Source organism: Lepidochelys kempii, chromosome 1, assembly GCF_965140285.1.
Source record: "Lepidochelys kempii isolate rLepKem1 chromosome 1, rLepKem1.hap1, whole genome shotgun sequence".
In the NCBI taxonomy this organism is placed as follows: Eukaryota; Metazoa; Chordata; order Testudines; family Cheloniidae; genus Lepidochelys; species Lepidochelys kempii.
The window spans coordinates 47,822,344-47,966,522 of NC_136380.1; the positions used below are offsets into that span (position 1 = coordinate 47,822,344).

Below are 144,179 nucleotides of genomic sequence, written 5' to 3' on the forward strand. Positions count from 1 at the left end.
ACGACAACCAAATACACAACATATTCCTCCCCCCTTAATAAGAACATCCCCTAAATAAAACAAACACTAAACTAAACTGCCTCCATTCCCGGCTAAAACCCAGGGATTATTTTGCCCCATAACCGTGGGTTTGCCCTAGCTAAAAGATCCAGCCATTGAGGAGGTCTTCTGTCTCTAGGTGGATTACAGCGAACTTCTGGTGTTGTTGCACCCGAAAGTACCTTGGGCGCAGGCCTGACAATGGGCTCAGGGTTCGTAGCGCAAACAGGTGAGGAGGTGGTATCAGCTTGTTTCGGGCAAGAGGGTATCTCAGCCGCTGGCAGTAATGGAGGAGAATAGTCAGGAACAGGTGATTTTTGATTCGGTGTCTCGCCAGAAGAGGTGAAGTCAGACAACTCAACTGAAGATGTGTCCTGAGGACTGCCATGACCTAACAACAGCTGATCTACATGTCGCTGCCAGGTGAGATTCTCTGCAGTCCAGACTGTGTAGGAAACAGGTCCTGTTTGAGCGATGATCGTGGCAGGGACCCATTTAGCTCCAGAAGTATAATTCCAAGCCAAAACTGGCTGTCCCGAGCTAAAGGTTCGTTCTTTTGCTCTGGGTGTATGTCTGATGACTTGATATTGCTGCTGACATTGCACAATTTCTCTGGATTCAGAAGGTTTCAGTGGATCGAAGCAAATGTGCAGCTGTCGTCCCATCATTAGAAAGGCCAGGGATGCCTTGGTCGTAGCATGAGGTGTGTTTCTGTAGGAAAGTAAGAAGGTGTCCAGACACTTTTGAATGGAGTGTTGTCCCCTTGCTGATTTCAAAGCTTGTTTCATTGTTTGCACAAATCTTTCAGCTAATCAGCTAATTGGTGGATGGATGATATGGTGCTGAAGTGATGTGGTGTATCCCATTTGTCTTCATAAAATTTTGAAACTCCTGAGAGATGAACTGCGGTCCGTTGTCGCTCACAAGTTGTTCTGGCACACCGAAATGACTGAAGACCCCCGTAGTTTTTGAATAGTACTCTCTACAGTAGTGGATTGCATTATAGAGACTTCTGGCCATTTAGAATGGGCATCTACCACCACCAAGAATATGCTTCCTTCAAGGGGGCCAGCGAAGTCAACATGAATACGTTGCCACGGGTTTTCAGGCCAGTCCCATGGGTGTAGGTTCGCCCACTGGGGTGCATTCCTGACACCCTGACATGACATACAAGCTCTTGCCTTCTCTTCAATAGCACTGTCCAATCCAGGCCACCAAAAATAGCTTCGTGAAATTTCCTTCATGTGCACTAGTCCACAGTGACCAGAATGTAGCTGTTCTAACATCTGTGATCTCAGTGGTGGTGGGATAATGACACGTCTCCCCCACAACAAACAACCAGATTGGATCAATAACTCCATCCTCCTGTTCATGTAGGTAACAAGGTTGGGTGGGACAGGAGAGGTTTGTCGAGATTTTCCATGCATCACCAGGTCCATAACTTGGGACAATACTGGGTCAATGCGAGTTGCCTTTTTTATCTGAGTAGCAGTGATGGGTGTATTCTCTATGTGTTCAAAGTAGAAGATTTCCTTTTGAGCGGTATCTTGATGTTTGACTGGCAAAGGCAACCTTGAGAGACCATCTGCATTGCCGTACAGAGTGGATTTCCGATATTTGATTTCATATGTGTGTGCTGAAAGTAACAATGCCCAACGTTGCATACGACTAGCAGCTAATGGTGGAATGCCTGTGTAGGGAACAAAAAATTGACATCAGAGGTTGGTGGTCTGTAAGAAGAGTAAACTTCCGCCCAAACAGATACTGATGAAACTTCCAAATTCCAAAAACGATTCCCAATGCCTCACGTTCAATTTGGGCATAGTTAGTTTCTGCTTTGCTTAGAGTGTGTGAAGCAAAAATCAATAGGTCTCTCTTCCCCCATGTACATCTTCAGAACAGTTTTTGTTGCCTTAAGTGGAAGTTGCTGTAGCTTTTCTTTATACACCGTCTCGGAGACCAGCGAGATGGCTGCACCGGTGTCCAGTTCCATGCATATAGGTTTGCCATCCACCAACGGGGTTGCCCAGTATTCATGTGAGCCCACGGCCAAAGACAAACCGTGCAGTGGCACTTCTTCTTGCGATGAGGTGTCTCCTTGGTCATCCTGGATCTCCTCTAGGGTATGCAGGGTCCCCTTTTTGGTCAGCCAGCCACAGGCCTCTTTTTCTTTTGTTTACAGGCACACTCAATGTGTCCCTTTTTGCCACAATGTCGACACACCAGGTCCTTACACCAGCATTCCGATGCCTGGTGACCCGGCTTACCACAGCAGTAACATTCCTGACTCTGCACAGTTCTGTGGGTAGGTTCTTGTGACACTTTATGCTCCCTAGGGGTGCACCGATGTATTGTGCCTCCTTTGTAGCCAGTTCCATGGAGACTGCAAGATCAACAGCGCTCTGTAAGGTAAGCTGAGCTCTGTCAACAGGCGCGTCCGTAGAGCTTCACTGTACAGGCCACACACTAACCTGTCACGCAGGGCATCATTTAACATCTCCTTAAATTCACAGTGTTCTGCTAGCCTTCTTAAAGTTGCTACAAATTGTACAACTGTTTCATCTTCTTTTTGGCCTCTTTTGTGGAACCTATATCTTTCAGCAATTACCAGTGGTTTGGGGGAAAAATGGGACCCCAGGATTTCCACAATGTCATTGTAAGATTTGGTCTCAGGCTTAACAGGGTGTAATAAGCTGTGTAGCAGGGAGTAGGTTTTAGCCCCCACAACACTTAAGAATATTGGCACCTTCTTCTCTTCTGTAATGTCATTTGCAATAACAAAAAGCTCAAAACGCTCAGTACACACATGCCATTGCACTATATTCTCCTCAAAAGGTCCCAGTGGCCCTGTAAGTGTAGCCATGGTTTTAGTTTCAGGTTTCACAGTTAGTGCCAACAAGCCAGCACAGTCAGTGCAAACAAGCCAGTTCTCACCCCCTTCCAACAGCTAACGGATTTTGGTAGGTTTTTTTTTTTTCTTTCTTTCTTTTTTTTTTTTTAAACCTTGACTTCTACTTCCTTCTGTTGCTGGGGCAGCACAAGGATCCCATCCTCGTCGCCACTTTGGTGTATCCTTGGGGCAGCAGTTTTAGGAAGAAATCACTTGAGACACAGAGAGCTGCGACAGGTTTCAGAGTAGCAGCCGTGCTAGTCTGTATCCGCAAGAAGAAAAAGGAGGACTTGTGGCACCTTAGAGACTAACAAATGTATTTGAGCATAAGCTTTCGTAAGCTACAGCTCACTTCATCGGATGCATTCAGTGGAAAATACAGTGGGGAGATTTATATACATAGAAAGCATGAAAGCAGCCATTTATTTTCACACACTGAACTAACCAAACCAGCCAAAACTGGCTGGACTATCCCCTAATAACCTAACTCAGTTGCCATAGCAACAACAAGGTGATATTACCATGACAACCAAATACACAACACCTTGTATCTGGGCAGACTGTACAGCCTAATATCAACGAGTATCCGTAACTCCCTACGTAGTGTTAATACCATACATTGCACAATATTAATCGCCAGTCTGTCATTAGTTTTTAGAAAAGACCTCACTCTGTACTGTAGATGGTCACCTGATTCAGTTGCTTATCACTTGAGGTTCAAGCCCCCCTGCCCACCACCACTAGTAAAGCTTTGCAATTTATTATTTGAAAATTGAAACCCAGACCAAGCTTCTCTCTCCTGCGGGGGTGTAGACACCAGGCTGTCTCCGCCCCCTTTCCTAATGTGAGGTTTGCCCCCATCCCTTGTTAGTTTGATGAGTCTGTTTACTGGGTATATGTAAATTGAGGTAAACACACATTCTTTATGTTTAGGAGAAACATGTTTAACAACTCCCGCTGACACACCTGGTCTACACAACCTTTTGTTATAATTCCAGCATAAACTCAGACTCGCAATACACATCTCAGACATACATCACACAAGAATATTAATGATCAATGAATTGGTAGTTTTCAAACGATACCTCACATGGCATATTTTGTACAAAGATTACTACAATACTGCGTAGGATATGAATACAGGGGTGCTTCATGTCACAGCTTCTTACACCAAGTTAGTTACATCTGTGTATATTAAATAATATCTGAAATAGATTTGGCCAGGATGTGGTAGTGCTTACAGTTATTTTGTTGCCAGTTATTGTTCATGTTGCTATTATAGTCATTGCTGCTACTGACTGGCTAAAAATGGGGCATACAGCAAATCTGTGCTAGAACATGCCATATTTTTATTACTCCTTCCTCTCTTCCACGCTCACCCTCTCTCCCGGCCAAACACACATCCTACATTGGCTTGTCTACATTATCTTGTCTTTTAGACTGTAAACTCTTTGGGGTAGGGATTATCATTTTCTCTATGCTTGTACAGCACCTAGCACAATGGGGCAACAACCTAGAAGAGGCCTCTCGGTGCTACTGCAATAGATGTGCTCAGTAATAAATGATAATACTAGCAGTACATCTGAACTGAAATGATCCCCTTTCCCTGAAAGAACAAGAATGGACTGTTTAACTTTACTTCCCTGGCCATATCACAATGGCGCTCTTTCAAAGAATACAGTTCGAGTATTTCTTGCACCCCAGCATATGAAATTTCCTCCATCTGCCTTATTTAATGCCTCAGACAGTCTGGTTACTTGCAAAGGTAGCATTTCATGGCCAGAAAGGACCAGTGATCATCTCGTCTTACCTTCTGCATAACACAGGCCATTACATTTCACCCAGTTACCCCCATATTGAGCCCAAAGACTTTAGTGAGACTAAACCATTTCAGTTCTCTGAAGACTAAACCGTTGTGTGCCACAGGCAGAGAATAGGGAAGAATGAGGTGCCACCAATATCTGAGGCCCCTGCATTGGAACTACTGGTGTCCTGTCTCCTGCTGTGGCCAATCTCCAGATGCTTCGGGGGGAAAGACCCAGAATACATCTGGTCAGTTATGTATTGGGGGCAATCTACAAATTATGTAACACATTATGGGGTGGGTAATCCTTAATTTTGCATGTTTTTCTTTCAGTGTTACAAGGGCTGGGTGAGACTTGGAAAAAAAGTCACCAAAAAGTGTTACATAATTTAGGGACACACCTTTGGGGTTAAAAACTACACAACAAAAAACACCTTCCTGACCCCTGCAAGCAACCATTTGAAGCCCTGAAGCATGAGATTTGATTATAATCATTGTCTTAATACACAGCAGTGAGTGTTACAAGCATGTTGAACCAATACAATTCTCCCCCATGGTCTATGAAGAAGGAACACACAGGGGGAATTCATAGAATTCAAGGCCAGAAGGGACCACCATGACCAACAGCCCAATTTCATTTTGTTGGAATTGGATTTGATGGTAGGGTTCGATCTGTAATGGATCCAGAGAGATGTTGAGGTTGTAATATTCAGCAGATTGTTTTCTCTTTTATACTGTGTCTTTTCATGTTGTATGTGAGATTTAGGGATTGGCTTTATGTATAATAGCTCTGATGTTTTGGGTTTCTTGGCGAACTTGTAGAGAGGGATTAGAAAATTCAAGCCTGTGAAAATAATTTGTTGTTTCATAAACTATGTGGAGTTATTCCTATAGACACACTGCCCTGCCCCATGGTGCTCTGTGTAGATATGCTGTCATGGCCTTCTGCTGGTAGTTGTCTCCCACCAGGCTTTGTGTGGCTGGGTTCACTGTACAGGAGAGACAGAGACAGAGAGAGGGGTCATCACCTCCCAGGGGGAAATCCCCATGGATTTGCTGCAGGGTGATGCTCCAGAGAGTGGCCATCCCCCAGCTTTGCCCCACCAGGCTCCTGGTGCAATCACTTCAGAGGTTCTGCTCTCGCAAAGTATTAAGTACTGGCTTAACTAGATTAGTCCCATTGACTTTAATAGGGACTGTGCACAAGCTTAAATGCCTTGCTGAGTTGGAGCTTCAACAAGAGCAGAGGGGTGGGGAGGAAGAACCATAACAGGAGCTACCGAGTCCCCCTCCAAACTTACGCACATACACATGCATGCTCTCTCTCTCCTCCCGCACCCCTCTGTGGACCTGGCCTGTTTCCACTGGATTTGGATCGCATTCACTCACATTAGGCCGTAAGCTCCCTCCCATCTGCGCACGATATTCTGCATGAGAGAATGAGAAAAATGTGTGTCTTTAATGCACAGCAGGTAAATGATGGATTCTGCCTCTGAACTGCAAAGTAAACTTGATTTATAAGTGCAAGCAGTCCCAGACGCTAGCCAGCCTCAACGTGGCCTTGCATACTGTCTGGGGGCTGAGAGAAATGCGCAGAGATTCTTTCTGAGACAGAAGAAAGTGGAAGAGGACACTGCCTGTAACATCCAAGGAGAAAGTGGGCCGATTTTCAGTGTAGCCCATGGCAAGTTAGCTAATAATTATTGACAACGAGAGACAAAGGAAAGAATCATGAAACTGTCAGCACAATGTATGGCTGCTGTCAAAGAAACAAACCAAGTACTTGGATATATAATCAAGAAGAGCACTGGAGATGGGAGAAAATACTATTCTAGCACAGTGTGTAGGATTCAGACAACATTCAGACAACTGAGTCCAATTATGGACACCAGAATATAAAGTAGCCAGGGCATAAACTGACCGGGGATGGCAAGAAGGGTGATGAAAGGATTTGGTGATGCTGCTCACTGGGCAACGAGCTAAATGTACAGATACATGTTTTGAACCAGTGTTAACCAGGATTTTTGGATGCTCCCCCCCCCCCCGCAAAAAATGGTGCAAAGCGAGAATTCAGAGCAAACATTTTCAAGAACTGGTTAACAAACTGCCTGAGCAGCCTATGTACAAAAATCTACAGGTAGGACCAAACCCAAATAGCCATCAGCACCCCTGGTATAGTATATTAAGACCCCAAATTATTTGAAAAAGAAAAGGAGTACTTGTGGCACCTTAGAGACTAACCAATTTATTTGAGCATAAGCTTTCGTGAGCTACAGCTCACTTATTTGAGTCCATCTTTCTGACTACCAAGCCTGCACATCCCCCTGGCTCTGGCTCATGGAGCCCAGAAGGTCTTCATCTCTTGTGCAAGCCAGACCTGGGTTATCTTACAAATTGAGCTCACTTCGGGACTTCTTCCTCAGGCCGGGACTGAACTGTGATTTGCAGAACACTGGCTTTGTACCATTCTCTGTGCCACGCCTCCTTCCCCTGGAGCCACGCGGGGCAGAGAACTGAACGTCAGCCTCTGGCAGGAAAGAATGGTTAAGTATTTGGCAGAACGCATGGCACCTTCACCCGCTCTTTGCCAACTGCAAGGCCCTGGATAGCTATTACTGGACCCTGCAAGACATCCTTTGAAATCCTGCCGAGCGTTGAGAATGCCAGCGCTCCCCAGCATCTTTATATCTCATGCGCTTTGGCACGGAGATAAAACTTTTTTTTTTTTGGTTGGAAAAACATAAAACATCATCTGTGTACCGGATTGGATTTCTCCCTTTCACTGAGAGCTGAACCATGCCTACACAGATGAGAGTGTATCTGGCTCATTTCCAGATTTTCCCAAAACAACCAGCACTAGCAATTCTAGCTCTCTGAAAGAATCCTCCTTTGACACTGGACAGAGCCTGAACACCATATTCTCCAGCAACCTTAGGCCTATCGGCACGGTATTTGCAGGGGAGATCACAGTGAAGCTGTGGAAGCATGTGCAATTGCAAGAGTTTGTCTGGACAGGAGTTAGCAACGGGATCCCAATGGAAAGTTTTATTGAAGAGTAGAGGAGCATGACTTGGTGGGGAAGGCTGTTGAATTACACAGCCTTGTTGTGTCATTCCTCTCTCACTGGGTGACCAGCAAAGGGAAACACACAAGTGGGCTCAGGCCCTTCTTTATCCTGTATAAATAAGGCTTGAAATGAGTGTTTCTGTATTTTGTTTTTATTTAAACAGTAAAACTGAGGTTCTCTCTCTACCCTGGTTTCTGTTTGAAGTCTGTGCAGACAACTGGGAAACAAGTAGGGTTATGACATCACAGAGATCAAACAACTGAAAGCTGAATGACAGACCTCTTCTTCCCTACAGAGTTACCACACATTGTAGGTAGGAGAGTCCCCCAATCAATAGTCCAATGACCTTACACCAGGTCTTGGCCCGCAACTCTGGGCGCAGTGGTCCCTACACCCTTTTCCCCAGGACTTTCAAGAGTCTTTACCCCTCAGCAGCTGGTAGGTGAACCTAGGCCTTCCCACTGCTCCGGGTGTCCAAGGACCCTGTAGTGAGCAGTTAAGATCTGCTTCCTCAGACTCCTTGGACTACTACCTACCTTTGATTGTCTCTGGGCCCCATTCCCATACCCTTTCTGGCTCTGGTAGTAAGCAACATCTCCCAGCGTGGTCTGTCCGGGAGCCTGGTTCCTACCCTTTTATCCAGGCTCACCACAGGCACTTGCTCCACCCCTATAGCATCTCAGTGCCTTTCCTGGCCTTTTGCCAGAGTTCCCATCTCAGAAGAGGATCCCCACACCTATGCTCCCAAAGTCCTTCTTTCATTAACCACCCCCCAACCCTCACAGCTGGGCCTCATCTTTATTTGGGCCTGCTCCGCCCTCTAGGTACACCCATGCGCGCGAATCACTCTCTGGCTACAGTGAACTCTTTCCACACCAATGTGGAGTATATTCCCCATCGCTGGCGGATGCAAACTTTTCCTACAAGTTATTCCTCCCCCAGTTTGCTTTGAAATGAAGAACATCTTCCTGGAAGGGTGTGGCGCTCAAAGGCTGTCCTCCCCAAGATGTCAGCTTGTGCCCGTGGTGGAGGCTCGGAGGTGAACTGGGATAGACGCTCTGGCTTCTGTCTCTGAGTAGCAAATGTGACTGAGTGGCCACCAGTGGCACAACCTAGGCTTTGCTGTCCCTTCAGCTAGAGGAGCCTCCATTAGCAGCACAGCCTAGTATCTGTCTATCCCCCATGGCTGGGCGTGTTGTTCTTTTACAAGTGTTGCCTGCACCCAGTGCTGAGAGGCTAAACAACAGCTGGGGTTGGTTCGCTACCCGGTGTGCGTCACCCAATCATCACAACGGGGTGGAGAAGCAGAAAAGTTTATTTGCAGCTGCAAAAAGGTACAGGGAGAATAGAATCGCAAATCCTGCACCCAGAGCAGGAAGTTACATAGGCTTTTATACATCCTTTCTTCAGCATACTTATCCAATAGCAAGCTGCTCTAAGTATCCATACAGCCAGCCAATCCAGTTCCCAGCTAGTTCCCTGGTTCTCTGTATCATTTGTTAAACCATACATAAAGCTGCTTTATTCAGCATTGTTCTTCCATATCTGCCCTGTCTGGCCTTACTTAGTTTCAGGCAGTCTGACTCTGCAACATATTGTTGCAGATCCTCAGCATAACTGCTGTGTGTGCCTCCAGGCGCGGGGGCCAAGGACACTTGGGCCTAGTACGCAGAGCTGCTGCGAGTGCCTCCAGCCGGGGGGGGCCAAGGACACTTGGGCCTAGTGCGAGGGGGCTTCATCGACACTCGTGGTCTTCCATCCCCTCGAGTTACCTAGTGGCCATGCCCCAGTGTCCCCAACACAAGTGAGATGTACATGTAACCCTTCTGCCCGTCAGAGTTGGCAGCAACAAGGGCCGGGTTCAATATCTAGGGGTTCCATTCCAATAACACAATGCAAAACCGGCTCGAGCCCCCACCCAGTGACCTGGGACAAATATATACCACCCCCGCTGGGCGCCTCCAAGAGGCAATACTTCCCCTCTCGCAAGCACATAGTCTGAGTGTAGCAAAAGTCTTTTAATAACAGAGGGAAACAATGTGGCATTATGTTGGGGAAACACCACCAACAGGATTCATAACACAACCCATGAGCAAAAACAACCCCACCCCAGGCAAATTGGGGCATGCCCTTTTCCCTTTGGTTCTTGAGTCCAGCAACCCCAAATCACCCAAAGTCCCAAAAGTCCAAGGCCCCAAAAGTCTCTGTCCCTGGTCAGGGCAGCCCCAGAGTTCGAAAGTTTATCGGCGGAGCTTTACCTCCCAACCTGGGTGGAAATGGGACGGGGGTAAGAGGCACCTTACATGATCTGAAGCTGACCGCCCCATAGCTCCATAGCGGCGCTCCGCTCCGCCAGCCGCCCCACAAAACTCCTTCGCTCAGCTGCGCTCCGCTCCGCCAGCCGCCCCACGAACTCCTTCGCTCAGCTGCGCTCCGCTCTGCCAGCCGCCCCACGAACTCCTTCGCTCCGCTCCACCAGCCGTCCCGCAAACTGCTCCACAATATATCTTCAGGCTCCCCCACTACTTAACACAACACTCAGTGATTTCAGCTCTTAGGTGAATTCAGCTTATAGTAAGGGAGCCCCAGTGCTGGTGCACTGTCAGCCCAAAGTGAGCTCAGCAGCCTATAACTAGACTTCTAATGAAACCAAACTTAGCTCTGATATTCCACAGTGGAGAGAGGAGGAAGTGCAATCAGCATGTAAGGCCCTCACCAAGGGGCCCATGCCACCAAGTATTAATACTTGTCCCCAGCCTCTCTCCATTCACACAGTTTTGGAACCCATGACCCTTGCCTAGCGAGTGCTACTTAGTTGATGGTGAATCCCTCCATCATAACAAAAGGCCACGTACAGTTCCAAGCACAGTTCCCATAATCAGGGTAATAACAATTTATTCTTCCTGCCCCAATAACAGAGACACTGGGGATCCCACAGCAGCCAAAGTGACCATTTGGGCAGCTATGGTCTCATTCTAGGCGTGGTGGGTGTGCCTATGCAAATGAGATCAGCCCCTGAAGTTCTTTTCCACAACTTGCCACACCTCACCACCAGATGTCAGGGTGGAGCTCATCCTGACACTGCTTACATACAGTATCAGACACAAACAAGAGCTAAATTCCTAGGAGTCTACAGTCTCAAGGCCAAGTGGTGGCTGCCCCTATGCCCAGAGTCATGGAGATAGAAGCTACAATATCTGAGCACAAAGGGAGGGGCTGCTGGCAGTGAAAGGGGACACGGCCGCATGCATGGTCTGGGATAGTCATTCACCTGCAGCAAGAGACAACTTGACAATAGACTCCCAGCCTGAAGATGCCTTAAAAATCAGAGCTCAGGCTGATGCTCCATTTCTCTCCCTGCTGCATAGAGCAGAAAGGACCCAAACATCCAAAAAAACAGCACAAAACAAACCCCAGCCAGGGCCTGGAATGACGTGGAGAGAGATCTCTTAAGGTGCCTGCTTTTAGAGTTTTCAAGGCACCCAGATGATCTGGTGATGGACCTAGCGTAGGCTTTTCTCTTGGGCCCATCACCACCACTGTGGCTAAGCGCTTCCCAGATAAATTAGATCTGCATGGCAAGGTCCCTAGTGAACGTCATGGAGTTTCCTGCTCTTCTCCCATCCATGGCAGAGGGAGCTATGCTTGGTATCTCTCCATTGGGCACAGTGTCTTCTTCTTCTCTGCCCCTCACCCTCCATGAATTTGAATATGGTGGAAGCATGTTACCAGACATGGGGATCAGCATGCCCTGACAACAAGCAGACTAGATTAGCCTGATCTCCTCTTGAAGCTTGTTCTCTGAGACCCAGAACAATTTGTCTTGCTCTCACATGCTTCATTCTGGTTTTTCCAAGCATCAGTGTCCCAGTGGAGCGTAGCTCCCTCGGTGGCTGTGGACAGAGGTACAGTCACTGATTGAGTGGAGTTGAGAGCTGGCTCATTTGATGGCTTTTAGGCTCAGGACCAGGACATTGAACTGTAATGGAAGCAGACTGGAATGGAGAACATAGGGGCCAGGGTGCTCCTGGCAGCCTTGGCCAGTGAAGCCTTTTCTATGAGCCTGGCCTCTGCCTTGTTGTCACCTTCTCACCCACATATAGTGAGACACAGGAATCCAGTCTGGAGAGGAAAAATGCAGGAATCACTGCTCAGATCCCCAGCTAGGAGGGAGGGGCAGAGTTTCCTAGCAGTGTGGTATAAATGCCTAGGTAACTATTTAGATATGATCGACAAAGGGATCTGAATGTTCAGGGACCTTTAGTGCACAAGCATAAATTAAAAACAATCAAATATTTATTTTAAACAATTGTGCCATATGCTGACAATATGCTAACTTCACTGTACGAACACTGTAAATGAATTCCCCTATAGAACCTCGCATCCCATGGGTCGCATCTGTTTAATCAAACTAGCAAAAAGTATGTTTATAATCAACAGTGTCATCACATGGCATCTTCTTTAACAAGTTCTGTTAAGACTGGCATGTAACATGGTCCAGGGACCTGGGAGTCAAGAGACTTGGGTTGTATTCCTGGCTCTGACCCATTATATGACCTTGAGCAAGTCACTTCACCTGTTTCCCCTCCCATCTTTTGTCTGTCTTATCTATGCAGCTTGTAAGCCCTTCCAGGAGGAGATCACTACTTACTATATATTCGTACTCAGCACCAGGCAGCCCCTATTTCAGCTGGGGCTGCGAGGTGCTACAATAATACATCACTGTATTATTATTTATTCATCATCCTTATCATATCAAGGAACACCAATGAGCCATTTAAAGAAAATCTGAGCTGGAAGTCAAATATGCCAATGTGACAAACTGGGAATGTTCTTAATGTCTTCTCTGAATAGTGTGTGCGTGCCTCAGTTTCCCCTATGTGTTACTCAAGTATTTAGGATTTGGAATAAGAGTGTGTGATAATTTCAGTGATCCCTAGAGGGCAGGTGTGACTGCAGCCTGGCTGCCTGGGACAGAGAATGGCTGACACTCTGTAGCCTGGCAACTGATGACCAAGCCCCCTCTTCTGAAAGAATTAGCCAGAGGTGTCCAAGCAGATCAGGTGACCTGCTGGCTGGGGAAAGAGACAAAGGAAGAGAAGGGACAACAGGTGTGTCTGGGGCCAGGCAGCTGGAACTGTTTCAGTCACCTGTTTGGGACTCAAGGGGGAGGGCCAGGACCCCAAGGCTTGGGTTTCCCTTTCCCCAAGATGGACTTTACTGAATTGTCCTGCTTTCTGTGCTAACAAGCTCTGTTCTATGCTTTGTTCCTGTTGACTAATAAACCCTTCTGAGAGTCACTGCTGACTGTGAAGTTGGGGTGCATGGTCCCTGTGGCTTCCCCTGGGGTCCCATCCAGGGGGAGTCGCTCTGGGAAGTGCATGGTGAGAACGGGGGTCGGACCCAGGAAGGCCATAGCCGAAAAGGCTTCATGCCCTGGCGACAATGGCTGAGGCATGCTACGCCAGAGTCCTGTCTGGCTTCATACAGAGCAGTTCCAGGACACTGAGCCTGTGATTCCATGACAGCCTAAATAAAAGAGCCCTTTTGGCGTCCTTCGCAATCCTATATGGAGACCGGCAAAGCACTGAGAAACCAGGCAGGATAAGAAGCTAGTGACTGAGGTGGTCCTTCCTTCAGTCTCAGAAGCAGACACAGTTTGTTACAGTACAGAAATGTACTGGCCCAGAGGTGAATACGGCATTATTCTGATAAACATGCATATTGCAGTGTGTTGTCAGCACAGCAGCTCCTTCAGGCTATTCCCTTTTCTTTTGTTATATTTATAAACCCTTCACAGAGTTGCTATGGTTTCTGTTACTTTCCACCCAATTGCTATTCCGCACGCTTCCTCTCACCTTCACCAGCCCAATGACCTTTATTTCACTTTATCTCATACACTCAACCTGCTCAGTTATACATGGCACAAACAGCCTATACAAGAACACCCACTGCTAAACAAGATAGGTGCCTGTTGAACCAATCCATGTGTGAAAGACATCTGTGAAGAGACATGAAAACATCTACACACATGTCAAGGCATCTGGGGATCATAAAGCTCAGCACAACCGCACAGCAGCTGTGTAAGTGGGAGGTGGAAAAGCAGGGACACTCCTAACTGTCAGAGGAGAGGGCACATGAGATCCCAGGTTTCCTGAGCCCAAGTTGTGTGTGTTTGTTTTCTAATTGTGTTAACTTTTTTAAAGGTGTTTTGTGGTCACCATATTCTCCAACACTTCAAGAATGAAGCTTGCTGACCAAAGGACTGTTCTTTCCATTGCTGAACCTGTTGACCCATTCCACCAGCTGAAAGGAAGGTAATTTCACATAGAACCTGTAGTACGTCCATTTAAAAAAAGAGAATACAAAGTTGCACCATACTGCTCTGGTCACTGAAGATGAAAGAACGTGCACACACCTTGTAAAGGGAGAGAGTGCGCCAAACTATCTGGATAGCTAGAGAAACAATGAGATCATGTGAAACCAACCGAGGAGGAAATGTGAAAAAAATCTCCCATCAATTTTGGAATAAATTGTCCTGAATCAGGTCCAGGAATGTAAACTGCAATTAGGGACTGTTATTCCTATCTGCAATTACAGTGCTTGGCACATTTTGAGCATGACTATAATACAAATTATATTATTGCCCATTTGTGCATAAGTGAAAACCTGGGAGAGAGCAAAGTGTGAGTGGCATTCATTACTCACCAATGTAAAGTAAGTGGTTGTAATCATGGGTGGATGGGGCCTGATTTGACTCAGGTGTCCACATAGCAAAGGCACCATTCCTTAGCCAGTGGCAGGTATGCAGCCAGGCAGTCTCTCAGTGCGCTCATGATGGAATAAAACTTGTATAAAACCACCGGTGGTGGGCGTGAGAGTTGCCACAGTAAACAGCTGAAACTGGAGGAATTGTAGCTTCAACCATGGGTTGTCAGCTGAACAGTGAACTGGCTTCAGAAGTTCTTCTTCAAATGCTTGCTCACGTCCATTCAACTTAGGTGCGTGAGCTCGCCACATGCACCGGTGCAGGAAGTTTTTCCCTCAGCAGTATCTGTAGCGTACCGGCTCTGGCGCCCCCTGGAGCGGTGCACACATGCTGCAGCATAGAGGGCTCTGCCAGTTCCCCCCACCCTCAGTTCCTTCTTGCCACCAGAGATGGCGCTGGAACTGTGGCTGCTTCAGCCAGTGCTGTTGCTGCTCGTTCGTACTTCGTACAAACTAGTTATCTCTTGTATGATAGCGTATAGAGTTTTCTGTTAGTCTTTATAAATCCCTTAGCTATAGTTAGAGACTTCGTAGGTCCTGAACAGGACTTTGCCTCGGGGTGGGGCATGCCCCAGTCCCCAGACCTGAAGCCCTGTGATCGCTGCAAGAGGCCCATGCCCATTAGTGATCCACACAGTTGTCTGTGTTGCTTGGGCAAAGGGCACATTAGTGAGAAGAACAAAATTCGCAAGTCCTTCAAGCCAAGGACTAAGAAGGAGTGTGATATTCGTTTAAAAGTGCTCCTCCTGGAGTCGGCCCTCACCCCAGCACCGGAGCAACGCTCCAACTCAGCACCGAGTACCGTGACCTCGGTACGCAGCACCCCCCTGGGACTGTCCACTGGCCGGCACCGGTCCTGATCTGTGGCTCCGACCAAGAAGCCCAAGAAGGCAGGGTGAGGCCAGTCTCCAACCTCCTGCAAGGAAAAGGATAAGATTGGATGTGAGTAAGGTCCCATGCTGGGCAACTCTTCACCCATGTCGGGATCTTGGGTCCAAGCTCCGGTGGAGTGATGTAGCCCAACCTGCTTCCTGCCAGCTACCCCGGATAGTGGCAGAGGCCTCCATCAGCTCTAGGTACCGTCCACACCAGAGACCCTGCAGGTGGCGCAGGAGATCATGTCCCTCCCAGTGCCACCCACACCAGCTCCTGTGGTTCCCCGGTCACAGGGTAAACCCGCATTCAGACCACTTTGGTCTCCCAACTCAGCAGCACCATTCCCCATCGTGGGGGACGTCCCGCCAGCACTTGCCCTCCCGTAGCCACCACACATCTGACCACGAAAGGCAGACGCAACGCAGCCCCCTTCGGTCCCTGGACCTTGGGCATGGGCAGAGAGGCTCAAGGCGCAGCTCACTGGCCACCGGGCGCAGACTTTTGCAGGCACACCCCCCAGCAGGAGTACCAATCCCGCCACCCAGTATCTCCGAGACTGCAGTACTGCTCCAGGGATCTGTGGAGGGATCGATGTTACCATTCTTCGGACCGTCACCAATCCCCTAGGAGGGCATCACCGCAGGTAGGCGTTTCCTGGCACTGGGCCCGTTCTGACTCCTGGTCCTGCTCCTCATCCTGGTACCACTCAGCAAGTGCAAGATGTAGATCACCGGCTCCAAGCCATCACAGATCCGTTGAGCAGCACTGGTCCCTAAGACCCCACTCTTGATCGGACTCCTAAGACCAGCATCAGTCAGGACAAAGCCACCGTTCCGCTCCATCCTGGTCACCTTAGAGCGACTGCTCAGGATCCAGACTGGTTTGGAGCAAGGTTCCCTGATGGCGGGACAAGCTCCAGTACCGGCTATGTTGTCTGCACTGAAACTGGCCCCATGGCCTCAGGCTCAGTGGCCGGTGCCAAGGTACTCATGGAACCTGTGGGGGTTCACCCAGCCCTCCCATGCCGCCTGTTCGGTATCTGGAGCCTCAGAGAGATCAGCTGCCTCTCTCTCCCATCCTCTTCCGGTGCATGAAGCCTCAGGCGTGAGGACCCCGCAGGTCCAAGAGGGAGCAGGGGAACAAGCCACTGGGCCACGAATGGTCTTGGAGGACCCTACGTCACTGTCATCTTCCTCATCGTCGCCGGAAAAGGCTATAATGAAGCTCCCTCCCCTGGTTCCTCCGGATGATGCTAAAGCCCACCAGGAACTACTGAAGAGTGTCGCTGCCAACCTGGGTCTTCAGGCGGAGGAGCTAGAGGAGCCTTCATGCTCTCTCTTCGATGTCCTCTGCTCCACAGCACTGGCCAGGGTGGCTCTGCCCCTTCATGATGGGGTCTCTAAACTCACTAATGCCCTGTGGTAAACTCCCTCCTCCCTGCCACCCATCTCCAAGAGGGCTGAGTGCGAGTACTTTGTGCCATCCAAAGGCCATGAGTAGCTGTACACCCACCCTGCTCCCAACTCCCTAATGGTAGAAGCAGTTAACCACCGGGAGTGACAAGGTCAACCCGGGGCTACCCCTAAGAACAAAGACTCCAAGAGAATAGACTTGTTTGGTTTATTCGTCCTCTTGTCTCCAGTTGAGGGTAGCCAACCATCAAGCCCTACTAGGACGCTATGATTTTAACATGTGGCAAGCCATGGCCAAGTTTGAGGGCTTCTTCCTGAGGCTTCTAGGAAGGAGTTCCGGGATATTATGGAGGAGGACACGACTGCGGCCAGGGCGATGCTCCAGGTGGCGTTGGATGCAGCAGACACTGCTGCCTGAACCATGGCCTTGGCCGTTGGCATGCGCCTGGCATCCTGGCCTTTCCTCTCTGGCTTGTCCACGGTGGCTCAGCAGTCGATGAAAGACCTTCTCTTCGATGGGCAAGCCCTGTTTGTGGAACAGACAGACAACAAGTTCCATGGCCTAAAGGACTCCCGCACGGCCCTTAAAATGCTGGGCCTGTATGTGCCCGGCCTTCCCTGCAAGCAGTTTAAGCCGCAGCAGCCTCAGGGCCGGGGAGCCACTCTCACCAGGAGCCTCCCCGTGAGAAATTCAGAGGCTACAAGCAGCGTCCTAGCCACCAGCCTCCACAGGCTTCTCAGTCAAGCTTGACCCCAATACGCAGGCAGGCAAGCGCTCATTTTGAAGGTATGCCCAAGGATTACTGACTGGACTGTTCTCAGGATCCTCCCTCCCCTATTTTTGCCAACCGCTCTTCTCCTTTCCTCCCTGCATGGGCACCTATAACATTGGACCAATGGGTCCTCAGTACGGTGGCGCGGGATTACACCCTTCAGTTATTTTCTACCCCTCCTTCCCACTCCCCCTCCCCATCCCTCTTCAGGGACCCTTATCATGAGTCTCCTCGCACAGGAGGTAGAGGGGTTACTGCAGCTAGGTGTGATGGAGGTCATTCCTCCAGAGTACAGGAACAGGGGTGTTCTATTCCTGCTACTTTTTAATCCCAAAGGCCAAGGGCAGTCTGCGACCTATCCTGGACCTGCGAGACTTGAACTGCTTCCTAGTTCGCATGGTCTCCCTGACCTTCATCATTCCCCCCCAGATCCAGGAGACTGGTATGCCGCCCTCCGTCTGAAAGATGTGTACTTCCACAACGCCATCTTCGAGGGATACAGATGCTTCCTCCAGTTTATGGTAGGTCCCAACCACTATCAGTTTACGGTCCTCCCATTTGGCCTAGCGACTGCATCGCAGGTATTTACCAAGTGCATGTGGGTGGTGGCTGCTTACCTCAGATGTCGGGGTGTCCAGATCTACCCATACCTTGATGACTGGGTAGTCAAGGGCAGTTCCCAGTCCCAGGTCCAAAAGGGATGCCGTGATGCTGTTAGCCACCTGCCATTGCCTCATCCTGCTGGTAAATTACAAAAAATCCACGTTGGTTCCGGTGCAGAGGATCAAGTTCATCGGACCGGAGCTCAACTCGACCTGTGCCAGGGTGTTCCTGCCACTGGAGAAATTCAGGGCACTGATGGACCTCATTGCGGAAGTTTCTGCATTTCCTCTGACCATGGCCAGAGTTTGCCTGCACCCTGGTCACGTGGCAGTGTGTACATATGTGGTGCACCACGCCAGGCTCCGGATGTGACCCCTGCAGAAATGGCTGGCGATGGTCTACTCCCAGTCCAGGGACTACCTGGAAAAGGTCGTTACCATCCCTGCAATGATACTTACCTCGCTGCGATGGTGGACCTACCCCTGGAAAGTCCTGGAAGGAATTCCCTTTGTCAGCACTCCTCACTTAGTCGAGTTGGTTTCGGACTCCTCGGCACCCTTGCACACCTTGGCACCCTCCAGACTCATGTTATGTGGTCCCCAGAGGAGTCGACGCTACACATAAACTTCAATGACCTCAAGGCAGTACACAAAGTGTGTGCGGTCTTCCTACCTCACCTGTCGGACAACACAGCCTCAATGTTCTACATCAACAGACAAGAGGGAGCGTGATCCTCTGCCAAGAGGCACTCCATCTCTGGGACTTCTGCATCGACCACAGAATTCATCTAGAAGTGTGTCACCTTCCGGGTGCCAAGAACATGCTAGCAGATCACCTAAGCAGGGACTTCTCCTCTCACCACGAGTGGGTGCTCCACCCGGAGGTAGCAGTCACTATCCCAAGTGGATTTTTGTTCACCACCAGGCAGAACAGGAGGTGTCATAGGTTTTGCTCCAGATGGGGTCTGTTAATCATATAGCTTCTTGAGTGCCTGATTAGACTTTCAGACCCCAGGAGCAGGTAAAAAAGTGGAGCTAAACAACTGTGTAAGGTCTGAGCAGGGCATTAACTCTCTGCTGAAAATCAGAGAGGGCCTTTCCCATTTCCTCCATCAGCATCAGCCATGCAGCATACACTGTTTTATAGCTTGTGGCCACAAAAGGCCTGCCGAGAATGGAAAGTATGACTGATGATTAGATCCAAAACACAGATTCTGTGAACATCAGTCCCTGGCTGCCGAGGGTTTTAGTGATTCAAACGTCAACACCACATGCTGAAAAAAATCTCACTCTCAGGTGGGAGACTCCTAGATTGAACATCAGGAAAACGTTTGCGAGAACAAACAGAGAAAGACTCTCCATGTTTATCAATACAACCAATGTATTAAGGTTACGACATTAACAGTGCCAGCAGGAGAGATGTTCGCAGATGTTTGGAAAGATACCTTAATACTGTTTTAAAACAATTTCCCCTGTAATGTAGGTACAACATACTGAGAGGTCACACATTGAACAAAAATACATATATATACACAAAATGATCCAATCGTTATCCCAGATTATGGTTCATTTGGACTTTGTGCCCATGGTAGTTCAGGCATCACCAAATGAAAGTGATGACTTACTGTGTCACAATTGCAGAGAGTTTTTTTTTTTTTTAAGTAAACTGATTCCTGCTAATTGTGCCCATAGCTAATCTAGGTAACCATGAGCTCTTGTCACGGTCAGCCTTGCCCTCCTTCCCCATTCACTCTTACATCCTGCAAGCTGGTAGGTGAGGTAGACTCCTGCAGAGCCCCCATTGGCCTCACTGGGGCTTTGTAACGGTTCAAGGATCTATCTGCAGGGAGCTGCAATGCAGGATTAGGGCCTTATCTTGCAAAGTCTTTGGGGCAGAGACTCTTAGAGTGTGGTTTTACAATGGGGCCCTGATCCTGGCTGGGGCCTTTGAGCTCTACCATGATACAGATAAAGAATAAAATCTGTGATTTGGGGGCATTTTCACAAGTCCGTTCTGCAGCTGTGAAATACATTTCTATAAGGGCACCATCAACATGAGAAAATTGATTGAGGTGTGGGAGAGAAGGCTCATGATCGGGGGCTCAGTGATGTAACATTTTGGTCTTGCGTGTGTGGATGTTTGAACATTTAAGTCCCACCACAGTGAATTTTGTTTCACATATGGTTCCGATGACATGACATAATGGCTTAACACTTTAAAGTGGCAGTTTGAGTGAGGAGCTAAGGGTAATGATCTCCTAAGATCACCCCATCCTCCCAGGGCTCTCATTGGCAAGCGGGTCACTGCCTCACATGACACAAAAGAACATGCGGACATTTGAGACTTTCTGAATCACGGTGGCTGAATGCACCTTGCGGGGGACACTCGCATTGTGCAGCAGCCCAAAGAGCAATGTTAGAGTCTTGTGGTCACTTGTAGCAAGTACAACCCCTTTGATTTCACTGGAGTTACAGCTGCACCCACCAGACCGGAAGCTGAAGTGTAATCATAGAATCATAGAATATCAGGGTTGGAAGGGACCCCAGAAGGTCATCTAGTCCAACCCCCTGCTCGAAGCAGGACCAATTCCCAGTTAAATCATCCCAGCCAGGGCTTTGTCAAGCCTGACCTTAAAAACCTCTAAGGAAGGAGATTCTACCACCTCCCTAGGTAACGCATTCCAGTGTTTCACCACCCTCCTAGTGAAAAAGTTTTTCCTAATATCCAATCTAAACCTCCCCCACTGCAACTTGAGACCATTACTCCTCGTTCTGTCATCTGCTACCACTGAGAACAGTCTAGAGCCATCCTCTTTGGAACCCCCTTTCAGGTAGTTGACAGCAGCTATCAAATCCCCCCTCATTCTTCTCTTCTGCAGGCTAAACAATCCCAGCTCCCTCAGCCTCTCCTCATAAGTCATGTGTTCTAGACCCCTAATCATTTTTGTTGCCCTTCGCTGGACTCTCTCCAATTTATCCACATCCTTCTTGTAGTGTGGGGCCCAAAACTGGACACAGTACTCCAGATGAGGCCTCACCAATGTCGAATAGAGGGGAACGATCACGTCCCTCGATCTGCTCGCTATGCCCTTACTTATACATCCCAAAATGCCATTGGCCTTCTTGGCAACAAGGGCACACTGCTGACTCATATCCAGCTTCTCGTCCACTGTCACCCCTAGGTCCTTTTCTGCAGAACTGCTGCCTAGCCATTCGGTCCCTAGTCTGTAGCGGTGCATTGGATTCTTCCATCCTAAGTGCAGGACCCTGCACTTATCCTTATTGAACCTCATCAGATTTCTTTTGGCCCAATCCTCCAATTTGTCTAGGTCCTTCTGTATCCTATCCCTCCCCTCCAGCGTATCTACCACTCCTCCCAGTTTAGTATCATCCGCAAATTTGCGGAGAGTGCAATCCACACCATCCTAATGTTCAAAGCCCAAAACACGGATCAGAATTCGGATGGGTAGGAGGGAAAAGTCCATGACTATGATTCCCCCCGAGTGACCCCTGTTTACTGAGGCAACCAACCCTAGCAAATCACAGTAGCAAAGGAGACTTTTGTTACAAGATGGAGCTACAGAGGAGGGCAGCATGATCTAGTGGGTAGGGCTCCTGATTGGGTGTCAGGAGAAGCTCTATCACAGAGCTGCTGCATTGCCTTGGGCAAGTCACGTCCTGCCTCCAATTCCCCTTCAGTCTGCCTAGGTTGTAAGCTCTTCAGGTAGGGACTCTCTCTCTCTCTCTGTTTGTACAGTGCCTAGCACAATGGGGGACCAAGGCACTACTCCAGTAGTACTTATTAGAGAATCTCATTGGGTCCTTTAATTTCTGCAATGTCCATCTAGTAGCCACATGAAAGAATAACATTAAAATCAAATGAACAACAGTAATTACAGGAAAGTGCAATGCTTGACAGCTTCACCACCCACGAAGGAACAAGGAGTAATTATAGAAGCTTGCTATTTTTTAAAAGCTTTTCTCCCTTCCCCCCCCCAGGAAAGGCTTAGCTATTCACTAGGGGTGACATTCATTTTTGTGCAAAGGGCAATGCACCAATTAAATCCCATTTAAACCCACAGGGCTTGTGCTGACCGCCTGAGTAGGGATGAATTCTATTCTAGAACAATATAGATTACACTTGGTTTCCACTTGCACCTCTTGCAACTTCCGAGACTGCCCCTTTATTTAGTCTGATGGTCACACATATCATTAGTGATATGTGAAAACACAAGGGGTCCAAACGTGCCCAGCCCTGCACAAGTGCAGCAGACTAGCCAGGGGAAAGAGGGCAAATGGAGCCTTCTCTCTCCACCTTTCAAGGGATGACCACAATGAGAGTCCATGCGTTCCCTGAGCCCGGTAGCCTCCCCCGGCAGGGGTACAGCGCAGCAGGGCCCACAATTCCCTTCCCCCAGCTCTGGCCAGTGGAGCAAATGCTGCACCCTTTGGAAGGTCTCTGCACCAGCTGTACTCCCCTTGCACTGCCAGAGCTCAAGAGGCATCGTGCCCAAGTCAGCCACAGGGGCCTGGGCCAGAAGAGCCACAGTTGATCCCAAAGTCTGCATCCAAACAAAAGTACAATGCAACATGAATGAGAGTCATCAGGACATTTATTGGGATTTTTTCCATTCAAGTTACAGCAGGCCCTTTGCTTGAAAAGAGCAAACCGTACCATTCACAGGCTCAGCCCAAGGTGCTGTCTACATCCAAGGTATCTACAGATAATGAATTCATGGCAAAACTATTGCAAATGTAGCCTACGTAACCAGTTATGTGCTGTAGAACTGTTTAGAATAAATCCCAGACGTCTTTCTCCCCTAACAAGTGAATGGGTGAGGCACCAGAGTTGTGTTTGCACTAGGAATTCATTTAAACAATTCTGGCCATGTCCCGCAGGTACTATGAAGGGCTGGCCAGCTCGGTGGAGTAATAATGGTAGTTGGAACCTTTCTAGGTCTGGTCAAAGTCAATTATAGCAAGAAGTTGCTTGCATGCCACAGCAGTTTGGTGATTATACGAAAAGTGGACTCGGTCTAATTCCTAAAGAACAGGTCGATGTTACAATCCCCATCGTCACAACTGGCAGCCTTACTGACAGCCTCAGCAGAGAGGCCAAGGACAGGATGGCCACTGAAACTGAACTCTCTCTCTCTGTTCCTAGCAGAGGAAGCTCCGGTACGTCAGATATGAGAGCCACAAACTCATGTGGAGAGGGGCCAGCACAGCTACTTCCAGTGTGACAGCCACACTCTGGGACGGAGGCCTTCATGCGCCAAAGCTGCCAATCCAGCCTTTTTCAGCACTACATTGGCTTGGGGTAGGAGACAATCTACCGAAATTAATCATTTTCCCAGTCAAAGCATTTTTACACATTTAAGAAAACTGCATAAAAGTCTGAACTGCAAAAACAGTTCCACAGCGTAAACAAATGTTGTCCTGTACCAAGTCTAGGAAAGAGAGTGTTTGTGACTGATAGGAAAACGAGAGCTCCATGTCCAGTGTCTGTCTTCTAGGAGCAGGAATGGGCTTGGTATTAGAGTCTTGAATTGAGTCAAGCACACTATTGGTGTTTAATAAATAAGAATAAAAAATATCTAGAAAACAAACAAAATATAGGGGGATGAGTAATAGTGCAAGAGTGGAAGGTCAACTAAAATCAGTTAAAAAAAATCACAGCTTTGGTTACACTGGTGCAAATGTGGCCTAAGCTTGACCAAAAGAAATCAAGTGCCCCGATTTTCCTTTCACTTCCACTGGCGTAAAGTCAGAATAACACCACAGAAGTCTGTGAAGTTACACCAGTGTAAAACTGGTGAGAGTGAGAGAAAAATTAGGCTGAAAAAGTTTCCAACAAAATCATTAACAATTTGAGTCTTGATGCAAACTGCTCTCTGCTTATTGTAAACAAGGCCAATTTTACCCACTTACTTTGCTCAGAATAACCTAATGAAAGGAGAAGCAGCAGCCGAACAGTAACTTCAGTGCCACATACAAGGGCAAGGAACCCGATCCTTACTAGAAATACAGCAATTCCTACAAATAAGGTATGCAGCAAATCTCTGCTAGCTTCTCTCATCACCCTCCCATGCCTGATTTACATATCTGGGCCATGAAAGACTAGTGTCTGTGAAAATAAGGAACACTGAAATTCACTGGAAAAGTGCAGCTTATCTTCAAAAGTGTATTTTCCCTTTGCTATTTATGCATTTTACTATTCAGTCAGAAAGCATCTTTATGTCTTGTGTGAGTTACCATTTTTATTCCTTTCAAGAGTAACAAAATTTAAAAGGGGGGAGGGGTTCTTGTCACCAGAAGGAAAAAAAAATCAAACCTTTTATTAAAGCTTTTAAAACATTTTTAACTCATTTTACAGTTTACAACAGAAAAAGATTAAAAAAAAACTATTGCCCAGAACAGACGTCACTGAGGTTAAGCAGATCCAAACTCTGCCATCCATTTTTCATACTTCTCCAGGTCTGCAGCTGAAACAGACTTGGAGATTTTCTTCAGAGCCAGCTCAAAGTCCCCCTTGGTGACAGGCATCTGAAGTTCCTCTTTAGAAAGTGCACGGATCTCTTCTGGGGTTAAGCCGTTAATGCGCCGTCTCATTGCCATCAAAGAGGCATCCCTGGAAACAAAGGAAAATACATGGGAACTAAGTGTCAGTACTGTGTGCAGTGAGCCACATGAATTTTGATTATATTCTCAAGCTTCACTGGAAGGAACACTTAAGAATGCAATAACTTCCAAGATGTAGAATACATCTTTCTTCGCTTCTATGTTCCAAGATCACTACATTCATTTGATGTAAAGAATGCATTGGTACCCAAATCCATTTAAGCATATGGTAAATGTGCAGAGATAATTAAAACTATAAAACTGAAAACCTTTTACAATGATTCATGGAGATGAATCTTGTGACTTCAATGCAGTCACTAAACTCATGAAAACAAAAACTGTGCTCAACTGATCCCTCCTTTTTGAAACATTCAAGCTTCTGTTCCCCTCTGATGCAGCACTATCTCCCACTCCATGGCTTCAACCTCCTTAGCAGTGTGCAGTCCCTGGTGGGGGAGCCAATGGCAGCTTGACATGCAATTCAGCCCTGCTGCCAGTTTTGGCAGGGTCACTTGGTCTGGAAAGTGCAGAGTGGCAGCCAAAAAGCACACATGACATATTAATCCACAGGGCTGAGGACACCGATGCCTGCAGATCCTTATACGCTTTTCATCTGGTAGACTCTTCCCCTGGCCCTTTCTAAGCCCTGCTCACCAGAAAAAGAGAACGTCGCTCATTTCTCACAGCATGGCCCATGTGGAATTTTCAGCTATGGATTCTCTTTTTGCAGTTTTCCCAGCAAGGGAGAATATAGGCCCGAGGGACAACATTTAACCTAACTATTGTACAGTTCAACACAAAGATTTCAAAACTCTGGAGTCATTTCAACACAGGTTAATAGCCACTTAATCAGCAGAAATGTGGGTGACCACAGTCTTGAGACATGTTCATACAGCGTAAGTTCCTCTGGGCAGGGACCAAGCATTTGTACTTGATGTTCAGCCCCTAGCTCTAGCACGGGTTGGACGTTTTCCAGCAGAACTTTTTTCTATTAGAAAATGCTGATTCTTCTAAATTGAAATGTTTTGCCGTAACAAGGATTTTGATGAAATTCTGATGGAAACCAGGCAGTCTGCTGGAAAGCCTGGGGGAGCCTGGAAGCCACAGATCCCAAGCTCCCAGGCTTGGCTTGTGGGTCCCCAAGTTGCCCATCTCCCTGCCTGGAAAGTTGACAGTGTTCCTGTGAGCGCAGGAAGCCACTGAAATGTTTGGAAAAGATCAAAACAAGAGGTCATTTTGACTTTTTCAAAACAAAATATTGGAATTCCCGTTCTGCAGGAAATGTCATTGTTCTTTTTGGTTCAAAGCAATATATTTTATAAATTTTGAAATATCCTGCGGAATAGGGATTCCAGTTTCCAGCCAGCTCTATCTAGCACTGAGAGCAGCTGAGTCCTGATTGGGTCTCTGGACACAAATGCAATAGAAAATATTAGATAGGAATAAGTAAAATATCTTGTTTCTTTCTGCAGCAGGAAGTTCCAGCTCCTAAATCCACAGGGTTAAAAAACCCCAAACAACCCAGCTTTATACTAGATTCGAAGATTAAAACAGGAGTCGGTGAAAATAGACAATGGTAACAAAACATTTGCTCAGGCTGTCTGCTCTCCCACGACCATAGCAGACACCGTCACATCTTGACACAGTCTTCAAGCTTTCTAAGAACCATCCTATTGTACGAATAGTGCTAGCAAGTGTATTCAAGCCTTAAACATAGTTGCTGCTAGCATGCTTTCGACTATTGTGGGCAGGGCCTGGTGCTGCTCTCTTTTATTGAGTAACATAACTATTGATTTTATATTTGTTTGCAAATAAAATGAACAAAATACCTGCAAACATTAGTTATATCAGCACCAGAGTAGCCTTCGATCTTCTCAGCAATTTCTTCAAGGTGTATATCAGGATCCATCTCTACTTCCCGAAGATTAATCTTAAGCAGCTCTGCTCTACCTTTTGCTGTGATACAAGAATCACTTGTTTAAAGTTTAATAATACTTTTGTTCAAGTCACTGACACGCATACTCAAAAAAAGACAAACTCGATCTAGGCTTTAAATGGAAACTACAGATGAAAAGCCTTATTATGATAGGTTATACAAACCTAGCACCAACAAGGAAGGAGATAGGCAGCTGCTCCAGACCCAGGATGCCTCACCAGGCCATACCTGCAAAGCATGGTATGAGGAGGAGGAGGAGCACAAAAGGAACGGGTCAGCTCAGTAAGGCAGCAAACAGTGGAGGTGAACTGACATACATTCTGAGTTCCTGGGAAGGAGCAGTGCAGGAGCCCCTGATGCCTGCCTTTGGCAAAGTTGCCACAGCCAAAGGGAAGAGCCTAGAGATTCTCTGAAGGTTTGAGACTTTATCTTTGATTCCAGTTATTAAAAATCTTTACAGTGGAACCTCAGACTTATGAGCACCTCGGGAATGGAGGTTGTTCGTAACACAGAAATGTTTGTAACTCTGAGGTTTTACTGTACTTTATCTGTTGTGAAAAGAGGGGACAGGTAGCAAGTGACCAGAGAAGCAGCAGTGTAGCACTCTGGGGTGCAGGATGTAGCTGCTTACTACTGATCCCTGGATTAGAAGCTGGTGGAGAGGGTGGTCCCAGCTTGCCCTACCACCCCTTAGGCTAGGGGTATCAAAGCCAGAAGTCTAACCATGATGGGCACTCTAGATGAGAGAAGGCACTAAAGACAGACGAGTCAAGACCCTGACTTGGGAGCCCTTTGCTTTACCTAGAGGGCTACCCCATTGCTGGATTCTTCTTATACTCCAGAAGGGGTGGACATCAACGTGACACCCAGCAGGAGGGCTGCGTCACAGAAGGAGCACACCATCACAGACTAGAGCAGCTCTCAACAGGAGGTGCCAGGAAAGAAAAGAACCTGGCATGCCCTGCCCGAACACTGGGCAGCACCTATGGTTAGTGATCTCCTTTGTACTCACATATTAGAAAAACAAAACTGAGCACATTTTTGGCAGAGCATGAAGTTAAAAAATATCCCGTACAGACACTTCATAAAACCGCAAAACAGCTCAGGAAGTGCAATCATACCAAATGCTTACTCTTCTCAGATGACTGAAAGCACTTAGCCATTTGCCTCATTCTGCACAATGTGCCTGAGACAAACAGATACCGTCTCTGGTATAACCTCAGACCTCGTTGTGCATCGTTTTCTCACTGTACACAGCTGACCAGCAGGGAATATTATTCTTACAAGAAACAAAGGCGTGATCCTACAAACCTCTGATTCTCCTCCTGACCCTTGTGATACACCTGTCTGTTCAGAAGTTGACTGCACATTATTTACATGGTTTTATTAGATACACCATGGACTTGATGACACAAATATTTCCATTTACATAGAGGTAGAGAGCATTTAGCAAAGCACTTAAGCATATGCTAAACTTTAAGCACATGCTTAAGTGCTTTGCTGAACCGGGGCCCAACAGAGTTGCTGAAGCCTCATGGAAAACAGAAATTATATTTAGAAACAATTGCATTGGCCAATTTTCAAACACAGATGCTGTGTGCACAGCATGGTAACTGACTAAATAAGTACCCATTTACACAGCCAATTTAACCTTTCTGCACACATAGCATGTGCATATGCAAGTCCTACGCTTGTGCTTTGAGAACCCACATTTGAAAGTTTGTCCCTTTATGTTATTTTGAGGGGTGGGGGTGAAGAGAAAGAGGCTTTCTTTTCAGTTTTTTATTGCAAGGGAAAATGTACACTACATCAGCATGTTCATTTCTACAGCAACCAGCTTTGATGCCTTAAAAACAGAGGATGACCATTTTGAGGGGGAAGCAGCAAGATGAGCAGACAAAATCTCAAGAACAACACTCCTGTTTTATAAGTGTCCCCGGTGACTAACAGAGAACAGTGAAAAAGAAAATATAGAAAGTATTTATACTACTGTGGTACCTTAAGTGCCTTACAAAATTACCTATAATCCAGAGAGAGGGTCTGTACAGAGAGATGGCATTTTCTTTAGAAGGGTTATTGATTATTTACAGAACACCATAGATGCACTTATGGCACACATGCAGAGCTGTTTCTCTGAAACAGAATATTTTCCTAAGTTTTCCCAGGGCCTTATGTCATTTTAGAAATATCACATCATAAAATTCACACTACACCAGATCCTACAATTTATTTATTTGGTTTAAACTTTTCCCAACTGAAATCCCTGGTGATCTCAAATGACAAAGCATGAATGCAAATACATCATCTGGAGATGCACAGAACAATTTAACTTCTTCATAGGCGGAATAAGATGATAGAATGTAAACTCACAACTACAGTGGCAATCCACCTCATGTAAGAAGTGCAGGGTGTATTACACTATGTCAAAAGCAAGTCTTGCTCAATTAGAAACAAGAGCAAACTGATAGAATTTTAGACTAATTGGTCATAAAGCCAGTCATCCTGTTATGAGCTATTACTGTCTGTGAGCTGCAAAGACAAGCTGTATACCTATTAAAATGTCCTTATACTTGTTAAACTCAATCACAATTGCTGTCACCATGACCACGCATCTTGTTATCTAGTGTGCTCATGCAGCGATACAAGGCATTCACTGTCCCAAGAAGAAACAAAGCTATACAACCTTCAAGTGATACGAATCTTGAAATTAATAGGATATACGAGTGACAGCCAGGAATGACAATACAAGCCAAGGAATCTTGGGCAGGAGAGCAATCAGCCTGCTACATTTTGAGTGACTTGAAGTCTAGGCATAAAGGCCGGCAAGCAGTGATTTACAATGTGCTAAGCCTGGAAGTGATAATTCATGGATCCATTTCTCTGCATTCATCTGCAAGGGCATGGGAATGCATTTGCAATATTTCTTAAAAAGTCCAAAGGCTGCCTTTGATGATCACTCAAGGATTGACTACAACATTTAAAATAATTCCAGGCTCATTAAAACTAACTTGGTTTCAAAAAATAAGAACCCATCAATGGGTCTGCAATGAAATACCATAGCTCATTGTTTCTGAGCTCCAGGCAATTTTTTTAAGAAACCAGCCAGCCAAGTTATTAACCCCTCAAATGCAATGTTTAGAACAGACATATTAAGGGTCTTAACAATCCTAAGAGATACAGTCAAGAACAAGCTTCCTAGAAAAAAACATTTAAAGGAAAATACTTGTAGCAATCGTACCTGTTGGCAAAGGTATATAAATCCGTTTCTCTAATCTTCTTCGCAACGCTTCATCGATGTCCCAGGGAAAGTTTGTAGCAGCCAGCACCATCACCATTTTGGAAGGGTCATCATTTTCTAGTGCACCACCTACTCCTGCAAGTCCAACAGTGTAGGAAAAAGAGTCATTTTAATGATTGTAGCAAATACCATGCTTGCTCACGGTGCTGGACTGACAAACCTTGGAGAAGGCGGCACTGCATTTGTCAATACATGGGTACAGCATGGGCAGCAGCAGTGCAAGCTTCTCTAACCCACTCTCCCAACATACCCCAGCTCTGCTTTGGAGACAGCACCTACTTCTAGGGAGGAGAGAACAGTTTATTCTGCCTGACCGTTCAGTTCTTGGCCGCTGCCAGACTGCCAACAACCTCGTTTTGTGATGCGTGGGCACTTGCCCACTATGAACTGAACTGAAACGACCAACTTATTCTGTATTGGCCACTGAAGAGATAGTAAAAAACTTTCAGTCACCTCCCAACCCAAACAGTTAGATTAAAAAAGAAACTGATTCCCTCTGGGCAAAAAGCTGTTGTCCCTTCATGTTCTGTGGTGTGCACAGTAGCGGACTAGCCACTGGGCCTACAGTGCCTGTGCCCGGGGCCCCGACCGCCAGGCAGCAGGGGCTGGAAAAGCCCCTGCACCCAACCCCACTCCCAGGCAGCTGTTCCCGGCAGGCGAAACCCCCCACTCCCCAACCCCACTCCCCGACAGCAGCGCTGGGCAGGTGTGGCGGGGAATGCCCGCACACTCCAACATGGCTCCTGGGCAGAAGCCGGGGGATGGGGGAAGCCCCTGCGCACCAAACCCGCTCCCTGGCAGAAGCCTGGGTGGCAGGGGAAGCCCCCAGCACACCTATCGCTCACAGAAGCTGCGGATGGCAGGGAAAGCCCCCGCACACCGACCCCACTCTCCCGCAGAACGGGGGAAGCCTCCCGCACCTCCCGACCCTGCTCCCCTGCACAACGGGGAAAGCACCCACGCTCTCTAGCCCAGCTTCCTGGCAAAAGCTGGGGACAGCAGTGGAAGGCCCCTGCACCCTCCGACCCCATCCCAGGTAGAAGCTGAGGGTGGCAGCAGGGGAAGCTCCCCCGCACTCTCCAGCAGAACCACCGAGCAGGTCGGAGAAGCTCCAGCACCCCTAACCTAGGCCCCCACAGAAGCTGCGGGGTAGCAGGGGAAGCCCCAGCACCCGAACCCCTGCTGTGGCCCTGGGACTGGAGGATCTCGCTACCTGCCACGGCCTCAGGGAGCTCTCACTCCCCGCTGCAGCTGGGGCTGTGGTGGGGGGACAGAGCTTCTCCAGTCTTAAGGCCCCAGTGGGGTGGGGGTTAGAAAGTAGCAAATGGGTTGCAGGGCCGCAGTGGAGGGGCAGAATAGGGGGGAACAAGGGCAGGGCCTGGGGAAAGGGGCCTAAAGGGGTGGGGTCATGGGTGGGGCTGCAGGCAGAGGGGGGTGGAACTGGGGCAGGACAGCAGGTGGAAGGGGTGGGGTGGGTCGTCCCCCCCCACCACTTGCTCTGGCCCAGGGCCCGAGGAAACCTTAATCCGCCTCTGGGCGTGCCTACACACTTGGAGGTGCTGTCCTACAATGACTAACAGCAACGACAGAGTGGTGGGTGGTCAGACCCCTGTACCATAAATATTCCTTTGATGCTGGTGTTAAATGGTACATATACAGAGAACAGTGATCCAATGGTACATATTATTAATGAAATGACACTAGTCGTCAATGCAAGGTCTGGTCTAGTCAAATCCAACAAAGAGGCCCTGCGTGGGAGAATCAAGGAAGGCGTTTGTTCACAACTTTGTACTGCAGAAACCCCCTGTGCACTGCACCACACACAAAGGTCTGTGTTAAACTGCATGAATGTTCAAAATATGCTTCTCCTAGAGCAGGCTACATTTTTCAAATTAAAGTTTATCAAAAATGGCTTAAACAAAACTTTTGCAGCCATGTCATGTTTATAAAAAAAAGATACTTTAAAAAAAATTAAATATTCTGGACTCTCTCATTCACCAAAAGATGGGCCCATTTTGAATTAAAGAGATCGCTTCCTCTGCCCCCGTCCTCCCCCAATAAAAGAGATGGTTGTTTTCTGCCAGCTCTACTCATTTCTGAACAATGAAGTGTCTACAAAGCATGTCACAAAACCAGAAGAGAAACAGCAGCTCCATTCTGAGGTATCTAAACACCAATTACCGTCCATCTGAACAAGCAGCTCCGACTTGACCCTGCGACTTGCTTCATGTTCGTCGGAAGTGCCTCTGCGGCTGCAGATGGAATCGATTTCATCAATGAAGATTGTTGTTGGCGCATAAAACCTTGCCTTTATTGAAGTGAAAATACAATTACTTAGATTGCAGTCGCAAGCACAAGCCCCAGTCAGACTTCAGGCCCTATTGTGCTAGGTGCTGAATAACTGGAAGATATGTCCCGGGCACAGAAAAATTCATCTAAGATCCTAACCCTGCAAAGACTTCCACATGTGCCAAACTTTACACACACACACACAGTCGTACCACTGAAGTCAATGGTTAACTTTCACAAGTGCCGAAAGTTAAGCATGCGCAGAACTCTGTGTGTGTTACTTGTTTTCTTGTATGCAGTGTAGTTGTAGCTGTGTCAGTCTGAGGATATTAGACAGACAAGCTGGGTGAGGGATTATCTTTTACCAGCCCAACTTCTGTTGGTGGGAGAGACAAGCTTTTGAGCAACACAGAGCTCTTTGGGTCCGGGAAAGGTACTCCAAATGGCACAGCTAAATACAAGGTGGAACAAATTCTTTAGCATGTATTTTAAGTAGGGTGACCAGATAGCAACTGTGAAAAAATGCAACAGGGGGTGGGGGTAATAGGTGCCTATATAAGAAAAAGTCCCAAAAAACGGGACTGTCCCTTTAAAAACAGGACATCTGGTCACCCTAATTCTAAGGGACCATTCAAGGTAGAGTGGCCCATTAACACCTCTGCAGTCATAAGACAAAGAGGAGAGGGGGGGTTAGTGGGTTACGGATTGTTGTAATAAACCATAAATCCAGTGTCTCTGTTCAGTTCATGATTTTTAGCCACTAGCAGAGTAATGAATTTCAGCTTTGTGACAGAATGTACCTGTGTCCACACCCTACACACTGTTGTAATAATCTTTATACAAAGTATGCCTTGTAAGGTATCATTTGAAGACTCAATTTGCTCTCGTCAATGCTGTCCTGATAAAATGTGCGGCAACAGCGAATGTGCAGTTATAAGATTTCCATGGGCAGCGCATGAACCGCCGGCTGGGGGAGGCTAACCCCTAGCCCCACCTCTTCTGACCAAGGCCCCACCCCTTCCATCCCCCACCAGAGCTGAGCCCTCCCTTCCACGCACCCCGGCCATGGCCACAGCTAGCCCCCTATCCCCAAAGGAGCGCCGTGAGGGCGGGCGATGCATGGCCCCAGCCTCCCCATCCCTGGAGCACCGGGATGGCGGGCAACCCCAGCCTCCCTGGCACAGTGGGTGGCCGCCAGCCGCAGCCTCCTCAGCTCAGGAGCACGGGAAGGCGGGCATTGCAGGGCCCCAGCCCCACCAGCGGAGCACTGGGGTGCTGGAGCCGGAGAATTGGAGCCACAGGCAGGGAGCAGTTATGGCAGGGGGTGGGGTCATGCCTGGCTGTTTGGGGAGGCTGAGCTGCCCCCAGCCTATGTGACCCGCAGCCCTTGAAAATTTCCCTGTATGTTGTTATTAACACATGTTCCAAACTGAGGTGGCAACAGGTCTGTCTCAAACAAAAGAATGTGCTCTGCTTAATCTGCATTTAAGAACTAAACAAAGTCATCAAGCAGGAAGGACAACAAAAGAAGCTCCAATGGGTGAAGAAGAGCAGCTGGGAAGATCCCTTTCTGTAGACTCTCTGTCTCCCGAATCTCAGCTGGAAATGTTTTCCAAATGGGGGGCTGACACTACAGAAAAGGGGGACAAACACCCCAAGGCACCCTGTCTCCTCCCTCTCTTTCTGCCCATCAATTCACTGCACGAGAAGAGACAAAGGAAGCAGCCATTAAACAGAAGAAGGGGTCCTGGCCTAATAAGTTCGGCCAGTCAGTCTGTTGAGAGCATGTGGTGAGAAAACCTTTGCTTTGCATTTAACATAGTTAAGGCGCTAGTTGTGTTTTATCTTTATTTTTCTTATAACCACTTCTGGCTTTTATGCCTCATTACTTGTATTCACTTAAAATCTCTCTTTGTAGTTAATAAACTTGTTTTACGGTTTTATCTAATCCAGTATGTTTAAATTGAGGTGTCTGAAGAACTATCTGAAATACTAAGCTGGTATATCATCATCTTTTTAAAAAAAGGGGGGGACTTAACATACTTGTATTGTCCAGGAGAGGGCTGGGCAGTACAGGACACATATCTCGGGGGGGGGGGGGGGGAATTTAAGACAGGGAGTGGGCTGAGGTCACCCTGCAGCACACACACGCAGACATAGCAGGCAGTGACTTGCATGCGGGAGGCTGTTTGTGAGCAGTCCAGACTAGAGGCTACAGCAGCAAATCAGTTTAAAGATTATAGGACAAGGGAGACACAGATACTCATTAGACTAGATCGGGGTGGCCAACTTGAGCCTGAGAAGGAGCCAGAATTTAACAATGTACATTGCCAAAGAGCCACAGTAATACATCAGCAGCCCCACATCAGCTCCCCCCGCCACTCCCAGCACCTCCCACCCACTGGCAGCCCCACCAATCAGCACCGCCCCCTCCCTCCCGATCAGCTGTTTCGTGGCGTGCAGGGGGCTCTGGAGGGGGAAAGGGAGGAGCGAGGGCACGGCAGGCTCAAGTGAGGGGGCGGGAAGGGGTGGAGTGGGGGCAGGGCCTGTGGCAGAGCCAGGGGTTGAGCAGTGAGCACCCCCCGGCACATTGGAAAGTTGGCGCCTGCAGCTCCAGCCCCGGAGTTGGTGCCTATACGAGGAGCCGCATATTAACTTCTGAAGAGCCCCATGTGGCTCCGGAGCCACAGGCTGGCCACCCCTGGGCTAGATTGTACCCTGGGTATATCACAAGCTCCCAGGCTCATCTTTGGAAAGTGTTGTGCAGTTTTCCTTTGAGGATGAGGACCGATAGCGATTATTCTACATCTGACCTTTGTTTTCTTAGGTCTTGATCCTGCAAAGGAGGTGGGGGATCAATCAAAATATACTATTTGTAATATACATATTGTGCTTCTTGTGAAGGCAAAGGTTGGGAGGGGAGGGAAGATTCAGTTTCCAGTCTATCTAAAAATCGCAAGGTGTTTTAATGGGCACCATCTTGGAAGTGCAGAAGCAAATAAGGATGAGGAAAGGGTAAATGGCATATTTGCGCGCACACACACACACAGCACAGTTCCTGGGGTGTGTAAATATTTCTCAGCTGCAGTTCAGGATCTGGCCGTTGACTTTCAGAAACCAACCTTCAGTTTGGAACAGAGAAAATAGATGAAACACATTTTGCTTCTAGAAACAAGGGTAATTTACTCCACAATCCTCAAAAATACATCATACAAAATACATTTTGGGGGGAGGGATAGTTCAGTGGTTTGAGCATTGGCCTGCTAAACCCAGGGTTGTGAGTTCAATCCTTGAGGGGGCCATTTAGGGATCTGGGGCAAAAATTGGGGATTGGTCCTGCTCTGAGCAGGGAGTTGGACTAGATGACCTCTTGAGGTCCCTTCCAACCCTGATATTCTATGATTCTATGATCAAGAAGGGCCTGCTATATAAGCGTGCACACCCATCCACTGGAGAGGTTTCAGGGATAGTGAACTCAATCCTGCAACAATGTGCTGTGAGGGGCTTGATAAACCAACAAAAGCCCCTAGCATTGAGGACTTACCATTTCAAACAACAGGCGGACTAGCTTCTCAGACTCGCCCCTGTATTTGGACGTCAGAGTGGAGGAGGAAACGTTGAAGAATGTTGTCCCACATTCCGTAGCAACGGCTTTTGCTAGCATGGTTTTGCCAGTCCCAGGGGGGCCAACCATCAGAACACCCTAAAATTCCATACAGAGTAATAAATAAATGACAAGATGAGACCCCCAAATTCAGCCCTGATGTAAGCAAAATGCTAATCCACAGAGATCAGCTGAGTTGCACTAGGTCTAAATGTGACCTAAGTTCTGCATTTTAATTGCTTAAAAACATAACTCTGCCATATGCCTGGGCCTCCTTTTTGTTCCCAAGCACTCGTTTCACTAAAACCATTAATTGCATATGTGGGTTTCTCATGTTATTTATTCTTACTAAGGTACTAACATGGCCCCCATTACCACAGTATCTGAATGTCTCAAAATCTACTGTATTTATCCTCACAGCACCCCTATCAGGTAGGGAAGGACTATTATCCCCACTGTACAGAGACGGAACTGAGGCACAGAAAGGCTAAGTGACTGGCCCAAGATCGCACAGGAAGTCCATGGCACAGCAGATAAATGAACCCAGTTCTCCCAAGTCCCAGGCTAGTGGCCTAACCATCCTTCCATCTCCCATCCAGGTAAAAGAGAGGGCAAGGTGGGAGAGCACTAGTCTCCTCTACATCAGTGCCTGTTTGTTCACTGAAGTGTACAAGATATTATGGATGGACAGAAAGTTCTCAGGGCCCAAATTAGGCGTCCATGGTGGGATTGCTAATTGTCTTGACTGAAGAAAGGCATTAGTTTTTAAAAGGCCTCTCATGTCAAGAGTTCCTGAAAATGAGTGGTGGTAACGACCATTTCCCCTTCTCTAGTAGGGTTAGAACTGCCCCAAGGAGGGGAGTAATACTTGATAATTAATTAATTACTTTAAATAGAATTCATCAAGACACTTTGAAAATCTGCTTTCCAAACTGTGGGCCTCCCGCAGCCATTGTGGTAATGAAAGACACAACGTTTTCCCCACCCAGAAAGGACAAGAAGAAATACGGAGATTCCAAATACTCTGCTGTCACGAATATGGCAGCTTTCTGAGCAGCTTTCTTTTGCAAATGCAAGATTTGATTTCATACTAACAAGAGTTTACTAAGGTAAAGTCATACCTTGTTTCAAGGGTAATCAAATGAGCTGGAATTAGATTTGCACATCATAATGTGCTTTGCAATTAATATCCTACATAAAATACCACAACAATAAAATATCTGTTAAACGCTATCCATGCTGCAAATTAAATTGTGTCTGTTCTACACAAAATTTACGGCAAGGAGCACAAAGAATGACATGGAAGAAATCTATAAAAACAAATCAACCGGGAATACAATTATTCAAAAATGTTTTTCCCCATGCCCATCAAGAGCAATAGCCTCTCTGTGCCTACATTTTCCATTAACCATTAATACCTTTATTGCCATTTAACACTTAGCTATTGCAAGCTCCCACAGACATTCATCGGTAAATTAAATTACAAACGATCATATTCCTTCCAGAGAGCTGACACCCCACCTCTCTTTATAAGGATGCCAAAGTTATCCTAAACTCCCAGGCAGCAACTATAAGAGATAAATGGACTCCTGTTCTGCAAGTTCATCCAGGCATGGTCTACACTGGAATGTTAGTCCCTGCTAGAATTCCACCCATACAGCAATACTAGTGGAGGACCACGGTGTACACAGGGGTAACTAGATACAATTCTGTGGCCTGTACAGTACGTCCTTGCTATAACTCCCTTCACAGCAGCGAACCCAGCCCCTGGATCCCACCTCGAGCCGCAGTCCCTGTGCTGGAAGAGCTCTTTTGCTATAACAAACCCCTGGCTCTAACAAACGAATGGTGTGGATCCTGAGGGGTTTGTTATAACGAGGGGGTACTGAACATACAGGAGGTCAGGCTAGATGATCAATGATCCCTTCTGGAGTTAAAATCTATTAACCTCATGGTTTACACTGGTGCAACTTGATTTGCATCAGCGCTGACCTTGGATTGAAAGCAGAGCTAAACTGCCCCAGTTCAAATCACACTGTACCTGTGCAAGTTGTGTTCACGTTAGGGGTTTGCACCAGTCTGGCTAAACTGGAGGCTAAAAACCCACTCTAGACAAGGCTTCAGTCTTAAAATGAATAGCGATACAGAGGGCCAAGTTCTGTCTTGAAATATACCCCATCCAATGCCAATGAATTCAAGGGGCCTAACTGCTCACTGTCTTACACCTTGTGTCATCATTTATCCCTATGTAAACAGGGTGTAACATTACCAAGTAGAAATGGTAGCATTTTACATTCACTTTGCACAGGTGTGAATGACCTCATAGGGTTCAAAGCAGTGGGAGAATGTCGTCAACTGGGGATGCACAAGATATAAGGATCAGTGCACAATGTGAGCCTGAATTGCTAGCTAAGCTAGAGAGATGCACAAGGGGGAAGGAGGGGGAAGTACGAGCTGCTTTCTCTCTATACAACCTATGAGCCTGGCAGTTACTGACTAGTTAAAAACTTTTATAAACATAAAGCCTTCTTTACTCTTCCTCTTTGGCTCTGTTGATCCAGTGTTTCCCAATAAGAAGCTAATATGCACTGCAGGGCTTAAGTGGTTTGATGAAATCACTGCAAGGTTAAATACCACTAGTGGAGCAGTGGGATGCCCAACTAAAGACAGGACCCTCTTGGCACAAACGCAGGTCAGAGAAAGGAAACAACCACTCTTGGATGTTCAGAAAGTGATGGCTGCAAATGCATGACACCCATGTTTAGTCAGGAAGAGTGCTGGCCTATGAGCACCAATGGGTTTAGGAGGGAAGAGGGGCCTTGCCCTCCCCACACAGGACCACCGGCACACGAGTCTGCTTAGAGAGGGTTAACAGCCACATTCTGTCTGCTTCTCCCACAGGGCAAAGTGAAGAAGAAAAGCTCCAGCCATGAAAGGGAAGCCACAATGCCACCCTAACTACTAACTGGTTAGGTATTTAGAACAAATATGTGCTTAAGTACACTGCTGAATCTGGGCCTTAAGTACTGGGACTGCTCATGTATTTAACATTAATCACATGCTTAAGAGCTTTGCTGAATCAGGGCCATAAAGAGGATATTCAATAGGAAATATCTTCCTGGACTTCATCATCATAACTAACTCAATGAAGTGACAAGCCCGCAACTTTTAGAGTAGCAGCCGTGTTACTCTGTATCGCAAAAAGAAAAGGAGTACTTGTGGCACCTTAGGGACTAACAAATTTATTTGAGCATATGCTTTTGTGAGCTACAGCTCACTTCATTAGATGCATTCAGTGGAAAATACAGTGGGGAGATTTATATACACAGAGAACATGAAACAATGGGTGTTACCATACACACTGTAAGGAGAGTGATCAGGTAAGCTGAGCTATTACCAGCAGGAGGGCGGGGGGGGGGGGGGAGGAGGACCCTTTTGTAGTGATAATCAAGGTGGGCCATTTCCAGCAGTTGACAAGAAAGTCTGAGGAACAGTGGGGGGTGGGGGAATAAACATGGGGAAATAGTTTTACTTTGTGTAATGACCCATCCACTCCCAGTCTTTATTCAAGCCTAAATTAATTGTATCCAGTTTGCAAATTAATTCCAATTCAGCAGTCTCTCATTGGAGTCTGTTTTTGAAGTTTTTTTGTTGAAGAATTGCCAGTTTTAGGTCTGTAATCGAGTGACCAGAGAAATTGAAGTGTTCTCTGACTGGTTTTTGAATTTATAATTCTTGACGTCTGATTTGTGTCCATTTATTATTTTATGTAGAGACTGTCCAGTTTGGCCAATGTACATGGCAGAGGGGCATTGCTGGCACATGATGGCATATATCACATTGGTAGATGTGCAGGTGAACGAGCCTCTGATAGTGTGGCTGATGTGATTAGGCCCTATGATGGTGTCCCCTGAATAGATATGTGGACACAGTTGGCAACGGGCTTTGTTGCAAGGATAGGTTCCTGGGTTAGTGGTTCTGTTGTATGGTTGCTGGTGAGTATTTGCTTCAGGTTGGGGGGCTGTCTGTAAGCAAGGACTGGCCTGTCTCCCAAGATCTGTGAGAGTGATGGGTCATCCTTCAGGATAGGTTATAGATCCTTGATGAGGCGCTAGAGAGGTTTTAGTTGGGGGCTGAAGGTGATGGCTAGTGGCGTTCTGTTATTTTCTTTGTTGGGCCTGTCCTGTAGTAGGTGACTTCTGGGTACTCTTCTGGCTCCGTCAATCTGTTTCTTCACTTCAGCAGGTGGGTATTGTAATTGTAAGAACGCTTGATAGAGATCTTGTAGGTGTTTGTCTCTGTCTGAGGAGTTGGAGCAAATGCGGTTATACCGTAGAGCTTGGCTGTAGACAATGGATTGTGTGGTGTGGTCTGGATGAAAGCTGGAGGTATGTAGGTAGGAATAGCGGTCAGTAGGTTTCTGGTATAGTGTGGTGTTTATGTGACCATCGCTTATTAGCACCGTAGTGTCCAGGAAGTGGATCTCTTGTGTGGAGTGGTCCAGGCTGAGGTTGATGTTGGGATGGAAATTATTGAAATCATGGTGGAATTCCTCAAGGGCTTCTTTTCCACAACTGTATCGTAAGTCATTCGCTGAATAAGGGACAATCAGTCCCGAACCAAAAGCTAGGTCATTTCATTTTCTGTTTACACAGCAGCTCACATGCTTCCTCAATAATTTTTTTTTTCAAGTTGTGAACCCGATCCAAATTGGGCTCCCACTTACTGAGGCCCAGCTACTCTGAATCAATCCCACATTTATTATAATTAAACAATTATCCATCTTTGCTAAATAAATGTGTATTTTAGGCTCTTACGGCAGTCTAATAGCTATACATACTACAGTATACCATCAGTGTAAGGAAGCATGAGCATACGATGCTACGCTCATGTAGATACAACTTGACATACATGAAAGCGCCATGACCAGTCTGGAGAACGTGGTCATGCATTCTCACCTTCCAAGGCCTTCTGATCCCTTTGAAAAAATCAGGCATCCACATCGGCAGAACAACCGCTTCCCTTAATAGTTTCTTGGCTTCTTCCAAATCTGCTATGTCATCCCTGCAAAAGACCAGGACAAATTTACAAAGCATAACATTTCACTTTGTTTTTAAGCCATGAAAAACAGAGAAAAGTATTGTGTGTACCACTATCCTTTTTATTATGCCAGTATGTTCCTATTGAGACCATTGCTATAAATCTGTGGCCTTACATTGACCTCTCCTGTGAAAGGCAGGAAAAAAATTACTTTCAGCTAAGGTTACTAGGATACTCAATTAAAAATTGTTTTGGCTCACGTGATCATCAGGGACCCTAATTTTCCATGTTAAAAAGACCAAAACTCTCTAATAAAGAATCAAATATCTGTGGTTTTCCTTGATTCAAATGAAACGCTGAACTACCCTCAGTACATATAGGTATCAGCTGAACACCATGTTTTATTGATATACAGTAGAATCCTGTTTAGCCAAGCCTCCATTATCTGGCTCTCCATATTAATCGAACCATCAGCAGCTTGGGATCGAAATACGGGTAGCTCTTGCAAATTCTCTTGATTATTCAATCTGGCCCTGGTCCCAATTAGATCAGATAAACAGGGTTCCACTGTAAATTTAAAGCGCATTCAAAAATCAACCACAAGAGGGGGAGGTTGCACACACTGAATAAGTGACACTGGTACTTTCAGTAAAATATAGTTAACAGTTAATATATGTTTTTACTTTTTCACAAAATGTAAAAACTAAAGATTCTCTGTGAAAACGCAAAATCCATGGTTTTCCTTGTTTTTCCCCCATTGCAAATGGATTTCTAGGATCCCTGGTGATCATCAAAACAATACTTTTAATGTTCTCTGGGGTGCAGTTAGGCTTTTGAGTAGGTACTCGTAATGGACATTTTGCATATCATACTGGTTAAGAATGAAAGTCTTACTCAGCAATCAAATTAGTATGCGATTAGAACCAGAAGCTTGTTTCCCCTATTTGGAAAGTCATGGCTGTTTGCCATTTTAAAAGAGTTAAGGTCCCAATTTAATGAGAGGACATGCTCTTTCCCCTCCAACCTGGCTAAAGAATTTAATTGAGAAAATTCTCATACCAATGAATGCTTGGATTTCTTGATACAATGTCCCTTTCCAGTGCTTCAACCAGGTCTTTATCATATCCTGCTCCATCAAATTTCTGAATTTCCCCATCACCAGCACCTTCCTGTGGAATTTTCTTTCCCTAGGAACATTAAGAAATCACAGGAGTCTATAATAAAACTTTTACTTTGAACAGCTCCAAGATTTGAATCATAGAGTAAAATTGTTCAGTTGCTACTATGTTTAAGCCAAGAGAAATTTCAGATTTTTACACAGAACTGTGGGCTGTCTCATTCCTGCAACAGGCAAGGAAGCACAATCTTTTCACATTTTATCTCCATGGTCTCCGGATACTTGTCACTATTGCCAGTCCAACAGAATGTGCTAGAGAGTCCCACTTCTTTCATAAAGGGGTGTTACCTCGATCCCAAAATCAGTTTAAATGTTTTTTTTTTTAAATTTACAAACTAGTAGCAATAATGACAGGTTTCAGAGTAGCAGCCGTGTTAGTCTGTATCCGCAAAAAAAAAAGGAGGACTTGTGGCACCTTAGAGACTAACACATTTATTTGAGCATAAGCTTTCGTGAGCTACAGCTCACTTCATCGGATGTATCCCTATACCTGTTCTCTTTGATGGGAGAAATAAGATTTTTTTCTGCCTTGTTTTTAACGGATATATATTTTATTTATTTATTTCAATATAGTCGGGACTTAAAGAAAAGGTCTTCCCTGCTTGGCTGCTTCTCTTCCCCAACTCCAACAATTGTCTATTTCCTATTCCCTTTCTCTGTCTCACAACACAATCCCCCACACGGTCAGGATACTTTAAAGTTCATTTAAAGGGCTGCATTAGGAGCCCTAAAGTAGGGTTGTCAGGAGTCTGGGGTTGCCAGTCCTCCAGGATTGGCCTGGAGTCTCCCAGAATCGGCATCGATCTCCCAGTGACTATTGAAAGCAGTCCGGGAGATTTTAATAGGCTATTTTAAGAAAATGACATTACAACATGTTGGGAAAAAAATCTCCTGGAATAGCTTCAGCCAGAGTTGGCAACCCTTTTTGACTGGAAAGTCCAGTTACCGTGAGGGGGGAGGAGAGGGGTAGTCTGTTGCCCCTTTGAGGAGCACAGTTTGCAGGACTGTGGCGGAGGACAGGTGTGGGGGCCCATAGCAAGCGGGTTAAGGGGCTCCCAGTGGACACAGAATGTTCTGTGGGAGGGAAGCAAAGAAAGCTGCCCCACCAGCCAGTGCTTCCCCCGGCCACGCTAAGGCAACTCCAGGGTGGCAAGGGCTCAAGCGAGCAGGGGGCTGCTGGGCAAGCCACGCAGAAGGAGGCGGGAGGCTGCCATGCAGGACTGCTGCATCCTAGCTCACCAGTGCGGCTGCCTGGCTGCTTCCACATGGCTGCAGCTCTCTGCTACCTGAATTCCCAGGCCGCCTGCTGGAGCTGGGGTTTGCAAGTCTCTTGGGGCAACTCACACTGGAGTTGAGGGGGAAAGCAACGGGGGTAGAAGAGCCTGGGGGAAGAGGCGGAACAGGGGCATCCAGTTTTCAGAAACTAGAAAGCTGGCAACCCTACATTTGAGCCTAATTATTGTTTTTATTACAGGAGCATCTGGTGTGTTCAGAACTGTCCCACAATTAGATAAAACAGCCTCAGCCACAAACTGATCATAAACTCCCAAGTTAGTAGTTCCACAGCTCTGCTGATCTTATGGGTGACGCAACATCTTTCCTCTGAAGCAACACTTCTAATTCTCCTCCTCTAACACTTCAATAGGAATGTACTTCCCCTCCCAGCCCAACAGCAGGGCTAAGTGGAGCCTGAGGAGCAGCTGCATTGCTTTTAACTGAACTAGGCTAAATTGGAAGCTGGTTTAGAGTTCCTAACACAGCCTCTAAATACTACTAACAAAGTTAAAGTACCCCAGCTGCCTCAGAAAAGCAGCCTATGGCAAAGTGGACAGAGGCAGCATAGGAAGAGGGAGCTAGAGAGACAAATGAGCTAGCAGAGGAGAAAAGGGCAGTTAACAATGCCTCCTCCCTTTGCCCATTAACCCACATGCCCTTCAGGGAGCTGTCTGTGCCCTTCTAGCTTCTTTCAACTCTCACTTTTATTACAAAACTGAACCCATAATAGCCAGCAAGTTGAAAGTTGCACTGGGACCAGAAACTGCTGTCAAAACGACACAGTCAGGAAGAAAAGGAACAATGAGAAGGGACCCATAGTGTTGAAAAGATTTTAAAAGACAGGAGTTACCTACCTACCTATCAAAGCAAAAATAAGAACAGTATTCACAGTGACAAAAAGGTGTTTGCAGACTCTCTCTGACACTGAATTCTCTCTTATCCCCCTATAATGAGCTAGGGGGGTTTCTTTTTACAGTGGAAGGATTTGCTGCACCCTGAAAAGCTGATTTTAAGAGAATTTTTAAATTGAAACAAAATTAAGCCAAGCTTTAATAGCAGTAAGCCAAGGGATACTTCAATAGGCTATTGGTGCACTGCAAAGGTGAAAGAAAGCAGCAGTGCTGAACAACATATCTGAGGTGTGCTCCAACATTTGGGCAAACCAGAGTGTACATTATTGCTATGCAAAAAGATGGCACACAAACAAAATACTGCAGAAGATAATGTGAGATCCATGTAGTGAAAACAAAAAAACAGACAACGCCAGAGAGCCATCCGCCCAGCTGCTGCGTGCTGGGAGCATGCCAACAACTTTATTTATCCACTCGCACTAAGACCATTACATAACCATGTAATTACTACAAACAATCACAGGGTGGCAGCATAAAAGGAAAAACATGAACAAAGGGATTTGTAAGGATACTACAAGTACTGTCTGAAAATAACTGCATAAGTAAATCAATCTTATGCCAAATAAAAATAAAATATAAGAATGCTACAGGCTCTTATCTCCACTTCATGGTCCTCTTACGCACAGCTTTCACAAGTTGGCAACCTTCTAGCATAACAAGCCTTCTCAATTGTATGCATTCATGTATATGATAAATAATTTTTATAAACTAAACAATCACATCTGAAAATTTGCCTCCACAGCAGATCTTATTTTTTAAACAGTGTCATGTTATAAACAATCTGTTCTGACATAACTCATTTGAATTTCCTGCAGCCATAGAGTTAGTTTTGAACTAAATGCCACTTTGCAGACATTTTGACAATCTTAGTCCTGGTGAAAAATGGAGGATACTTCCTGTAACTGGAGGTTCTTCAAGATGTGTGGTCCCTATTTATATTCCATACATTGGTCACACCATGCCCCTGAGACTGGAAGTGTTTCTTAGCAGTGTCTGGTGACCTGCACAAGTGTAGTGCATCCCCTCATGCTTGCAGCCAAGGATATAATAGGTCAGCTGGGTCAATGCCTCACCAGGGTCCCTCTTACTGTTGTGCAGTCTCGCCCGCAGCAGAGGACTTGAGCGTGGGTATTGGAATATAAATAGGGACCACACATTTCAAAGAACCTCCAGTTAAGTAACTTCCTCTTCTTCGAGTGATGGTCCCTATACGTATGCCATACGTGGGTGATTAGTGAGCAGTGTTGAAATATAGTACAGTCTGCAGTACTGCTTGGTCTACAGCAACCTCCATAGCCACCGCTCGTGTGATGGCATAGTGGGCCGTGAACATGTGGATGGAGTGTCAGGTAGCTGCACTACAGATCTCGTGCTGTGAGATATCAGCAAGGCAGACTAGTGTGGATGCTTGTGCTCGCGTAGAGTGTGCTGTGACTCCATTGGGTGGGGGAATGTTGGATTGTGTGTTGCATTCACAGATAAACCCAGAGACTGAATTGGAGACTCATTAGGAGAAGAGGGTTTGGCCCTTGGGTTGGTGAGCAATGGCCACAAATAGTTTTGGTGATGTGCGAAAGGACCGAGTCCCGTGGAGGTAAAATGCCAGTGCACAGCAGACATCAAGGGAGTGCAGGACCCTGTCCACATGGGAGGGGTGTGGTTTGGGGCAGAAAACAGGTAGGTAGATGCAATGATTTAGGTGGAACTTCGACTCTACTTTTGGGAGGAATTTAGGGTGTGGCTGTAAGGACACTTTGTCCTTGTGGAATACAGTGTAAGGGAGGTCTGCAATCATGGCCGCCAGTTCACTGACCCATCTAACTGAGGTAATGGCTACCGAGAATATCACCTTCATGGAGAGGTGGGAGAGGGAGCACATTGCCAGTGGCTTTGTCAGAGCAGAGATAACGAGATTAAGGTCCCTCAGGGATCTGGGCTTGAATACTGGTGGGAAGGTATTGAGTAAACCCTTCCTGAAATGGATGGTGGTGGGGGTGTAACAAAATAAAAATGAAATCAGTGTTTATCCAATAAACAATGGAAAGACACTGGAAAGGGTTACCTAAGGGCTCATCTACATGGAGCAATTATGAGGACAACAGGGGTGTAATTTCTAAAGCACACTTATGTGTTGCACATTAATTGGCCTGTTTAGACCCTGCTGGTGCACACTAGAAGTTCCCTAATGCACTTAATGGTAGTGCTGGTTGAAACAGTACTATATTAAAGTTCACTAGGGAACCTTACAAAGAGATTATGCATTACATTACAATGTATATTGCATACATTACTCATTACAGAATATACAAAGAGCCCTGAAAAACCCTGATTCTTTGGACACTACATAAAACTCAGAAATTGCTAAAAAATAAACTCCAAAAAATGAAATTAATAAACCCTCAAAAATAGAAGCTCTGCCAAATTGACACTCAAGCTGTAGAACAGGGCATTTTATTACTTATCTACAACTGAAATAAAGTAAGATTTAAAATATTTATAGTTTTCACATGCAACAAAATGATTAATAGTAGTTACAAATAAATCCAATTCTGATGCCCTTACTTGGGTGATTAATCACTAGTCTTGCAAGTAGCTCCATTATTAACGTAAATAGTATTATTCACAGATTTAAGGATTAGTTGCCCAAATAAGGGTTGAGTTATACATTCGTGGGTGGTTCTGAATACTTTTCCAGGCATAACAGCATCTCCTTTTATAGCATTAAGTTGGTAGAACTGTTCTGCATGGCTTTGTGGTGGCTCCCCTATTAGAAGACACTCATCTAATTTTCAGAGTACTCCCAAACATTCTCCTAGGATACTCACGGGGCATTATACAACCTTAGTAACATACACATATTGCCTATTTAAAATAAGCCGCTGGGTTGAAAGGCTGAAATTCCTGACAATATTCCAGCGGGGGGCACCACAACAACCAGCCTCGAGGCTTTCAGGGCAGCAGAGAAAGAAAAAAAAAACAACACTTGGGAAACAGCATTTTAAAAGGGTGCTAGTGCATAAGCACCAGCAGAGTGGGATAGTATTAATTAAAATGATTAATTATGTAGCACCATAAACATGCATATTACTTTACAGGCAAATAAAGGACAAACTCCATGACCCTGCTTACAATCAGATTGAAGAGGTTGTTACATGGCTTGGGAAGAGGATGGTTGCAAACCCATAAGATGAGATGGTTGTTCTGGCTACAAATCCAGAAAAGGGAGCATTTATATCTGTATATCATCATTAGCATACCCAGCACAAGCTACAACCAGCCACATTGCAACCAATGTCTTAGTGGATGAGAATCTTATCTTTACAACTTCTAGCAAGACCTGGCCAGGCAACCAAACAAATCCCCTTTAAAACACAACATTCAATCATTTTAGAAATCTCTCTGCATGCTGTAGAGCAGCATGATATATAGCAACAAGTGCCTATGGAACAGCCAACAGAATTTTATTCAACATGTGCCCTACTCCCATTTAAAAATAAATGGAACATAAGCAGTAACTGATCTCATGTCAACTGACGTGCTGACAAAAAGAAGTATGCTAATTTCAGCCCCATTCCAAACACTACATGACATCAGTGCTTATTAGCGGACAAGGATAAAACTGGTAGGAGAAATCTAAGTTCTTGCTTATATTAGGTATTAATGTAAACTATGAGAAGTTTTTTTAAAAATATTCAGATAAAATCTATTTTAAAATGTTAAGTACTATAGAAATATATTTCTATTTATGAAACTTCTCCATCTGGCTTCCCTGATGTAGATTAGTAGTAGTATTACTCCCAGAGATAATTACTGTCCTAGAAGTAGTACCAGCACGGGCTCATCCATAGTAAAGCCTTATCATGCTCCTTACAGGAAACTTTAGAGTGCATGGTTTTACCCTCATTAGAGTCAAGACTTGAATGTATACGTGCCTGGTGTATTAAACTGGTCACACAACATGATTCTAGTTCCTCATTTCACTAGCAGAACTGTAAACAATTTTTACCGTTCTTGAAAAGCTTTTTATAGCTTGCAGAGTGTTCCCTTGTTATTGTAAATCTTGCTGTTCTAAGCATGCAGAGAGAGATTTCTAAAATGATTCAACTTTACATTTCAAAGTTTATTTGAAGTTTATTCAGTGGCACTGCTAGAAGACTATATCCGAACAACCAGTGACAAGGAGGACTAGTGTTGCTTAATACCCTCTTCCGCAGAATCAAAAATGACTGATACAAAGATCACTTTTGTCTATCCCTTGACAGAGCTGGATTCTTCCCTTTAAGTCCTTTCTCATTCTTGAATATTTAGTGTGTAGCTATGAAAACTTACCAAAATATTTTCTAACTCACCAATCACAACCTGTATTATACCACAAGCTCCAAATAGGTAAGATTGCATATCTCACAAAAATAAAGCCATCTCATTATGCTCCAGTCCTGCACTGTTTATACCAGTGATACTCAGACTGCGACCCGTGAGCCACAAGAGGCTCTTTAACATGTCTCCTGCGGCTCTTTGCAGCACATAATATTAAAACACTGTGTGATTTAATTATTAACCCCTCTAAGTTATTATCCAATCAGGATGCTTTTAATATGTTAACCAATTAAGTTATTAACTTATTTGCTGTGCGAATACTATATATGTATATAAAAACTAAGTATTTCCCCTGTCAGACTGTTTAAATATGAATAGTACTATGAACAGTAGTAAACACCACAATAAATTCACACTACTGTGGCTCTTTTGGGTAATTTGGCTCCTGAACCACTGAGTTCTGCGTATCACTGCTTTATACCATGGCTTCCTGATAGTGACTCCACAGTTAAGGTTGTAAGGCAGTTTCAGTTATAAACACCCAATTTTTCACACATGCATCTTACTTTCTCAAAAAGCATTCCTTTTGAAATGTCTTCTACAATTATATGTTGGTGAATCAGTTCCTACTTTCTTCTCTCTCCTCTAGTATTGTTTCTCTTTTTACAACAAACCTTTTAAAAAAACTAACTTTAATTCCCAGCCCATTTTAATTCAGAACACTGTGTCTTCCCCACAACGCTTTTCAAAGAAACATCTTCCTCTAAATGTTTTGTTATTTATAATAATAATTTCCTAATGATAGGATTATTTAAAAAGCTTGGCTGTCTTTTTAATCTGTATGCATTTGGTATATCTCCACCTTCTAGTTAAGAACATACTTAAAAAACACTTTTGTAAATACTTGTAGATCACTGCAGAATTTACAGAACAATCTCAATTGTTTTAACTCATCTTAATTTAAATCCTGCAGAATCGTAATAAAAATGCATAATATATAATGAATCTCACTGGTCTCAATTCTATATTCTTTACTTGGAAAACTTTATAATAGGGCCCAATTCTGACCTCTTACACTGAATAGAATTTACTCCTGATTTACACTATTATACAGGAGATTAGAATCAGGCCCATAACCTTGCTGAAACACGCAGAAAAATAAAGCTACAGTAAACTGTTCTGTTATAAAAAAAACCTTCCTGATTAAAAACAGCGCTGAGAGTTTAAAGTGGTACCCAGCTTGGTAATATTACAACTGAATCACTCTAACATGCACTTTGTCCACGATCTGATGTAGACCCTCCAACGTTGCACTTGTACAGGAAAACTTAAGTTTTTGCTTATTTATTTTTAAAAATGCTTCCCCCCTGCACACACAACTCTCCCTCCTCCCCAGTTTTTACCTTGTCCTCTCTCCCTTTAGCTCTAGATTCCCTCTCTCGGCTACTGGTAGGCTTTTCACTTTTTGATATTGGGTGTGCTCTGCCCACAGGCCCTCGCGGCTGCAATCCTGGTGATTCTTTCCTCAAAGGTTTAACTTCTCGGTTGGGACGTTTTATCTGAGGTGGAGCCCTGGCAAACAAAGAAAACGTATCAATCACAGTTAAAAAAAAAAAAAAAAAGACAATGCTTTAATATTTCACTAACTCCCTTGAAAAATCACTTTCAAAGCCAAAAGGCCCAAATTTCCATCTTCTATTCATTCCCCTCCATTTGTCAATCAGCATCATGTGACTGTGTGAGATTTTTTTAAAAATCGCTTTTTTTTTTTTTAAACCAGTGAAGCGTTTTTTTTTTTTAAAAAGGATCAATACCAACAGCTCAGCACCCGTGACCAACCCTACAATAACAAACCAAAATGCATGTGGAAAAAACAAATCAGATTTCAGTTTCGGGGTTTGAGTTCAGTTTCCTGAAGCTATAAATCATGGGACTAAATTATGCTATATTCAAAAGCACAGTCATAGAAGAAATTCCGGGAAATAGGCCAACTAAGAACTTTGACAGGCCTCAATATCTAAGAGAGCAAGACAATGAGAAAAAAGTGACCCTTTCTTAATCTTGATTCCCCCATGTGAAAGTGTCAACACTTACAAATTGTCCAGAAAGTTAGGACTAGATAGAACCAAACTGCATACTCGTACACCTTTGTATATCTCCCACTGACCTTAATGGAAGCGGAGCAGTGGTACGAGGGGGCAGAATTTGGTTTTAAGATTAAACTGAGAGGTCATATTCATTTTGCTTGGGAGGTCCGTTTAGACTTAAAATATAGAACAAAATATATGGCCAAGATTTAATCAATTTAAACTAACGTTCCCTCTAATAAATCCCTTTATTCATGTTTGCTGCCATTGTTTCAAAACTTGCAACTACTTTCCTGAAAGATTCATTTTTAAAAGTCTCTCCCACACACTTTCACAAACTGGATGTGATTACTAAGTGTTTACTTCAAATAATTTTTCATCACACGTAAAGGAACAGAAGAGTTGCTGCTATTGTTACTGTTGAAAGTAATTTTATTTATTCATTTGCAGCTGCATGAGACTTTAATTTATTTTACAAGTGGTGCTGACCTGCTGGGAGGGTCACCTCTCCCATCTATGACCGTACATCCAAACCAAGAAACAGTTTAATCTATAAACAACATAAATAAATAAATCCACTTTGCACTTTATACTGCCCTTCATCCAAAATCGCCTGCAAACTTTAAAGCTCACTGTGACACTGGCAGACCAGGTACCAGCTTGTACTAAGGTCCCCATGTCTCAACTGAACATTGACAGATACATAGCTGGAGCCAGTCTGGCTGTTAGTATTGTTAAAATAGGTATTAGAATGATAAGAATGTGTTTAGATTTTATTGAATGCTTGTGAGCTGCTGCATGCATTAATCTCACTTATAACATCTGTATCCCATATTGTAAGGTAATATTTGAGAAGTTGTATTGTAAACCTCTGTAAATCACCAGACAGGGGAGAGAGAGACATTAACTAGTGTGAAATGGTGGTCTCCCACAGAAGGTGTTATGTCCTGTCCAACACGGAAGGTCCAGTGACACCAGATGGACTATTGTGGGACATTAAAGAGGACAACGTAAATTTGTTTTGCCCTTCCCCACATGAAGATGAGTCATGCAAGTGGATTCCCCCCCTCAGCTGAGTCTGCAGCTCAGAGAACAAGGGATGAGGGAGATAAAAACTCCTAATAAGAAGGAACTGGAGATCTATGCTGCTTGGACTCTATAGAGAGAGGTTTTCTAGGCATAAGTGAGAGGTCCCCACAGCTGCTTAGCCTGGATTAGCCCTATAAAACATATAGAGCTTGTTTATTATAGAAACTTCTATTACTTTTTGAAATTTAAGATTGCAACTCATCTGTGTGTATCTGTTTATTTGCTTTAACCTTGTAAGTAACTCTTATTTCCTTTCATATTTTAATAAATCTGTATATAATTTATTATAGGATTGGTTACAAGCATTGTCTCTGGCGTGAGATCTAAGGTGCAACTGACCTTGGGTACATGACTAGTCCTTTGGACTGGGAGTAACCTGAATATTGTTGACAGGTTTCAGCGTGGTTGCCGTGTTAGTCTGTATCAGCAAAAACAACGAGGAGTCCTTGTGCCACCTTAGAGACTAACAAATTTATTTGGGCATAAGCTTTTGTGGGCTAGAACCCACTTAATCAGATGCATAGAGTGGAAAATACAGGAGCAGGTATAAATACATGAAAAGATGGGAGTTGCCTTACCACTTGATAACTGGTTGGTGAAATCCAAGTATAGAATTCACGATCAATTTGGGTCTAGTGCCCTGGTTCTTAATAGTCTGCCCTGAGGTTGGTACTCATGCTCTGGAGTCACTGCAATAGCTTGACACTCACAACAGTGTAATGAGGTAGAGATGGGGGAAATTGAAGCAGCAAGCTATGGTAATGTTTTACACCCACTTTGAACAGGGGGTAAATACTACACATGGTGCAAAGCAATGAAGAATCAGGCCCCTGTCCACTAGGTAATGCACTAAGAAAACCAAACACATTTCATATAGACTACAAAATAGCCTTTGGTTAGTAACGGCTTCCAATTACTACCAAATACAGTCACTAGCTTTCCTAAATCGTGTAGAAAATTCCCAATTGTACTAACTCAGCTCTACATCATTCAGTGATATCTTGCAAGATGATAAATATCCCAAGAGCACTTTGAACAAGCCAGTCCCTTCCTCCTTTCACAGATTGTTGTTGTCCATCTGTGGGGGACTCAGGGCCCTGTACCCCCCACTTCCTGCGATTCACCGTGACTCTCAGCCAGCCAGTAAAACAGAAGGTTTATTAGACGACAGGAACACAGTCCAAATCAGAGCTTGTAGGTACACACAACAGGACCCCCTCAGTCAGGTCCATCTGGGGAACAGGGAGCTTAGATCCCAACCCTGGGGCTCCCTCCATTTCCCCAGTCAACTCCCAACTGAAAAACCCCCTCCAGCAGTCTCACCGAGCCTCCCCCCAGCTCCTCCTCCAGCCTTTGTCCAGTTTCCCAGGCAAAGGTGTCACCTGGCCCCAATCCCCATCCTGGGCTCAGGTTACATGCTCAGGTATCGTCCCTCAAGTGAAGTCACACCCTGATATCCCCATCACCAATGCAGACAGTCCCAGTAAAACTCCCACACAACATTCCCAGGTCAATCCACCCCACTCCCTACTCTGTCACACCATCCCACAGGTGCTTGTATTCCAGTTCTGCTGAGCAGGATCCTTCCAGATGAAAGGCATTTGAGACATCAAAAACTAATATAGATGCTTTACTTTTTTCTATTGTGTCCCTCAATTCCAACTGGCAGAAAAAGCCTCCTATGACCTGATATGAAAGCCTTTAGGACTTCATGAAAATAGTTTATTTAAAAAAAAATTAAAAATAAAAAACCAGACAACTGACCACTCTTTCAAACAACAAAATGGGCAACTCAACCATTTTCAGAGACCCCCTTAACTACAATGTGTAACACTTTTATGTTGTAAAAAGTTTGACTAGAGACCTACATTAGGGGCCTGTTATAAAGCCCAATGAATTCAATGGAAGTATTTCCATGGACCGCAGTGGGCTTTGGATCAGGCCCTAGCTGTACAAAGCATCACCTTGTCTGCAGACTTCCTTCAGTACTAAAGCAATGCCTGAAGCTTTTGGCTTCAGGCAACATATTATGTACCTTAGGCCATACCTGAACAATTACTGACCTCAAAAACAGTCACTGTTCAGACTAGCGAATAACCCATTCTACAAGGTCAGGGATCTGGACTGGCTGATTTAATAGGTCTTTTCTAGCTGTAATTTTTATGATTCCAAGGCATTTATAATAAACAAAGAATTTTGTTAGAGAGTTACAGTTGTTCAAGAGAATTTCTTAGCAACTAATCATCAAAAGTCAAGAAAATCAGTTATGGAAACATTAACATCCTGCCCAACCTCCATACATAGGCTTTACCACACCATAATACCCAAACACACTTCCTCTTCCACCGTTCACACACATCCAATTCCTCAAAAATCACCCCCACATTTGAACTGCATCATTCTTTTTAGGTAGCAACAGACTCTTGAAAAATCAATTTGTCCACTGCTAAGAGGGATTAATGTTCAAGGGTGGAGTTAAAGTTTGAACTATCCCATAGTGCTTTCCAGTTACCTGTGCTCAGCGGGAACTGGAGGTGGCCAAACAGCAGGATCCCTAAATGGCTCATCTTGATAGGATACAGGAATATCTGGAGGTTTGTCTATTTTAAAACTCTCTAACGTGTTGACAATACTCTTTACTTGCTCATATTCCTCCAGTAATTCTTGCCGGACCTTCAAAATAAACAAGTGATTTCAGAAAAAACTTGTTTTAATTTTTGCACAGGTCTTATTTTTTATATACAATCTCAATTTACAAACAGAAAAAAAGGTTTAGAAAATGTTCACTCCCGTGGAATAAATTAACATTTACAAAAAACTAACAGTCTGTGATGGTGCACCCCCATAAGGCTTTATGGAAATATGCTTATGAATGTATATATGACATAACTGGAATATGTTTTATTCTACCTATGCCATGTAACAATTCTCTGTAAATGTTATGATCTACTGAATATATTCATCCTATTTGTAATGCATGTGTCATTCTTGTATTCGAAGTTATGAATATTGGCTGTGTACTTGCTTGATTTTTAGAATAGCCTTAGTAAAGCATTTGGTCAGCTTCTTTAGAAAGGAATTTGCAATTTAAGTGCCCAATCAAGAAGCACTTAATGCACAATGGATCTTGGAAGGCTCCAATCCACATAAGAAGTCTACATAAGGATGTCCAAGGTAGCATGTGGACAATGGCTTCTGCCTGTAAAAACTGAGTCATGCATGGACATGTGACTTGCCCACGTGACTCCAAAACTCCATCTTGGAGCTAGACTTAGCCAGATGCATTGGTGGTATAGCGGTGAGCATAGCTGCCTTCCAAGCAGTTGACCCGGGGTCGATTCCCGGCCAATGCAAATATGTTTTGGAGGGAGGGATAGCTCAGTGGTTTGAGCATTGGCCTGCTAAACCCAGGGTTGTGAGTTCAATCCTTGAGGGGGCCATTTGGGGCAAAAATTGGGGATTGGTCCTGCTTTGAGCAGGGGGTTGGACTAGATGACCTCCTGAGGTCCCTTCCAACCCTGATTTTCTATGATTCTATGATCTATGATTCTATGACTTTGCATAGGAGAGAGGAGGGGGTCTCCACCCACAAGAGAAAGTCTATTTAAACCCCTGGGAGACCCCTCCATTTTGTCTTCAGCGGGCTAAAGAGATAGCTTCTCCACCCCCCAGGATACCTGAAGGAAACTGGAACAAAGGACAGTAACTACAGGGGGTGTGAGTGATTGCTGGACCCAGAGACTAGTCTGTAAAAGGAAGCTTACCGGAATTCCTCTAAGGGTGAGGTTTTTATCTGTATTCAGTTTTCTTACTGTATTAGACATAGACTTGCATGTTCTATTTTATTTTGCTTGGTAATTCACTTTGTTGTGTCTGCTATTACTTGGAACCACTTAAATCCTACTTTCTGTATTTAATAAAAATCACTTTTTACTTATTAATTAACCCAGAGTATATATTAATACCTGGAGGGGCAAACAGCTGTGCATATCTCTCTATCAGTGTTACAGAGGGCAAACAATTTATGAGTTTACCCTGTATAAGCTTTATACAGGGTAAAACGGATTTATTTGGGGTTTGGACCCCATTGGGAGTTGGGCATCTGAGTGTTAAAGACAGGAACACTTCTTAAGCTGCTTTCAGTTTAAGCCTACAGCTGTTAGGGGACGTGGTTCAGACCTGGGTCTGGGTTTGCAGCAGGCTAGCAGGTCTGGCTCAAACCAGGCAGGGCACTGAAGTCCCAAGTTGGGAGGGCAGGGAAAGCAGGGGCAGAAGTAGTCTTGGCACATCAGTTGGCAGCCCCAAGGCGGTTTCTGTGATCCAACCCATCACACGGTCCAATCCAGCAGCTCTCAAACATGTGGCTACTCCTATTACACTTCAATGGAATCTTGAGAGTACGGGCTGCGAGATCCATGCCCTGATATTGTTCAAAACTTGACAGAGATGTTCACTTGTAGAGCTGAACAGTCACAATACATCCACAGCATCAGGAAATGTTTTCAGTAATACAGATATGAAAGAGGGGCAATAAAGGTAGCCTAGGTTAAGAAGACAACTAAAGCAACAGAAGAAACTGGGAACATGACTTACCTTTATAATTTGTTTTCAGTGTTATTGTTGCCATGTTTGCCCCAGGATATGAGAGAATGAAGGCGAGTGAGGAAATATCTTTTATTGGACCAACTTCTGTTGGTGAAAGAGACAAGCTGACATGAAGAAGAGCTCTGTGGAGGTCAAAAGCTGGTCTCTTTCACCATAGGCACTGAGTTTCTAATCTGCCAGGGGGTGCTCCCCCTGTCTCTGCCCCCACTCCACCCCTTCTCCTAGTGCCCCACCCCGTCTCTTCCCACCCCCTCCCCGAACACACTGCGCCTTCACTCCTCCCCCTCACCCCCAGTGCCTCCTCACGCTGCGAAATAGCTGATCCACAGCAAAGGTAGACACTGGGAGGGAGGGAGGGGGAGATGCTGATCGGGGTACCCACCAGCAGGCAGAAGGTGCTGGTGGGAGGGAGAGCCCGTTGATAGGGGGGCTGCCGGTGGGTACTAAGCACCCACAATTTTTTTCCTGTGGGTACTCCAGCCCCGGAGCACCCATGGAGTCGGTGCCTATGTCTTTCACCAACAGAAGTTGGTCCAATAAAAGATATTACTTCAGCCACGTTTTCTTACTGTTATAATGGAAGTCTGACTGTGAAGTTATTCACTTGCATTGTATGTTTGCAACTTCCATTTTCTACTGGTCAGAGACTATAGTAGATAACTAGCACCATTCAAATACATTTTAAGGAATTATCTGTCTCATACTTGTTAATCTACTATCTGTTGACTCCTGGCCTGATCCAACTCCCACTGAAATCAAGGAAATCCTTTTCTTTAATGCACTAAATTAATTTGAATTTGAAATCCAAGTATTAGAAATGTCAAGTTAATGTGGCAGTTTGACAAACCTTAGTAAGTGCCAAGACCTTTCATAGCCCCAATGTAAAGACCTATGAATAGTATGATATTTAGTATTTGTGGGTCAACTTCTAGCAGCGATGGAAAGAGTGAGAACGAATCTGTAGTGCTAATGGGAGGTAAACTGCTCCCAACCTACTGATCTTAGTTAGTGCAGAGGTGGAAGAAGCAGACTGGCATAGCAGTAGAAACAGATAAGCAGCAGACAGTGTGCTGCATGACTTAATGCTATAAGCAGGTGTCGTCTTAGATTCCAAGGCAGATAAATCCAACAGCAAGGAAAACATACAAAAGGGCCGAAATGCATAAATCATGGATTCAATACTTAAACACAATATTAACAACAGATGTGAAATCTTTGAGGGATAATGTCACAGTTTTTAGGCCAAAACATTTGCGTTAGCTCCATAGTGTAACAATATTAGTGTTGGATCCTGCAGTCCATTAACTCACATGAGCTCACATATGTCAGTCTGGGTTTGGATAAATTCTTACAGCGTAAATCTCTTGGATTTCAAATATCACTTTAAAAAAAAAAACAAGTTAACAGGCTACATGTGGAGGTGGGGAGGGGTGGGCAGAAAAACTGCCTATTTTTGTGGAATCTATTAAAATACATGGGACAAATTCTGTCCTTGGATCTGGGCATGCTGGTATCATGGCTTTAGTAGGAGCCCCCTTGCAGGCAACCAAGGATAGAGCTTGATCCAGTGTTATGTGCTGTGCAGGTTTTAAACAAACACATATAATTAGATTGATACTGATGTCAGACACATTTTGGCAAAATATAAGGCACTATTTAAATTAAAGTTGTTGTAGACAAAATGTTCTATGTTAACTTCAGTTCCATTCAAACACACACAAAAAAATCTGTTTATCAAGGCAAAATGGACAAAGTAGGGTGACAATACAGGTTTATGTTTGTACGTGATACTACTGTAAACAGGCAAAAATTAAAATTTAAAATACTTACCTGAGATTATCTCCTTAGTTAAAGTTAAAAAAGAAAAACGTACACAAGACATATTGCCTCCCATTCAAAATAAATTTTATACAATAAGAATCTGTACTATGAATACACTTTGTACACATATCCTCCAAAGATTAATTTGTTGATGTTAGAAAACACTTTTTGTATAACGGAGTGAATCCAGGACGAAGGCTGAAGACAAGCTGATCAGTTTTCAAAATGATTTAAAAGGTCCAATCCTTCCATCACTGCAATCAATAGGAATTTTGCCATTTACTTGAATGTGGCCAGAATAGGTCATTAAAGCTGAAGTGCTTATGTAAGTGCTTAACTTTCAGCCCAGGATTACTCCCACTGACTTCAACAGTACTCCTCATGCAAATAAAGTTGAGCACATGCCCAAGTGATTGTGAGATCACGGCCTAAGAGTACTATCTAAATCTGCAGATAACGTTTTAGATAACTGCAACTATATTGATCTTTTTAATGATACAAGCCCATTTCCTCACATCATAGCTTACTGCATATTAGTTGGATGAAAGATGAGACAGCAAAAGGAAATCATTAACATAATAGTATTTCCAAAATAGGCAGTCACACACAATTAGTCCAGTGAAGACAAGAAAATTGATTCAATTAGAACTAAAGAATCCCTTCTAACTATGTCACAAGAAATATTGCCACATAAATATCCTGAACTTCAATTTAGCCAATATATACTTGGGCTAAATTTTAAAAGCTTGTGCAATGCAGTATTTCTTTCCAAATTTACCACATACAATGCAATACCACTTCATCATACCTGTTGCCATTTGCCCTTAACTGCTGGGTCTCTGATTGATTGACAGTGTCTCTGAATCTGCTGGATGACACCTTGGTAATATACCATAGAGGAGTCGTAGTTCCCAAGAAGCGCATATTCTCTCCCTTTTTTGGCATTATCACAAATCTCAGCCAAATTCATCGTCTCTCACAAACCTAAAACATAACATTTAATCATAAGACGAAAACTCGTACAGGCTATATAATGATTCAGAAAATCATTAGGCAGTTTTTGTTTTGCTATTCCTTGCATGGCTGTTTTACATCCATTTTACCATTTAGATGTACAGATTATTATAGTACCTCCTTATTATACTGATTATTGACAAAAAAACCCACAATTGTCCCAGATGACTGGTAAAGCTTATGTATTTTTCCTCTGCCCTGAGCCTGTTAAATCATTGTATGCCAGTGGACTGCAGCACCCATGCTGATCCCTCTTATCATCAATACTCAGTTTACAGCAAGCTAGGGTGTAAACATAGCGCACAGCAGGCTAGTGCAGGGTAAGTGCCTGTGTGAACCATGCTGCCTTACACTAACAATTCACTAGTATGCTTTAATCCATTCCAGTTTCAAAGCGAGTCAAAGCGCAGTAGGGAACTTTTAGTGCACGGCAACAGGGTCCACATCATAGATGCTTGGTTCATGGCAGGCTAGTGCAGGATACATTTACACTCCATCTCACTGCAAACGAAGTGTTTGTGGACAGAATCAGGCTTTAATTTATGTAACATATATATGCTACCAGCTACCCATGAATCATATATCACATGAGGCTTTACATTTATGATATTATTTGTATTACATGAGTGATTTGAAGATCCAATCAACATTAAGGGCCCACTGGGTTAGGAACTTTCAAAAGACCTCATCTTAACCAGGTTACATTTTAAATATACAAGACAGGGAAAGGACAGGAGAAAGGGAAAGGCCATGCAAGCAGAAGATTGGGAACAGAGGCAGAGTCAAGAATTTACCTCAGCTCTCAACTCCCATATGAATGCGCCTTAACCACGAGACTATCCTTCCTCTCTTTTAAAAATATTTTCTTCTCAGTAGCAGTTGCCCTGAAGATATCTCTAACCCAGTAGTTCCCAGCTACTCTATGTCTAAAGAGCTCAGTTACATTCCATGCACTATAAAGACAAATGTACTTCTGTATACTATCCAATTTCTTTTAATTTGCATATTGTATCTAACAAGGTCTGATGAGGCAAATGTTTGTCAGCTTTTTTGGGTTTTCTTCAAATATGAATTGCAATGCTCATGAAACGTGCCAAATTGACAGCAATAGAAACTCAAGTCTTCTCTGAAATCATAGGACATGACATGGGCAGTGGTGTTGAAAGCTTGGACACACTTTGTCCCAGGAATGTTGCTTTTACTTGAATCATAAAACAAGGTTACTCCCCTGCCACTGGATGTCTTCAAAAAGATTGTCAAAACAGATCTACATCACTGGGGTGAACCCAAAGCTTGGAGCCCTTTGAAAAGTTTCTGAGAACTTGGTGAGATGGAGGCTGGTGTCATCCAGAAATTTTTGGTAGGATTATTAGTACAACCCCTCTGTCTAACTCATTTCCAGACTATCCAACAATTTGTGAGACTTTTCTTGAATAGTAGATAACTCAAAGACCAATGCGTCCACGGTCCTGATGAGCAGGTCTTGGAAGATTTTATATCTTCCATAATACTGATAATGTCCATCATAACATCCTCTGGAGAAACATCAGTCGTATGGAGTATGGCCAACACTCTCTTCCTCAGCTGTGGAATCTGAATCATATCTCAGTGAAGGAGGTTGTACAGGGGTTTGGCAGGTTGGTATACTAAGGGGAAGATTAAAAAGTGACTGCCATTCCTATCCTCCAAGACTATGATCTCCAGGAAGGCCAGTTGGCCCATGGCAGATAAATGTGCAAAATAGCCCTTGGGCAGAAGGTGGGGTTCAAAACCTCAACCGAGAGGGATCTACTGAAATACTCAGTGCCGATGATGAAACCAAGAAAGGTCTAGTTTGAGGCAAAAGGAACTAAATGACCCTAGAATGAACCTCTCATTCTATTCCAATGGCACCAAAGCAACAATAAGGAAACTTCAGCTCCAAATTCTCAGTTCCAAGGGAATCTTTAACGTCACCCTAGCAAGTGGAGCATTGTGGGATTTCTGCTCAGCAAAACAGATAATGAAGCCTGAAATGAAAACTGTAGCCTCTCCAGGACTGAAACTGGGGAGAATAGACAATCTTTCCATCAGAACTAGATAAGATGGACCTACTCCTTAGAACCAAGGAGATGGGCTTCTGATAACAAGAACCTCCTACCTTAGCACCAGACAATTCCACCTTAATTTTCATTGCCAATCGCCTGCCTGATCCTCAGGAACAGGACTGCATGGAGCAATGGTGCCATTGTATTCCTCTTTTCTCCATCTCCTGACACCAAGGAAAGTGGATTTGGTGTGGCATTCGAAGCTACTTTTGGGTTTCTGAGACCCTTTCTTGGAACTGGATATGCCTGAAGACTGGAACTTCTAATGGCTGGAAACCAGTTCTGTATTGGCAGCTCTAAGAGGCCAACTCCCTACCCAATTTCAAGTCTTTGCTTCAAAGCTTGGGGGTACCAGAGCTGTTCAAAGAAAAGGTCATCAGAATTTTTTAACATGGGTAAAATACATTTTTCCCTAACCTTGTTCTCGGATATGGCTGAATTGTTTTGGTTGAAATTTAAAAAAACAGTCTGAACCAAACACCTAGCATATAGAATTTCATCCCGAATGATTTAAGTTTGGCAAGTAATAAGCAGCTAAAAACCAGATCTCATAATGGGAAATATTGGGCCATCTTAAAAGATAGTGCTACCAGCTTTGCCTACACCTGTCCCCTGGTAGTAGCCAATATAATGATGATCCTCCAGAGAAGGCTAAAAAGCCTTTTATACTAGCTGTACTTGATGAGTTGTGAACTGTATGCCACAGAAGAGAAAAATTCTTTCCTGACCCCAGTTAGGGATCAGTTCAGCTTATGTGCCAAAGAATGAAGATTGATATCCCTTGTGACCTGTTTAGCCTAGCGAGTGCAGGACTTTTAACAAGCAAACTTAGGGCCCATCTGTAGCAGCTATATTGACACTAATGTCTGTAAATGGTTCCTCTTCCCAATGTTCCGTGAACTAAGACATTTCTAAGGATGTCTTGACGTGATGGGAAGCTGTTTTACTCTAGTGTAGGAAAGAGCCACATGATGATGAGGGGAAGAGAGGCTGCGAGTAGGTTACAGGGGGTCTGCCAAGCAGGGATGAAGGGCAAAAAGCTGAAGCCGGAGCCCCGCTGTGGCAAGGCTGAGGCCCAAACCTGAGCAAATTAGCTTCCTGGGGCCCCCCGTGGTGTGTGGTCATGGGCAATTGCTCTGCTTGCTACCCCATATTGCCAACCCTGGCTTTTATATGCAGAAAAACAGTTGTGGCAGCACAGGTGGGCTGTGGAGTTTTTAATAGCATGTTCGGGGGCCTCAGAAAGAAAAAAGTTGAGAACCCCATGTAGAACACAGAAATAAAACTAAGCAAAATATATAAAATAAATAAGTGGTCCTCACAATTATGGAAAAAGCAAAATAAACTAAAATCAACTAAACTTGATCATAGAGAAATAACAAAGAAAACAATTCAGAAAACAAAAATCCACCTTCTCCTGAAAAATAAAAGGAAAAAATAAAATAACTATAAATCCTCTACAAACACGAGCTATCGTAAGGCTAATGCAGCACACCCAGGGTCTTTAAAAAATAAGGCTTAATTTTAAGCATGTGGTTACATTTCAATTGACTTCAGGATCTGAGCTTGTGCTTAATTGTGGTCCTCAACAGGGATGCCTTCCTCACTCCAGGCCTAAAAGTACACAAGGGAAGCTCTGAAAAAATTAAGCAACAAGTTGTTTTTTCCTTGCATTTCAGTCTTCAGACTGTAATGAAGTGAAATCCATTTTGAAATGTTACAAGTATATTTGGAGAGGGGACACCAGGTACTAGGCCTGTAGCATCAACACTTGCCTCTCAAAAGAGATTTGTTTCAATTCTTTTGAGGACAAATTTGAATTGCCTGAATTGCGAACAAAAACAGAATCTTAAAAAAATTTCAGAAGTTAATGGTAGTCAAAACTAAAGAAGAAAGCACTAAGCAGTTGATCAATGTTATAATTAGAGATAGCGTGCTATTACGGAATGGAAAAATTAAAATTCTGATGAATTAACCTAACACATTAATGCTTATGTAATAGGGTTTTCTGAAGTACTTGACAAAGAGGAATTACAGATTGCACAGTTTGTGTGTGGGGGGTGTGTGTGTGAGAAAACCTGGATTTGTGCTGGAAATGGCCCACCTTAATTATCATGCACATTGTAGGGAGAGTCGTCACTTTGGATGAACTATTACCAGCAGAAGAGTGAGTTTGTGTGTGTATGGGGGTGGGGGGGTGAGAAAACCTGGATTTGTGCTGGAAATGGCCCACCTTGATTTTCATACACATTGTAAAGAGAGTGGTCACTTTGGATGGGCTATTACCAGCAGGAGAGTGGGGTGGGAGGAGGTACTGTTTCATGGTCTCTGTGTATATAATGTCTTCTGCAGTTTCCACAGTATGCATCCGATGAAGTGAGCTGTAGCTCACGAAAGCTTATGCTCAAATAAATTGGTTAGTCTCTAAGGTGCCACAAGTACTCCTTTTCTTTTTGCGAATACAGACTAACACGGCTGTTACTCTGAAACCTACAGATTGCTATGTTATTTCTTGACGGGACTGCCAGTTTTAGTCCCTCCTTCAAATCTCAAAGTTGTTTCCGGTACAACCTTCAATAAAGGATTTTAACTGACTTTAGGCTAAATCAAGCAGATCCTTAAGCTCATTAGTAACTTAAGGCATATGAGTGGTTCCCCCTAAATTAATGTTAAGTTACTCTCATACGTGTTTGTAAACCGGGGCCACAAAGATCAGAATGTATACTACTACTTTAATTTAGGCCTCAGTACTTTTCCCTGTTTAAACTATACTTCTGTAGGAATCAAACTAATTGTCTTCTTATGATTATGAACAAGCTAAAGATATTTATCTACTCAGATAATAATGGTTTAAACCAGCGGTTCTCAAACTATGGGTCAGGACCCCAGAGTGGGTCGTGATCCCATTTTAATGGAGTCGTCAGAATTGGCTTAGACTTGCTGGGCCCAGGGCCAAAATCCGAGGGCTTCAGCCCTGGACAGCAGGGCTCAGGTTGCAGGCCCCCTGCCTCAGGCTGAAGCCCTTGGGCTTTGGCTTTGACTCCCCCCATCCAGGGCACTGGTGCTTGGCCTTTCGCCCTCTGACGCAGGACAGCGGGACTAGGGCAGGCTCAGGCTTCTGTCCCCCTCACCACCTGGGGCTGTGTAATAAATTTTTGTTTTCAGAAGGGGGATGCCGTGCAATTAAGTTTGAGAACCCCTGGTTTAGACAAGTAGACACCAGAGACAAGTTCTCTATTATTGGTGTAGCAGGTTTCAAATCTTTCGATATCTCAACTTTTAAAAAGGTGACTCTTTTGAGTGACAATTAGTTATGTTGAAGATGACCTCATATTTGTATAATCAAATTGACCTGCATATACAAGGCCTGTTATTGATCCACCTTGCCCTAACTTCTGCCCACTTGTCTTCCCAGCCTTAGATTGTGCATTCCTTGGAGTACCTGCCATTCCTTCTTGAATGTTTGGAAATGGCATGCATTGTTTGCACTACTATGAACAAATATTACTTTAAATAATAAGAAGCAATGCAATGTCATTGATTGAAAATATAAATTTGAGGGGATGAGAAAAGATTAAACAGATACTTAGAATATTTCTTAAATTTGAATCCCAGTGTAATTTCGGTCTTTTTATCTCAGAAACTTCAGTGAATTTGTATCTTATTTGTATTTGTATCTTCTGAAGAAATTATGGTTCTTGTTACTGCAAGATGTATATTTTTGAAATGATAAACCATTGTTAATAATGGATGGATCTACATTGAAATGTTTATCCCACAGCATGAAATGTAAAATAAGTTAGGGCTTGGCTACACTTGCGAGTTACAGCACATTAAAGGAGCCCCAGGCGCACTAGCTCACTACCCGTCCACACTGGCAAGGCACGTAGAGTGCTCTGACTTCACGGCTAAAGCGCTCCTGGTACTCCACCTCGGTGAGTGGAATAACGTTTTGTGCACCCCTGCTGGAGCGCCGCAGTGCGAGTGTGGACGCCCTGGTCTGTTAGTGTGCTCTGATCAGCCTCCAGAAGTGTCCCACAATGCCTGTTCTAGCCACTCTGGTCATCACTTTGAACTCTACTGCCCTGCCCTGAGATGACCAACCATCAAACCTGCCCTTTAAATTCTCTGGGAATTTTGAAAATACCCTTCCTGTTTGCCCAGCCAGGTGTGGAGTGCTCTCAGCGAATCTTTCCAGGTGACCATGACTCAACGTGCCAGGCAATCCCCAGTATGGAGCAATGTCGAGGTGCTGGACCTCATCAATGGCTGGGGGGAGGAAGCTGTCCAGTCCCAGCTGCGCTCCAGCCATAGGAATTATGATACCTTTGGGCAGATATCAAGGGACATGATGGAAAGGGGCCATGACTGGGATGCACTGCAGTGCAGGAATAAAGTGAAGGAGCTGTGGAATGCCTACCGCAAACCCCCCAAGGCAAACAGCCGCTCCGGTGCTGCCCCTGCAACCTGCTGTTTCTACAAAGAGCTGGACGTGATACTTGGGGGCGACCCCATCTCCACTCAGAGTACCACCATGGACACTTCAGAGCCCAGTCCAACAAGGCAGGAGGAGGCGCAGCAAAGCGGGAGCGAGGGTGCTGAGATGGAGAAAAACACCCCAGAATCCTTAGATGCATGCAGCCAGGAGCTGTTCTCAAGCCAGGAGGAAGGTAGCCAGTCGTGGGGGCCGGTGCTTGGGGAAGGACAAACATCTGAGGAAATTCCCAGTAAGCGGCTTTTATTTTGGGAAGGAAGTTATTCGGTGGAGGCTCTTGGGGTGAGGATGGTTAGGGCTGCATGCATGCCTAAGATGCGAAATAGGTCATTGATGTGCTCTCTCACATCGTGGTAATTGGTCTCAGTGATCTCTTCAGAGGTCTCATCCAGAAATTGGGCAATGCGCTTGCGCAGGTTTCTCGGGAGAGCCACTGTGTTCCTGGTCCCAGTAAGGCTAACTTGTCTGCGACACTGTGCCATGAGGGGACCATTGCTGCACACAGGCAGGCTGCATATGGGCCAGGGTGGAATCCGCATTGCAGTAGAAGACCCTCCCTTGCTTCCCAGGTCACCCTCAGCAGCAAGATTTCTTCAGGATGAACTCCTGTGGAAAATGTGGGGACAGTGTTCAGTATAGGGGCCCCCTGCCGCTGTTGACTCTCCCCAAGACACAGAAACCCAGAGGACAGTTCAGCCATGAAACAATCAGTCAAGCTTGACCCTGTGCTTACTCACCATTTTGGGGATCCTGTAGGTTATGTGCGCTCGCATTGGGACGGGCAAATTATGCTATTGTGTAGACTGGGCTTGCCCTGAAGTACAGGGGAATCATTGCTCTGTCTGGTATGAACAGAGGTATGGCTGCCTCTGTTAAGTGTTGCATTTTGCCTTTACAAATGCAACTTTGAGATCTCAGCCATCCATGTTATCACTGGCCGAAAGACTCCAAAGAATCAGAAAGAGGCCACGTAGAAGCAAGGAAGACATGTTGCATGAAGTAATGCAGCATTCAAGTAATGAAAATCGAAAAGTGTAGGAGTGGCAGGACAGCAAAAGGAGGATCCGCCAGCAGAATGAGGATCGCTAGCACAAAAGTGCGGTGCTCCAGCAGCAAAGCACAGATTGGCTGATAAGCATAATGGAGCACCAAGCAGACTCAATCCAGGTGCTCGTAGCCATGCAGGCGAAGCACTACCATGCCCGACCCCCCCTGCAGCCCTTGTCCCAAAACTCTTTCCCTTGTGCCCCCATGTCACCTCCAACCCACTTTCCCCAGCATCCAGGTTCTTACAGCCACCAGCTGCCTCCAACACCTGTAGCTTCACAACCCAGCCCTGAAAACTATGACCCTTACCCACTGCACTCAACCCCCATCACCATGCAGTACAGCCATCCTGAAGTGCAGCACTCATTGCACAGCACTCCAGACAGGAAGGCTGAGTATAACAGGACATAAGCAAATCTGTGATTGTACCATTCCCCACCCCACCTCGTTGCCCTTTCTGTTTCCCAAGCAGTTGTGTTTCTTTTCAATGAATTATTTTCTTTTCAATAAATGGATTTTTTGGCTTTGAAAACGTTCTTTATTATTGCATAAAGTAAAAGATACCTTAGTCTAGGAAAGAAACAGGCACTGCAAGTCAGCATAGCAAACACGGATTCCTACTAACATTGGAACCACTGCACTTCACTCCCAGGCAGGGCACCAGACATTACTGGTGGTTTTCAGCCTCAAATTGCTCCCTCAAGGCATCCCTAATCCTTGCAGCCCTGCGCTGGGCCCCTCTAATAGCCCTGCTCTCTGGCTGTTCAAATTCAGCCTCTAGGTATTGAACCTATGAGTTCCATGTCTGAGTGAATCATTCACCCTTCCCTTCACAAATGTTATGGAGGGTACAGCACTCGGATATAACCGCGGGGATGCTGTCATCAGCCAGGTCCAGCTTCCCACACAGAGAGCACCAGGGGCCCTTTAAATGCCAAAAGCACACTCCACAGTCATTCTGCACAGGCTCAGCCTCTTGTTGAACCACTCCTTGCTGCTGTCAAGGCTCCCTGTATAGGGTTTCATGAGCCACTGCATTAAAGGTTAAGTGGGGTCTCCAAGGATCACAGTGTGCATTTTGACTTCCCCTACAGTGATCTTCTGGTCTGGGAAAAAAGTCCCAGCTTGCAGCCTCCTGAACAGGCCGGTGCTCTGAAAGATGTGTGTGTCATGCACCTTTCCGGGCCAGCCTGCGTTAATGTCAATGAAACACCCACGGTGATCCACAAGTGCCTGGAGAACCATAGAGAAATACCCCTTCCGATTAACGTACTCTGAAGCTACGTGGGCTGGTGCCAGAATTGGAATGTGTGTGCCATCTATCGCTCCTCCGCAGTTAGGGAAACCCATTTGTGCAAAGCCAACCACAATGTCATGCACGTTACCCAGAGTCATGGTTCTTCTGAGCAGGATGCGATTAATGGCCCTGCAAACTTGCATCAACACGATTCCAATGGTCGACTTTCCCATTCCAAACTGGTTAGCAACCAATCGGTAGCTGTCTGGAGTTGCCAGCTTCCAGATTGCAATAGCCACCGGCTTCTCCACCATCAGGGCAGCTTCAATCTCATGTCCTTGTGCCGTAGGGTGGGGGCAAGCTCCTCACACAGTCCCATGAGAGTGGCTTTTCTCATCCGAAAATTCTACAGCCACTGCTCATCATCCCAGACTTGCATGACAATGTGATCCCACCACTCAGTACTCGTTTCCCGAGCCCAAAACCAGCATTCCGTGGTGAGCATGTCCATGAATGCCACAAGCAAACTCATGTCATATGCGTTACTCGAGTCGATATAATCATCGGAGTCCTCACTGTCACTTTGGATCATAAGGAATAACTTGACTGCCAAATGTGACATGCTGGCAAGACTCATCAGCATACTCCTCAGCAGTTCGGGCTCCATTCCCGCAGACCAAAAGAGAAGACAGAGCGCGCAGTACAAAAAACGTTGAAAGATGGCACCAAATGTGGACAGAAGCACAGGGATCGCTGGGATGCGAACTGATGCATCACAGGGCGTTGGGATAGGACCCAGAATGCCCTGCACCCTCCGCCCCCTTCCCACAAGCCACAGCCCCAGAATGGGAAGAGGTGCTCTGTGGGATAGCTGCCCATCATGCACCGCTCCCAATGCTGCTGCAAGTTCCGCAAATATGGCCACGCCAGTGCGCTTGCAGCTGTCAGTGTGGACAGACTGCAGCGCTTTCCCTACTGCCCTCTCCGAAGGTGGGTTTAACTCAAAGCGCTCTACATCTGCAAGTGTAGCCATACCCTCAGTGCTCAGACACTAAAATTTAAACTATACATCCAGGGTCAAAATCTTTCTTGCCATACTCTCATTTAAGTATTTCAATTGACTTCAGTGGGACTATGGGTATGAGTAAAGCAAGCAGCATTTGGTTCCCAGTCTTAGAAAGTCTGACTTGAATATGCCTAGCATATATATTTTCTAGCAGCTGATTATAAATAACTTTACTGATGCCAAAAGTTCCAGGTAGAATGAGTTTGTCCTGTGACTGTAAATAAACATCAAGTAGCAAGAATCCTAACTTTTCATTTGCTTTCAATGGAACATTAACTACCAAGAGCAGCACAGCTGAGAAAATACAGAGGCAAAAGATACCAGCCTTTACCCCCTTTTCATTCACTTTTCTGCCTTTTTTCATGCTGCCCATTATACCTGCAACACCTTCCCTGTTCTGGTCTACCAAGGCACTACCCTCGCCTCATTTAAGTTGCGCTCAAAAAAAAAAAAAATCTCACTTTTCCTGCAATGTCTACAATAAATGAGTCCGTTATTTTCATTGGTTTTAATGTGACCTGTTTTATTTTCCCATTAAAAAAGAAAAGCACTAAGATGTGTACATCTCATAGCAAATAGCTGCATTATGCTTTTGCTGTAACCCTCATTCTCCCTTACACTATCTCCCTCCCTACTGCTGTAATCCTTACTGATGGTGTTATGTCTAAAGCTATGTTTACACCACAGGCAGGGGGTATAATAGGCCTTCCCTGGCACAGCCACTGCCACAGGACGCCATTTGAGAGTTTTAACTTATTATGCGTCACGCAGGTTCCGGGGCAACTGAGGAGGCTATATCTGCTATTCAGCTTCCCGTAATCAGTAATCTCCCTGGACTCCAGAGAGATTACTGATGAACCCAGGAAGCTGAGTAGCAGATACCGCCTCCTCAGCCACCCTGGAACCTGCATGGTGCATATAAAGAGCTTCCCATTCTTCCGCTGGATGGCTGGGGGAGGTGTGCTGCCTCTCTCATTCTCCTGCCGGTGCAGAGGTGGCTCAGGCCAGCATGGCCAGGGGTGGCTTGGGCTGCTGGGGACCAGGGCTCGGGTAGGGCGCTGGGGCTCCTCCAGAGATTGGGGTGGGGGCTTAGGGTTCTGATGGGCCCTGGGCTTCTCCAGACGCAGGAGGGGTGGTCTGGGTGGCTCAGGACTCTGCTGCATGGGGCGGGGCCAGGGGGCTAGCCTCCCCGAAAGGGGTGTCCACCTTCCGCCCATGGTCTACACTACAGCCTATGTCAGCAAAATTTATATCACCCTGGGGTGTGAATATTCCACACCCCGAGCGACATAAGTGACACCGACATAAGCACTCATGTGCACAGTGCTCTGTCAGTGGGAGAGTTTTTCCTGCCGACATAGCTTATGCTGCTCACGGAGGTGGGTTTTTTATGCCAACAGGAATGCTCTCACCAGCTGTGCCACTGCAGCGCTGTACGTATAGACATGGCCTAAGAGTGGGTTGCCAAGGGCTTGTCTAAAGTTGAAATGCTACAGCACGTTAGTGTAGAAACTACCTATACCAATGGGAGAGGTTCTCCCATCAGCATAGGTAATGCACCTCCCCAAGAGGTGATAGCTAGGTCAACAGAAGAATTCTTCCAACAACCTAGTGCTGTCTACATGGGACTTCGGTCAGCTTCACTACATTGCTCTGCGGTATGGATTTTTCACACCAATGAGTAACATAGCTGAGTCAATCTAAGTTTCTAGTGTAGACCAGCACCAACTCTTCTGGGTAGGGACAGCATTTTTCCTCTTCTCTGAAGGATGTATCACACATTTGGGTACTATAAAATAAATAAGTTGAAAATATTTAACTTTTCCCAACTGAGCAGCATACTAAATGTATTGACTGCATTTACAGCAAGAGATAGCAATTTTTCAAATGTAATTAAATTATAAATGTTTACAATTTGTGAATATCTTAGGAATGGTTGGGAAAGAAATCACTAGACTGCTAAATCATATGCTAATTCACCAATCAATCCTTCCTCTTTGGACACTTTAGAAACCACTCACAGGGGCTCAAGTAAAATCTCAGTGCATCTGCTACAACTAGAGTAAAATGCACAAAATATGGTGTGTCTAGGATAGGAAATGTTTTTTCCTCCCCCACTAGAAACAAATGTCCATCATTTTAAAAGTAGAGGACACAAGCCACCGAAGAATAGACTGTAAGGAAAAATCCTGCACTAGTCCCTACAGGATGAAGCATGACCTAACATTTTGTTCCATCTCCAATTACTATATTGAACACAGACTTTTGTATGCTAAATCTCTTCGGAGCAGAAACTTTGTTTTCTGTCTTTTCTAAAGGGACAAGCTGCAGAACACGCTAAATCTGCAACCTCGGGAGAGGAGGCTGTGGAATCAGGATGGAAGAGCTGAGCATTTCAAAGACAAAAGGAACTATGAAAAAATAAAACTGGCTGTGTGCATGCGTAGAGCGGCTAACGCAACAGGGTCAGTGTTTGAGAGGTGCATTAGAATTGCACAACATACAATAAATCATTTGTTGGATGACACTCCAGAGCCCTCACTCCCTCCTTACACACCTCCTTCATTCCCCCATGTCCCCTCACACAGCACTCATCCCCACCCCCTTACACACCCACTTCTCCATCCTCAATGTACAGCACTCAGCCCCCCCTTAGACCCCCACCTACCTAACCATCCTCACTATGCAGCTCTCAGCCTCCCCACCCCCACTTCTCCATCCTCGTTATGCAGCACTCAGCCCGCCCCTGCCAGCTCCCCAGCACTCCCCCTCCAGCCCCCACGCACAACGCGCCCCCTCCCCCAGCCCCGGCGAGGGGAGCGTTTCCCAGCCCCCTGCCTGGTTCTGGGGCGCTGGTCTGTCCGCTCGCAGGGCCCCGCCCGAGATGCGGAGGCCCCACCATCCCGCGACAGACGGTGGGGCGGGGGAGCAGCCTCAGCACCGTTATACCGCCCCCGTCTGCGGCAGCGGCCCCAAGCAGGGGCCCAGCCGGCGCTGTCGCAGGCCCCGGTGCCGCACCCACCTCCGGGCCCCCAACAAATCACCCCCGACCCCCGCAAAGGCTCAGATGCCGGGGCAAAGCCAGGCTGTGCCCCCCACCCGGCTACACGCAGCGCGCTGGGCTCTGTAGTCCGCTCCCGCCCGCGCCTCTACTGGGCGTCACAGAACGCGTGAGCCCAAGAACTACGTCGCCCATCCTGCTTCGCGGCAGAGGCTCCGCACCTCCCTCCCCCTGCGGCCGGCAGGACAGAGGAACGTTCAGTCGCCCAACGCCGCTCGCGCCGCGGCCCCTCTCGGGGTTTGTTTCGCGTCCCCGCCCCAGCAGCCGCGATAGGCGCCGCCCAGTCAGACCCTGCCCTCACCTGGTGGAGCCACCTGCACCTCTGCCCTTGGGTGCGTGCCCGCGTGCGGGGGGGGGAGGCGCAGCCTGCCGGCTCCGTTAGCCCCTGGCCTGCGAGCTGCGGCGGCGGCTCGTTGCCATGGAGGCGAGGGGCGACGCCCGGCCCTGGTGTCTGGGTAGCCCGCTGCTCCGCCTCCCCCCCGCCCAGAGAGAGGCTGGGGGCGGGCTGGCCTCCCTGTGGGGTGGGTGAAACCCAGACCCCTTCCCCTTCCTCCACCACACCCGGGCGGGGGGGGGCAGCCCGCACAGACCCCCCCACCTCCGCCCGCCACACCCACGGGGCAGCGTTACCCGCCCCCACAGACCCTCCCCCACCTCCGCCCGCCACACCCACGGGGCAGCGTTACCCGCCCCCACAGACCCCCCCCACCTCCGCCCGCCACACCCACGGGGCAGCGTTACCCGCCCCCACAGACCCTCCCCCACCTCCGCTCGCCACACCCACGGGGCAGCGTTACCCGCCCCCACAGACCCCCCCCACCTCCGCCCGCCACACCCGGGGGAGCAGCGTAACCCGCCCCCACAGACCCTCCCCCACCTCCGCCCGCCACACCCGGGGAGCAGCGTTACCCGCCCCCACAGACCCCCCCCCACCTCCGCCCGCCACACCCGGGGAGCAGCGTTACCCGCCCCCACAGACCCCCCCCACCTCCGCCCGCCACACCCGGGGAGCAGCGTTACCCGCCCCCACAGACCCCCCCCACCTCCGCCCGCCACACCCGGGGGAGCAGCGTTACCCGTCCTCACAGACCCCCCCCAACCTCCGCCCACCACACCCATGGGGCAGCGTTACCCGCCCCCACAGACCCCCCCCACCTCCGCCCGCCACACCCGGGGAGCAGCCTTACCCGCCCCCACAGACCTTCCCTCACCTCCGCCCGCCACACCCGGGGAGCAGCCTTACCCGCCCCCACAGACCCCCCCACCTCCGCCCGCCACACCCACGGGGCAGCGTTACCCGACCCCACAGACCCCCACCACCTCCGCCCGCCACACCCGGGGGAGCAGCGTTACCCGCCCCCACAGACCCCCCCCACCTCCGCCCGCCACACCCGGGGAGCAGCCTTACCCGCCCCCACAGACCCCCCCACCTCCGCCCACCACACCCACGGGGCAGCGTTACCCGCCCCCACAGACCCCCGCCCGCCACACCCGGGGGAGCAGCGTTACCCGCCCCCACAGACCCTCCCCCACCTCCGCCCGCCACACCCGGGGAGCAGCCTTACCTGCCCCCACAGACCCCCCCACCTCCGCCCGCCACACCCACGGGGCAGCGTTACCCGACCCCACAGACCCCCGCCACCTCCGCCCGCCACACCCGGGGGAGCAGCGTTACCCGCCCCCACAGACCCTCCCCCACCTCCGCCCGCCACACCCGGGGAGCAGCCTTACCCGCCCCCACAGACCCTCCCTCACCTCCGCCCACCACACCCACGGGGCAGCGTTCCCTGCCCCCACAGACCCCCGCCACACCCGGGGGAGCAGCGTTACCCGCCCCCACAGACCCCCCCACACCTCCGCCCGCCACACCCGGGGGAGCAGCGTTACCCGCCCCCACAGACCCCCCCACCTCCGCCCGCCACACCCGGGGGAGCAGCGTTACCCGCCCCCACAGACCCTCCCCCACCTCCGCCCGCCACACCCGGGGAGCAGCCTTACCCGCCCCCACAGACCCCCGCCACACCCGGGGAGCAGCGTTACCTGCCCCCACAGACCCTCCCTCACCTCCGCCTGCCACACCCGGGGAGCAGCCTTACCCGCCCCCACAGACCCCCCCCCCACCTCCGCCCGCCACACCCGGGGAGCAGCCTTACCCGCCCCCACAGACCCCCCCCCACCTCCGCCCGCCACACCCGGGGAGCAGCCTTACCCGCCCCCACAGACCCCCCCCACCTCCGCCCGCCACACCCGGGGGAGCAGCGTTACCCGCCCCCACAGACCCCCACCCACCACACCCACGTGACAGTGTTACCCGCCCTGACAGACCTCCCCCACACCTCCACCCGCCACAACCGGGGGAGCAGCGTTACCCGCCCCCACAGACCCTCCCTCACCTCCGCCTGCCACACCCGGGGAGCAGCCTTACCCGCCCCCACAGACCGCCCCCCACCTCTGCCCGCCACACCCGGGGAGCAGCCTTACCCGCCCCCACAGACCCCCCCCACCTCCTCCCGCCACACCCGGGGGAGCAGCGTTACCCGCCCCCACAGACCCTCCCCAACCTCCGCCCGCCACACCCGGGGAGCAGCCTTACCCGCCCCCACAGACCCCCGCCACACCCGGGGAGCAGCATTACCTGCCCCACAGACCCTCCCTCACCTCCGCCCGCCACACCCGGGAGCAGCCTTACCCGCCCCCACAGACCCCCCCCACCTCTGCCCACCTCACCCGGGGAGCAGCCTTACCCGCCCCCACAGACCCCCCCCACCTCCGCCCGCCACACCCGGGGGAGCAGCGTTACCCGCCCCCACAGACCCCCACCCACCACACCCACGTGACAGTGTTACCCGCCCTGACAGACCTCCCCCACACCTCCACCCGCCACAACCGGGGGAGCAGCGTTACCCGCCCCCACAGACCCCCGCCACCTCCGCCCGCCACACCCGGGGGAGCAGCGTTACCCGCCCCCACAGACCCTCCCCCACCTCCGCCCGCCACACCCGGGGAGCAGCCTTACCCGCCCCCACAGACCCTCCCTCACCTCCGCCCACCACACCCACGGGGCAGCGTTCCCCGCCCCCACAGACCCCCGCCACACCCGGGGGAGCAGCGTTACCCGCCCCCACAGACCCCCCCACACCTCCGCCCGCCACACCCGGGGGAGCAGCGTTACCCGCCCCCACAGACCCCCCCACCTCCGCCCGCCACACCCGGGGGAGCAGCGTTACCCGCCCCCACAGACCCTCCCCCACCTCCGCCCGCCACACCCGGGGAGCAGCCTTACCCGCCCCCACAGACCCCCGCCACACCCGGGGAGCAGCGTTACCTGCCCCCACAGACCCTCCCTCACCTCCGCCCGCCACACCCGGGGAGCAGCCTTACCCACCCCCACAGACCCCCCCCCACCTCTGCCCGCCACACCCGGGGAGCAGCCTTACCCGCCCCCACAGACCCCCCCCACCTCCGCCCGCCACACCCGGGGGAGCAGCCTTACCCGCACCCACAGACCCCCCCCCACCTCCGCCCGCCACATCCGGGGGAGCAGCGTTACCCGCCCCCACGTGCCCCCCACGTCTGCCCGCCACAACCGGGGGAGCCGCGTTACCCGCCCCCACAGACCCCCCCCCCCCACCTCCGCCCGCCACACCCAGGGGAGCAGCGTTACCCGTCCCCACAGACCCCCCCACCTCCGCCCACCACACCCACGGGGCAGCGTTACCCGCCCCCACAGACCCCCCCCACCTCCGCCCGCCACACCCGGGGGAGCAGCGTTACCCGCCCCCACGTGCCCCCCACATCTGCCCGCCACACCCGGGGGAGCAGCGTTACCCGTCCTCACAGACCCCCCCCAACCTCCGCCCACCACACCCATGGGGCAGCGTTACCCGCCCCCACAGACCCCCGCCACCTCCGCCCGCCACACCCGGGGGAGCAGCGTTACCCGCCCCCACAGACTCCCCCCACCTCCGCCCGCCACACCCGGGGGAGCAGCGTTACCCGCCCCCACAGACCCCCACCCACCACACCCACGTGACAGTGTTACCCGCCCTGACAGTCCTCCCCCACACCTCCACCCGCCACAACCGGGGGAGCAGCGTTACCCGCCCCCACAGACTCCCCCCACCTCCGCCCGCCACACCCGGGGGAGCAGCCTTACCCGCCCCCACGTGCCCCCCACGTCTGCCCGCCACAACCGGGGGAGCAGCGTTACCCGCCCCCACAGACCCCCCCCACCTCTGCCCGCCACACCCGGGGGAGCAGCGTTACCCGCCCCCACAGACCCCCCCCCACCTCCGCCCACCACACCCACGGGGCAGCGTTACCCGCCCCCACAGACCCCCCCCACCTCCGCCCGCCACACCCGGGGGAGCAGCGTTACCCGCCCCCACAGACTCCCCCCACCTCCGCCCGCCACACCCGGGGGAGCAGCGTTACCCGCCCCCACATGCCCCCCACGTCTGCCCGCCAGAACCGGGGGAGCAGCGTTACCCGCCCCCACATGCCCCCCACGTCTGCCCGCCACAACCGGGGGAGCAGCGTTACCCGCCCCCACAGACTCCCCCCACCTCCGCCCGCCACACCCGGGGGAGCAGCCTTACCCGCACCCACAGACCCCCCCCCACCTCCGCCCGCCACACCCGGGGGAGCAGCGTTACCCGCCCCCACGTGCCCCCCACGTCTGCCCGCCACAACCGGGGGAGCAGCGTTACCCGCCCCCACAGACCCCCCCCACCTCCGCCCGCCACACCCGGGGGAGCAGCGTTACCCGCCCCCACATGCCCCCCACGTCTGCCCGCCACAACCGGGGGAGCCGCGTTACCCGCCCCCACAGACCCCCCCCACCTCCGCCCGCCACACCCGGGGGAGCAGCGTTACCCGCCCCCACGTGCCCCCCACGTCTGCCCGCCACACCCGGGTAGCAGCCTTACCCGCCCCCACAGACCCCCCCCACCTCCGCCCACCACACCCACGGGGCAGCGTTACCCGCCCCCACAGACCCTCCCCCACCTCCGCCCGCCACACCCGGGGGAGCAGCGTTACCCGTCCTCACAGACCCCCCCCAACCTCCGCCCACCACACCCATGGGGCAGCGTTACCCGCCCCCACAGACCCCCCCCACCTCCGCCCGCCACACCCGGGGGAGCAGCGTTACCCGCCCCCACATGCCCCCCACGTCTGCCCGCCACAACCGGGGGAGCAGCGTTACCCGCCCCCACAGACCCCCACCCACCACACCCACGTGACAGTGTTACCCGCCCTGACAGACCTCCCCCACACCTCCACCCGCCACATCCGGGGGAGCAGCATTACCTGCCCCCACATACTCCCCACCACACCCAGGGGGGGCAGCGTTACCCGCCGCCACAGACCCCCCACCTCTACCTGCCACACCCGGGGCAGGTGGTTACCCGACTCCATAGACACCACCCTTCATGAGACTTTAAAAAGCTGAAATGGTGATTTCTGGCCTATCTGATGACTCAAAGACACACCTGTCCACCCTCCCCCCCCCCCACAGCCCACCTGTGCTCTGTCCTCCCACGTATCCACATGCTGCCTGTCCCCCACTCACAGCCTCCTGTGTCCCGTCCTCCCACGTATCCACACGCTGCCTGTCCCACCAACACTCACACACTGCCTGTCCCCAGTCCTCCCACATACCCACACCATGCCCGTCCCCAGTCCTCCCACATATCCACATGCTGCCTGTCCCACACCCACAGCCTGCCTGTGCCCCCTCTCACAGCCTGCCTGTGTCCCATCCTCCCACATATCCACACGCTGCCTGTCTCACCAACACCCACGCACTGCCTGTCCCCAGTCCTCCCACGTATCCACAGGCTGTCTGCCCCAAACACCCACACTTTGCCTACCCCTCTACAGCCTGCCAGTGCCCTGTCCTCCCACATATCCACACACTGCCTGTCCCCCCAACACCCACACTCTGCCTGACCCCTGTCCTTCCACGTACCCACACGTTGCATGTCCCCTCACAGCCCATTTGTCCCCCATCCTCCCACGTACCCACACAGTGCCTCCCCCCCCCTTATTTCACCTGTCCTCCCACGTACCCATACACTGTTTGTGAGTCTGTGAGGTGGAAGCTGGCACTCACTCACTGAACTTCCAACAGATGGGAATGATTTTTAATCCTGCTGAGCTGGGCTGAAATCAAATTGGTGATGCACAGGGGAAAGTATATAGCTATAGTATATAGCTATAGTATATAGCTATATAGTATATAGCTATAGCTCATTAGCAATGCCTTCACACATCCAGTCTCCAATAAGTAAGGTTAAGATTATGTGACTTCTGAGACCTCCATGACATCTGATGCTTCAGCCATTGGCAGCGCATATCATAGGCTGGGGGAGGCTAAGCCGCCCCAAATAGCCCTATGTGGCCCCACCCATGCTCCACCTGAGGCTCCTGCCTGCTTGCCACTTCCCCCTGGACCCCAGCCCAGGCAGGCTGCTTCTCTTCTGGGACAGCCGGCCTGTGGCTGGGACTTGGGGCAGTTGAGGTCGCCCAGCACTGGGGAGACCCCGGGTGTGCCCTCTGGTGCTCCAGGCCTGGGGGCAGTTGGAGGCACTGGGGCTGCCCACCCTGTGCTGGGGGCGCTGAGGCTGCAGCACCCAGGCTGGGGACTGAAGCGTGCCTAGGAAACTAGGGCTGCAGGAGAAAGAGAACTCCAATTTGATTTGAAAAAAACTATCCTCCATGTCCATTTGCAGAAGTAAAGCTCATATGCCTACCGAGCGATTGTTGTTCATGGTAAAGCTCCATACTGGTGCTTAGGCCACCCAGCAGTGGGGCCTGGTGCTCCAGGGCTCGGGGCCACGCACCACCCACCCACACAGCACTCTGGGGCTGGAGGTGTTCAGGCATCCTGGGGCTGCGGGGGCGGGGCCTCGGGCAGAAGGGGTGGGCTGGGCAGGGGACTAGCCTCCCTGAGCCCACGGTTCACCCGCCGCCCGTGACTTCAGCCCCGGGGCAGCAGGGCAGAAGCTGTCAGCCAATGTGGACCTGAGAACTCTGAGCTGCCACGGGTGGCAGGGGCACCAGCAGCTCCCAGCCACTGCTGGGGGACCCAGAGCTCCCAGCCGATGCGAGCGGTGAGGAGACTCGCAGCTCCGAGCCACCAGCCCCGGAGCCATGGGCTGCGAGTATCATAGACAGTGGGAAGCTGTGCCACCCCAAACAGCCTGGCATGGCCCTGCCCATGCTCCACCCCCAGACCCCCTTCTGCAGTTCCCAGCACTCTGCCATGGCCAGGCTGTCTGGGGCTGGAGCTGTAGCTGGGGCTGGCTGGCTGGCTGGCCTGCCTCCCGCAGGGACTCAGGGTGGCTAGTGCTAGGACTGCGCTACCTGCACTCCAGGGCTGGGGGTGCTATGGCCACACCGCATGGCCGTCTGGGGTACCGGGGTTTGGGGCAGCTGCCTGGCACACCAGGGCTGGAGGCGCTGCAGCCATGCTGCCCGGGTGCCCAGGAGCTCTGTGCTGTCACGGGGGGCGGAGGGCACCCCAAGCTCCCAGCTACCGCTGGGAGCCCCCGCAACTCCCAGCTGGGGTACCCCATAGCTCTCAGCCACCACATGCAGCAGGGAAACCCCGAAGCTCCCAACTGCCAGCCCTGAAGCTCCGAGCCGAGGACCCACAGCACCGAACCACCGCAGACAGCTGGGGGACCCCGGAGCTCCTAGTGGCAGCGGGTGCTGGATCCTCCTCCCCTTTCCTTCTCGCAGCAGGGCTGGGGCTCATCCCCATTTTGTCACAGTTATTTTTAGTAAAAGTCAGAGACCAGGTCATGTGCTTCTATGAATTTTTGTTTATTATCTGTGATCTGGTCTCTGACTTTTACTAAAAATAACTGAGACAAAATCTTAACCTTACCAATAAGAGCTAATTTATACCTTGGTAAATGAGGTTTGCTTTCTAAAGATAAATTTATTAAATCAAGATCTGACCTTTTTGGAGTTTACACAGGTGGGATTTTCCACTCTGGACATGCAACCAAAATCAAAAATTGCTCTCAGTCTTAAAGCCTATTTTGATAGACAAAAAAGGTGTGTTTTTCACTCATCAGCTCAATTGAGTTAGATTAACAAAACTGAAAAGCTTAACTTAACCTAACATATTTGGAGTCATGTTAAGTGGCTCTGTTGTAGCTTAGGATCTTCAACTTCCAATGTGTTAACCTACATTTTAGCACTCTTTAAGAAGACTTGTCAATTGTGTTATGTTAACTTGATTGAACAAATTTGATAGAAAATCCTATCTTTTTGCCCATCAAGACATGGCCAAACATACTACTGTAAACCAGTAGATCTCAACTTTTCCAGAATCTGATTTGTTTTGTGTACCCCCAAATTTTACCTCACATAAAAACAACTAGCTTACAAAATCAGACATAGAAATACAAGTGTCACAGCACAGTATTACTGAAAAATTGCTTACTTTCTCATTTTTACCATATAATTATAAAATAAATCAATTGGAATATAAATATTGTACTCACATTTCAGTGTATAGCATGTAGAGCAGTACAAACAAGTTGTCTGTATGAAATATGAATTTGTACTGACTTAGCTAGTGCTTTTTATGTAGCCTGAAGCTCCCAACTGCCATCCCTGAAGCTCCAAGCAAAAATAAAACAACTAGGCAAATATCTAAATGAGCTGATGTACCCCCAGAAGACCTCTGCGTAACCCCTTAGGCAGTACGATAGCTAGATCAATGAAAGAAATCTTCCATCGAGCTAGTACCGTTTACACAGGAACTTAGGTCAGCTTTACTATATCTCTCAGGGATGTGGATTTTTCACACCCCAAGAGACGTTAGCTGGGTCGATCTAATTTTCTAGTGTAGACCACCAGCCCATGGATACTGAGAGATTCACAGATGAGATGGCTGGAAACAGAAATGAAAAAGATTATGGTTTGTTATTTTCTTTTTGTTTATTTCAGGTAAGGGAAATAGAACAGACAATAGCACCCAGTGACTAAGTAAGAATCGTATTCCAAACTAAAGAGGCAGTAGTTGGAGCAGCAATGCACAACTCAGGAAATAAATACTAAAGGAATTGAGATTTTCAGTCAAGGAACAAGATAAGTTATGTGCAAGCACAGGTCTCAGTGAAACAGCCATGAAGTTGGAGTTCACCATGTTGGAGATGGCAAAAGTGGAGAAGGAATGAGAATTAATATAAGAACAGCCATATTGGCTCAGACCAAAGGTCCATCTAGCCCAGTATCCTGTATTCCGACAGTGGCCACTGCCAGGTGCTTCAGAGGGAATGAACAAAACAGGTAATCATCAAGTGAGCCATCCCCTGTTGCCCATTCCCAGCTTCTGGCAACCAGAGGCTAGGAACACCATCCCTGCACATCCTGGCTAATAGCCATTGATAAACCTATCCTCCATGAATGTATATAGTTCTCTTTTGAACCCTCCCCAGACCCCAAACCACCACGGGGAAAAGCATCTTTGGCTCTCTCGGGAAGAAGCTTTTGCTGTGCCCCATGCAGGTTCTGGGGCAGCTGAGGAGGCGATATTTGCTACTCAACTTCCAGGGTTCATCAATAATCTCTCTTGAGTCCAGGGACATTACTGATGAACCCGGGAAGCTGAATAGCACATACTGCCCCTTCAGCTGCCCCAGAACCTGCATGGAGCATAATAAAACAAAAACTTCCCCCCTCCAAACCCCGCACCGAGGTTCTGGCGGCTGCGTCAGTGCCAGGCCTATTATACCCACCGCCCATGCCCCTACCCCTCCATCCATCCAGCTTGGTGTACACCTAAAAGTTTTACCAGCAGAGCCAAGTTGATTAGAACACCCCTTACCAACACAGCTATGCTGGCAAAAGCCCTATTGTAGATGCAGCTATACCGGCAACAAGTCCTTTTGCTTGTATCACATGTTCCACTTGGGGAACTCTTTTGCCAGTAAAAGCTGTGTCTCCTCAAGGAGGGTTTTCTGGTAGAGCTCTGCTGGTGTATCTCAACCCCCTCCGGGCAAACCCTTTCAAGTGTAGACAGGGCTGTATTGTGGACACAGGCAGACTACAACTGTATGCGTGTCCATAAGAACATAAGAACGGCCATAGTGGGTCAGACCAAAGGTCCATCTATCCCAGTATCCTGTCTTCTCACAGTGGTCAATGCCAGATGCTTCAGAGGGAATGAACAGAACAGGTAATCATCAAGTGATCCATCCTCTGTCGCCCATTCCCAGCTTCTGGCAAATTCCAGATATGGGCAGCTAAAGAGAAACGCACAGTGCAAGAAGAGACCCACCAGAGAGCACTCAAGTTAGAAGGGCAAAAATAGGAAGGAGAGAAAGCAGCAGCTCAGGAAAGGGCTGGAAAGGCAGTTCATGATCAAAAGGCTGAAATTAGAAAGTCAGGTCCCTCAGCCAGTAATCTTCACCAGGTAGTCACAGTTGAGATAAAGTGTGCCCAACAGTTACAGGGGGATTGATTGCACTGAAGACTATTTACCCACCTTCAAAAGGATATGCACGGTACACAGAACCCCTGGAGAATGACTTACTTCCCAAATGACTGGTAAAGCTTTGCAAGTATTCAATGATATGGATGTAAGTGATGCTATGAAATATGTCCAGTATAAGAAGTCTATGTTCAGTAGGTTTCAAATTACCCCAGACGCATATTGCCTCCAATTTAGAAACCTCAGAAAACTTCACAAAATGAATCACAGGGAATATGTTCATAAAGTGGTGGATTATTTGAGAAAAGGAATCAAAAGTAAAGGGGAAGACAATTATGACAACACCTGTTTGCTCAGGAGAACGGTGGGAACAGTCTCCAACTTCTGTTGTGGTGGCAGCTGAGGCAGTGGACCGGACTCATACCTGCCAGCAAGACCCTTCTTAGAACTCAAGTCCCAAAGGGAAGGGCAAAAGCCGAGCATAAAAGGGGCTTCCTGATTTGTCCCCAGGAAAAATGAGGGAAGGGTGGGGACTAACCCCATACCACTCCAATTCCCATTGCCTCAGTGAGTCTGTTAAATTTGGGGTGGGTATCCCAAAGTATCAGTATCTTCAAGCTGTCCTCTCAGGTGTGCTGTGATCAAAGTAAACAGAAGATGGTTACATTTGGAGGGATGCAATGAAAACTGTTTTGAAGGTCTACTCAAAATGGTACGTGTCTGCAGGTAAATGCTGCAGAGGGTAGGCACTGGAGAAGCTACACAGCTGTATCAGGAGAGCAACAGAATGTCCTCTCCCATAATTCTTAAATAATTACCTAAACCCATTCTGAGCAGGTGGCCCCGGGGTCAGCCACACTGTCCGCTGCAGAAGTCATGGAGGTTGCAGGAAATCACGGAATCCATGACTTCCGCACCTCTGGCTCCGTGACAAACATGGAGCCCTACAATTGATTTACATCAATGTAAGATGAGAGATGAATCAGGTTTTATATCACAGGTATCCATATTAAAGGCTCAGAAACTAAACAAAGTAGTCTAATGGAATCATCAATATGCTGTAAAGGTGGATTCTAAACTTTATAAATGGATCTAAGGCCACGACCAAGGTTGGTCGATGATGTACAGCTACCGAAGTTCATATATCACTCAGGCACGTGCACATATGGGTGCTTGTATTGGTACTGCACATACTCACCAGGAGTGTTTGCTCTCATGTAAAATGCAGTGCACCATGGTTGGTATCCCAGTGTTTTGTAGGATATCAGCGATTCACTCAGGGTTTTCTGGGAGCTAGGGGTCAAGTTCACATTATGTCATTTTCTCCATCCCACAATACTTTTCACATCCCATAATTTTCACACAATTTTTTAAAACTCCTATAGTTCCACGTGGCACTTTTTGGCCTCTGCTATCTCTGGTGGAAGCATGCCAAGCTCAGCACAATGCTCATGAGTGTTGTTACTACAGGACTCATGATTCACCTGTATTTGCAACTTTTGAAAGAGTACTGCTCAAGCAAGATTGCTGTGAGGGACATGTGGAGATATTCAAGGACAATAACTGGATGCTGATGGATACAGCAACTCAAAATGTCAGGTTGGTGGTGATGTTTGTGGAGCAGCTCCAAATGGTGGTTCACCACTTCTGGGCCTGAGAAACAAGCATTGTAGGATTGCATTGTAAATGCAGATCTGGGATGATGAACAGTGGCTGCAGAATGTTTGTCTGCAGAAAGGTACGTTCCTTGATCTAAGTATCAGAGGGGTAGCCGTGTTAGTCTGTATCCACAAAAACAACGAGGAGTCCGGTGGCACCTTAAAGACTAACAGATTTATTTGGGCATCCTTGATCTGTATTCCAAACTCAACTCAGCCTTCCGATGCAAGAACACCAAAATGAGAGCTGCGTTGTCAGCGAGGAAGCAAGTGAGGATCACACTCTGGAAGCTTGCAACCCCAGGCTGCTTTCAGTCAGTGGGCAATCAGTTTGGAGGTGGAAAATCCATAGTGGGGGCCATGGTCACCAAAGTGTGTAATGCCATTCGGCATCCCCTGCTACACAAGAGTCTGACTCTCGGTAATGTACAGGAAATAGTGGATGGATTTACAGCATTGTGTTCCTGAACTGTGGTGAGGTGATAGATAGCACACATATCCAGGGTCGTCCCTAGCTATTCTGGGGCCCTACACAGCCCCCCACTGCCCACCCCGTGGGGGTGGGGGGGCACAGGCTTCTGTGGGAGGGAAGCGGGGGGACTGGCCCCAGGCCTCCGTGGGGGGACAGGGCTGGCTTGTGGTGCAGGGGGGAACCACCCCCCAGCACTCACCGGCAGCGCAGCTGGGGCCGGGTTGCTGCACTTCCCGCCACCGGTGAGTGCAGGCCCAACCCTGCTGCAGAGCTCAGAGGAGTGGGGGCGGGGCTGGGGCAAAGCAGGGGTGGAAAGAGGCATGGCTGGGGTGGGGAAGAGGCGGGAAAGAGGCGTGTCTGGGGTGGGGAAGAGGGGCCCTGGAGGCCCGGGGGCCCTGGGGAAGAGGCGGGACAGGGGAAGGAGCAGCACGCAGCTGTGCAGGGCACCAGGAAATTTGGTGCCCCAAATTTCCTGGTGCCCTACGCAGCTGCGTACTTTGCGTATGGGTAAGGACGGCCCTGCATATATCCCTGTTCTGGCAACAGCCTACCTTATCACAGTACATCAACAGCAAGGGATGCTTTTCCATGGTTATGCAAGTGCTGGTGGGTCACCAGGGATGGTTCACTGATATCGGTGTGGGCAGGTGAGGGAAGGTGCATGATACTCACATCTCTAAGCACACAGGACTTTTCAGAAAGCTACATTCTTCCCTGACCAGCTGGTTACCAACCACTGGCAATGTTGAAATGATTCTGGAGGACCCAGCCTGCCCCGTACTCCCCTGGCTCATGAAGCCGTACACTGGCCATCTTGACAGCGCCAAGAAAAGATGGAACTACCAGCTCAGCAGATGCAGCTTGACTGTTGAATGCTTTTGGTAGACTGAAGGGACATAGGTGCTGTTTACTCACAATGGCTATGTCTACACTACCTAGCTTTTAGCAACATGGCTGTGTCACTACAGCCGTGCCGCTAAAAATGGTGCAGCGTAGCCGCTGTTTGTTGGCTCTCCTGCCGAAAAAAACCTTCCACCTCCAGGAGAGCGCTCCTGCCAACAACATGCTGTTCACATTGGCGCTTGTCGCAGCAAAACTTTTGTCTTGTGGGGGTGGGAGTAACACCTCTGAAAGACAAAAGTTTTGTCATTCAATTGCCAGTGTAGACATAGCCTATATTGGATCTCAGTGAGAGAAACATCCCATGGTTAGAGCTGCCAATGGTGTACTGCATAATATATGTGAGGCAAAGGGAAAAAAGCTGCCACCAGACTCCTGAGGATGACTAAAGCACAGAGGACTGACCTGCTACTGGCTTCCTGAAGATGCCCAGGCCCATATCTTGACAGCCTGTTTACTGCAATGGTGCCAGCCGCACCCATTGCAGAGTGGCGTGCAGAGGCGTGCACAAAGGGGGACAAGCAGGGACACCCCCAATAATGGTCAGGGGCACAGAACTTCTCCTGCTCCAGGGCTGCAGAGGCAGGAAAGATTGAGCTCCTGCCAGGGCTGGGCAGGGGCAAGATGGAGGGAGGGAAGATCAAGCTCCTGGCCAGGGCCGGGTAGAGGGAGGGAAAATCAAGATCCTCCCAGGGCCGGGAGAGGGGAGTGGAGGAGGGCAGCGAGCTCCTCCCTGGGCCAGGGAAGGGGTGGGAAGGGGGGGCAGCGATCCTCCTGGGGCCAGGGGAAAGGAGGAGAAGGAAGGGGGGCAGCAAGCCCCTGTGCCACCCCCAAAAGGGGTCAAATTTAAATTCCTCCGCACGACCCTGGTGGCATGGGAAAGTCTCCTATTGCAGAGGAAGACACAAGGCTGCCATTCCTACAAATCTTTGGGAGAGGATTGGAGAGCATCTCCATGAAAGTTTCCTCGAGATCTCTCAAGAGGATAAAAGGGACATCCCTATTCAGATCAACAACTTACTCTGCATGCCTCCCACTCCCATCTATGTCAGCAAGCCGAAAAAATGAAAAGCCGATGCTGACTTTAATTCTGTGTTTGTTCTACCTCCCCTTGAGCACAGGATGCTATCTGGTGTGGACTGTATAATCAAATTGCCAAACTACTCTTTGTGTATTTAGTCCCTAACATTTTAGTTTACAACATTACACCAATAAATTAATCAAAACTCAATACCTTTGTATTCTCTAGACTTATGGATGGGATGGGCGCCATTGTTAAATGGGGAAGAAGAGCCAGGGCTAGGGAAGGAGGGATGGAAGGAAGGAGGGAGAGAAAGGAGATTTCAGGACACAAAAAGCCAAAAAAGACAAGGAATAATGCATGTACACACTTACCCAAGCTCCCTTGCCCTTCATCATCAGGCTAATCTGTGCTTGCCTGTCAGGACTGGCTTGACTCAGGCAGAGTTGCAAACAGTTCCTGGCTCGTGTCATGGTTTGAGTCCCCCATCACTTCTCTTTCCCCTCTTTCCCATCTTCCTCCTTTTCCCTGTTATGGCAGCTCAGGTGCCTCTGAAGTGTCCACAGTTGTCAGCAGAGTGCTAGTAGGGTCACTGCCAATGTATTGCATGCAGTTATTCTAAAAGTAAAAGGTCTGTGGGGACAACACTAGATTTCTTGCTGCCTTCCCATGCCTTGTGATATGCCTGGCATATTTCCTTGACTTTCATGCAGCACGATGACTATTCCCATTGCAACATCTCTTGTGCATTCTGCGCATAGATGCTGATATTTCTGTAGCTTTCCACAGCTCTGCTCGCACAGTCTCTTCTCCCCACAGGCCAAGGAGATACAAGACTTTGTGCCTACTCCAGCCAGGAACACATCCAGTGGTCTATGCACATGGAGCCAGCTTGGTCAGAGGCACACAACAAAGGAGAACTGATAGGTGTACTGACCAAGGTGGGCAATCAGGAAAAGGCATTAAAAACATAGCAGAATTTTTAAAGGAGGGGGGTACAGGTAGGCTTCTGGTCTCTGTGATCCCTGGGCAGCGGAGTTCAAAATTGTGACCACTGTCCAAGTGTCAAGGACATTGTGGGACAGCTGCTGAAGGCCTGGGAGGGTCAATACAACTAATGCAGTATCTACACTTGCATCAGTCAAGGAGATGATGCTACTGCGTCACTGTAATGGGCTGCTTACATTGGTGGGAGACAAATTGTAGTGTAGACGTATTCACAACTAGGTTGACACAAGTCCACTTATGTTGACCTAACTTTGTAGCATAGAATAGGCCTAAGTCTCTGTTAAGGCTTGCAAGAAGCCACTCAAATTCAGCAGTATATGGTTCCAATAATGGCCACTATTAGGAGAGCTTGTCCAATATCTAGCAGTAAAGTGTCTCATCCTATAACATAGTATCATATACATCATGTAATTAATCTGCCTTTGTGTATTAGCACAAATTACCATGGGTGACCACAAACCGAGAATACAATCAACCTTTTTACTATTTTTAGTAGTTACGAGTTATGTTTTCGGAGAAATTACTGGGGTGAGATTCTGGACTGTGCCACTGTATTATTTTTATACAGCCTTTGAAAACAAATGCAGCTAATACCACTATTCATGAGCACAAGATATTTCACATACTAGCTGTAATAAAGCACCCCACATGGGCCCGCTCACATTGTAGTCAGTAGTTGTATCAGCAATTCTACACTCTTTCCACTAAGTTAGAGGACTAAATGTAAAATCCATCCCACAGGGACATCCTAAAGTCCAATGACACTCTGTGGAGGTGTTGAGTATATAAAAAGTGGAATGGATTACACTCATTGTGTGTAGCTTTGTCAGCCATGACATATATGCAATATTAATTATATTCTTCATCACATAAATCATCCAAGTATATTTCGATGCAAATTACTAATATAGGACATTATATAACATAGCCTAGCAATTTATCCCATGAATGTCACCTGCACATATGAGGCATGTGTAATTATAGATTGAGTGTATAGTGGAGATTGTAGTCTTGTATTCAGGAATAACCCACAGGGGACAATTTGTCCCTAAGTGTTTTTAATAAAAAGGAATGTACAGACTACATGTACATACAGTGTGACGTAGAGTTGTAATATAAACTGGTTTTCTAAATATCCCCAGGAGTACCTTTATAGACACAGTCATTGGCTAATATTTATGGTGGAAAGTATCTTTCCTATTTGAAAGTTTCATTGAGATTCTAAACATACTCATTTCTTGGAAGCAATGCTTAAATAAATCAGCTAGTATGGTTCTCCAAGCAGTAAATATAAAGTCCAGCCATATTGTTTATACACTCTGCATTATGCTACAGGACTACGTAAGATAACCTTATAAATGCATCCACCCAAACAAAGACAATCTTTACAAGATTGTGCTTAAAATATTAACATAAAATATTTTTCCATAGATAGGTCTCAGATAAAGAGTATATATATATATACTATATAGTACTGTATAGTACTATATATATATATATATATATATATATATATATATATATATATATATATATCAGTATATCTGATATATAGATAAAATACAAATAATTATGCATAGCATCCTTCAAGTGAAATATCACAAATTGATTTACAGAGAACGGGAGCATCACTGGCGCTGGGTGTGCTTCTTTGGAGAGTCACTGCTGCCCCCATTGGGACCCCCTTTTAGTTTGCCCCTGCTCAGGATGGTTCTTTGATTCAGAACTTTGACTGAGTCCAGAAGTGTGTCTCAGACTCTTGGCTGCAGTCAGGGAGGCAGCCTGAAGCAGGGGTGTTACCCCATTTCCGTCCCAGACCTTTTTGCCTCCCTTCTTTGTTGGCACTCTCTCCTTTATAGCAGGCTTTGTTTCCCCCACGGGGCACAGCTGGGCGTGCCTACCTCCATGACTGGCAGCTCTGGCAGCTACGTGTGGGTGTGGTCAAGTGGCTCGCCTGCAGACAGGAGAGGCTCCCTTCCCACTCCTGCCTAAACTAAGTATGGGGTTTGTAGACCCCATTACAGAGAGAATGTAGTATAATGATGCTTTGCACGACTGTAGCACCTTTCATCAGAGCATCTCAAAGCAATTTGCAAACATTCATCTGCTAAGCCTCACTCCACTCTCAGCATTATTATACCAGTTCTCCAGATGGATGAAGGAGGCACCGAGAGCTAGTGTGGCTATACTCTGAAAACTTACTCTAAAAATAGCACAGTGGGATTCATTACTTATTGTGACTTCCAAAATAAATGTTCTCCAATTGCAGATAAAAATATCAAGTGGAATCTTGGCCCCCATTTAAGTCAACAGCAAAGTTCCCATTGATTTCAATGGGGCGAGGAGTTAATCCATGGTTTTTCTTAACTGCCCCCCCAGCAAATGCAACCTGAGATCTGCAGGTCAAACTGTGTCCTTTCTGATTTGGTTATCAGCATTAGTAATGAAGGTTCTGCGGTAAAATTATGCCCTCGGTTATGGAATCAAAGAGGCAGCATGACTGTTCCAGATGGGGTGGAAGTCGGTCCTGGGGCCGGTTTTGTTCAATATCTTCATAAATAATCTGGAGGATGGTGTGGATTGCACTCTCAGCAAATTTGCGGATGATACTAAACTGGGAGGAGTGGTAGATACGCTGGAGGGGAGGGATAGGATACAGAAGGACCTAGACAAATTGGAGGATTGGGCCAAAAGAAATCTGATGAGGTTCAATAAGGATAAGTGCAGGGTCCTGCACTTAGGACGGAAGAATCCAATGCACCGCTACAGACTAGGGACCGAATGACTACGCAGCAGTTCTGCGGAAAAGGACCTAGGGGTGACAGTGGACGAGAAGCTGGATATGAGTCAGCAGTGTGCCCTTGTTGCCAAGAAGGCCAATGGCATTTTGGGATGTATAAGTAGGGGCATAGCGAGCAGATCGAGGGACATGATCATTCCCCTCTATTCGACATTGGTGAGGCCTCATATGGAGTACTGTGTCCAGTTTTGGGTCGCACACTACAAGAAGGATGTGGATAAATTGGAGAGAGTCCAGCGAAGGGCAACAAAAATGATTAGGGGTCTAGAACACATGACTTATGAGGAGAGGCTGAGGGAGCTGGGATTGTTTAGCCTGCAGAAGAGAAGAATGAGGGGGGATTTGATAGCTGCTTTCAACTACCTGAAAGGGGGTTCCAAAGAGGATGGCTCTAGACTGTTCTCAATGGTAGCAGATGACAGAACGAGGAATAATGGTCTCAAGTTGCAGTGGGGGAGGTTTAGATTGGATATTAGGAAAAACTTTTTCACTAAGAGGGTGGTGAAACACTGGAATGCGTTACCTAGGGAGGTGGTAGAATCTCCTTCCTTAGAGGTTTTTAAGGTCAGGCTTGACAAAGCCCTGGCTGGGAAGATTTAACTGGGAATTGGTCCTGCTTCGAGCAGGGGGTTGGACTAGATGACCTTCAGGGGTCCCTTCCAACCCTGATATTCTATGATTCTATGACAAGGCTCTGATACAAGCAGTGGGGAAAGTCAGTGCTAAATGGATAAAGGGGGTGTGGAGGGAAATAGACAGAGACAGAATGAAACAGCCTGAAGGCTGTGGAGAGTTTTAGAAACAAGAGGGGCAATGTTGAACTGGGCGCTGAAATGAATGTGATGCCTGTGGAGTTGTTTGAGGCCAAGAGAAATATGCTGGTGCTTCTTTGTGCAGAACAGCCAGGTCGGCACTGTTCTGGGGACAATGCATTCTGTAGAGTAGCTGGAGGCAAGGAGTGGGATTTCAGCAAAGACAGAGTTCAGGCAGTGTCCCAGAAGCGGTGGTCATGCAACAATCGTCATTTTACACTTATACTTTAGATTTTCATTCCAAAATTCATTATAATCACCCTAATTAATTCTCACATGACTCTGGGAAGTAATACATCACATTTACAAATAGTTAAACTGGGACAGCAAAATGTTAAGTGATGCCTTGGGTGATGCTAAACTGGGAGGAGTGGTAGATACACTGGAGGATAGGGATAGGATACAGAGGGACCCAGACAAATTAGAGGATTGGGCCAAAAGAAATCTGATGAGGTTCAACAAGGACAAGTGCAGAGTCCTGCACTTAGGATGGAAGAATCCCATGCACTGCTACAGACTAGGGACCAAGTGGCTAGGCAGCAGTTCTGCAGAAAAGGACCTATGGGTTATAGTGGACAAGAAGCTGGATATGAGTTAACAGTGTGCCCTTGTTGCCAAGAAGGCTAACGGCATTTTGGGCTGTGTAAGTAGGAGCATTGCCAGCAGATCAAGGGATGCATAGGCGCAGACTCCGTGGGTGCTCCGGGGCTGTAGCACCCATGGGGAAAAATTGGTGGGTGCTTTGCACCCACCAGCAGCTCCCCGCCCCAGCTCACCTCTTCTCCGCCTCCACCTCCAACACTGAGCATGCCGCGTCCCACTTCTCCCCCTAGCTCCCAGCGCTTGTCGCCGCAAAACAGCTGTTTCATGGCAGCAAGCACTGGGGAGGAGGGGGAATGCAGTGCACTCCGGGAAGAGGTGGGGCTGGGGCGGGGATTTGGGGAAGGAGTCCAATAGGGGCAGGCAGGGGGTGGAGTTGGGGCGGGGACTTTGGGGAAGGGGTTGGAACAGGGCTGGGCAAGGGCGGGAGGGGGCGGGGCATGGGTGGAGTCGGGGCGGGGCGAGGGTGAGCACCCACCAGCACCTGGAAAAGTTGGCGCCTATGGAGGGATGTGATCATTCCCCTCTATTCGGCATTGGTGAGGCCTCATCTGGAGTACTGTGTCCAGTTTTGAGCCCCACACTACAAGAAGGATGTGGAAAAATTGGAAAGCGTCCAGCGGAGGGCAACAAAAATGATTAGGGGGCTGGAGCACATGACTTATGAGGAGAGGCTGAGGGAACTGGGATTATTTAGTCTGCAGAAGAGAAGAATGAGGGGGGACTTTATAGCTGCTTTCAACTATCTGAAAGGGGATTCCAAAGAGGATGTATCTAGACTGTTCTCAGTAGTAGCAGATGACAGAACAAGAAGTAATGGTCTCAAGTTGCAGTGAGAGAGGTTTAGGTTGGATATTAGGAAAACCTTTGTCACTAGAAGGGTGGTGAAGCACTGGAATGGGTTACCTAGGGAGGTGGTGGAATCTCCTTCCTTTGAGGTTTTTAAAGTCAGGCTTGACAAAGCCCTGGCTGGGATGATTTAGTTGGGGATTGGTCCTGCTTTGAGCAGGGGGTTGGACTAGATGACCTCCTGAGGTCCCTTCCAACCCTGATATTCTATGATTCTATGCCAAGGATATGAAAAGGAGGGGCAAATGAGAGGTCTTGGGTGAGAAGAGAGATAGAGGGGATAGAAAGATGTTAGAAGGTATGTCTACACTGAGGGCTTGTCTACACTTAAAACGCTACAGCGGCACAGCTGCACTGCTGTAGCAATTCAGTGTAATCACTACCTGCATATAGGAGGGGTTCTCCCATCAGCGTAGGTCAGGGTTGGCCAATCTGTGGCTCCGGAGCCACATGCAGCTCTTCAGAAGTTAATATGTGGCTCCTTGTATAGGGACCGACTCCGGGGCTGGGGCTGGGGCTGGGGCTGGAGCTATGGGCGCCAACTTTCCAATGTTTCACTGCTCAACCCCTGGCTCTGCCACAGGCCTTGCCCCCACTCCACCCCTTCCCACCCCCTCCCCTGAGCCTGCCATAACCTCGCTCCTCCCCCTCCCCCCAGAGCGTCCTGCATGCCACAAAACAGCTGATCGGGAAGTGCGGGGAGGGAGGGGGAGGTGCTGATTGGTGGAGCTCCCGGTGGGCGGAGGTGCTGGGAGCAGGTGGGGGAGCTGATTGGGGGCTGCTGACATATTACTGTGGCTCTTTGGCAATGTACATTATTAAATTCTGGCTCCTTCTCGGGCTCAGGTTGGCCATCCCTGGCATAGGCAATCCATCTCCCCAAGAGGCGGTAGCTAGGTTGACAGAAGAATTCTTCCTTCAGCCTAGTGCTGTCTACACCAGGAGTTAGGTCAGCATAGCTACATCTCTCTGGGGATGGATTTTTCACACCCCGGAGAGAATTAGCTATGCTGATGTAAGTTCCCATGTAGATCAGCCCTGAATCTTTCTTGTTTCTTAGGTCTGGTCTACTCTGGGAATCACTCTTACAGATTGCTTTTTCTATTTGGTAGGTGCAGCAGATTGAAGGGGCAGCTAGGAAAAGAGCAACTGCTCCTCCAACCAACTTGAAATGAGCAAGAGGACATAGTGAGGATGACCAAGGGTTAGTTGAGGTCTGTCAGTAGCTCCTTGTCCCACAGAAACATTTGTGTTTCCTTTCAACTAACGTAAAATTCAGCATTTCTATTACATCTTAGTATTATCAGCCATCTGAAAATCTTTATGTCCGATTGTCCTTGCATGGTGCTGGAAAACAATACGTGGGAGTTATTTTTCATACAGGTTTCAGAGTAACAGCCGTGTTAGTCTGTATTCGCAAAAAGAAAAGGAGTACTTGTGGCACCTTAGAGACTAACCAATTTATTTGAGCATAAGCTTTCGTGAGCTAGAGCTGTAGCTCACGAAAGCTTATGCTGAAATAAATTGGTTAGTCTCTAAGGTGCCACAAGTACTCCTTTTCATTTTTCATACAAGATCCTTATGGGTTTCTTTCTAGTAAACTAATTTTACATGACTCAGATTTAAATAATAAAAAGGCTAAACTCCAGCCTGAGAAGAGTATATTGTCCACAATGATAGCCTCGAGACAAACACTTACACCTTTGGGACTCCACAAAGGCAGCAATTAGGCAGCATTTTATTGTGATGCAGTGAGTGCTCAAAAGATGAAGTTACACTACTCTCAAGAGCCTAGAAACCAAATTGGCTTCCTGGAGAGAGAACATAAGAAATCTGGCAACCTAAAAATATTTAAAGAGCTTATGACTCCCTGGGGAGAATTTCAGGCTATTGAAGTGGAAAAGACCAAGCATTTGCTAAGATTAAAAAAAGGCTTTTTAATGAAAAAAAAAAAACCCAAGTGCACAGATTTGGCGTGTGTGCGTGTGGCATGTTTAAAAAGGAAAAAAATAAACCCTGAAATCAATCTGCAGCAGTAGATTGACCACTGAGGATCCAATTCAAACTGCCTAGACCTAAAAATACGAGGCAAAATATTTTTGAAAGAGATTTTCTCCAAGAAGACATTTCAGAATTATAAGCTATCCAGGTCAAGAAAGGTTTAAAAGAGTGTGAAATGGCTGGGCTAGAGGGTATCTCCATGAAGTCATGTTTGCTCAGGTGGCCCAGCTTCTGAAAGGTTTTGCTCAGCCTGTTCTATCCTTCGTTGGGTCTCTGTGTTCCACCTCTCAATCTCGCTTCTCTCTGTCCTTTGCTCTAACTAGGGCACGCAGTAGGGGTACCTATTAGCCCCGCTCTTGGCAGCATCCCAGCATCCAATAGAGCAGAACAGCAAAATAAAGACAGATGGCAAAGTAACTAACATTTCTTCATTCACCATGGCTGTTACAAACTTCTCTACTGCACCCACTCTAAGGCCTGGTCTGTTATTTTGGCTAGGGGTGTGATTTTTTTTACCAATATAGTTGTACTGGTACAACCACTAGTGTGGATACAGCTTAGGATTGCCAACTTTCCAATTTTCAAAACGCCCCTGTCGCTTGCTCGCTCCACACCCCCGCTCCCAAGTCATTTGCTTTCCCCTCGAACTGGACTCACCTGCCGCCTGCAGAGCCAAAGCCTGCCTGCCTGCCCAATCGCGGCACGGCAGGATGGAGGGGGAGGTCCACGGAGTGAGGGGTAGGAGAGAGCTGGGCCCCCAGAAGGCTGAGAAGGCAGGATGGGCCATCAGAGGCGGCGAGCCTAGCAGCCGGCCCTGCTCCTCAAATGCGGCATGCTATCAGGTTCCCTTCTCCTCCAGCTGCAACTGCTCTTCTCGCCCTCCTGGCGGCAGAGGCTGATTGCAGTTACTGTGGCAGCCTGACTTCTGGTGTCCAGTCAGCAGTACTGACCTGACACTGCACAGGTCCCCTTTCGACGGGAAAGTCTGGTCGAACATCAGACACCTGGCAACCCTAATACAGCTATATTAACATAAAAAAGCTTTATGTGGGTATAGCTTATTTCCCTTCCCAAACAGGAATAGTTACACCAGGATAAGGCTATGTCTACTCCGGTGCACATACTTGGTTACCTGACCATGTACATGCTTGCACATGTTCCTCATACTTGCGACAAGTGTGCACCTATGCTGTGCTGAACACAGTTATAATGTTGTGTATACCTGCATCCACACTGCCATGGTTGTTACATGACATTCATGCTACCATTTCAGGTATCCCAAGGTTCTGTGTATCACAGGGAGCTGTTCTAGGAACCACTTTGCCGTGTGTTGTTGGTACTGTCTCCTGCCTTCACACATTTGCGAATGGCAGTTCCTGCTTACATCTCCCCCTGCCAAACTCAGAGGAAGACATGGAACAATGGGATGATGTAGTTTTGCTCCTGCTCCTTATCACGGGACAAATGCTTAGTGGAGTAGGTGATCGGTGATATCCTGGATGGAATTTGAGTAGAACTTTCTGACATGTCAAAGACGGTTGAGCTTGAAGGTCAAGGACAATTCATTCAGCTCCCATGCTACGGATATGATGAATGCCAGAATTGCCACGGTATGCCCATGGGTGGGCCATCACTTCTGGTCCAGGAGACCCAGGGATCACATTGTTTTGGAAACCTTGAATGACCAGCAGTGGTTTCAGAACTTCCCTGAATGAGGAAATAGACCTTCATGGAGTTGTGTGAGGTGGTTACACCAAACCTCCAGCACCAGAACACTCAATTCACGGAAGCCATGCTGGTGCAGAAGCAGATAGCTATTTCCCTGTGGAAACTGGCAACACCAGACAGCTATAGACCCATTGCAAACAACTTTGGGGTTGGAAATTCCACTGTCAGGGTCAGAAAGTCCACTGCTGGGGTTGTGGTTGCGCACGTTTGTGAGACAATTGACATTCTGATCTTCCCACAGGTGCCTGACATAAGAAAAGTTCCAGAAATAATTATGGATTGTGGATTTCAGAGGATGGGGTTTCCAAACTGTCCATGAGCCATGGATAGCATCCATATCCAGTACTTTCCTCATCACAAGGGGGATAGTGAGTACGTAAACCAAAAAGGTTACTATTCATACGTTCTGTGAGGCTTAGTGGCCCACAGAGGCCAATTCATGAATGCCAAAGTGGGAGACACTGGAAAGGGCCATGATGCCATGGTGCTGAGGAGATTGGGATTGAGTTTTGAAGGGGGAAGAAGGGACATTATTCCCCAGAAATGATATGATTCTCTATGGTATGTTTGTGCCAACTGTTATTTTGAGGGATCCCCCCGTACCCAGTCATATCTTAGCTTCTGAAACTATACCCCAACATCAATGACCCAGGAAAATGGGAATTCAGTTGCAAACACAGTGGCTGCAGAATGGTTGTGGAGTGCACATTTAGTGGTGGTGGTGCCTACGTACCCGTCTGGATGCCCATGTGGCAAATACCATTCTTATAATCAAATATCGTGCACTCCATAACATTTGTGAAGGCAACAGGGAGTGCTGCTGTCCTGAGTGGGATCAGGACAAGTCTGGTTTACAAAAATCTATACAGGCCTCTGGATCCCATCCACGTGCACACTGGTCCCGGTTCTCAGCAGGTCCAGGGATGCCATATGTGCATATATCTTGGCACAGCAGGGAGGCAGAGGATGACAACATCCTGTCTGAGGGACACCTTCACAAGTGAGCTGTAGCTCATGAAAGCTTATGCTCTAAGGTGCCACAAGTACTCCTTTTCTTTTTGCGAATACAGACTAGCACGGCTGTAACTCTGAAACTTCACACCCTGAGCAGCTGCTGGAAAAGAACATAAGAGAACATTGGCACTTACTTGTGGGACTACTTAGCTTTGTGAGGGTTTTGTTCCTGTGACAATGCACACACTCCTGACAATTATAACCAGGCACCTCCACTGGGTTAACAACTTTGGGTTGGGTTTGTGCTGCGGAGAAGGGTGGCTGAGTTTGTACTGTGGCCATTGTGCAATGCTTTTGACTTAACTGCTCACACTTGTTTACAAGCCTCCCTTATTGGAAGGACTCAATGTCTCTTAACGACCTTATCAACATTTGCTGGGGGCGGGGGGAGTTCCACCCTTTTTCTCTCTTTTTTTACAGTTCTTTGTCTGCAGTGCTAATTGCACTTAGTGGCTGGTATGCTGCACTAATTGCTACTAAGATTGAAACTGGTCAAGATTTGTGGGGGAAGGAGAGGTCATTTAATCACTGGGTAGTGGCAGATGCCTGTATTGTTAATTGGATTGTGTTTCGTTGTTCTGCATGTGAACCAAGCTATAAAGATGTTTATCTCCCCATTTTCTGTGGTGGGAATTCTGCCACATTTAGAACAGTGCTCTCTGTAAGCACATAACACTAGCTGCACTTTCCCTATCCCTCCCATGTATCCTTGGGACTTCAGCTATTTCTTAACCCTGGGAGAAAGAGGCAGGCGTTGTGGGTGTGGGGCAGAGAGAAAAGTGTTTGTAGTTGTCCCAACGCCATGGTAAGGAACATCGCAGCAAACGCCCTCCATGACGCAACAAAGAAGCGGATCAGCAGAGCCCCCTCCAACCAAGACACCGCCACCGTCCTGAGCAGTTCCCTGGATGATGAATTCAGACGGGACGGGCGTGACATCGCTTCACTGTGGTCCCGCACTCGCAATGCCACGCATCGCCTGGCGAAGCGCATCGGCTGCCGCTGGGAGTGGTGCGAGGAGCGCCAGGAGCAGGGAGTCCTGGTGCCACAGATCAGGTCCGACGACAACACCATCATCACCCTGAGCGCCAGGGGCATGCTGGAGAGGACCCTGAAGGCAGCCATCCACTCACTGTACATGGAAACCCTGAAGCGTAAACCGGACCAGGGTAAAGCCTTCGAACTGACCAGCAAGTGGGACGCCAGCAACCACTTCCTCGCCGGGGGCGGCTTCACCCGTTTCGCTGACTGGTGATTCATCCACCGTGCCCAACTCAACTGCGTCCCGCTCAACGGAGCCTTCCACCACGGGAACCGAGACAAGCATTGCAGGAAGTGCGGCTACTCCAACGAGACCCTGCCCCACGTCCTGTACAGCTGCAAGCCCCACTCCAGAGCCTGGCAGCTGCGCCACAACACCATCCAGAACCGCCTGGTGAAAGCCATCGCACCGCCCCTGGGGGAGGTCGCCATGAACTGCGCCATCCCCGGTACTGACAGCCAGCTGCGACCCGACATGGTAGTCACCAATGAGGCCCAGAAAAAGATCATCCTTGTCGACATCACGTTCTCCTTTGAGAACAGGACCCCGGCCTTCTGCAAAGCCCGAGCTCATAAACTGGAAAAATACACCCCCCACCGGCCGACACCCTGAGAGCGAAGGGCTACGAGGTGCAGATGGATGCCCTGATCGTCGGAGCCCTAGATGCTTGGGACCCCTGCAATGAGCATGTGCTGCACACCTGTGGGATCAGTCGACGCTACGCACGGCTCATGTGGCGCCTCGTGGTCTCGCACACCATCCGATGGTCCAGGGACATCTACATTGAACACATCACCGGCCACCGACAGTACCAGGAGGTATGAGCCGGTACGACATCGTGCATCCACTATGGGAAAGGGACTGAGAGACTTTTTCCATTGGACCATATGAACTGGAACCATAAACTCACTGAACATTAAATCCCACCAAATGAAGGTAAATCCATCCTCATCATCGTATCCACTCATTATACTCCACACTATTATATGAACAACATACCCCCATATCTCAATGTCTGTACTTTGACCCATTAAACTTTTACCCCCAATCGGGGAGATTGCAGATTATGTATTCCTTACGCCACCCGTTCCTAAACCAAATTTCGCACCCCTTGATAATCTGTACCTTATTCCCTGATAACCAGAAACTTCTATGCTTAAACTCTGTACCGTTTTCTTTTTACTTCAGCATCATCTTAATAAAATTATTAAATCTGAAGGCACCACACAGTTGCACCATTCCAGCTTCTGTACTGTGAATCCTGGGGCATAATCCTGAACCTGAAAACATCTTAGGCTCATCATACTTAGGAAGAAGAGTCCACACACAAGCCAAGGAAATGCTAACATTGATTAAAAGTACTGTATTAGGCATGTAAGTAAAATATTTTTAAAAAGAGAGGGAAACCAACAAAACATAATGGGACTGAATACCTGAATGGCCAAATGTTAATGTCTTTGCACCCATCTCCTGGCCCTCCCCCTGGCAGACAGGGGAACAATGAGGGATAATTGTTCTTGGGGACAAACTGTGATGTCTCTTGCATGGAGTTTGGGGGACAGGCTCTTGGTGGGCTTCAGGGACTCCTACAGGCTCATCATTCCCCTCCTGGATGCTCAGGGGGTTCTCCTGGGAGGGATTTCAGGTGTCGGTGTTTAGACCAGAACCTTTCTAAATCTGCCCTCTTCCTTCCCCCAGTCTGTGCAGCTGCTGCAGCAACATTGCCTGAGTGCTGGCCAAGAAACGCACAGATACGGGAGCACAATGATTGTTCATTAATAATCTGTTTTATAGCTTCTGCCAAATGCATAACAGCGACTCATTGGCAATCAATAAAATCATTTATTTATAGCTATGTCTTGCATGGGGCTGGGCTTAAAATCTAGAAGGAGGCAACCAGAGCAAGAGGAGATACTAGCAGACAGTGTGGGTGTCCTCTGTAACTTACCAGCCTCGGGTTCCAGCTCCTACCACAGCTCAGAGTCCTGCTCAGGGGGCTTCCTCAACTGGCTCCTTTGGTAGAGGTGCAGAATCACATTTTCCTCATCATCCAGGTGTTCAGGGGCATCCTCTGTGCCCCCTCATCAGCATCCCTTCAGACAAAGAGGGTGGTGGGGTCATGGAGAGGGTCATGAGCCACTTCAGGATCTGACAACACCCAGTCCCGCTCGTCATAGAAAGGGCATGTATGAGGAGCCCTCTGAGCAACTCTTGGAGTCTTTTGCCCTCCAGTACAGGAGCCTCAGGTGCGTGATGCATTCCCACATGGGGTTGCCATTCGCTCAGTGCCAGCCTGCTCCAGCCTCTGAAATTTCCCCTAGAGAGGAACGTTCCTGCTGCTCCAGGCGAAGTCATGGAGGACGATGTACTTCAACCACACACTGAGCAGCACCCAGTGTGGTCAGCAGACCAGGCAGCTGCTCTCGGAGCAGGATCCATGTTCACCTGTATCAATCAGAAGAGTGCAGCAGAAAGCTGTTTTAATCCAGTCAGTCCAGCTCACAATCATCAGTGAAAACGGGGGACAGGGACCTTTGGAGATTGGAAAGAGTCAGGCAGAAAAGGGTTCAGTGCATTGTGGCAATGGGGTGGAGGACTACTAAAACTCGAGACCTGGTACACACTCCTTATCCCCATTCACACTGCATGCTGGTATGGGGCCAGGCCACAGCCTGAGAATGTACTTACCTAACCCCTCAGGCGTACTAGCTTACTCACCCTCTACTCACTTTCAGACATGTGCTTCTGGGGATTAGATGTTGACAACACAGGGGTTGTGGCACCACCATGCTCATGGTCATGTAAAACATAGTAAGAGAACCAAAAAAGAGCCACCGTGCCTGAACAACAAAGTAAGAGAAGCAGTAAGAGGCAAAAAGGCATCCTTTAAAAAGTGGAAGTTAAATCCTAGTGAGGAAAATAGAAAGGAGCATAAATTCTGGCAAATAAAGTGTAAAAATATAATTAGGAAGGCCAAAAAAAAATTTGAAGAACAGCTAGCCAAAGACTCAAAAAACAATAGCAAAAAATGTTTTAAGTATGTCAGAAGCAGGAAGTCTGCTAAACAACCAGTGGAGCCACTGGACGATCGAGATGCTAAAGGAGCACTCAAGGATGATAAGGCCATTGTGGAGAAACTAAATAAATTCTTTGCATAGGTCTTCACGGTTGAGGATGTGAGGGAGATTCCCAAACCTGAGCCATTCTTTTTAGGTGACAAATCTGAGGAACTGTCCCAGATTGAAGTGTCAGTAGAGGAGGTTTTGGAACAAATTGATAAACGAAATAGTAATAAGTCACCAGGACCAGATGGTATTCACCCAAGAGTTTTGAAGGAACTCAAATGTGAAATTGCAGGACTACTAACTGTAGTCTGTACCTATCATTTAAATCAGCTTCTGTACCAAATGACTGGAGGATAGCTAATGTGATGCCAATTTTTAAAGAGGGCTCCAGAGGTGACCCCGGCAATTACAGGCCAGTAAGCCTGACTTCAGTACCGGGCGAACTGGTTGAAACTATAGTAAAGAACAACATTGTCAGACAGATAGATTAACATAATTAGTTGGGGAAGAGCCAACATGGTTTTTGTAAAGGGAAATCATGCCTCACCTATCTACTAGAATTCTTTGAGGGGTCAACAAGCATGTGGAAAAGGGGGATCCAGTGGATGTAAAGTACTTAGATTTTCAGAAAGCTTTTGACAAGGTCCCTCACCAAAGGCTCTTAAGCAAAGTAAGCTGTCATGGGATAAGAGGGAAGGTCCTCTCATGGACTGGGAACTGGTTAAAAGATAGGAAACAAAGGGTAGGAATAAATGGTCAGTTTTCAGAATGGAGAGAGATAAATAGTGGTGTCCCCCAGGGGTCTGTCCTGGGCCCAGTCCTATTCAACATATTCATAAATGATCTGGAAAAAGGGCTAAACTGTGAGGTGGCAAAATTTGCAGATGAAAACTACTCAAGATAGTTAAGTCACAGGCAGACTGTGAAGAACTACAAAAGGATCTCTCAAAACTGCGTGACTGGGCAAAAATGGGAGATGAAATTCAATGCTGATAAAAGCAAAGAATGCACATTGGAAAACATAATCCCAACTATACATGTAAAATGGTGGGGCCTAATTAGCAGTTACCACTCAAAAAAGAGATCTTGGCGTCATTGTGGATAGTTCTCTGAAAACATCCACTCAATGTGCAGCGGCAGTCCAAAAAGTGAACAGAATGTTGGGAATCATTAAGAAAGAGATAGATAAGAAGACAGAAAATATCATATTGCCTCTATATAAATCCTTGGTATGCCCAAATCTTGAATACTGCGTGCAGATGTGGTTGCCCCATCTCAAAAAAGATTTATTTGAATTGGAAAAGGTTCAGAAAAGGGCAACAAAAATTATTAGGGGTACGGAATGGCTGCTGTATAAGGAGAGATTAATAAGATTGGGACTTTTCAGCTTGGAAAAGAGACGACTAAGAGGGGATATGATAGAAGTCTATAAAATCATGACTGGTGTAGAGAAAGTAAATAAAGAAGTGTTATTTACTCCTTCTCATAACACAAGAACTAGGGGTCACCAAATGAAATTAATAGGCAGCAGATTTAAAACAAACAAAAGGAAGTATTTTTTCACACAACGCATAGTCAACCTGTGGAACTCTTTGCTAGAGGATGCACTGATGCAGCCGCCAGAACCCCAGTTGCGGGGTTTGGGGGGGAAGTTTTTGTTTTATTATGCTCCATGCAGGTTCTGGGGCAGCTGAGGAGGCAGTATGTGCTATTCAGCTTCCTGAGTTCATCAGTAATGTCCCTGGATTCCAGAGAGATTATTGATGAACCCTGGAAGTTGAGTAGCAAATACCGCCTCCTCAGCTGCCCCAGAACCTGCATGGGGCACAGCAAAAGCTTCTTCTGGAGAAAGCCCAAGATGCTTTTCCCTGTGGTGGTTTGGGGTCTGGGGAGGGGTCTGTTTGAGGGTGTGGAGAGCAGTGCTCAGTCCTTTGGCCAGCCCAAAGCTCCTCTGGCTGGGGGGGGGCACTCCCGGCTCCTCTGGGCCGGGGCGCTCATGGCTTTCTGACCGCAGGGGGTCAGAGCAGTGGGCTAGCCTCCCTGAAGGGGGTCTCCACCTGCCACCTATGGGTAGGAGTTGTACCACTTTTACTATATTCATATAGGTAAAGCGAAACAATTGTGGGTTGACAAGCCCCAGCTAAAACATTCCCCCAATATCTCCTTCTAACACACAGTAATGTGTGTGATTCCCCTGCTAACTTAAAGCCCAATCCTGCAAGCTTTCACTACCAGACTAAGTTAGGTCGACACAGGTTGCCTTGCATTGACCAATTTGTGAATGTGTTTACACTAAAATTTGTTGCCAGGCAACTGTAAGCGCTTCATTACAGTGATGCAGTAAAACCATCTCCCCAAACAGTGTTGAGCCAGGGTCAATCTAAGGTCGATGTAGTTGCGCAAGTGTAGACACTGTGTGACCTGTGTCAACCCTAACAGTCCTAGTCCAGCAATTGTCCTGATTTTTAAGCTGACAGTGCCTCCTTAACAAAGCCTACTGTATGTTAAAGAGATAAGGTGGGTGAGGTAATATCTTTTATTGGACCAACTTCTGTCGGTGGGAGAGACAAGCTTTTGAGTTTACACAGAGCAACGGGTATGTCTACACTGGAAACTTCAAAGTCCTGCTGCGGGAATGCTCCCGCGGTTGTGCTTTGAAGTGCTAGTGTGGTCGCATGCAAGCGCTGAGAGAGAGCTCTCCCAGCGCTCCTGATAATCCACCTCCACGAGGGGACTAGCTCCGAGAGCTGGGAGCGTGGCTCCGAGGGCTCGGAGGCTGTCTACACTAGCGCTTTAAAGCGCTCAGACTTGCTGCGCTCAGGGGGGGTGATTTTTCACACCCCGAGCCAGCAAGTTAGAGCGCTATAAAATGTAAGTGTAGACATACACTTACATACATTTAGCTGTGACACTCTGAGTAAGCTTCCCACACCTGAAGAGCTCTGTATGGCTCGAAACCTTGTCTCTCTCACCAACAGAAGTTGGTCCCATAAAAGATATTACCTTCACCCACCTTGTCTCTCTAACATTCTGGATTGACAAGGCTACACCACTGCATACTGTATGTTAAATATATTAATGTCACCTTTTATATTTTAAGGTTTACCAATTTAGTGTTTAAAGGAACTCTCCCAACCCCCAACCCATGTAGTCCCATTGATAGATTGAAGGTTCTCCCGCTCTCCCCTTGTGTTTTGGCATGACAAACAGGGTTCCCTGCTGTGAACTTTAGTGTGACATGATAGAAAGGGCCAAATGTCAACAAATCAAGGGTTGGTGCAAGCTGCCCTGAGCCTGTCCCTGTGTACACACGCATAGTACTTAAATACAGCAAAGTCCCTTTCCCTCTCTAAATCTGCACTGGAGCCTTAAAAAATCTACCAGAACCCTTTTTTGAATAACATCTTATTGACAATGAGAAGATAGTGTTACGCTGAGGCACTGGTGACTACATTGATCACAAACCTCTCTGAAATTGGATAGGAATACACCCTTCACTTAACAGACCTCTCAGGATGAGTTAATCAGAAGCCTCCCCCTCCCACCTAAAACAAAAGCAGGTTGTAAACCTACTCAGGAGTTTGGTCTGAGTGGATGAAGGGCTTTTGCTGAGTTGTGTGTGTGCTCTCACGTATTTGTCTGTCTATGAAGGCAGAACACAAACAAAAACTGAGAACAGACAAGAACAGAGAGAGAGGCAGAGCAGAGGCAAAAGCCAAGACAGCCAAACAGAAGCCTGTGAGCACAGTGTGACCCTTGAAAAAGGGAGAGAGAGGGCTTTGGGGGCTGTAAGCTAAGCAACTGCTCCTCTTGATCAGCCTATTGGATGAAGAAAAGTTATAAAGTTTGCAGAGAGTCTGTAGTGACTTTCCATTATCCATTTGACAACAACGACAACAACAAAAGCCATTACAGAATCTTTGTATTTTTCAGCTGTTCAGATTTTTTTTTTCACACCCCGAGCCAGCAAGTTAGAGTTGGGGAAGATGATAACCTATTCATCAGGGGAAGATGATAACTTTCACTCAGAAAGAAAAGGAGTACTTGTGGCACCTTTTCTTTTTGCGAATACAGACTAACACGGCTGTTACTCTGAAACCTTCACTCAGTGCTGCTGTCACGAGTAATTGAGTAACAACAAATGTCATCAGAACATTGATTTGCTGACCTCCCAATATGATTAGCAATGTGAAATTTATTAGGAGTCCTTGTTTGGGACAACACCAAAACTTCTCACAGGCTCACCAATCTGGACTTGGGTATTTGAATATTGTTAATCACCTCTCTTGCCATACAAAAGAAGAAGTGCCTTGCATGGTATCAAGTATCAGGGGGTAGCCGTGTTAGTCTGTATCTGGTCAGTCCAAGCATCTGAAGAAGTGTTTTTTTACCCATGAAAGCTTATGCCCAAATAAATCTGTTAGTCTTTAAGGTGCCACCAGACTTCTTGTTGCTTTTACAAAAGAAGAAGTTTTCTACCCACGGTAGTTCAATACTATTGTTATTGTTTACTGTTTCCAATACTATAGACCATAGAAACCTTATGAAGGATTGGGATCTTTGAATGTAAGTAAGATGCAAGATTTCAAAACATTTCCTTGAACCCTAAAGCAATGCAATATATTTGGAGTTCTCAGATCAACTGAATTTTGAGTTATGCAATGGTAAAAAAATTTATCAGACTCTTCCAAAAAGGGATATTTGTCATTTTTTGGAAATTGCATAGTTCATAAATAGCTGGTCCAAATATTCAAACACTTGGTAAAAATGTTCTCTGACAGGAGAACACATTTGCAAAGTGTTTCTTAGAAACAATTGTGTGTGTAACCTATATAGTGGAGGGATCATATTTTGCTCTTCTATATTAATTTGATTGGAGCATATCAAAGTGCTTTACAAACATCAATGAATTAGGCCTCTAACTCTGTGGTGAGATAGATAAGTAGTATTATCCCCATTTTATAGCTGAGGAAACTGAAACCTGAAAACAGACAGGTAATTAACACAGGCTTGTAATGGCAGAGATGGGAATGGAACCCATTCGTCTTGATTTCCAGTTCTCAGGACACAATGCTCCTTCATTATGGATTCAGTGAGGCTTTAGCTGATGAACCGTAGAATTGCAGGATTGGAAGGGACCTCAAGAGGTCATCTAGTCAAGTCGCCTGCACTGATAGAAGGACTAAGTATTATCTAGACCAGTGGTTCTCAAACTTTTGTACTGGTGACCCTTTTCACATTGCAAGCCTCTGAGTGCGAACCCCCCTATAAATTAAAAAATCTTTTAAATATATTTAACACCATTATAAATGCTGGAGGCAAAGCGGGGTTTGGGGTGGAGGCTGACAGCTCACAACCCCCCATGTAATAACCTTGAGACCCCCCTGAGGGGTCCCAACCCCCAGTTTGAGAACCCCTGATCTAGACCATCCCTGACAGGTTTTTGTCTAACCTGCTCTTAAAAATCTCCAATGTCAGAGATTCCACAATCTCCCTAGGCAATTTATTCCAGTGCTTAACCACCCTGGCAGGAAGTTTATCCCAATGCCCAGTCTAATCTGTCCTTGCTGCAATTTAAGCCCATTGCTTCTTGTTCTATCCTCCCTCCTCCTTGTAACAACCTTTTATGTATTTGAAAACTGTTATCATGTCCCCTCTCAGTCTTCTTTTCTACCAATTTTTTCAATCTTCCCTTAAAGGTCACATTTTCTAGGCCTTTAATCATTTTTGTTGCTCTTCTCTGGACTCTCTCCAATTTGTCCACATCTTTCCTGAAATGTGAACACAATATTCCAGATGAGGCCTAATCAGTGCGGAGTAGAGCAGAAGAATTACCTCTCATGTCTTGCTTACAACACACCTGCTAATACATCCTGGAATGATGTTTGCTTTTTTTTGCAACAGTGTTACACTGTTGACTCATATTTACCTTGTGGTCCACTATGGTCCCCAGACAGTGATGAGCTGCCAAAATCTTAACAACCGGTTCCCTCCTCACCCCACGAGGGGGTCGTGGCCCTCCCCCACCCGCCCCAGGACTCCTGCCCCATCCAACCATCCGCATTCCTTGACGGCCCCCGCAGGTCCCCTGCCCCATCCACTCCCCTCCCCTGTCTCCTGACTGCTCCCAGAACCGGGCAGGAGGGTCTCGTGGGCCACCGTAGTGGGTGCCCACCTCGCCCTGCCCCTAAGAGCCAGAGGGACCTGCCAGGGGGCGAGGTGGGGAGTCCCGGCAGTGCTTACCTGGGGCGGCTACCAGGAAGCATCCGGCAGGTCCCTCTGGCTCCTAGGGGCGCGGTAGCGTAGCTAGGGGGGGAGCAGGGGGAGTGGCCGCTCCCCCCACTGATCACATCAGAAGTGGTGCCTTAGGTGCCAACTCCATGGGGGCTCTGGGGCTGGAGCCCCCACAGGGAGAATTTGGTGGGTGCAGAGCCCCCACTGGCAGCTCCCCGCCCCGTGCCCGGCCCCAGCTCCCCTCCGCTCCGCCTCCTCCCCTGAACAGACTATCCCGCTCTGCTTCTCCACGCCCCCTCCCCCGGCTTCCTGCGAATCAGCTGTTCATGCGGGAAGCCAGGGTGGGGCTGAGAAGCAAGCAGTGGCTTCATGCTCAGGCCCAGGGAGGCGGAGGCGGAGTGGAGGGGAGCTGGGGTTGGGGGGCTCAAGGAGGGTAGCCCGCGCTGCAGCAGATAACCTGGGAGGGGCACAGGGGAACCGCTCCCCGCCCCAACTTACCTCTGCCTCCCTGGGCCTGAGCACGAAGCCACCGCCTGCTTCTCAGCCCTCCGAGGCTTCCCGCACGAACAGCTGATTCGCGGGAAGCCGGGGGGGGAGCGGAGAAGCAGAGCGGGGCGACGCGTTCAGGGGAGGAGGAGGAGATGGAGGCGGAGTGGAGAGGAGCTGGGGCCAGGCGGGGAGCTGCCACCAAATTTTCCCCATGAGTGCTCCAGCCCCCACGGACTCGCTGCCAAAGGTGCCACTTTTGGCCGGTTGTTAAATTTAAAAGCCCTTTTAGAACCAGTTGTCCCTCAACAACTGGTTCTAAAAGGGCTTCTAAATTTAACAACCGGTTTCAGTGAACCAGTGCTAACTGGCTCCAGCTCACCACTGCCTCCAGATCCTTTTCTACAGTACCTCTTTCTCTGCAGTCATTTCCCATTTTGTATATGTGTAACTGATTGTTCCTTCCTAAGTGGAATACTTTGCATTTGGCCTTACTGAATTTCAGACTATTTACTTCAGACCATTTCTCCAGTTTGTCCAGATCATTTTGAATTTTAATCCTATCCTCCAAAGCACTTGCAACCCCTCCCAACTTGGTGTCATCTGCAAACTTTATAAGTGTACTCTCTATGCCATTATCTAAATAATTGATGCAGATATTGAACAGAATCAGATCCATAACTGATCTCTGTGGGACCCCACTCAATATGCCCTTCCAGCTTGACTGTGAACCTCTGATAACTAGTCTCTGGGAATGGTTTTCCAACCAGTTATGCACCCACCTTATAGTATCTCCATCTAGGTTGTATTTCCCTAGTTTGTTTATGAGAAGGTATGGGAGACAGTATCAAAAGGTTTACTAAAGTCAAGATATGCCACGTCTATCACTTGCCCCCATCCACAAGGCTTGTTACCCTGTCAAAGAAAGCTATTAGGTTGGTTTGACATGATTTGTTCTTGGCAAATCCATGCTGACTGTTACTTATCATCTTATTATTGTCTAGATAGTCACAAACTGGTTGCTTAATTATTTGCTGCATTATCTCTCCTGGTGCTGAAGTTAAGCTGACTGGTCTGTAATTCCCCCGGTTGTCTTTATTTCCCTTTTTATAGGTCAGCACTATATTTGCCCTTCTCCAGTTCTCTGGAATCTCTCCCATCTTCCATGATTTTTCAAATCGGTAATGGCTCAGATATCTCCTCAGTCAGCTCCTTGAGTGTTCTAGGATGTATTTCATCAGGCCCCAGTGACTTGAAGACATCTAACTTGTCTAATGACAGGTTTCAGAGTAACAGCCGTGTTAGTCTGTATTCGCAAAAAGAAAAGGAGTACTTGTGGCACCTTAGAGACTAACCAATTTATTAGAGCATAAGCTTTCGTGAGCTACAGCTCAGCTGTAGCTCACGAAAGCTTATGCTCTAATAAATTGGTTAGTCTCTAAGGTGCCACAAGTACTCCTTAACTTGTCTAAGTAATTTTTAACTTGTTCTTTCCCTATTTTAGCCTCTAATCCTACCTCATTTTCACTGGCATTCACTATGTTAGATGTCCAATCACCACCAACCTTTTCAGTGAAAATTAAAACAAAAAAGTCATTTAGCACTTCTGCCATTTCCACATTTTATGTTATTGTCTTCCCCGCTCCCAATGAGTAACAGGCCTACCCTGTCCTTGGTCTTCCTCTTTCTTCTAATTTATTTGTAGAATGTTTTCTTGTTACCCTTTATGTCTCTAGCTAGTTTGATCTCGTTTTGTGCCTTGGCCTTTCTAATTTTGTCCCTACATACTTGTGTTTGTTTATATTCATCCTTTGTCATTTGAACTAGTTTCCACTTTTTGTAGGACTCTTTTTTGAATTTCAGATCACTGAAGATCTGAAAGATAAAGTGAGGGGATCAGACAGCACAACAAAACTTCTAAGCCTAATTCTCCTCTCATGCCATTTACTGCACTGGAGATACATCTGATTCATATACCAGTGCAAGGGACAGGAGAATCAAGCCGTGTACATTTTGGGCAAGGAATTCTGTGGGGAAAAAAAGATACAGATCAAAACTGAATTGCAGCTGGAGGACTAAGGGCCTGATGCTGATCTCCCTTATGCCCGTTTTACACCGGTGTAAATCCACTGATTTTCATAAATGGAGTTACTCTTAATGTATTACTAAGCTTATTTTATTGTCTGGACCCATTGTGCCTCGAGACCTCAGCCAAGATCAGGGCTGCATTGTGCTGGATGCTGTACAAACACACAGTGAGAAAAAGTCAGATTGGAAAGGGAAACAGCAGTCCAGAGAGCTGAGGCAGTACATCAGTACTGAGACAGTACATCAGTGGCAGAGCACAGAATGGAACCCAGGTGTCCTGACTTCCAGACCATTGCCCGACTCACTAGACTGCCTTTCTGCTTACCTCTATCCCAAGTGTGTGAAAACAGAACCAGTCTTTAGGACTAGAAAAGGGATCAGACGACAAATACATCAAAATGAGACGTTTTCTAGACTAAGAGAAACCCTGTATGAGGATACTCAGGTACCGAGGGGGAGATGGGAAATTGCTTTTTATGCCACTCGATTCCATTGTTAGAACAATCTTTCAGCCCACTATTCTTCTTGGTATGTCCCCCCTTTCCCAGTGCTCCTAGCCTTCCAGCTCCCCCATTTTAGAGAGAGGACGGATTAGATATGCATTCTGGAAAACAGAGTGTTCTTTGGTACAGTGTACTCTGAACCCACTACTGAGAAAAAGAGAATTACTCCCAGAAGGACTGGAATAGCTACTTATCCACAGCGAGGAACTGGTATTTTGGGGCAAAAGGGAAGCTGTAATATTTCCTTGGTACTGTAGTTGGCAGTATTTCTCTATATCCAACACTTCTTTTTTAATGGGCTCTTTATTCATTTCTGTAACTGTAATAGGGGGAGACAATTACACAAACCACTGTTGGGATTAAAAGAAAATACAATTAAAATAAGAATGTTTTAAACCCTTGAATTTCAAGCCCTCCAGCAATGGAGCGAGATAGGGATAGAATGAGTCCCCCAAATCAGGGCAGTTGATCAGAGTGGGAGGCAGTGGCTAAGTAGTGGGAAGTATTTGTATTTGTATTTAGCATTTGTCAGAGGGCAGGCTGTTTGGAATCATAACAATGGGGACATTAGCTTGTATCTCTTTCTGGGTTCAGTGGGTGCTCAGCTCAATAAAGTGGAGTGACTGCATGGATGTTGAACAAGCTGGGGAAGTTAGTTGAGGTAATTGCATTGATTGGGCCCATCAAGACAGCTGAGGGTGTGGAGAGGACTTGAGTGATTTATTGCATGTACTTAATAAAGCCAGACAGTGATCAGCCTCTCTTAAAGATGTGATTTTAGGTCCCAGTGCCACAGACCACCTCTTAACCCTGAACTCGCCAATTATCAATTTGTCTCTAATCGTCCTTTTTTCATGGGAGGTTATTGAGAAGGTTGTGTTGAGTTAGCTCTGGCAGTACCTGCCATCACATGTAGCTTTATTTTATGGTGGCTGGGTTAACCAGACATCGGCCACAAATGAATTCTTCATGAAATAAATTAACAGTCCTATACCACAAGAAAAATCACAGAAGGATGGTTGAGTAAGTGATTTAAGTCATCTAGACTTGGCAGAACCTTTCTTCTCTAAAAAGTCAATAGCCCAGCTTCTGACATCAGACTGATACAAAGAGAATACAAACAGCTCTTCCTTTTGAAGATACAGCATCATACAAAGATACGGTAAGTGCTAGAATTAATACATATTTTGCAATGAACAAATTTCCAGTATGGTAACAGAAAGACATAGTGCATTTTGCTTGTTTGATAAGATATTACAAATCTTTGCCCTAAGTGCTATGTAAAAAAACAGCTCACTAAAATGCATCAGGCATGTTTGCCCTGTAGCATCATTCCCAAGCAGATGGTTGTCAAACACCCCTAACTGTATTTTCAAAGGGACTAAGGGAGTTCCTGGATAATTACCCAGGGCAAGTTTCCACTCTAAGTGCCAGCAGTTGTGCTGGAGGGGGAAGCAACAGCCAGGTGTATCTGGAGCTCACTCAGTCAAAATTGCCCTTGGTTGGGGGCTCTCCAGGAATGATTTAAAGACAAATAAAGTCTGAGACAAATGAAGACATCATAGTGACAGCTCCCCCACCCTTTGAGAGAGTCCAGCATGCTCTGAGCCTGCCATTAGTGAACAGGCATCAGGCCGTGTCCTTATACATTTAAATAGCAGCCCACAATGTCTACTATATTTCCAAAGTCACAAGAACAGCAGTGTGTATATGTAGCCAGGCCTTGCATATTATACGCAGTTATCTAGACCCCAGCATGCCCATGTCTTTCCTTTGTATTATGGATGTTGTGTACACAGCAGAAGACACAACATGGGCCACTTCCACAGGACAACGGGGATATGGAAAGGGGACTATGATCCTGCCCCCCTTTCAGGCAGCTGACGCCCACTGGGGCATAGCTGAGCGCAAGCAGCATACGCCCCAAAGAGACTCCTGCCTGCCCCTGTGCAAGGGAGGGGTGGCTCCTGGCACTATCCCTGTCTCTTGTGAATATATGCAGGGAATGGCCTGAAATAAAGTCTGCAAATGACTCAAAAATTGTTCTTCTTTTTATCTCGGAGCATCTTTGCAGACACGAGGAGTAGTACAGCATCACCATTCATTCCTGTTTATCGCTTGTTCCTCCATTAAGCGCAGCCTTGTTATATCCCCACATAAGATGTCCATGTTCTGCCATCTAGCTGGTGGTCAGCTTCTAGGTCAGACTGACTTTGGTTGTATTCGCATTATCTTGTTTGCCATCATATCATCTGCTTGCCTTCTACAGTGTCCCCAACATCAGAATATTTCCGATTGCAGCCAATCTCATACCTACTGTCCTTCTAACTTCTTCATTTGTCTTAAAATCATTCCATTTTACACCTGCCATCTTTTGAAGAACTTTCATCTCTACTGCCGCCAACTTTCTGCTCTCTGTTTCATTTAATGCAGTTGCTTCCAGACCATAGAACAATACTTTTAGTACACTGGTTTGATACATTTTCACTTTGATACCAGACGTAATGTTTTTATCGGTCCATAATTTCATCAATTTCTGCACAGCACTTGTAGCTACACACCTCTTTTAAGCTCATCCTTAATGGACCGTCAGTACTGATCACATTTCCTAGGCACACATAAGATTCTACTTGTTCTACAATCTTCACTGCTGCTACATTTCAACACTGACCCTTTTCAAAATGCAACCATTTTGTCTTCTTGGCATTTACTGCAAGTGGACTAAACCAGTTTTCCAAAGCAGAGAAAAGTATCATCATTAATACAAGCACATCTGCCAACAAAGATTGAGAGAGTGGTAAATAATTAAAGGGAAAAGTCACTGATACAGAGTGATTTGGGTCACTTGGTAAGCTGGGCGCAAGCCATGTGTTTTCATATGGCCAGTGTAAAGTCATAGATCTAGGAACAAAGAATGGAGGATACACTTGTAGGATGGGGGACTCTGTCCAAGGAAGCAGTGACTCTAAAAAAGACTTGGGGGTCATGGTGGATAATCAGCTGAACATGAGCTCCCAGTGCGATGCTGTGGCCAAAATGGCGAATGTGATCCGTGGATGCGTATAGGGGAATCTCAAGAAGGAATTAGGAAGTTATATTACCTCTGTATGTGGCACTGGTGTGACTGCTGCTGCTGGAACAGTGTATGAGTTCTGGTGCCCACACTCGAGAAGAAAAGGAGTACTTGTGGCACCTTAGAGACTAACCAATTTATTTAAGCATGAGCTTTCGTGAGCTACAGCTCACTTCATCGGATGCATACCGTGGAAACTGCAGAAGACATTATATACACACAGAGACCATGAAACAATACCTCCTCCTACCCCACTGTCCTGCTGGTAATAGCTTATCTAAAGTGATCATCAAGTTGGGCCATTTCCAGCACAAATCCAGGTTTTCTCACCCTCCGCCCCCCACACACAAACTCACTTTCCTGCTGGTAATAGCCCATCCAAAGTGACCACTCTCCCCTTTGGATAAGCTATTACCAGCAGGAGAGTGAGTTTGTGTGTGTGGTTTTTGGAGGGGGGTGAGGGAGTGAGAGAACCTGGATTTGTGCAGGAAATGGCCCACCTTGATTATCATACACATTGTGAAGAGAGTGGTCACTTTGGATGGGCTATTACCAGCAGGAGAGTGAGTTTGTGTGTGGGGGGGGGGCGGAGGGTGAGAAAACCTGGATTTGTGCTGGAAATGGCCCAACTTGATGATCACTTTAGATAAGCTATTACCAGCAGGACAGTGGGGTGGGAGGAGGTATTGTTTCATGGTCTCTGTGTGTATATAATGTCTTCTGCAGTTTCCACGGTATGCATCCGATGAAGTGAGCTGTAGCTCACGAAAGCTCATGCTCAAATAAATTGGTTAGTCTCTAAGGTGCCACAAGTACTCCTTTTCTTTTTGCGAATACAGACTAACACGGCTGTTACTCTGACACTCGAGAAGGATGTTGATATATTAGAGAGGTTTCAAACTTCAGAGAAGAGTCATGAGGAAGATTAAGGGACTGGAAAACATTCTTTCTAGCAATAAACTCAAGAAGTTAAATCTCTTTCACTGAACAAAGAGAAGGTTAAAGGGTGACTTGATCACAGTTTCTAAGTGCCTACATGGGGAACAAATATTTAATAATAGGCTCTTCAACCTAGCAGAGAAAGGTATTACACAATCCAATGGCTGGAAGTTGAAGCTAGGCAAACTCATCCTGGAAATAAGGTGTAAATTTTTACCTGTAACAATAATTAACCACTGGAACAACTTACCACAGCTTGTGGTGGATTCTCCATCACTGATCATTTTTAAGTCAAGATTGGATGTTTTTTCCCAAAAATATACTCTAATTCAAACAGGTGCTGTTTGAGAGAAGTTGTCTGGCCTGTGTTACACAGGAGGTCAGACTAGATGATCACAGTGGTCCCTTCTGATGTTGGAATCTATGCATCTATGAAAATTTAGGCCTGTGTCTTCATGTTGTTAATGTATGTTACAGCAACGCAGAAACTTCAGACCAAATTCAGCCTAACTACAGCTTTCACTTTTTAACTTTCCACTACAATTCATAGTTGTGTGCCACCTACTGATACAACCAAGAATTGCAGTTCACTTATTAAGCTTACAGCAAGCAGCAAACAGAAGAACAAAAGCTTACAATACTGGAGTAGAAGGTGGGTTATTTTTCACATTTCCCAGTGCAAGAGGCTGGCACAAACTTGTGCAAGCTGAGGCACTTGTCTGGGGCACAGTGATTTGATAGAAACCTTTGAAGCAAGCAATATCTTAGGAAAGAAATTGCTTAGCATGACAAGAAAGGGATACTGAAAACCTCAGAAGTGCTTGTAACGGAGAAAGTAAACGTTTTCCTTAAAGGTAGCTATGGTTAGAAAGCAGTGTTGCCAACTCCCATGATTTTGTCATGAGTCTCATGATCATTATAGTTTTCTTAAAGCCCCAGCTCCTGGAGTCAAGTGGATACGTGATGATTTCAGCCTTCATTCTTAAAGAAAAAGTAAGTTTCCAGCCCTCATGGCTGTGGAGAAAGCTTCAAAATGTGACCCCAGTGAACCCTAAAGGCTCAAAAAGCACAAGGCAAATAAAAAGAACTCCAAATCTATTCGTTTTACACGAACAAATGTAAAAGGCAGCTCTGTAACCAGCTTTGTCTTATTCCATATTAATTCTCCATCAATGACTTCCAGAACAGAACTGCAAACTTTACAACTCAAAACTGGATTTCTCTTAACTGACAGCAGTACAATCGCCACTTGGCAGCTGAAAAAGATCCATCTAAATTCCTCCTGCTCTAGTGTACACCATCTGCTCCGTACATGAGCTGAGGACTGTGTTGCTACTGTGGGAGGTACAATTGAATATAGGTTCAGTGCCCTCTTCCTATACTTCATTGACCTGGCCATATTGACAGTAGTAAACCCATCTCTTTGTCAGTGAACTAAGCAGATAGCATAAGACTCAAAAGACTTATAGGTATAATACCTCAATGTTCTGTGTTTGGTTTTACCCTCACTCAACTCCTATTTACTTTAATAGGAGTCATGCAGCTAATACTCTGTGCAATGCTTTGAAAATTTACCCCATGGGGAGTGGATAATATGTGAAGTAACAAGGTGCCATTTTCCACAGAATGAGTTTTCTAACCATAACCACCCTGTAATGGTACAATTTAGGGCTGCACTGGATTGATGTATCTATTTACCAATTACTCTGACACTAAATCAGTTAAACTATTCAATCAAGCTATCCCAAAGGGTTTAGTTTGCAGTGGTGCTGCTGTAACCTATTGACCCAAGATGCCTGTTGTTGTATGGTTTGGATATTTCCAGTAATTATGCCACTTTCTTCTGTTTTCATCTCTGCCAAAAAGTCATTTATTCTTTTTATGCACTTTTATTAGCCACTAGTATGTCTGATTAGGTTCTTTTATTATGTTCTAAAATCATTTCCTTGCCGTACCCCTGGTGAGACTCATTTCAAGGAAGAGAAGGAATGTCTAAAAAGGCACATTCTGTTTCTAAATCAAATGGCTCGAGGATGTGCATTCCAAACTAGAAGGTTCAAGTGTGATCTTGCTTCAAAACATCTCCAAAAACACTAGCCACTTGGTAAATGGAGATGATATCTTTAAAATCAAAAGTCAAAGTACACATCAGATTTATTTTTCAGACAGAAAAAGAGAGAGGTATGATACGAAAGTGACAGTGTTATAGTGTGATTTTCCTTTCTGTCCAAAACAAGGACAGAATTTTATGCTGGTGGTGCCAGACTCAAAGGTCCAGTAGATTTATTTTACCAGTTGAATGGTGTTCCGTATAATTAGCTACTGCCATGGGGCAAGATAGCTCCAGAGACCACATTATCCATGACATGGCAGAAATCCTGTCTTCTGTGTTGTAGGAAGCTGCATAATGCTACCTAGCCCCCTTTCCTCCCCAGAGTTTTGCCCATTCTGGCATTTGTGTCAGAGGATTGAAATCTAGCCTTTATAACTTCAGGGTGGAACATCAGGAATGGCAGGAGCTGAGTTTTGCCCCAATACCATCTACTCTTTGCTCAACTCCCAAAATGGAAATAGAATGGAAAAATATCACATTAAAAAACCTCCGAACAAGACACACAAGCAACATAGCAAAGCAATTCTCTTGATACATCTCCCTGGAATCCTTGCCATTCCCTTCCCCAGTGGCATCTACCACTCCACCAACTCTGCTAGTGGTCACTGTATTGCGGCTGATTTTTCACTGCCTTGCAAATTGGGTAATGTTTTACACCTGTGCAAAGCAAGTGTAAAATGCTACCATCCACTGGCAGTTTGCACCCATAGTGCACAGGTGTAAATGACTAAGCAAGTAAAAGGAAGTGGAGAATCAAATCCACTCTGTCTGACTCAGGGCCTGAGCCTACTTTCATTCAAATAAATGGTACCTCTCACCCCCTTGATTTAATAAAACAGGATCAGGCCCTTCACACTGTATTTCCTCAGGGCAGGGGACTATGTAATGTTTATACAAAGTGCAATGCACAGCTGTGCGACCACATGGATAATAACTGTAATGGAGTCCTTCAGACTCAATGTAGGACTTTAGTGGAGAATCTGCCACAGCATCCATCTAAAGGAAGCAGTTCATTTAGATCATAAATTGGCCTTACACTCAACTTGCCAGCGTTTCTCTGTCTGTCTGTACGCACGTAACAGGATAACTTTTGAACACCACAGCGGATCGATTCCAAAATCTCAGGGAATGTTCTAGGCATCCGTGAGCAGAATTCTATTGATCTGGGGGAAAATTAGAATATTGAGGAAAATAAATGGAGGACACATGGATGTTCAGCAGAGCCACCGCTTCAATCCCCACCCCCCTTTAACCCCACGCAATTGTCTGGAGATCAAAGCATCAGTTGATGGCACCCATTAAACGCCTTCATGCATAACAATTATCCCCATTTCAGCTTTGCCCATCCTCCCACTAGTGTTTAACATGTCCACACCCTGAATGACTTATCTTCCAGATGGAACACAAATAATTATGTTGGGGGAAGGGAAGAATGGAGCTGTACACACATACCCTGGCTGGGGGGGTGGGGGGGTGAGGGGAGAGGAAGAAGGGGAGGCTCTGGTACGGAGGGAGATCGGGGGACCCTAATGTGATGAACTGGGGGCACTGGCTGTACCACTCCTGAATCGAGAATTATTTTATGATCTTGTATCACGAAATTACTGTGGCATGGACAGCCTATATGGATGTGGCACCACCATGAATTAACAGGGTTGTGTCATGTGTCTGCCAGGTCAGAGACAATAGTGAGTGAAAAAGCAACAGGTGACCCTACCAGCAGTCTAGAAAGGGACTCAGGGCTGTGGCGGGACAGGGGGAGGAAACACTACAATGTGCGAGGGGGGTGGAGGGAGACAGCCATTTTGAAGCAGATTAAGATGCGGGAGGCTCCTGCGGCAGGGTTGGCAATGGGGCAGAGGGCCTTGCCTGCCTGACAGAACACAGAGGATCCCACAAGGCTTCCCAAGGGAAGGGTGAGCTAGTGAGGGACATAGACCTTAGGTTCCATTGTTTTGTGTGATCTGTGCGTTATCTGTTAAGTGTGTGTACTGTCAGCTTCACAACTGCTGCATGTCCCTGAGAGAATTAGGCTGGAAACCAGATGCTTCACAAATCACACCTCTGGGAGAAGGGTGTGTTTAGGTGGGTGTGTTGAGGCCAGCGGGTTCTGAAACTCAGCTGGGGGCGCTAGAGAGAAAGTCTGCAGCATCCTGAGAGTGCCTGGGAACCCCAAGATTGGAGCAAGGGCTGGGCCCTGTTCAGCCTCCAGCAGCATAACACACCCCAGCAATCCAGTTTAGATTCCCCTCAAAGCAGTCCGGGGGGGGGGGAGGAAGGGGTGCTCTCTAGGACCTGAGACTGTGGGGGGGGGTAAGGGGCAGACAGAGCCCCTAGTATGGAGGAAGGGAGGAATGGGGGGGGGCAGACAGAACCCCTGGTAGGTAGAGATCAGGGGACCCCAGAATGGGGGGCAGGGGGAAATAGGGCACACACAGCCCCTAATGGGAGGGAAATGGTGGTACACAGCACTCCTGCCATGGGGGAGAAGGAATAGGGAATGTGAGGGGGAGGGGAGCTGTACACAGAGCCACTGGCTTGTGGGAGAAGATAGGGGACCTGGCATGTGGTAGAAGGGGATAGGGGTACACAGAGCCCCTGCCATGGGCAGGGAGGGAGGCATCGGGGACACACAGAGCCCCTGGCATGAAGGAGTTGCTAAGCAGAGTTGCAGAGAGTCTCTGAAACAGAACGGGATGGGAGGGTGGAACACAGGGAGCCTGGGGGGGTAGGGGAAATGAAGGCTGCAAGGGGCCGGCAGTGGATGCAATGAGCTGAGCCCACTGATGCTATGAAGTGCATGGCTCCTCAACAGTGTCCTCAAACCACTAGAGATAATCTCGTAGGTTTAGAAAAGTTAATTTTCATGTGGTGCAGCAGGTACCATCCAGGTAAAGGTCTTTATATAAAGCTGAGTGGGTTGTCATCTTTCACCCATTTTGTATCCTCTCTCATCCATTTTGTGGCTGCCAACCCAGCAGCAGAAACCTCTGGCTGATGCAACAGCTGAACAGCTGCAGTAAACAGTTGTTGGTTTAGAGGAAGGAATTCTCTCACTTTGAAACCCTCCTGTACAAATATGACAGTGCAGAGGCTCAAAGTGCAGCTTGAGGGAGCTGACAGCACAGACACATCACTTCTTCAGGAACCCAGACCTCTTTCTGTGTACCACAGGGAAGGAGCGGGTTTGGGTTCTTCCACTCAGACATGGCCCCAGAGTTACCACTAAAAACAGATGTCCCTGTAAAAAGGCTTCACACCTGCCAAACCACCAGCCTCAAGCTTCCTTCCTTGTTTCTTCAGGCCTCAGAATAACGAGAGCATTTGAGCAACGTGCAGCATGCTCTGTGGTTTTCCCTGAACATGCTATCTAATCTGCTCAGAGCAAGAAATCCTTCTACAAGCCTTCTAAGATAGGAGAAAAGAGGTCAATTATGCAGCAATGTGCACTTTGTTCAGAGGGTTTCACTTTTCAACGTGAAATGCTAGAACAAGAGAAGTGTAGGTTAGTGTTACAAATCTTGCAGGAGTGGAACTCAAATTCTACAAAATCAAAATGGTTCTCCTCCTCAGTCTTTTTCTATGAAGTGACCTGCAAACCACAAAGACAGAACAACTGTGCTAACTAAAAGTTGTCAAGAATCAGAATGTTTTAACCGTGATTCTTTTTAAAAGCAACGGCATGAATTTTGAATTATAGTGCTGGTTTGCTTTTAGTTCCTGTTTTTGTTAACATTGAGAAATGAGGGGCTGCAGAAAGCCAAGTAATGTGCAACATACAGAATACAAAAGAAGGAAAATGGTATAGCATTTGAGAAAAGATCTTATATGTACAGTTGTGAGTTGAAGAAAAGCAATCCAGAACAGACTAGAGAGCCAGAGAAATGAAAGGAAACAGAATAAAGGAAATAAAAGCCAAACTATAGCAAACACTGATTGTGCACAAAAGTCTAACAGGTCACAGTGAAACCTTGTAAAAATATTGCTCATTTTTCTCTTTCTATATTTCATCTTGATTAACTGGAAAAAAACCACCTTTGGTACTTCTTTGCTTCTGTATAAATGCCCAGTCCTGTAACTGTTGGAAATCTCCCAGTAATTCCAGTGGCAGTTATGTCTGCACGAGACTGACAGACCAGAAACAAAGTTTTTCAAGAATGATTCCTGACTACTTTTTATCCCAAAGACACGGACTTTCAGGGCCTTATTCTAGAAAACCTAGAATTTACAGCTGTGATTATTATTGCTGATATGAAAAAAGCCTTCTTTTATCTTATTTTTCGCAGAATAATTACATTTTCAGGAGCTTCAGTTCTTGATTTATATTTGGCCTTTTCCAAAGTTTGCTATGCTTCATCTCTAATACAGTGAAACTCTTTGCCTGAAATATTTGCGCATTCCAGATTATGTACCATTATGTTGGCCTATTTCAAAATGAGTCCATTTTAAATCATCACACACTCAAACCATCTCTAGAATACAATTTTAGTTAAACACAAAAGTTCAGTGTCCTATAAAACAACCTTGCAATGGAGTGTCTTGTCTCTGCAATGGGAAAATCATGTACTGCATAATCTGCATGATGTTGCAGAATGGTTGCTTCAGAATTGATTCAAGCGGTTTATGTCCAAATTTAGCGACCATACATATACAGAGGAAGATGCTTGCTGCTAAATACAGGTGCATACAGTTCCTTTTTATTTGTGCATAATGTTCCTCGGTGGGTGTGAGTGAGTGACTGATGTGTAATATCATGACCTGCCTTCCTGGAGCAGTACATCACCAAGTCCCTTCTTAACTGCATTGGTTATTAACCTCAACTATTTATTCGAGTCAAAGAAGGCATGTAATACATGCAGTTCCTTTGTATTCTGGAGTGTAGAATCATGGTGATTATCCCAGATTAATTTGTTGGCTTGCTTCTGCAACTGCTCCAGTGGCCCATTGATTTTAAACAAGTTTGGCGCAAACTTGGACAGGGAGGTAAACATGCCAAGGATTGTATTTAGCAACAGTTTATGGGGTAGTTCCATGTTCTTCACCTGAGTGACTTTAGATGAGCCCATCTACAGCAAGGCATTGTGCAAAATATCTTCCCTCTGGACTTATTATTTGTATTATAGTAGCACCCAGAGGTCCCAGCTAAGATCAGAGCCCCATTATGCTAGCCATTGTGTACATATATGGTAAGAGACAATCCCTGCCCCAAAGAATTTCTAATCTAAGTAGACAACACTGACAGGGAAACAGATGCAGTGAAGTGAAGTGATTTTCAAATGATGCCATTCTCTGGTTTCAAACATACCTGTTTTATCATGTGACTTCTGGAGGACAGTAAGAACATTTGCATCATGTTTTTCCTTTGAATAGTCAGAGACAAGGAGATCATCAGCAATGGCTGCAACTCCATTGAGTCCCATATGAAGCACCTACTACCATGGTGATTGGTGCAATATGAACAAATGATAGATATCATAGAATCATAGAATATCAGGGTTGGAAGGGACCTCAGGAGGTCATCTAGTCCAACCCCCTGCTCAAAGCAGGACCAATCCCCAATTAAATCATCCCAGCCAGGACTTTGTCAAGCCTGACCTTAAAAACTTCTAAGGAGGAAATTCTACCACCTCCCTAGGTAACGCATTCCAGTGTTTCACCACCCTCTTAGTGAAAAAGTTTTTCCTAATATCCAACCTAAACCTCCCCCACTGCAACTTGAGACCATTACTTCTCTTCCTGTCCTCTTCTACCACTGAGAATAGTCTAGAACCATCCTCTCTGGAACCACCTCTCAGGTAGTTGAAAGCAGCTATCAAATCCCCCCTCATTCTTCTCTTCTGCAGACTAAACAATCCCAGTTCCCTCAGCCTCTCCTCATAAGTCATGTGTTCCAGACCCCTAATCATTTTTGTTGCCCTTCGCTGGACTCTCTCCAATTTATCCACATCCTTCTTGTAGTGTGGGGCCCAAAACTGGACAAAGTACTCCAGATGAGGCCTCACCAATGTCGAATAGAGGGGAACGATCACGTCCCTCGATCTGCTCGCTATGCCCCTACTTATACATCCAAAAATGCCATTGGCCTTCTTGGCAACAAGGGCACACTGCTGACTCATATCCAGCTTCTCGTCCACTGTCACCCCTAGGTCCTTTTCCGCAGAACTGCTGCCTAGCCATTCGGTCCCTAGTCTGTAGCTGTGAATTGGGTTATTCCGTCCTAAGTGCAGGACCCTGCACTTATCCTTATTGAACCTCATCAGATTTCTTTTGGCCCAATCCTCCAATTTGTCTAGATCCCTCTGTATCCTATCCCTGCCCTCCAGCGTATCTACCACTCCTCCTAGTTTAGTATCATCTGCAAATTTGCTGAGAGTGCAATCCACACCATCCTCCAGATCATTTATGAAGATATTGAACAAAATATATGTATTGAACAAAACAACATATATGTTGGCACAGTTTCAGAGTAACTCCAGCTGCATCCCACCCATGTGGTCCACTCCCGGTGTGCCCAGTCATGTCTCAGGTCTCCATCTGTCACCTGTCTCGGGGCGAGGACAGTTGTCCCACCCTTGCTCGGACTGGGGGTGTTAATGCTGCACAGGTCCCTGCCATCCACTGTGATAGCCCTAGCAAGCCAGTTTGCCTAAATGTGTCACCCATCAGTTTTATGGGGCCCTACCAGGCCAAAGTCTTTCCAACCCTTCCTCAAGGATGGGGGCCCCCTAGGACTGGAGGTCCCGTCCTTTTGCTGGATTAGAAAGAAGACTCTGTGTCCATCCCAGTTCATCCTTTTATACCAAAAGCCCTGATCTCTGGAGAACCCAGCATGGTCTATTGTATATGTAAACCTCTCCAGGGGATGGTACCTCTGCAGTTGTTTAGTCTCAGTGAGTCACCTTAATCATCTACTGTTTTGAGTTCCTGAAGAAGCCATTGTGACCCTTCCATGGAGCAGAACACAATCACACATAAACAATCCATCATTCTAATACACCGGTCCCCAAAGATACTGCATGGGGTTGCAATATCTGCCACAGATGCGTCTCATGAATCTGGCATTGGAATTTCCCTGGTGCTGAGATGTTGCGTTAAAGATGGGCAGGAAGCTGTATCAGCCAAAATCTGTGACGAAAGTTCAAAGGGCTTGTCTACACACAAATCGCTACAGCAGCACTGCTGCAGGGCTTCAGTGAAGAAGCTACCTACATGCATGGTGTCAGCATAGGCAATCAACCTCCTTGAGAGGTGGAATTCTCCCATTGACCTAGTGCTGTCTATACCAGAGGCTAGTTGGGTTTAACTGCATTGCTCAGGGGTGTGTGGATTTTTCACACCCCTGAATGCCATAGTTATGACAACCTAATTTCCTAGTATAGACCAGGCCTAAGTTATGATGATATTTCCCACCCCTGAGCAATGTATTTCTACAGACATAGGTCTGTAGTATAGACCTGGCCTTACATTCTAATAGGACAAGGAGCCACCTGCAACTGAAAGTCTGCAAAGCACTCTTATCATTAGCAGTATCATCATCCATTAATAGGGTGTGGTTTTCTGGCAAACACTGCCAGCCTGTGATATTTCCTTGCAAGGTTGTTAAGGAATAATAATAAAATGAAATAAGTGAGAGTGTGTGTGAGAGAGAGAGTATGAATGTGTGTTATTGATATGTAGCGGATATGAGATTTGCCAGAACCAAAGTCGCAGATCTGAAGATTCTCCAACCTTTGAGAAAATTCAGGTGTGACTCTGAATTTTGCAGCTCAGGCCAATCTGTAAGAAAGACAGCTAGATCTATGAAATACATGAACATGTACATTGCTTCCAAGTATCATTTCAAATGTGGATTCCTAGAGGTTCTTTAGACGTCTCTGTAGTTTTACTCTATGTCTGTTGTATGTTCGTGCTGTCATAGGCGCTGACTTTTACTTTTCCCCAGGAAAAAGGACTTTTACTCCACCCCTGCTCTGCCCAGAGGCACCACCCTGACTCCACCCCTTCCCCCAAAGCCCCCCCTTCACTCCACCTTTTCCCACCCCACTCTGCCCCTTCCCCAAGGCCCCCGCTCACCCGCTGCTCTCCGCCCTCCCCCAAGCCACCCAACAGCTGATCAGCAGAGCCAATGAATAGCTGTGGCTGGTGGGTGCTGAGCACCCCTGGAGTCAGCACCAATAAGGGCTCTTGTCTCTTGCCCTGTCACTTTGACATATGTATAAAATACGACATTTTTCTAGGACGTTAATTTTAGATTTAGTGGCAGGGATGTTCCCTGTTTCCCCTTGATAATTAGAGTGACTGGGGAGCTGGGTGAGTGTTCCCCAGAACATGGTGAGAATGAGAGGACAGAGGGATGCTGATATTCAGATCACTCCACAGACCTATGGAGAAAGCAGGCATATCTATCCCACTGGCAGATGGAGAGGGATGGAAAAAGCAGGAGCTTCATGTGGCTCTGCTACTGGACCTGTTGCTGTTATGGTAATTCTGTCCTAACAGCAGGAGAGTTACAGCACTCGAATGGGACTACGGACAACAGAATCTCAATTCATCATTTATATCCCGATGCTCCAGGCTGACCTCTATTTCCCCAGTATCCTCTGCTGTAAAATGGGCCATTTGCGTTTCACAGTCTTCAGAAGCTCTCTAGCTGATTGAATCCAAAGTTTTTGAAGTTAAACAAGGATAAAAGTTAAATGTAGTTGCTTGGTTCAGCCAATCAGCTTTTCACATCTGAATCCCATTTCTTGGTGCCAATTCCTCTTGCTCACTCTTTATTTCAATTATGTGGAATTCTCAAGACCTTTTTGAACCTGGTTTATCATTTCCTGCTGTTTTATTGCAAAGTCATATAGGATTCACTGGGCTGACATTTCCAAATCGTGTACACCTTTGATTGTATTAGTGACCAAAATATGCTTTTACATATGCCTTGGCTAGACCATTATAACCAAAGTCCTGCGCACTTTGCAGTTTCACAGCTCCAGGCACCTGTCCTCTGACCCAGCAAGTCTCCCTTCAAATTTGTTAATTATTTATGTTTTTTTCAAAAACGTTACCTTTCTGAACTCACAAAACTTGCTCTGAGCAAATGTTCCCTCTTGTAAAATCATATTCATGCTCCCTCCATATGTTTCCTTTTCCCTCTTTCCTTGTCACTTGGCACGTCCACTTCACATGCTGTTTCTCATTTGCTCCTGAAGGGTGGAATAGTTTCACTGAGGCCATCTGTAAAGGTGAGTTTCTCTGCTCAAAACGTGTAAGCTCAAAACATGTTTCTATTTTAATTAATGTTAGAGTATTACTTGTTTTGTAAGGCCAAATCTTCAAAAGTGTGGGTAGGTGCACATTTGCTCACCCCCACTATACACGTATCATTGAGGTATTAGTGCTTCTAAACTGGGTCTGCATAAACGGGCATATATATATTTTTTTGCACACACTTTTGAAAATATGGCTCTGAATGTTTTATTGTGCCTCATGTTTAAAGCAATTTTTATGTGTAATGATTTTGCTTATTGCCACATTAGTAGAATATAGTATGACTAAAATTGCGTGATTGAATCCTTAGTGGCAACTTTTTGTGATCTACAATAACTTTCTGATCCCACAAACCTGGGGCTGAACCAGCTCCTGGCATAATTTACAGCAGCCTAAAGACTGCTCCAAATTGTGCCAGGTGGAGTGGTCCCTGGTCTCATAGGTAGGGCCCTACCAAATTCACAGTCTATTTTGGTCAATTTCACGGTCATAGGATTTTAAAAATTGTAAATTTCATGATTTCAGCTATTTAAATCTGTAATTTCCTGGTGATGTAATTGTAAGACCATTTTAATTGTAATTGTCCTGACCCAAAAAGGAGTTGTAGGGGGCGGGGGTCACAAGATTATTGTAGGAGGGAGGTTTTACTGCTACCCTTACTTCTGCACGGTTGCTGGTGGCGGCGCTGCCTTCAGAGCTGGGAAGCTGGAGAGCAGCGGCTGCTGGCCAGGAGCCCAGCTTTGAAGGCAGAGCAACTGCCAGCAGCAGCGCAGAAGTAAGGAAGGCCTGGTATGGTGTTGCCACCCTTACTTCTGTACTGCTGCCTGCAGAGCTGGGCCCTCAGCGAGCAGCCACTGCTCGCCGGTTGCTCAGCTCTGAAGGCAGCAGCGCAGAAGTAAGGAGGGCATGGTCTGGTATTGCCGCCCTTACTTCTGCACTGCTGCTGGCAGGGCGCTGCCTTTGGAGCTGGACGCCCGGCCAACAGTTGCCACTCTCTGGCCGACCAGCTCTGAAGGCAGTGCAGAAGTAAGGGTGGCAATACTATGACCCCTTAAAATAAGCTTGTGACCCTCCCCCCCCCGCAACTCCCTTTTGGGTCAGGACCCCCAATTTGAGAAACGCTGGTCTCCCACTGTGAAATCTGTATAGTATAGGGTAAAAAAACACAAAAGACCAGATTTCACAGTGGGAGACCAGATATTATGGTCCATGACACATTTTTCACAGCTGTGAATTTGGTAGGGCCCTACCCATAGGGATTGCTCCACCCATGGAGGATTGGCTGGAGCACTGTGCACTCTGTGGTCTGGCCTCCGAGACACCCTCAGCATGTAGAAGGTGAATAGAATAGCCAAATCTGAATTCTGCAGCTGGGGCTAAACTTTCCCCCCAGTATCTGGGCTTAGCCCTGGAGACTTCCATGAGATCCCCTCTCCCAGGATGCAGCAGTATCAGAGCTGTCCCACAGTCACTACTTCAGGCTTAGAGCTAGGTAGCCAGCAGAGTCTGAACACTTCCAGTCAGTGTAGGGTTATGGCAGGTGGATTTGTCCAGAGGCACATTCAGTGTAGCCATTTCAGAGCTTTCCCAGCAACCCCTGCTGAACCTTTGCAGGGAGACAGTAGTATGCCATGGTAAGTTGTATCAAATGCTGCAACAGGCCTACGAGGACTAGGATCAATGTCCTTCGCATGCACCACCAGTGTTAAACTCTATACCATGACCTGGCCTGAACCCCAGCTGGGAGAAGGGCAGTTGATATGTGTGCTTTGACATGGTTCTTCACTAGCTTCTCAAGTAACTTGTTCAAAAATTGGAGGCTTGAGACAGGGAGGTAGTTTGAGGTCTGCCGAGACCACAGAGGTAAAATTGGCTGGGCTATGGCTTCCTTCGGGGGGATGGTAGGTTTCCCTCTTTAAAGCTGTAGCCAGAGCCCCAGATTCTGCAGAAGTCTGCTCAGTGCACTTCCCTAATCCTGGAGCCATCCATCAATGCGATTTAGAGGAGCCTCAGGGTTTCTCTGAATTACACTGTGAGTAATGGCCTTTAAGGGATTGTTACACCAACTGAGGAATGTGGGGGGAACACCCAAGATGGTTCCTACACTAAGGTATCTATAGAGGGGGTGGTGTAGAGCAGTTACACTAGCTTTATGCTACGCAGAGATTCCTCTATATCAGAGGAAATCTGCATCTGGCCTGATACCCTGGCTTTCCAGATGCAGGGGCCAAGGATCTGGCCCATGTTGTTGGTAATCTCTGTCAGTAGGGATGCTAAGGGCCCCTGAGTGCCAGGCATGAAGGACATAGGCCCAGTTTCTTTCAGAAGTTCATTAGGATGAAGGTTATTCCCTCTCCAAGGAAAGTGCTTACTCCTCAACAGCTGCTAATTTTAGCATTACATTGTCAACCCTTCCCTGGTCCCATGCCCAGAGCGAAAATCCCCATGCAGCCCAACTGGCATACTCACTATGCAACCAAACTCAGTCTCAACGGAACGAATCAGGACTCCTACAGCTAACTGACAGGCAAGAAACTCGGAAGCTGCTGCATAGCCCTAAGGAAACTCCCAGGCTGAAACTTCATTCTGGAGCTCAGCCAGGAGCCCATAAAGCCAAAAATCCCCTCCTTCCTCCCCCCCGCCCCGCCCCAAATCATGTCCTCTTAAGATTGGACGCAAAGCTCAAGGAGCAAGAGGACCCCATCCGACCCCACCCTCCCCCATTCTCCTCCAACACACTGTTCTTCCTAGACACTGGTGGTGGCGGTGGGGGGAACCAGGGTTTCTCCTTTCCCAGAAACAGCAGGGAGGAGAGACCAGGTTTTACTTGCATTGAAGAATGTGTCATTCTTGGATACTGATGCACTAAGTCCAGCTGCTGACACCGTGTATTCAAACTCCCAACCTATTAATTATTTGCTGAATGCCAACAGTGTGCTCACTGTCATGCAATGCATGGGCCGGGCCCAAAGAGTTTCCATTTTAAGAGGGCACATGTAGGCAACAATTAAAGTGTTCAAAGCACAACTGGCTTTGGATTTCGGTTTGGGTTCATACTTTGTGAACCATTCCATCTCTAAGGGTGAGGCCACTGGCAGGCCCCAGGGGAGAAGGGAGGCTTGGGGTGGGATTTGAGAGAGAAGAGGGTAGGGAAGAGCATGTTGTGAAGTAAACTATTCCAGATAAAAATTGGGATATGGTGGGAACAGATGTGACAATCTTGCTCTAAACAGTTACCCAGGAAAGACCGAGCCTTAGGGGATGTCTGCACTGGAGCTGGTGTGCCATTTCCAGCTCAGGTAGATGGACATATTCTAGCTTTGATTGAGCCTGCGTGCTAAAAATAGCAGCTTAGCCAGGGCTGCACGGGCAGCAGGAAGAACTAGCCACTTTAAGTATGTACCTGGGGTTTCAGATGGGGTCCCACCACCTGTGCAGCTGCCCTGAAACTGATATTTTCAGTGTGCTCGCTCACTCAGATGTAGCATCCACCCCAGCTGGAAATTACGCCTCCAGCTCCAGCGTAGATATACCCTTAAAGTGACCCATCAGCACAGGACCTCAGGATCAATGCCTTCCCCAGCTGTTGTTTAGATCGATAAAAGCACTGGTGGTTTCTGAAGTCTGAACAATCACTTGGGGCTGCTCTGTCAGATTGTTCAGTGAATGCACATGAGAGACTATCTACTCATGCAGGCTGCAGGTCCACTGGCAAAAGAGGTCTTATTTTATGGACCTTGACCTTTGTTGAAAGTCGCACTGCACTGGCTTTGGGTGCACAGTTTAGTACATTATGCCTGGGACTCAATATATTTAGGTTCGATTCCCTGTTCTTCCACAGACTTCCTGTGTGCCTTCAGGCAAGTCACTTGATCCTCTCTGGACCTCATTTCCTCATCTGTCAAATGGAGATAATAGTTCCTACCTCCATACCTCACAGAAGTGTTGTGAGAATCACTACAGTAAGGTTGTGGGGTGCGTAGATACTACCATGAGAGGGGGCCACATAAGTAACTAAAAGATAGAAAAAGAGACATCTTAGATATCTCTAAATGAGCACCCAAATCAGTAGCAAATTTTTAAATTTAACATCTTGTGTTACGTTTTCACAAATTCTGCCCTACACTTTTCTGACTCAAGCCATTCCTCTAAACTGCATCTCTTAAAAGAAAAATTAATCATTACCCATGGGTGATCAGCTGTAGAGGGCCAGTCCCCTCTGCGAGGGGCTCAGCACCTCACAGAATCAAGCCCTAGAAGTCCTGCATCTGAGCTTCCGTCATGTAATTTTATACCCCATACAAATCTTGTATATAAAAAAAAAAAAACACACAAGGAAATAATATAGGTGGGGGGAAAGTGTGCGTGAGATTAAATTTTTTTCTTTTGTTCAGACAAATATAAATGCTTTAAAGTGTGAAATTTGTCTTGCTTGGTTGGGTTGTTTTTTTCTGTGCTCTGGTTAATCACGAAAGGAAAACGGGACTTAAATGGAGAGATCATACAGTAAACGTCCCCACAGGGTAGGCAGGAAAGCTACTGTAACTCTCTGAAATAAAGCACGGGGATGCCCTTAGGAAAAGGTTCAGAAAAGCGACAGGAATCTGAATGTTTATGAATAAATAAATCTCAATTACTATTTTAAAGGCTGACATTGCCAACTTTTCAAAACCTTCTCTAGGGACGCATCCCGGTTGGGAAGAGACCAAGAACAATTTTAATGGGAAATAAATTGGCAAAGATATTTTCTTTGCAAAGCCAGAAGTGGATTAATTCTGACAGGATGACCCCCTTCTCTATCTTCTCTCCCTCCTTTTGCATACCATTGGTCTTCCTTGGGCTTCTCCTCTGGGGGATGTTACATGGGATTCACTTTACAGTAGAACCTCAGAGTTAAGAACACCAGAGTTACAAACTGACTGGTCAATTAAACACCTCATTTGGAACTGGAAGTACACAATCAGGCGGCAGCAGACACACACAAATACAGTACAGGATTGTGTTAAAATTAAACTACTAAAAAACCAAAGGGAAAGTTTAAAAAATATATATATGAAAAGGTAAGGAAACTGTTTTTGTGCTTGTTTCATTTAAATTAAGATAGTTAAAAGCATCCTTTTTCTTCTGCATAGTAAAGTTTCAAAGCTGAATTAAGTCTATGTTCAGTTGTAAACTTTTGAAAGAAAAACCTTAACGTTTTGTTCAGAGTTACGAACAATCTCCATTCCTGAGGTGTTGTTAACTCTGAGGTTCTACTGTACTTTGTTCACTTGGAAGGGCCTTGCGTTCACACACAACTTTTTTAAAAAGAGCATTATTTGGCATGGTGGGTCACAGCTATTGCTGGGCAATTATTTTTTGTACAGTCCACTCATCACTCTGTGTCCCCCTTGTGGCCAGGCATGGTGCTGCAGCTCTCTGATGGGGCTAGTGCCCTCTGTCAATGGTAGCTCTAGCAGTGTGGCGGTTTCTTTGCCTGGTAACTCATCCAGTGGTTCCTCCTCAGGCCAGATCACAATTTTTAGTCCACCCCTTTCCAGGCCACAGTTCCAAACTAAAAATCCCCAAAATGTATAACACAAAACAAATCCTTCCATCCTCTGGCTCTTCCTCAGTCAATCCTCAGTTCAGCCTGCTGTCCCCTTGCTGGGCCCGACAAGCATTGGGGAAGACTTATATGCCACCTCTTTGGGGCCAGCAGGGGAACCCAGTCCCACCTTCTACTCTGGGTTCTGTCCCAGGGCCCTTTACCCATAGTGCAGTTTACCCTGGGCCACATCCTACCTAGCCTTTTAACTTCCCCTCTGGATCTCCCAGCCTCCTTCCTGTTTGATCAGGGTCTTCCTCAGGTCTTCCTGCTTCGAGAGTTTTTCCTAGTGTCTTCCCTGCTTGATATTTCTACCTGGCTCTCTCTCCAGCTGCATTTCACCACCACTTAAGCCTGGCTTTTCATGGGAAATAGCCTGATTTCCCCTCAGGTGGGGCTCACTCTGCAAACTGGTTGGCTTAAGCCCTGGCTCTCCAGCCCACTGGGCAACCACCCTGTTATATCCAGCAAATACTGAAGTCACTGAAAAATGTATTTTGGGGGGCACTGAAACTATTCACAAATTCAGATCAAATTCTGTAACTAGTTTTGTCTGAAAAAACTAAAACCAAAACTTCTGGAAATGTCTAAATGATTCATTCTGAATCTACTCTCCAAAACAAAATGTCAATTTGAGCAAACTACTTGGGAATGTCTGTTCAAAGTGAACAAAATATTTTTGGGTTCTCATTTCATCAAGAAAAAAAAAGTTTCAGTTCTAAACAAACTGAATTTTCAGTTTGGCTACTGAACCAAAAAAATCAATGATTCATTCAGCTCTAGTGGCAGCAAGTAATGCTCTTTTGAACAGAAGTAATTCCACTTCACAGAGAGTTTGCTTCAAGGTTTGCGTGGATACATACCTAACTAATCTGCTTCTGATAGTCCTCCCAGTACTATTCCACAATGCATTGCTTCACACCTGAATCAGCCTGTCTGTGTACCCTTCATCACTCCAGGATCATCTTGACCAGATGTCGTCATCTCTTCGCTTAAATGCAAGTAGGAAGCCAGGAATGTCCCTTTTTGATACCAGCTAACGAGTTCACACACCCAGAGTCACATACCTCCGCTAATGCTCTCCACTACCTGCCCATACTATCAGAAACTCCTAATGGAGCCTATTTAGCTCTATCTTTGAACAGTGGGGAGGAACAGGCTAAACCAGACTGGGGACCTATAGGAAGAGTCCACATCTCCTGGCTGGGACACCTGTCCCCACCCCTCTTATTTTCACAGGGGTGTGACATTCAAGCCCCTGGGTTAACAAGGTCCTTTCAGCTAAGGGTGATCCCCCTCATTTGGGACAGGTTAAGCACAGTTCTATTCATACAATAAAGACAACAACAACTATAACAACATGTCACTACCCCTGCATTCAGTACTAAAGTGATTTGTAACCCAATACCAGCCGAAGTTGATGACTTTGAACAACACAGCTTCTATCTGCTGGATATCTTGGCAGAGTAGGTGTGTTCAGTTCATGTAAATACAATGTGCTCCTGAAGTCATTCGCCCTCCCAGCTAGCTGTCAGAGGAGAACTCATTCAGACCCTGCTTACATCTATTTTGGTGCACACATTGCAAGGCCATGCAGCTGTCTTGGGACTGTCAATACACTTAGTGGTTCCCTTCCACTCCAGCACCAACTGGGGAGACACCATGCTGGTAAATAGCCGTGCTGTGTATCTTCCTGGTTTGCCCACTGTCTTTGTCACAAGACCTTTCTCTGACTCCTGGGGGGGCTCAACAGAGGGTAAGATCCTCCAATGTAAAGACAGCCAGCAGAGGTGCACATCAAATTATTAACTTGCCTCTGATGATCTAACCACCTAAAACCAAGTGTTTAGGGAAAGACTTCATAAGCCCAGGAAGCAGAAAGGAAGCTGCGTCTCCCAGAATGAATGGAGGAATTCTCACTTCATTAATGCTCACAGTGGTCTGAGGAATAAAAGTTCCCTTGCTCATTCCACCAAACAGGCCTGAGTTTCTAAAGATCCTGGCACCATGAACCTTTCCAGACCACCACACATGAATACTGGTGAACATTCCACAGGGATGAGCCAGGCCTTGCAGCAATATGGAGAAATAGTCCTTCCTGTTAAAGTCTTTGGCCTGGTGTGGAGGGGAAGAATAGGCATGTGCATCTCACCCACAGCACTTACACAGTTCGGGAACCCCATCCATGCAAAGCCATCAAACTCCTGTGCATTGCCAAGCTTTAGGACACAGCACAGCAGCACCTTCCTTGGAGCATTGCAAACCTGCAGGACAACAGCCCCAACAGTGGATCTACCAACACCAAAGCAGTTAGCTACTGCCTGGTAGCCATTGCGGGCAGTTACCGTCCAAGTGGTGATGGCAACATGCGCCTGCACATTGAGTTGGTGTTCTCACACTACAGCTCCAGAGTGAGTTCTGCACAGATTTCCAGGAAAGCTGACTTTGTCATTTTAAACTTCTGCCACTGTTGCTGGTTGTCTCAGTGTTGCATTGCTACCGTGTCCCACCAATCCTGGCTAGCTGGCCAAGCTTTGGAAGTGGTGCTTCACTGAGTAACGCTGCTCCAGACACGCACCAACTTTTCAAAGTGCCGGGGGAAGAAGGGGGTGCTCCAGCCCTGGCTCTGCCCCAGGCCTCACCCCGCTCCTTCCCCCAAGTCCCCACCCCACCTCTTCCCACCCCATCTCATCCCATCCCATCCCCAAAGCATGCTGCATCCTTGCTCTTCCCCCCTCCCTCCCAGCCTCCTGCATGCTGTGAAACAGCTGATTGCAGCAGGCAGGAGGCACAGGGAAGAAGAGGGAGGTGCTGACTTGCGGGCCCACCAGCGGCAGGAGGCGCTGGGGGAAAGCTGATGGGGGGGGGGCTGATGGTGGGTGCTCAGCACCCTCTGTTTTTTCCCCATGGGTGCTCCAGTCCCAGAGTACCCATAGAGTCGGCACCTATGGCTCCAGATAAATGCTTTGCAGAAGTAACTTCTCAATTTCATCCTCCTGCTCCTCCTCCATTAGCCGTATGACTGTGGGATTCAAAGCCCTACAAAGCCACAGATCCAAATCCATCCACCCACATGACTGCCAATGCACGTGCATTAGCCTGCTCATATTAATGACGGTTATCATATAGCTCAGCAGAGGTCCTCCAAGCTGCCAGATAGCAGTTTGAACATGGCACTGGCAAAATTAATGGAGGATAGAAGAGGAATCAAAGGAGACTGTTAGTTTGACCTCTACCCCCACAATTTCTGAAAATCTGAAAAAAGCCACAGACCATAGAACTGGGCAGCAGAACACAGCCCCATGGGATATCTGCCCGAATGCTCAGCAGTTGATTCAAACAAGTCAGAGCTGTGAGTGCACAGTGATTAACCAGTACCTTAATCTGGTTTAAATGGATGCACATCAGTTTGATATAGTTAAATTGGTGCACTTGGAGTGAACTGCTTAATGAGATGCAACATCCCTGTGTAGACAAGCCCCTCAACTGTAAGCGTGTTGGTAGACAAGGGCCCCAATCCTGTGGGGCCTCTGCGCACTACTGGAATATAAGTGTTTACTAACTATAATTTAAATCCTGTGAGCACAAGTGTGCCTTTAAATTAGTAGAGAGTGCTCCAGTGGGCCCTTCAGGAGTCACCTGATCTGATTCTCCTCTCATTTCACCAGTGGAGTTACACAAACACAAAAGAGAGGAGGATCAGATCTATTGTGCCTCAAACAGGCAGAATGCCTCCAAGAGCACAGGGGAAGCATGGGTGATGTGCCACCCTTTGATAAGTAAGAGATTCTTCCCAAAGCCCAGTCCAAATCGTGCCTTTGACTCAGTTTCCCTCTCGCCAATAGTCAGTCACCATCTTCCAGTGCTTTTTAAGTTGCTGAGGTGACTAACTCATGAAAGTCCACCTCTTCCAGAGTAATCAAAGTCCCAAACAAAAACACAAGCATCCCCCCCCCCAATCTTCTGTCCATAACTTCATGCAAGACACAACCCTTTCACTTCCCCTCTGTTCCAACAGACCTCTGCCCTTCTCCTGGGCCCAGCTTCTAGCCTCCTGGGCCCCAATCATTCTCTTTGCCTTTTCCATCATTGGTAGAGATGGCTGCGCAGCCTCACAAGCTGGCAGCATAGCAGGAGCCCGCACCCACCCTCTACTATGAGGATCCTAGGATTCCTAAAGAAGTGGACTGTCTACCCCCATTACCTAACTGCCCTCTCTCTCCTTCCCAGGGCCTCTTCCCTACATTCCCAGCCTAGGCCTCTTCACTGATCCTTTCCTGGCTGGTCTTCCACTCTTTCACAGTGCACTGACTCCCAGTCCTGCTCTCCCTGGAGTTTCTCTCGGATTAAGTCACAGGTTGACCCCATTAAAGTGCCAGTGTAACCCATGTGCCTAGTAGGGAGATCTCTCTTTAAGAGACCCCTGCAGGGAGGTAGGAGTGAGTTGTGTCTGGGTCATTGTTGCTAGGCAGATTAAGCACTCCACAGCCAGAAGCTTCTGGAGTTGGGTGTGGTAGGTTTGGGTCTGCTCCAATAGGTTCCCTGTTGCTGGAGTCGGACTCCATGAGGTAAGCAGTCCGGGCAGCTGCGTTGCAGAAGGCCATGTGCCCTGTGTGAGTTGGGAGAAGCTGAGCCCAGGAGCCGAAAGCAGGTTGTTGTCCCTAACTCCGAAGCATTTTACAGCAGGGTTTTCTTTTAATCTATACACTTAATTGCATGGTTGGTTAATCAGTCAGCTGACAGGCTAGCAGTGATTTCAGCAGAGGAACAGTCTGCATGGATTCCAACTGAAGATTCCCAGTGGAGGGAAGTTGTTGTTGTAGACCAGCAGACAGTATAGATTTGGTGATCAAAGTGATCTAACTAAGACTCAGGTGAACAAAACCTATGCTTCTGGGAACTTTCAGTTTCTTCTCACTGTATTTCTGTGGGGACTGAACTGTTCAGATTTTAATTTGTCTTCTTTATTTATGTTTATGTATAACTGTGAAAGTAATGTCTGTGGATTATAAAATAGCCATATCATGCTGTAAAAATTAGATTTGTTTCTTTATCATAAGATTTTATAAAGTTATTTAATTAAATTCATTTCTTTAGTTCCTTTTGGGACTTGAATGTGGGGAGGTTGACCCTGTGCAATCCTTGCTGAAAATCCTTAGAGGCTGAACTCGGAGTCCAGCTAGTTTCTATGGGAGTTGGTTTTTTGTAAGGCACTGGAGATGGGAAATTAAGTGAACTCTAGGGCACCCAAAGCTTACACCAGCTCATCCGATGACAATGCATCATGCACTCTTACTGTGGGGGGCCAGCTCTGCCATGGCATCTTATTGTAATGGCCAAGGCAGAGACAGGCCAGTAGTGTCCTCTGGGCCAAGGTCAAAGGCAGGAGCAAGACCGGGCAAAAGACAAGGCCTGTAGCAGTAGCAAGCCAGAGTCTACGTTTTTACTTAGATGGCTCCCTCGGGCAAATTCCTGCTTTAAATAGTTGGTTTGGACCAATCAAATGGCCTCAGGGTTCCATCGGTCTGGCCTCTTTGGGTGGTACTTTCTGTGGTGCCTAACCATCCAGAGATTGGTCAGGTGCTGCTTTGCTTGGCACCTAGTGGTGACATGGAAGCATTGGTCACACAGGACCCCACAACCCCATATAGGGCCATGAATCTAACGGTCCTTATCCACTCTCAGAGTACACACTAGCACAGGAGCTAGACTTGTGCTCTCTGAAACCAAGAAGTGCATTTGGACCCCACTTGTGCACAAGTGTCATCACAGGGCTGCATAGTAGTAAGCCCTATGTAATATATGGCATCTCTCTCACCTGTTTTATGATAGAGCGGAAGAGGAAGGAGCTCTATAGAGAAACTTGAGCTGTTCTGTGTTTGTGTGTATGTCTGCTTCAGTCTCATCCTATAAAATATTACCGAACACAGTGCCAGAAAACATAACAGATCTCAGCTAACCGGGCTCTCACAGAATAAATACAAGATTTTCCTGGCAGAAGTAGTAGCTGTGAAGAAACCAGAAATAATAGTGTTGCTCGAAGGCTTTGCCAGGCCTCAGGCAAGAATTCTAAAGCAAACTCTCCATTCAAATAAAAAGAAAAATCAATAAGTAGACAGTGGCATGATGGATGGCAGAAGGTTGGGTGAGAAATTCAGAACTGTGTGTGGTTCTTGCAATTGCCGTCTTTTAAATGAAATGGAATGTAAAGAATTGTTTTGCCCTGGCCACATACCGTAAGGCTCCTCCCAGCCCCCAATCATCCCAGGTGGGAAATACTGGAAGCTGTGAATGTGTACACAGCGCGTGGCTCTGAAAAACAAAGACATGAAAGTGAAGACAAGCTGGGGAAATGAACGTGGGTCCCATATTGACCAAATTAGAGGTCAAAGCATGTGAATTCCATGGTGACTGGTGCTGTAGAAAGCCCTGAGAAGTGGAAAGCTAAGAACAGGAAGAGGAATGGTGTTGGCAGGTATACGCACCCAACTAGACACAGAAGATGTACTGCCTAGATACCACAGGGATGGGCACCCTAGAAATAGAAAGAGTTCAAAGACACTAGGAAAAATGGAAATTCTCTGAATAGTACTCATGTCACAGTCGACTAGATCAAATGTGATAGAGTAGGTACAAGTTTTGTAAACCGGATCTAGGAGACTTTTTGGTACGACAAGGAAGTCCTTAATTCTAAAAGCTGGGCTCTCTCAGTTCATGTCCAGTCCCATTGCCCTGGATCCACTTTGACCACCAATATCAGGAGTAAACAATGGGCTGGGCAATCAAGAGGGGAAAAATATATGAACCCTTCCAGGATCAGCCCTCTTTGCATTTTCCAAGCTACAGCTGTATACATGGTGGGTTTCAGTTCAACAGTCCCCAAATTCAGGATGACAGTGTCATAACCAAGGGCATTCACGTCTCTACACAACATGACAAGGTCTGTCATGACCCTGTCCCAGGAGACTCAATGTTCTGGGATGGAATCCCATGCCTGTATGGGTGTTTTATAGGTCCTGCCCGCTGGGATCCTCCTCAACCTCTGCTGCAAAAGTTGCTCTCTCCACAAGGAAAAAAAGACACTTCTTTTTAAAAGGAAAACCTAGATTCTCCTTTCCAGTCCGATTCTGCCAAGCTGCGGGGCTCAGGGACATGAACTTTGCATGACCCAAAGGCTATCACCCTGCTACCAGAGATAATACTGGTATAATAATTGTGTCGAGACCAGTCAGCATAACTATTTTAGTTGAAGTTTTCTTGTAACCACTGAGGACAGAACAAGTAGTAACAGGCTTAAATTGCAGCAAGGGAAATTTAGGTTAGACATTAGGAAAAACTTCCTCACTGTCAGGGTAGTTAAGCACTGGAACAAGTTACCTAGGGAGGTTGTAGAATCTCCGTCATTATTTAACCGTTCTTCAAAACCTCCAAATACCTGTCAGGGATGGTCCAGATAATACTTAGTCCTGCCACAGTGCAGGGGCCTGAACTAGATGGCCTGTCTAGGTCCTTTCCAGTCCTACATTTCTGTGATTGCTATAACTGTACCAGTAATATGCTTTTTGTGTAGACATGGCCTGAGTGTAACTTGCTAATTTCAGACCACAATGATAAAGGCTACTAAATGGTGGGGTGGGGTGGCATTTTTACACCATTAACCACCACTATTATCTGCTCCTATGAAGGCTAAGTGTTTCCAAAATGAACATCTATAGTTAGACAACTAAATAAGTAGGAGTGATGGAATATACCCATGTATTAACACCCTACACACTATTATAATAATCTTTGTACAAAGTATGCCTTATTTGGTATCATTTGAAAACTCATAATTTGCTGGTCATTATTGTCCTAATAAAATTTATGTGGCAGCATTGTATGTGAAGGTATAAGTTCCCCTGTATGTTGTTATAAACACATGTTCCAAAACCCACAGTCCTGCCAAAACTGAGGTTGGCAAACAGGTCTGTTCTAAATAACAGAATGTGTGCTCTGCTTAATTTGCACTTAAGCAGTAAACAGTCATCAAGCAGGAAGGGAAACAAAGGAAGCTCAAACAGGTGAGAAAAAAGCAATAGAGAGCATCCTTCCCCATAGACTTTTTAATCTCCTGGTGCTCAGCTGGAAATTTTTTTCAAGAGGGGGACTGAAACTATAAAAAGAAGGGACAAACACCCCAAGGCACCACTCTCTCTCTCTCTGCCCATCATAATCACTGCACCTGAAGCGACATAGGAAGCCTCCACTGGACTCTGGGAGAAAGGGTCCTGACCTACAGGATTTGGTCCATAAGACTGCTGAAAGCATGTGGTGAGAAAACTTTGCTTGGAATTTAACATAGTTTGTTAAGTTGGGCAGCGGTAAGCGTTTTATCTTCATTTTTCTTCTAACCATTTCCGGCTTGTATGGCTCATTACTTGTACTCACTTAAAATCTCTCTTTGTAGTTAATAAACTTGTTTTATTAATTCAGTGTGTTTAAGTTTGAAGTCTGGAAAACTTCATTTGGGGTGACAAGTTGTGTGCATATTATTTTTTAAAGAAATAACAGACTTGATATAACTTGTATTGTCCAAGAGAGAGCTGGGCAGTACAGGACATAAATTTCGGGAAGGGGAGAGGGGGAATAAGACTAGGGGTGTGTTTGGGGTCATCCTGCAGTATAACCAAGGCTGGTCAGAGGCAGAGTGTCACCCAAGTGTGGCTGGCAGGCTGCAGTTACATACAGACACTCGGGGTGTAGCTTTCATGTGTGAAGGCTGTCTGTGAATACTCCAGGTTGGAGCTGCTCCAGCAAGGCATTGTAAAGGGCAGCCGAGGTTGCAGGGATTCAGATGCTCATCAGTCTCAATTATACCCTAGTATGTCATAGTAGGGCTTTTAGAAAAATAGTAAGAATTTCTCATAACAAATATTGAAAGCAACAACACATTTGTTGGTTTTGGTTCCCCCTGCAACTTTCTGACTTTCCACTGGTAAAATGGAGAGAAGGTGAGGAGAGAAGAACCAAAAATTGAAATGAAACATTTCAATTCAAATGGAAACAAAATTCTTCATTCACAAAAAAGGTAAGGTAATACGATTTTGAAAAGCCATTTTCCTTTGAAAAAGCTTTGACCAAAGAAATGGTGACCACCTGGATGAATACATGACCTATTTTTCCTAGAATTGCTGAGCACCCAGCAGTCTATATCACCTTGGAGGGGGACTGGCTCAGTACTCACAGAGGGAAGAAAGTCAACTAGCAAATCATAAATATCACATCTTGCAGCACCTAGGTATTGGTGGGAGGCCTTTTGTCCAAGCACCAACTCCTCAAGTCTATATTCACAGATGCATTACGGTTAAATTGGACCCTGGTCCCAAAAATTCTGCCTAGGCCAGAAATCACCTGGTAGCTCTTCTACCTAAACAGACTCGTCCTTCCAACATTCACTCCCAAGATGGACTCTTGCCATCTTCCACTCCTGAGACCTTAATCTTCCTGTCACATAAGGCAGTGCAACGCGCTCCGGCAGGTAGCTAGCTAGCAGCAATCAATTATGTCGTGCACTGCTGCCCACTGTTGTGTCAGGCAATGATCTTGCCTTAATTTTCCCCAGTCCAGCTCAGCTGGTGAAGTCTGACAAGATTATAACCAAAGGAGTTGTAGCTCCAGAGTAACCTCAGGCTTTGTAGGTCCTGAAATGCAGCAGCTCTAATAGAGTTTGAGAAGTCCCAGTGTGCTTCAGAGAAAACGAGAGGAACGCTTATGAAGATGTTATTTTCCCTTCTGGCAAGCAGCAAGGGGCCTCACCCTAAACTCACTCAGTTGTCATCGCTCCCATCTCATATGAAAAAAAAAACACTAACATTTGCTACTGTATGTTGTCATTTGTGCCATGTGACCTGATCTTGGGATTATGATGTTGTTACTTGTTATTTTAGAAGAGAAGGATCAAATTCAGGACAGCTTTAAAAGCTTGTGTAACTTGTCAGTGCAATTCACTGCCCTGACAAGTTACACAATGGGTTGGAAAGCCTGTCACTGCCCCAGGGCATCCTACATGTATGTACCTTCTCTCTTGCCAGCTTTTACAATGGGTTTTAAAAAGCAGTGACTAGGCTCATTTTTCTAAACATGGGGACAATTCTTTTTAGACATGTAAGATGCACTGCAAGGATCCTGTGTTAATAAAGTAGCATCTTCTGGCCTTTACTCAGTTTGGCCCTTGTTGCTGCAGTGTACATTGTACAGAAATGACTGGGGACCAAGTTTCAATCCAGTAGTTTCCCCCACATGGTTAAAAAACTTGGTTTGGTCTTGCAGTGTGCACAGAGCTGAGCCCCGTTTAAATTCTAATCACATTACATGATTGGGCTTTGCAGGGCTTGTATGGTTCAGAGACACTGTTCATTCCCAACTACCCAGAAAGACCATGTTGGCAGCCTGCTGTATTGTAACTGGGTCCCCGCCCAGCCCGTGATGGCATTTTGTACAGCGTGGATGGGACCTACAGAAGGGTGCCATGGAGCCCTTTTGCAAGAGGACAAAAAAAAAAAACAACAACCCAGAATTCTGTTTTACTGGAGATTTAGGTGCCTGCTTTAGATGGTGTCTTCCAATGGTCAAAGTGATCAGAAATGGGCCAGATACGATCCTGACGCTCTCCTCAGATCCCTTCAGTTCCTCTCAAATTGAAACTTACATTGGACTAGCTTCCTGGGTCCAGCCAACGTGCATTGTATACAAGACCTGGGCAGGAGGGAAAGGTACCTTTAAATTAATTTTATGATCCTCTAGTCCTGGAGCTGGTCTGGGATTGGTCCAGAATCTGGTGTAACTTAGAGCATTAGGTGGCTTACCCACAGCTGTCCATGGTCCCAAGGGGTTTTTCCAGCAACTCCAGATCATCCAGGTGTAGCTGCATTCTATGCCTGTTTTGCTTTGGCCTCGTGGTACAGGGATGGGGATGGAAATAGGAACTGCTCTGTCAGCCCTACTACAGGTGAGGATTTCTATACACAAAGGGAATTCTCAGGCAGACGAGCTTTCCAGCTGCTTTAACAACATAAGAAAGGCCATAGTGGGTCAGACCAAAGGTTCATCCAGCCCAGTATCCTGTCTACTGACAATGGCCAATACCAGGTGCCCCTGAGGGAGTGAACCTAACATGTAATGATCAAGTGATCTCTCTCCTGCCATCCATCTCCACCCTCTGACAAACAGAGGCTAGGGACACCATTCCTTACCCATCCTGGCTAATAGCCATTAATGGACTTAAATTCATGGAGGTTATCCAGTTCTCTTTTAAACCCTGTTATAGCCCTAGCCTTCCAAACCTCCTCAGGCAAGGAGTTCCACAGATTGGCTGTGTGCTGAGTGAAGAAGAACTTCCTTTTATTTGTTTTAAACCTGCTACCCATTAATTTCATTTGGTGGCCCCTAGTTCTTGTATTATGGGAACAAGTAAATAACTTTTCCTTATTCACTGTCTCCACACCACTCATGATTTTATATACCTCTATCATATCCCCCTTTAGTCTCCTCTTTTCCAAGCTGAAAAGTCCTAGCCTCTTTAATCTCTCCTCATATGGGACCCATTCCAAACCCCTAAATATTTTAGTTGCCGTTTTCTGAACCTTTTCTAATGCCAGTATATCTTTTTTGAGATGAGGGGACCACATCTGTACGCAGTATTCAAGATGTGGGTGTACCATAAATTTATATAAGGGCAATAAGATATTCTCAGTTTTATTCTCTATCCCTTTTTTAAATGATTCCTAATATTCCATTTGCTTTTTTGACTGCCGCTGCACACTGCGTGGACGTCTTCAGAGAACTATCCACGATGACTCCAAGATCTTTCTCCTGATTAGTTGTAGCTAAATTAGCCCCCATCATATTGTATGTAGTTGGGGTTACTTTTTCCAATGTGCATTACTTTACATTTATCCACATTAAATTTCATTTGCCATTTTGTTGCCCAATCACTTAGTCTTGTGAGATCTTTTTGAAGTTCTTCACAGTCTGCTTTGGTCTTAACTATCTTGAGCAGTTTAGTATCATCTGCAAACTTTGCCATTTAACTGTTTACCCCTTTCTCCAGATCATTTATGGTGATCCTGGCAATTACACACCGGTAAGTCTAACATCAGTACCGGGCAAATTAGTTGAAAGTAAAG

At 46.8% G+C, this 144,179-nt stretch overlaps 1 protein-coding gene and 1 non-coding gene across 5 annotated transcripts; one reads left to right on the forward strand and one right to left on the reverse strand.

Annotated features, from left to right (window-relative positions):
* Positions 1-22,826: 22,826 nt before the first annotated feature.
* Positions 22,827-72,808, reverse strand: KATNAL1 (katanin catalytic subunit A1 like 1). Of its 4 annotated transcripts, none has more exons than XM_073341069.2 (11): positions 72,610-72,808; positions 59,110-59,285; positions 54,388-54,548; positions 50,103-50,271; positions 42,079-42,206; positions 40,938-41,043; positions 35,920-36,078; positions 32,268-32,394; positions 30,027-30,161; positions 26,682-26,808; positions 22,827-24,862 (listed from the first exon to the last, which is right to left on the reverse strand). In XM_073341069.2, the coding sequence occupies exons 2-11, from the start codon at positions 59,269-59,271 to the stop codon at positions 24,664-24,666; spliced, it is 1,473 nt and encodes a 490-aa protein (XP_073197170.1). In that variant the 5' UTR covers positions 59,272-59,285; positions 72,610-72,808; the 3' UTR covers positions 22,827-24,663. The 4 variants fall into 4 exon arrangements, with proteins under 4 accessions (XP_073197170.1, XP_073197197.1, XP_073197189.1 ...); XM_073341096.2 differs by lacking the exon at positions 72,610-72,808 and adding an exon at positions 72,270-72,288; XM_073341088.2 differs by lacking the exon at positions 72,610-72,808 and adding an exon at positions 72,086-72,245.
* TRNAG-UCC (transfer RNA glycine (anticodon UCC)) lies at positions 55,157-55,228 on the forward strand. The gene has a single exon. It is a non-coding gene; the product is annotated as a tRNA-Gly (tRNA).
* Positions 72,809-144,179: the final 71,371 nt, after the last annotated feature.

What these genes read in the sequence shown, in the direction of transcription:
- KATNAL1 (XM_073341069.2), bottom strand. Translation starts at nt 59,271, where the DNA reads ATGAATTTGGCTGAGATTTGTGATAATGCCAAAAAAGGGAGAGAATAT. An exon ending in CTAAAGGGAGAGAGGACAAG is followed by an intron (nt 42,207 to 50,102) that starts GTAAAAACTGGG and finishes TAATGTTCCTAG; the next exon opens with GGAAAGAAAATTCCACAGGA. An exon ending in GGATCAGAAGGCCTTGGAAG is followed by an intron (nt 36,079 to 40,937) that starts GTGAGAATGCAT and finishes ATGGAATTTTAG; the next exon opens with GGTGTTCTGATGGTTGGCCC.